This window comes from Saimiri boliviensis, chromosome X, assembly GCF_048565385.1.
Source record: "Saimiri boliviensis isolate mSaiBol1 chromosome X, mSaiBol1.pri, whole genome shotgun sequence".
Lineage (NCBI taxonomy): Eukaryota > Metazoa > Chordata > Mammalia > Primates > Cebidae > Saimiri > Saimiri boliviensis.
In genome coordinates this window covers 11,585,412-11,729,590 of record NC_133470.1, presented here as the reverse complement: position 1 = coordinate 11,729,590, position 144,179 = coordinate 11,585,412, and the positions used below count along the sequence as shown (strand labels likewise).

The window sequence follows — 144,179 nt, the reverse complement described above, 5'->3', positions numbered from 1 at the left end:
GAGAATCGCTGGAACCCAGAAGGTCAAGACTGCACTGAGATGTGATCCCATCTCTATACTCTAGTCTGAGTGACAGGGCAATACTCTGTCTCTAAAAGAACTTTAAAAAGAAAAAATAAAAATTAAAAAGTTTAAAACACACACACACACATACACACACACACACACCCACCCATATATATATATGTACCTACTATGTACCCATAACAAGTAAACATTTTGAGGTTGAATCTTTAAAAAATAATTTTTAAATAAAAATTTAAAAAGAGATGACATCCCACAGAAAGACATGTAAACCAGTGGGGTAGACATCGGACTATGAGCTTCTGGCTTGGAATATGTCAAAACGTTTGTAATCATCCTTTCCTCCCTAACCTGGTTTTGTTTTATTCATTTTGCATAAAAGTTTGCCTCTCACTTTGGATTTAATCTGCTGATGAGAAGGGATGCCTCAAAGCTGGCTTCTGGCACTGCTGTGTGGCTTTTACAAGGGAAAGCTTTGAGTCATTGTAGAAAATATCTACAGAAAAGTTACTGGATCCAGAAATTATGGAATGCCCTGCAAAAATCTCAACAGAGTGCAGAGGGGGCATGTCACCTGTATAAATTTAGCCTAAGAATGCAGATAATGCTTCTAACCTCAATGATTCTGATTCTTTATACAATGCAAAAGGTGATTGTTCTGGAACTAGACTCAGGCATAGATATGTGTTTAACGATGGAATTACTCAGTTTAGTAGCTGCTATGGTCTGAGTATGTTCCTTGAAAATCCACGTGTTGAAACTTAAATCATCAATGTGATCATTTTAAGAGGTAGAGTTCTTAGGAGGTGATTAAGCCATAAGTGCAGATTCCTCATGAATGATCTGCAGTGTAAGGCGTGAGGCAGCTGTTTGCCCCATGTTAGAACACAGCAAGAGGGTACCATCTGTAAGGAACAGTCCCTCACCAGACACCTTATCTGACTGCACCTTGATCTTGGAGTTACCATCCTCCAGAATTAGGAGCAACAAATTTCTGTTGTTTGCAGATTACCCAGTCCAAAGTATTTTGTTATAGCAGCAGTAGAGACTTAGACAGTAACTGACAGAATGTAGTAGGCAAGGAAAATGCTGGAGGGGCAAGCTTATATAGACTTCTCAAGACCTCTTTCTCTGTGTGTTGTGAAAGATCATGGTTGACAGTTAACAAATACTGTTTTTTGAGATATTATAGGATTCAACTATGATACTTCTAAAGGTTTACCAGCCTGCTCAGTTTATTCTCAAAAACAGTTTCTCTTCTTTCCTGGAAAAATAAAAACATACTCCTTCAGTTTTAATAATCCTGATAACAGTCCTGGAAAAATGAGTTTTAAAATTATACTGCCGGGCTGGCAATAGGAAATGGGAATCTCAGGAACTAAGGAGGGCTCAGTCTGGCTTTCACAATGAGGATATCTCATGATCATCAAGTTCTATTTTAGAGGTTGCATGGGATCAGGGGAACAGAGAATAAAGCCTAGGGAACACTAAGTGGAAGAACTTAATAGGAGATATGGAGGATATTCTGGATCTTCCATAAAGCTAGGTTCCTGAAGAGCTTCACCTGTAGGGTTAGGATGAACAAGAGATAAACCTACAATGCAAAGAAGATTTACCTGCCTCCACATTTTTCCTGGATAGAAAAAGAGAAGATAACTAGGCATACTGATAACAAGCCTAGAAGTGACTGTATTACAGCTACATAGACCAACCTGGCTAAAATTTCAAAAATATAACAATGATGAAAAAATAGAAAGTTACAGAAGAACACATGTAGTATTATTCCATTCATGTAGAGTTATAACACACCAGTCACATTGCATTAAGAGCCCACCCTGCTCCAGTATGACCTCATCTTAACTAATTATGTCTATAATGACCCTATTTCCATATGGGGTACATTTTGAAGTATTGGAAGCTAGGAGTTCAGCATATCTTTTGGAGAGACACAATTTAACCCATAATAGCACAGGACAGTCCCCAACAACAAAGAATTATCCCATCCAAAATGTCAATAGTTGTGCTGTTGAGAATCCCTGGATTAAGGCAATAAAGAAAGCAAGGGAATGATTAACACATAATTCTGAATACTTTCTGGGGGTGGCGGAATAGAGAAAGATGAGACTGGAGAGGAGCACACAGGAAATTTCAAAGATCCTAGAATGCTATCTTATCAGCTTAGTGGTTGGTATACAAACATGGACTTTCTTATCCTGAAATGTACTTATATATTATCTATAATTTGTGCCTTTATGAGGAAATATTTTTAATATTATAAAATTCAAAAATTATGAGCATACCATTAAGTTATAAGAGTACAGAAGTAGGTATAGTCCAGGTGTGGTATTTCACACCTGTAATCCCAGCACTTTGGAGGCTGAAGCAGGCAGATCACTTGAGCCCAGAAGTTCGAGACAAACATGGACAACATGATGAGACCTCCTCTCTACCAAAAATAAAAAAAAAATTAGCTGGGTGTGGTGACTCACGCCTGTGGTGCTACCTACTCATGAGGCTGAAGCAGGAAATCAGTTGAACCTGGGAGGTTGAGACTGAAGTGAGCTGTGATCACACCACTACACTCCAGCCTGGGTGACAGAGTAGGATCCTGAAAGAAAGAAAGAAAGAGAGAGAGAGAGAGAGAAAGAAAGAAAGAAAGAAAGGAAGGAAGGAAGGAAGGAAAGAAGGAAGGAAGGAAGGAAGGAAGAGAGAAAGAGATATAGAAGAAAACTGGGACTTTTGATGAAGTTAGTCATTCATTTATTTTAGGTTCAGATGGGGTTATGTTTAAATGTGTTACTTTGGATTTTAGGAGTAATGGCGAAAAATAGATCATGTAGTTTGCCAGGTGTGAGCTAGCTGAGAGTTGCTTCTTATAACCATGACACATGTTTTCAAGAATCCCCAGGTGTTAGGAATCCCTGATTCTGCCAAATCCCTACTCTATTCAGCTATAGTTTCATTCCTGAGGAATGCACAAACTATAGACACATGCATACCTTTCACTGGTGGTCTCCTCTCCCAGACACTGAAGCAGCACCATACAATGAATGTGGGCATAAGATCTGGAGGCAGGTTCTGGGCAAGATGACTGAATAGGAACAGCTCTGGTCTGTAGCTCCCAGTGAGATCAATGCAGAAGGTGGGTCATTTCTGCATTTCTAATTGAGGTACCAACCTTATCTCATTGGGACTGGTTAGACAGGGGATGCAGCCCACAGAGGGCTAGCCAAAGCAGGGTGGGGTGTTGACTGACCTGGGAAGCAAGGGAGGAACTCCCTCCACTAGCCAAGGGAAGCCATGAGGGACTGTGCAGTGAGGAACTGTGCACTCCCACTCAGATAGTATGGTTTTTCCATGGTCTTCACAAACCAAAGACCAGGTGTGTATGCCACCAGGTCCCTGGGTTTCAAGCATAGGACTGGGCAGCCATTTGGGCAGACACCAAACTAGCAGCAGGAGTTTTTTTTCATACCCCAGTGGCACCTGGAGCACAAATGAGACAGAACCATTGACTCCCCTGGAAAGGGGGCTGAAGCCAGGGAGCCAACTGGTCTAGCTCAGCGGATCCCACCCCCATGGAGCCCAGCAAGCTAAGATCCACTGACTTGAAATTATCTCTGCCAGCACAGAAGTCTGAAGTTGACCTGAGACTAAAAGAAAGGTAACAACCCAAGTCAGGAGCTTATAGATCAAACTCCCATCTCCCTGGGACAGAACACCTGGATGAAGAGGCTGCTGTGGACTCAGCTTCAGACCTAGACATTCCTGCCTCTGGGCTCTGAAAAGAGCAGCAGATCTCTCAGCACAGCACTTGAGCTCTGCTAAGGGACAGACTGTCTCCTCAAGTGGGTCCTTGACCCCCGTGCCTCCTGACTGGGAGACACCTCCCAGCAGAGATCGACAAATACCTCATACAGGAGAGCTGCAGCTGGTATCTGGTGGGTGCCCGACTGGGACAAAGCTTCCAGAGGAAGTGAACAGGCACTAATCTTTGCTGTTCTGCAGCCTCTGCTGGTAATACAGGCAAACAGAGTCCGGAGTAGACATCTATCAAATTCCAGCAGACCTGCAGCAGAGGGGCCTGACTCCTAGAAGGAAACTAATGAACAGAAAGGAAGAGCATCAACATCAACCAAAAGGACGTACACACAGAAACTCCTTCCAAAGCTCACCAACAGCAAAGACCAAAGGTAGATAAATCCACGAAGATGAGGCAAAACCAACCCAAAAAAGCTGAAAATTCCAAAAACCAGAATACCTCTTCTCCAAAGGAACACAACTCCTCACCAGCAAGGGAACACAACTGGACAGAGAATGCATTTGATGAATTGACAGAAGTCGACTTCAGAAGGTGGGTAATAACAGACTCCTCTGAGCTAAAAGAGCATGTTCTAACCCAATGAAAGGAAGCTAAGAACCTTGAGAAAAGGTTAGCGGAATTGCTAACTAGAATCACCAGTTTAGAGAAGAACATAAATGACCTGATGGAGCTGAAAAACACAGCACGAGAACTTCTTGAAGCTTATACAAGTGTCAATAGCCAAATCGATCAAGCAGAAGAAAGGGTATCAGTGACTGAAGATCAACTTAATGAAATAAACCATGAAGACAAGATTAGAGAAAAAAGAATGAAAAGAAACAAACAAAGCCTCCAAGAAATATGGGACTATGTGAAAAGACCAAACATACATTTCATTGGTGTGCCTGAAAGAGATGGAAGAATGGAACCAAGTTGGAAAACACACTTGAGGATATTATCCAGAAGAACTTCCCCAACCCAGCAAGACAGGTCAACATTCAAATTCAGGAAATACAGAGAACACCACAAATATACTCTTTGAGAAGAGCAACCCCAAGACATATAATCGTCAGATTCACCAAGGTTGAAATGAAGGAAAAACTGTTAAGAGCAGCCAGAGAGAAAGGGTGGGTCACTCACAAAGGGAAGCCCATCAGACTGACAGTGGATCTCTCTATGGAAACCCTACAAGCCAGAAGAGAGTAAGGACCAATATTCAACACTGTTAAAGAAAAGCATTTTTAACCCAGAATTTCATATCCAGCCAAACTAAGCTTCATAGTGAAGGAGAAAGAAATCCTTTACACACAAGTAAATGCTGAGAGATTTTGTCACCACCAGGCCTGTCTTACAAGAGCTCCTGAAGGAAGCACTAAACATGGAAAGGGAAAACTGGTACCAGACACTGCAAAAAATACCAAATTGTAAAGAACATTGCAGTATGAAGAAACTGCATCAACTAATGGGCAAAATAACCAGCTAGCATCATAATGACAGGATCAAATTCACACATAACAATATTAACCTTAAATGTAAATGGGATAAATGCCCCGATTAAAAGACACAGGCTGGCAAATTGGATAGCGTCACGACCCATCTCACATGCAAAGATACACATAGGCTCAAACTAAAGGGTTGGAGGAAGATTTACCAAGCAAATGGAAAGAAAAAAAAGCAGGGTTTGCCATCCTAATGTGTGATAAAACAGACTTTAAACCAACAAAGATCAAAAGAGACAAAGAAGGCCATTACATAATGGTAAATGGATCAATGCAACAAGAAGAGCTAAATATCTTAAATATATACAGACCCAATGCAGGAGCACCCAGATTCATAAAGCAAGTTCTTAGAGACCTACAAAGAGACTTAGACTCCCACACAATAATAGTGAGAGACTTTAACACTCCATTGTCAATGTTAGACAGATGAATGAGACAGAAAATTAACAAGGATATTCAGGACTTGAACTCAGCTCTGAACCAAGCAATACTAATAGACATTTACAGAACTCCCTACCCCAAATCGACAGAATATGCATTCCTATCAGCACCACATCACACTTATTCTAAAATTGACCACATAAGTGGAAGTAAAACACTCCTCAGCAAATGTAGACGAACAGAAATCATAACAGTCTCTCAGACCACAGTGCAATTAAATTAGAACTCAGGATTAAGAAACTCACTCAAAACTGCACAACTACATGGAAACTAAACAACCTGTCCTGAATAACTACTGAGTACATAACAAAATTAAAGTAGAAATATATAAGTTCTTTGAAACCAATGAGAACAAAGACACAATGTACCAGAATTTCTGGGACACAGCCAAAGAAGTGTGTAGAGGGAAATTTATAGCATTAAGGCCCACAAGAGAAAGTGGGAAAGATCTAAAATTGATACCCTAACATCACAAATAAAAGAACTAGAGTAGCAAGAGCAAACAAATTCAAAATCTGGCCGAAGACAAGAAATAATTAAGATCACAGCAGAACTGAAGGAGATAGAGACATGAAGGACCCTTCAAAAAATTAATGAATACAGGAGCTGGTTTTTTGAAAAGATCAACAAAAAGATAGACTGCTAGCCAGACTATTAAAGAAGAAAAGAGAGAAGAATCAAATAGACACAATAAAAAATGATAAAGGGAAGATCACCACCCATCCCACAGAAATACAGACTACCATCAGAGAATACTATAAACACCTCTACACAAATAAACTAGAAAGTCTAGAAGAAATGGATAAATTCCTGGACACATACACCCTCCCAAGACTAAATCAGGAAGAAGTCAAATCCCTGAATAGACCAATAACAAGTTCTGAAATTGAGGCAGTAATTAATAGTGTCCCAACCAAAAAAAAGCCCAGGACCAGGCAGATTCACAGTGGAATTCTACCAGAGGTACAAAGAGGAGCTGGTAGCATTCCTTCTGAAACTGTTCCAAACAATAGAAAAAGAGGAACTACTCTCTAACTCATTTTATGAGGCTAGCATCATCCTGATACCAAAACCTGGCAGAGACACAACAAAAGAAAATTTCAGATCAATATCCCTGATGAACATTGGTGTGAAAATCCTCAATAAAGTACTGGCAAACCAAATCCAGCAGCACATCAAAAAGCTTATCCACCATGATCAAGTTGGCTTTATCCCAGGGATGAAAGGCTGGTTCAACATATGCAAATTAATAAATGTAATCCATCACATAAACAGAACCAATGACAAAAACCACATGATTATTTCAATAGATGCAGAAAAGGCCTTTGATAAAATTCAACACCCCTTCATGCTAAAAACTCTCAATAAACTAGGTCTTGATGGAACATATCACAAAATAATAAGAGCTATTTATGACAAACCCACAGCCAATATCATACTGTATGGACAAAAGCTGGAAGCATTCCCTTTGAAAACTGGCACAAGACAAGGATGCCCTCTCTCACCACTCCTATTCAATATAGTACTGGAAGTTCTCGCCAGGGCAATCAGGCAAGAAAAAGAAATAAAGGGTCTTCAAATAAGAAGAAGGGAAGTCAAATTTTCTCTGTTTGCAGATGACATGATTGTGTATTTAGAAGACCCCATTGTCTCAGCCCAAAATCTCCTGAAACCGATAAGCAACAAAGTCTCAGGATACAAAATCAGTGTGCAAAAAATCACAAGCTTTCCTATACACTAATAACAGACAGAGAGCCAAATCATGAGCGAACTCCCATTCACAATTGCTACAAAGAGAATAAAATACCTAGGAATATGACTTACAAGGACGTCAAGGACCTCTTCTAGGAGAAGTACAAACCACTGCTCAAGGAAATAAGAAAGGACACAAGCAGATGGAAAAACATCCCATGCTCATGATTAGAAGAATCAATATTGTGAAAATGGCCATACTGCCAAAAGCAGTTTACAGATTCAATGCTATGCCCATCAAGCTACCACTGATTTTCTTCACAGAATTGGAAAAAACGACTTTAAATTTCATATGGAACCAAAAAGGAGCCAGCATAGCCAAGACAATCCTAAACAAAAAGAACAAAGCTGGAGGCGTTATGGTGCCTGAACTTCAAATGATAAATTTATTTTCTTTACGAATTACCTAGTCTGAGATATTCTGTTTTAGCAACAGAAAAAAAACTAAGACATGGATAGAGGGAAAATGGCTGATTACTTGGAAAATCATTCACAAGCCTTAGCCTGGTACTAATTACATGGAAAGATATCCTGTCCCCTGAACACTGATTTCACTGTACAATGGTAAACATAGGATTTCTAAGCATTCATTGAATCCAACAGTCTATCTAGAGAGGCACAATATGCTATTTTAGGAAACTCTGGAGCATATTATGCAGTGAAACTACATATGAGAAATTAGCATTTCAGCTCTGTTTCTGGAGTTGCTTTAACTGCTCACCAGAGACAGAATATTAACACTATCAATGGGAACTGAATAACGGACATTCTCCTGACATTTTCTGGCGCTTACTAAGACTATTGACAAGCAAAAGTAGGCAAGTCTCAGCAGTAGGAGGTCTTTGCATTCAATACAGCACAACTCTGCCAGTCATTTTAGCTGTTTTTCTTACACTTGAGATACCTTGCAGCCTTAGCACCATCTGGGAGATTGTTAGACATACAAAATCTCAGGCCCTATCCCAGACCAGATCTACTGACTCAGAATCTGTAGTTAAGCATGATCTTCAGGGAAATCCTATACAATCTGAACTTTCAACAGTGCTTCCGTGGAACACTGATTCTTTTTTTTTTTTTTTTTTTTTTTTAGAAATAGAGCCTCACTCTGTCACCCAGGCTGGAGTACAGCAGCATAATCATAGCTCACTGCAGCCTCAGCCTCCTAGGCTCATGTGATCCTCCCATCTCAGACTTCCTTGTAGCTGGGACTAGAAGTGCATGCCACCGCCGCCCAAATAATTTTATTTTTTGTAGAGATGACCATGGTGGGGCGGGAAGAGGTGGGTGGTATCTCAGTACGTTGTTCATGTTGGTCTCAAACTCTCGAACTAAAGCTATCCTCCTGACTTGACCTTCAAAAGCACTGGGAATATAGATGTAAGCTACCGTGCTGGCCTGGAATACTGATTTTCAAACTTGACTGCACATTGGAATCACCAGGGAAGCTTAATAAATGCCAATGTTTGGGTCCACCTAAGAGGTCCCTAGGTCATGGTATTTTGCAGCTAAATTTGAGAACCACTGTTTAAATGGCCCACTTTTCTCACCAAAGTTTTCTTCTTGATCATTGTGGACACTTGTTTAAAGAACTCTTAGAGTATTTTTTTGGTATCTAATCTGACAGTCCAGATCAATTCACCTTAAACTGAGAAAGACTAGGAGTATTTTATGGACCTTGGTTAGCAGAGCTACTGACCATGGTGTCGCAGCTGGGAGCTTGCAAAAGGCCTAGGCTAATGAACAATGCCTGTATGTTTACCCTAAAGACCGCTACAGGCACGTTACCACCTTCTCCCTCATTGGCACAGGCTTAGAAAAAAGGAGTTTCAGGCTGGGCGTGGTGGCTTATGCTTGTAATCCCAGCTCCTCAGGAGGCTAAGGCAGGAGAATTGCTTGAACCCAGGAGGCAGAGGTTGCAGTGAGCCAAGATCGGGCCACTGTACTGCAGCCTGGGCGACAGAGTGAGACTATCTCAAAAAACAGAAACAAAAAGAAAAAAGGAGTTCCAAATGAGCTTTTTCTTTCATTCCTCTGTATCATTTTCTCAGAACACACAATTGATAAAATTATCTGATTTGGAAACAATCACATACTTCATATTTCAGTTTTTAATTCTGTACAGAAATAGCTAACTTCACTGGCAATTTTTCCACTCAGAAAATATCCTAAAAATACTAGAGGACATTCCTTTCTTAAATTTCACACCCTTCCCCAACCCTATCCTATGCTTAATAAACAATGAAAGAGCAAACCTGGGTTGCTCATGACTGCTTGGTAAAAAATGAAAAATGTACAAGAATACTGCCCTCAGTATTAAAAGCTTGGCTTGCATTTATTCTTACCCTGTTGTGCTGCCCTGTGTTGTTGATTTTATTCACTGTAAGTTAACAGAGCCTAGAGCAGTGATTTATCTGTGGACCCTGAGCCAGCATCATCATTATCCCCTGAGAACTTGCTAGAAATGCAAATTTTATGTCTCACCTCAGGTTTTTAACAAGTCCTTTAGGTGATTCTGATGTATATTCAAGATTGAGAAATGCTGGCCTAGAGGTTAAGGGCTCAAGGGGGAACTAACTCATCAAGTTCTGCTACCTTCTGTCTGTGACTTTGGGCAAGTTTTTCCGACCTCTGTGAGCCTCAGTTTCCTTATCTATAAAGTAGCAATAATAACAGTAGCAACTAATCTGTGGAGCTGCTATACCATTTGCATCTAATAATTAAAGGAAAGGAATTTGTGGCATGTTACTATCATTTCTTGTTATTATCCATTTGTGTATTCCTTCATTCTACAAACAGTTTTCTATTGAGCACTTCACATGCCAGAATTGTCTTAGGTATCACAGATGCAAAGTGGGACAGGGCCCCTTACTTACCCCTAAGAGCTTCATGATCTAATGGAAGGGTCATACAGAAAAAGCAGGGAGTTCCTAACTGAGGTAAATAAGTGCTTGATGTTCTTTTCAGAGCGCCAAGCACATGTGAAAAGGGAAAGGGAGAAGAATAAAGGGCCTGTCTATGTGGTGTATACAGTTTAGATAGAGTCTGTGTCTAGAAGCAGAAGTTCCAATCCCAGGTTAGTTCCTCCTGGCTGTGAGTCCCAAGGTCACTTCACTTAACATCTCTGGGCACTGAGTTCTTAACTACAAAATGAACAGATGCTCTAAGATAATTTCTGATATACTTCCTGCTACAGATACCTATAGGGGAGGGGGAAATTGCTCCCTTCCCCCTTTTAGGTTCTTTGGCTGGGCTGCAAATTAAATTGACATAAGACAGATCAACAGGAGAAAACCATATTTAATTATGTATTTATGTGTGAGAGTCCCACAAAACATTAAAGTCTAAGAAGGGATAGATGTCTGAAGCATCTATAGCATCCTGAGATACAGAAATAAATAAAGGCTTGGGGCTTTTGAGGATAATGGAGACAAGTTATGGGAGGGTGAGAAGAGGAAATATATGGTAAATACAGATTCCAATTTTTAAGTGGGTAAGAGTCTCTCTGGTGATAAAGGTTGTCTCTGGAGCAGCTCTCTTCCTGAGACAGATAACTCTTCTGATGAAAATTTCCCAAAAGATGTGAACTTCTTTTACAAAGGTACAGCTTTTGAGAGCTACTCCTGTGCCTGCAGTTTCTCAAAATAACCAGCTAATAATCAAGAGTCCAAAGAGAAATATTTGGGGGTGATGTGTCCTGAGCCCCAACATACCTAAGACTTAAAAGACTCAAAAGAACCAAGCAGATGTTATAACCAGTTAAAAGAAATATCCAAAAAATAAACACAATTATAGATCAATAATGTCAGACTAAATATGCACATGGAAACCATTATATAACAAAAAATTGAATTGGCTTTTGTCCTCACCATTTCCTGGAAGGGAGCTTCTAAAACCTTGAAATTTCTCAAATGATAAAAGTGTCTCTGCCAGATTTGCAGCCGGCATCTGTATTGAGGGAAGTCTTGCTGGGAACTGTGCCCTTAACCTGTGGAGTCTGCACTAACTCCAGGTGGTTAGCACCAGAACTGTATTACAGTATTGGATATAAAACCAAACCAGCTTTTTCTTCACTGGGGGAAGGGAGTTGAATGAACCTCCAAGGAATGAAATTTGCCTGCGTATAACCAGGAATTGTTTTGCCATTGGTTATCTATAGCTTAAAGAATTGTAAAATAACTTTTGTAGACTCAGAATGAGATAATGGGGCAAGGTGAGCTATAGACAATACTTAGTTCCCCATTGAAGCACTAATTTTTTTTGCATACCTTCTTTGCACAAGAAGAAATAGAACCTGAGAGATCATTAAATCTGTCCTTCTGTATCAAGGAGAGTCTACCTAAAACCAACTCTGGCTGATGAGTAAATAATGGCAAAGTCCCAAATTTAAATCTTCAGAGAAGATGAACTTCATCTCCATTGACACCATATTTCAACATCACAAACCTCCCAACTAGAAAGTTCTTTCAGATGTATGACTCAGCACAACCCTGTGGACATTAATAATCATGAAATTTGTAAATAAATAACCAAAACCTTCCTGCTTAGTTCCTCAGGACTAGTCTGTTCTTCATATAAAAGATCACGGTCTCATGAACAAAACAACACTTTCTTTGTCTTCCCAGTCTCTCTCACTCATCCACCCACTCTGCTTTCTGTGTTTGGAGTTTGGTATTTCCCTTTATGCCCCCACGTGGTTTTTTATACATTGTTTTCCTTGTTTTGTATTCAGCTACTGCTTTGTTTGTGAAATCAGAAGTTCCTGTCACATGGTTACATCATGGACATCCAAAGACAGCATCTTCCATGTGACTCCAAGTCCCATGCTAATTTGACTTACTGGCGATTCAAATATCTAAAAAAGCCAAAGATACTTGGGTTTAAGTGCCCAGAGTCATGTGTAAATTATCCTTTAAATTTAACAAAATATCTGTCAGTTGTCTTCAGAGTAGTGGCTCTCAGAGCTTGGCCCCTGGATTAGCTTCAGCATCTCCTAGGAACTTGTTGGAGACGCAAATTCCCAGATCCCACCCTGGACCTGAATGACCCAAAAACAGATCGGGTGTGTTTTAACAAGCCATACAGGTGATTCTGATGCATGCTGAATTATGAGAATCATTTGTATGGATTTTTTTTTTTTTTTTTTTTTTTTTTTTTTTTTTTTTTACAGAGTCTGGCTCTGTTGCCCAGGCTGGAGTCCAGTGGTATGATCTCGGCTCACTGCAACCTCTGCCTCCCAGGTACAAGTGGTTCTCCTGCCTCGGTCTCCTGAGTAGCTGAGATTACAAGCACCCACCACTACATCTAGCTGATTTTTGTATTTTTAGCAGAGATAGGGTTTCACCATGTTGGCCAGGCTGGTTTTGAACTCCTGATCTCAAGTGATCCACCTGCCTCTATCTCCCAAAGTGCTGGGATTATAGCCGTGAGCCACCATGCCTGGCCCATTTGTATATATTTTTGATTTTACTAGAATTTTAAACACAGATGGTCAGGAAAAGCCAGTGTGTATGAGGAAAAACACAGTGCTTCTCGTCTGTTTCTAGCTATGACCTGGTTACACAGCTTTGCAGGCAGAATCTCTGAACTTTTTAGCTGAACCTAATAGAGAGTCATTCTCCCTGATTTAGTAACCTCTTTACCCCAGGACAGGCTGCCCCTTATATAATAAAATGAATGGGAAATTTAGAAATACCAATGCTTATTCTGACCCTTATTTATATTCTGACTTCATATCATCATCTGCATGTGGAAAGAGCTTCCAGTGGGCTCAGCTGGGCAAAACCATCACAGTATCTCCTAGATTTTTAAAAGTTTGCTTCCAGAATGCTCAGCTCAAGAAAATTAGAGACAACAAACTTTCAACCTACACATTTGCCTGCCTTTAGCATGGTTCTTAGGGCCCCTGCTACATATTCTTCCTTGCTGTTTACATCCCATGCCTCTTGCCTGTGTGACTCATCTTCTGGCACTCATCCCTTTCAGTAAGAGGTTGAACTTTTAATCACAGCATGAACCGTATGATTCTCTCTTATATCATGTATTTCAATTTCTTTTCTCTTTTGAGTGTCCCTAAAGATTGCTCCCAGGGGTGGTGATTCCTCTCAAATGCTCATCTTAAAACTGAAAGTGCCCTCTGAATGGGGATGAAGAGAATATTTTAACTTGGGATAATATCTTCCACTATTATGGAATCTGGAAATGAATGCAAGCAGATATATTCAAAATGAGACTGTGCAATTATGCACATCAGATGAAAATGACAGTCTGCAGGTGGCATACCACTTTGGAGGTGTGATCACAAACACCAACTCCCTCAGGAGATGAGGTAGAGGCAGTTAGTACTTAAATTAGTTTATCTTTAATTTGCTTTTGATGTTGGCCCACTAGGAGGTAGAGGGTTGATGAGTTGAGAGTTACTGCTTTGCAGAAAAGCTACTTTCCCTTCAGCACATCTGTAGACTTGGCGTGTTCGTGAACTCTGCATAGTTCACACAATAGACTCTTTGATGCACTATAGGTGTCTTAGCTGCATGTTTAGGAGTGATTCAGATTTGGAATATGCTGTTCTAAGTAATGATACTGTGCGACCCGCAGAGACCCTTCCCGAAGCAAATGAGAGCGAGGAGTTGTTAAGCCGAGTCCAGGTTTATTGGGATCTGCGGGCAACCCAGGCGGGAGGGGAGCTGAGCTGCACCCAGCAGCTGCCGGAGAGGGTTTTTATAGGGGCGGCGGCCTGTTTAGGCAAGGTGTTGCGGAGCGATTGGTGGAAGGGAGAGCAGAGGAGGGTTTTCTGCGTGCCAGAAGGGGATTGGTCACCTCTTGGCGGGCTTAGGTTTGAATTTTATTGGCTGTCTTGTTTCTAGGCAGACTACTGCAACTGCCAAGGGGTGGGGGATGGGGGTTGGCTTTAGGTTTGGCGGGTTAAGGCTGAGCAGTGATTGGTCGCCCTGCGCTACCAGGCAGAATAGGGTCTGCAGGCGGACTCCAGGAAGTGAGGGACAAAATGGAGGACTGTGGGTTTTTCTACCAAACAGATACATCTACAAACATCCTCTGTCGTGCCATGTTGCATTGAGTCCTTAGTTGGAACATAAGACATTCTACAGGGCTACTCTTTGTTGACTGTTTTGTTAGGATCTTTGGTACAAAAGTCAGTTTTGCATCACTAAATAAAATATCACATTGGCCAGTGGTTTTAAAACTTAGCTAAACATTAGACTCTTTAGAGACTTAAAAATCTCAATGCCCGGGTTGCAGCCCAGACAATTTACAACAGGCTTTCTGGGTTTAGGGCCTAGATGTTGGTGTTTTTTAAAGATCTCCAGGAGATTTTAATGTGCAGCAAAATTTGAGAATCACTGGCTTGGGTGCAGGGGCAAAGGGAACTTCCCGTGTGCCCTCTGGAGTTTGGATTAATTTGAGTCTATGAAAATGAGCCAACAATAGATTGACAGGAGAAAGGCATATAAAGTTATTACATGCACAGAAGCAACACAGGAAAGTGAGTATGCAATAACCCAATGAGATTTAAAGCTTATAAATCCTTCTTCACAAAGGAGAGGGAAGTGGAAAATGTAGGCAATTTTAAGAGTAAGTCATTTTTAGAGGAGATGAATGGATCTGATGAACAGACAATATCCTGAGACAGAGTTCATCTGGGTTCTGGTGGTGTCAACTCCAGTCTTCTTTCTAGGGAGTTACTCTTCCATTTGATGAGATTCTAGGGAGGTGGCTCAAAACCATTACATTGCTTCTGGAGGAACTTCCCTTAGTCAGATAAGGGAGCTTCAGAGAAAGCCCCTCCCCACACTTTGGGAGAGGCAGAAGGCTGAGAGACAGGAAGGCAGAAAAAGTTCAGAGAAACCTTGGTTCTGAAGCTGCTTCTTTAGTTCAAAGTACTCAGTATGTCCATTCAGGCATGGACATACTGTAATCCTAGCTCTTCGGGTAGCAGCAGGGGGAGGATAGTTTGAGCCCAGGAGTTTGAGACCTTCCTGGGCAACATAGTGAGACCCCATTCTCCACACTCACACACAAAATACTCAGTATATACAAGTGCCATATTTTGGGATATTGTTTTTTGAACCTCAACGTGGTCGATTACATGGCAGTTGGATGGGTGATTGTGAGCTTAAGGTAGACAAATCCATTTGTAAGGGAAAGGGGATATTATGCTGTGCACTGGTAATAAGGCTAAGTGAAAATGGTTTCCCAGCCTTACAAATAGAAAAAGTAGTCAACCAGGCATGGTGGCTCGTGCCAATAATATTACCTACCACCTTGGGAGGCCAAGGTGGGAGGATCACTTAAAGCCCAGAAGTTCAAGGCCAGCCTGGGCAAGATAGTGAGATCCCCACTCTCTATAAATTTTTTTTAAAAAAGTTAGCTTGACATGGTGGTGAATACCTGTAGTCCCAGCTACTTGGGAGGCTGAGGTGGGATGATCGCTTGATTCCAGGAGGTCGAGGCTCCAGTGAGCCGTGATTATGCCACTTCACTCCAGCCTGGGCAGCAGAGTGAGACCATGACTCAAAAAAAATAAAAATAAATAAAGTGAGGCTGGGTGCAGTGGCTCATGCCTGTAATCCCAGTACTTTGGGAGGCTGAGGCGGGTGGATCACTTGAGGTCAGGAGTTCAAGACCAGCCTGGCCAACACTGTAAAACCCTGTCTCTACTAAAAATACAAAAATTAACTGGGCGTTGTGGTGGGTGCCTGTAGTCCTAACTACTTGGGAGGCTGAGGCAGGAGAATTGCTTGAACCCAGGAGGTGGAGGTTGCAGTGAGCTCAGATTTTGCCACTGCACTCCAGCCTGGGTGACAAGAGTGAGATATTACTCTAAATAAACAAATAAAGTAGCTGGCAAAATTGGAGAGACCAAATTGGGTCTTACCTGCTTCCTCAACCTATAAAGTGTTCCCTTTCCTATTAAAGTATTCGGTTATCAGCATGCAAGAACATAGATGATATCTCTGTTGAAGATAATGGAGGATAAATGCCTCAACTGGTGGTTTTCAAACTTGACTGCATATTAGAAGTACTTGGGAACCTTTAAAAATCCCTATGACCTGGCCATATCCCAGAACAATTAAATCAGAAGTATTGGACGCCAGATATCAGGATGTTGAAAATCTCTCCCAGTTAATTCCAACTTGCAGGCAGGATTGAGACCCAGTGGCCTGAAACAGTGTTCCTCTAAATTCTGTATATTTAGAATCGTCTGGGAGATTTTCTATAAGTCCTGATGCCCAAGCCACATTCCACAGCAATAAAATAAGAATCTCCAGGGCAAGACCCAGATATCAACATTTTATAAGCACCCCAGGTGAGTCCAATGTGCAGATGACAAATTTGAAAACTAGTAGTTGGAAAGAGAAGTTAATGGAGAAAAAAGAGGACACAGAAAGGCATCACTAATAATTATGTACACCTGGTCAATTTGCCCAAATCCTGTTCTTTGTGGTGACTAGAAATAGCCCGATCTGTAGCTGCAACGTAAACCATCCTGAGAACAAGCTGCATTTATTCTCTTATTTGGGGATTGAGTGTGAAGATAACTCTCAATCAGAAAACTCCACATCAGCATTTTTCCTCACCTGGCTTCAGGCTCTATTTTATAAATTTGTATTAAGCTATACTCTTTATCCCAGGAGAATTGTTCTTAACTTTGGCTGTACATTAAAATCACATAGGGGAGATTTTACACTTTAACTGCCCAGGTCATACTCCAAGCCATTTAAATCAGAGTCTGTGGGGTGAAAGGGGTTGAATGGGGTGGTGTTAGTACTTTTTAAAATTGAAACTTATACTGAGATTATTGTGAACTCATATGCATTGGTTTTAATTTTCATTTTCCTAATGGATAATGTTGTTGAACATCTTTTCATGTGCCTATTCTATATGTCCTGTTTGGTCAGATATGTGTTCATATCTTTCCCCCATATTCTAATTAGATTATTTGTATTTGTACTGTTGAGTTTGGGAGCTGTCTAGATCTTCTCCATACTTTGTCAGATACAGGTTTGCAAATATGTTCTCCCAGGTTGTAGCTTGTCTTTTACTCTCATCACATGGACTATCACAGAGCAGAAGTTTGTAATTTTGATTAAGTCCAACTTATTAATTTTTCCTTTTATAGACTGTGCTTTTTAATGAAGCCTAAGAACACATTGCCTAGCCTTACACCCTGAGGATCTTCCTCTATATTTTCCTATAGAAGCTTTATAGCTTTACATTTTACATTTAAATCTATACACTGAGTTAATTTTTGTATAAGATGTAGAGTTTCAGTCTAGGGTCTTCTTTTTTCTTTTTTTTTGCCTGTGGCTATGTAAGCATCAATATCTTTTAAAAGTTCTCCAAGCAGCCAAGGCTGAGAACCAGTAGCCTGATGACTAAAATTAGAAATCTCAACTCTAAGGCCTTTTCATGACTATCACAATAAGCTTTTAAAAGAAGAGCAGAAATCTGTGCTTTTACACCAGCACTGTCCAATAGAAATATAAAACCAAGCTGGATATGGTGGCTCATAGCTGTAATCCCAGTATTTTGGGAGGCCAAGGCAGGAGGATCACTTGAGCTCAGGAGTTCAAGACTAGCCTGGGCAACAAAGTAAGACCCTATCTCTACAAGAACTAAAAAAGCAAATTAGCCGGGCATGATGGCACACACCTGTTGTCCCAGCTACCTGGGAGGCTGAGGTGGTGGAGGCTAGAGTGAGCCGAGATGGTGACACTGCACTCCAGCTTGGATGACAGAGGGAGATTCTGTCTCTAAATAAACAAACAAACAAGTCACATATATAATTTAAACATTTCTATTAATCTCATTAAAATTGTTTTAAAAGGTTAAATTAACTTTAATGGAATATTTTATTTAACCAATATGTCCAAAATATCATTTTAACTGGTAGTCAATATGCAAATTATTAATGAGACATTTTGCATCCCTTTTTTCTGAACTAAGTCTTCAAAATGTAGTATGTGTTTTACATTTTCAGGACATCTCAATTTGGACTCGCTACATTTCAAGTGCTTAATAGCTACATTTACTTCATGCCTATCAAATTGGCAGTATAGTTTTAGACAAAGTCAGTCTTGTTTCCTACCCCTATTCCTTACATGTTTGTTGACTGAGTATTAAATTTCTGTATTGTTTCTTCCTGGCACAACTATAGGACTATTCATTCCAAATAATACAGGCTGTATTTAGAAAACCTTGCTTCTGCTTAAAGTGGAATGAAACAACTCTTTTCTAGTGAAATACATTCGTAGTGGAATGTGCTGCCATAAATATTTATGTTGGACTGACAGTGATGGGCCCACAGCCTTGGAGCCATGATGTCTTCCCTCATGCTTTAATTCCTATCTTATTTTTCCTCAACTAAAGTTATTAAATTCACATGAGTTTGCACGTTGTTCTAAATTCATGAGGGCCTTGTTTGTAGTTGAAAATGTACAGCAGTAATGGTGGGACAAGGTAAATCTTATATGTCATCATTTAAACTGTCTAAAGAACAAAGAGCTGAACAAGACTGATTTTCTTTCCACAACATAAATGTACCTTTAGCCATGTCTATAGCTTGGACTAGAACAGTTTCTCAACCTCAGCCCTATTGATATTTGGATTTAAAAAATTTTAAACATGTTTATTCTTTGTTGTGGGGGGCTGTCCCATTCCCTGTAGCATATTTAGCATCATCTCTGGTCTCCAGTAGTCACACTACCACCCCAGATGTGACAAGCAAAAATGTCTTCAGATATTGCCATATGTCCCTTGGGAGTTAAAAATGATCTCCAGTTGAGAATCCCTGGACCACAATGAAATGAATTTCTGATGCATGCATGGAGGTTTATTTCTTTATTTTTTCCTTTTTTCTTCTTTCTGGCCAAATTTGAAATTTTATATGACTAATAGTATTTATTTAATATTAAAGATTAATATTATGGAATGCCAAGCTCTCCAACTTATTTTCCTCTTTGGGGGGAAATTACGTTGTCTAAAAACGCCTGTGAGATTCTTTGGTCATGGATAAAACAGCACCAAGGCCATTTTCATAGCGTTCCCAAGAGTTCTGGACAGAAATAGCATAATCATTAAGCATTCCTCAGGCTGCACTTGGTGTCACTTCCTTGTATTTACAAGTTATGTAGTACTAGATCCTGACCATTTCCAGCCCCATCGTTCCTATCAACAGGATCTCTGATGTTAGAAATCACAAGGCTTCTGTTTAAGAATCATTTCAGCAGATCCTGAATTCTAGTGAAACAGCTGTTGCCAACCACTTTGAATACCCCCACAAAGGAACCAATCAGCATGAGAACACAGCTTCTTCATCTCCCTGTCTCATGACTTCACCCTGCACTTTTCAACCAATCAACTATCTCCACACTCTGGCCCACTCCAAAAGTCTTAAAACCCCTAGCCCCAAACTCCTTGAAGAGATGGATTTTATGTTTTCTCCCATCTCCTTGTTCATTGTCCCTATGATTAAACCTTTTCCTCTGCTACAGCCTGGTACCTTGGTGTGTTAAAGCCATGTGCATCCAGCAATAGATCTCTTACAGCTACAGCACCCTTCATTTCAGGCCATGGTACTATGAACATTTTGAGATACAGAAATAGGACAGATTTTATCTAATCTTTGATATAAAATTTATCTTCTGAACAGTCCTCTATACACTGCTTGGTGAATTCCTGCTCATCCTACAAGGCCAGTTCAAATGCCTCCTCACGTATGAAGACTTTGCTAATTTCCCAAGGCAGAAAAATTACCCTTTGTCAGAGGTCTCTTAGATTTTTGCCAAAGCTTCTCTAAGAGCATCTATTCATTATTATAATCATCCCTGCATAGTGAATGAATGAATACATGATTCCAAGTGACATTATAGGTAGAGGGTTTTAGGCATGGCAAACTTTGATTAAACTGGGAAGTGTGTTTTATATATGCACAGACAATATACAGAGCAAAAGTAACCAGTAAGTGGAGACATGCCTGGGACATGGCCAAGAAGCTCTCCAAAAAAAGTGAAAAAAGTCACAGAGGATTGGCATAATCTAAAATGGGAACCAAAAACCAATATAGTTACAAAAAAATGATCATCAATGCTGCTCACACTCTTAAGTAAATTGGAATCGATGTAGCAAACTCATCTGATTCTATGATTGATGATTTTCAAGATGTAAAAATCAAAACAGTGAATATCCTTTACGATCAAGAATCTGTCAATAAAAAGTTATGTTGATGCTGAAATGGTCATTTACACAAAACATCACTGAATTAAAATTTTATAGTTTTGCTTTATCTCACTGCACATCAGGGAGATGTCTAAACTTAAGTAGGACTGTCTGACTAAGCTAGAACCTCTGGAAGAACCATAAATCAATTCCCTTCTACTTGTGATAAATCATAGGATCCCAAACAGGCCAAATTTTGCTTTTCTAAGCATCAAAGTCAATCTGCCCGTAAGAAGGAATACTTAACTCAGTGATTCTCTAACTTTAAATCACTTAAGAATTACAGATAGTAACAAGCATCCTGATCTCCTGGAGGATTCTGATTCAGATCTGGGTGGCGCTTTAGAATCTGCATTGCTAGTAAGCCCTTAGGTGAAATGATTCTCATATGGGTAGGTCAGTGACCTTTCTTGGAAAGAGAGAACGATGAACTGTAACCCAAGAGTTCTCAGCCAGAGTGGGAGGGGGAGAAGGGAGGCCTCAGGGGTTGACAGGGGAATTTTGGAATTTTGCCCTTGGGGACATTTTGAAAAGTAACTCCCTGTCTTTGTTCCCATTCTGATTCACCATTTTAATTTTGGGGGCCAGTAAACTAGAAATAGCATTGATCACATAAAAAAGACTGCCAAAATGAAACAAACAGATCAGGTCATTGAATGAAAATCACCTGAAATTAAATGATTTCTAGTAGCAGTGAGAATGCAAATAAGCATAAACAGCAATAGATAAATCACTTCATGTTTTTGTTTAGCAAAACTTGTTGGAGCCTGATTATATGTATTTGAAAAATTATTTTCCAAGAAGCTTGAACAGTAAATTCAAGTCCAACAGGAAAATACTTTTAATTGAGATGGTTGCCAGAAGGGTCTATGGGAACATCTCAGCATTGCTTTCAAATTCATGCTAACACACATTCTAAATAAAAGCCTGAGAAATAAAGAAAGCAAAACTAGCTGTCAGAAAAACTAGTCATAGGGGAAAAGAGTCATGAGACCCTCCTGCAGCAAAATAAGCATACTGTGCTTCTCTTTTTGCTCTGCCATGAAGAATCTGAGTGTCAAGAGGAAGAAGAAAGTATCTTTGGCTCAAAAAAGAGCAGAAAATTTTTATCAAATCCAGCTGTGTAAGCATGTGATTTTTCTGTCTGTAGTTCTGATAAGAAGAAGCAACTTATCAGCTGAGAAGACGAAAGAAGAACGAAGAACGAATGGAGAGAGGGAGAAAAAAAGAGAGAGAGAAGGAAGGAAAGAAAGATGAAAGAGGAATGAATGAAAGAAGAAAGAAGGAAGAAAGAAAGAAAAGGAAGGAAGGAAGAATAGAAGGATGAATGGAAGGAAGAAGGGAAGGAAAGAAAGGAGGGAGGGAGGGCGGGTGTGTGGGTCTTTGGCCCTAAACTGGCTTAGGTTCTGAGTTTAGATAAATCTTTAGATTGGGGTGTCTCAACCTCAGCACTGTTGACATTTGAGACTGGAACATTCTTTGCTGTGGGTTCTGTTCCTGTGCATTGTGGGATGTTTAGCAGCATCCCTGGTCTCTACCCGCACCAGATGCCAGGATGATTCCCCCATGCCAGTCATGACAATCAAAAATGTCTCCAGACATTGCCAGATGTCTTCTGAAAAACAAAAGTCCCCTGATTGAGAACCCATGGCTTTAGATGATCTAACCAAGATTAGAACATTTACAAAGTGCTTCCCAAATTATCACTAGTGAAAACTAGTTTCTAAAACAATTTCCTATTTATTATGAACCCATACATCTTTAAAACACAATAACATTTAATTACTTAAAAATAAAGTAACAAAAAGACAAAAAATATAAAAACATTTTCTTTTAGATTGAAATACAATTCATTTACTCTGTAAAGGTGACAATATTTCCAAGTACTCTCAATTTCTGTACTTAAATGAGCAAGTAATGAATAATGAACCAGCCTGGTACTCAGTGGCACTAATCTGGAGGAAATTAGACTTAAAGAGAGAGAGAAAAAAAGTGCCTTCAGTTAAATCTTGAAGCACAGTAAGAAATTGTTCTAATGTCTGTATTTCTTACATGTTATTCAGCTTTTTGTCACCTTTAAGTTATATTATTTAAGTTAGCTTTAGTAGTTTTGTTGGCAACCTCTATTTAATTTTTAAAAGGAGTAAACGACTTTGGAAAAGCATGTTAACAGCATGTTACAGATGTTATCCCGGGAAAGCTGGCTATGAAGACTCCAGCAGAGATACTGCATTTGACTTGTAGATAGTACATCATTTCTTTGATTCATTGATTAAGTAATGAATTCAGTGCATATTTGTTCTACAACCCATTGAGGATCAGACATTGAGCTGGGCCCTGGGGATCCAAACATCAGTGAGAAAGAAACTCCACTTATGAGGGAAGGTGGAGTTTCAACCTTTCTGGAGGAAATGATACCTCAGTAAAGACAAGAGGAACAAGTAACAATCCAGGGGGAGAAGCAGGAAAGACTGAGAGCATTTCAGGCAGAGGGTGCTGCTGCGTGGGAGATGGTAAGCAGATTAGTCATCACCCCTCCAAGGAACTGAAAGTAAAATATGGCTGAAGCTGAGAGTAGGAAGGGAAGAAGCATGAGCTGAGGCTGTAGAAATAATGCAGGGGGCCAGATGCAATGGCTCACACCTGTAATCCCAGCACTTTGAGAGGCTGAGGCAGGTGGATTACTTGAGGTCAGGAATTTGAGACCAGCCTGGCCAACATGGTGAAACCCCATCTCTGCAAAAAACACAAAAATTAGCTGGGTGTGGTGGCATCAACTGTAGTCTCAGCTACTCTGGAAGCTGAGGTGAGAGAATTGCTTGAACCTGAGGGGCAGAGGCTACAGAGAGCAGAGATGGTGCCACTGCACTCTAGCCTGGGCAATAGAATGAGACTCTGTCTCAAAAAAAAGAAAAGGAAAAAGAAATAATGCACGGGGTCATGTCTTATCAGCCCTTGCTATGCCAAGCATGGTGCCATGGACCAGCAGCTCTAGCATTACCTGGGGGCTTTTGGGAAATATAGAATCTCACACCCTATCCCAGACTTACTGAGCCAGAATCTGCCTTTTAACAAGAACCCCAGGACATCTATAGGCACGGTAGAGCCTGAGAAACACTACTCTAAGACATAATAAGGCTAAATTCTTTATTGTTGTTGTTACTTTACTATCCTTCTGTGGGTAAGCAAGGCTAAGGCTAAATTCTTGATTGGAGCATTTATCCCAAGAGATAGGAGATATGGGTAAGTATTATAAGATTTTTCGAGCCGGGCGCGGTGGCTCACGCCTGTAATCCCAGCACTTTGGGAGGCGGAGGCGGGTGGATCACGAGGTCAAGAGATCGAGACCATCCTGGTCAACATAGTGAAACCCCGTCTCTACTAAAAATACAAAAAATTAGCTGGGCATGGTGGCGCGTGCCTGTAATCCCTGCTACTCAGGAGGCTGAGGCAGGAGAATTGCCTGAACCCAGGAGGCGGAGGTTGCGGTGAGCCGAGATCACGCCATTGCACTCCAGCCTGGGTAACAAGAGCGAAACTCCGTCTCAAAAAAAAAAAAAAAAGGCCGGGCGCGGTGGCTCAAGCCTGTAATCCCAGCACTTTGGGAGGCCGAGGCGGGTGGATCACAAGGTCAAGAGATCGAGACCATCCTGGTCAACATGGTGAAACCCCGTCTCTACTAAAATACAAAAAAAAAAAAAAAAGTAGCTGGGCATGGTGGCGTGTGCCTGTAATCTGAGCTACTCAGGAGGCTGAGGCAGGAGAATTGCCTGAACCCAGGAGGCGGAGGTTGCAGTGAGCCGAGATCGCGCCATTGCACTCCAGCCTGGGTAACAAGAGCGAAACTCCGTCTCAAAAAAAAAAAAAAAAAAAAAAAAAAAAAAAAAAAAAGATTTTTCAGTACCGAAGATTGGTTAAACCAACAATATCCCCAGGCATTCTTGCATGCCTTTGCTGTAGGTACCAGGTAGATGAGTATGTAATTCATATGCACCTTCCCAGACTCCTTTGCACCTGGGGGAAAGGGCATGACACCTCCATGGAAATCTACTAGGGTGATTTTTGGGAACTCTGCTTTCCTGATTAAACTATTAAACTTTTAAACCATTAAAAGTAATGGCAAAAACAACAATTACTTGTGCACCAAACTAATAATAAGTGTGCCCAGCAAATCCCTTTGCCATTTCTGTCTGTCTTTAGGAAGATGTTATTCCTAGAATTGTGGCAGCCATCTTGGTTACGGGAGAAAGGCCCACGTTGGCCTTGGCTTGTTGGACTGCAGAACCTAAGCCAGGGAACACTTTCCTCCAGACCCTTGTTGATTTTTTGTCACTTGAAACTAAAAGCATTCCTGTGACTAACTCATAATGACAAATTATCGATATATCAGTTAGGATTATGTTTGCACATACACAAAATTCAAAACGACATTTGCTTAAACAGGATATACATTTATTGCACCCTTACACAGAGAAAAATTCAGCGATATGCATTCTAGGCTAGAATCGCAGAAACCACAAAACACCAGGAACTCTGTCTGTTATTTGTGTCATTCTCATTGCATGACTTCTATCCTCATTGGCCGTGATAGTAGCTAAAATTCTACCCATCACATCTTCACATTTACACTCCAAGTCAATAGTACACTTCCTAATTTTATTTTACTTATTTTTTTATTTTTTTGTGGAGACAGAGTCTCACTGGTCTTGAACTCTTGGCCTCAAGTGATCCTCCCACCTAGGCTTCCTAAAGTGCTGGGATTACAGGTGTGAGCCATCACACCCAGTACCTCTTCCTAATTTTAAAGGGGCTGCTCTTCAAATCTCATATCATGCTTCCATTTACATATTACTGACCAGGACTTGTTATATATTTACACCTTGTTGTGAAGGAGGCTAGGTAGTGAATTATTTTTTTCTGGACTGCCATGAACTGTATATTCTGTGACAAAAAATCAGAACTCTGTGAAAAAGCTAGTAGGAGAGAATGTATATTTGATACCTGTATCTCTCTGGAAGCCTGCCATAATTAGGTTTACATTTTAGGAATTTCATTCTGACTAGTGTGGAGAGTAGGTTGTAAGGAAAGAAGACTGGACCCAGACAGATCAACAGTGAGGCAGTGGAACACTCTAGGGCCAAGAATGGCAAACTACAAACTATTAACTCAATCCATTCCACTGCCTGTTTTTGTAAATAAAATTTAATTGCAATACAATCATGTCCATATAGTTGCATACTGTCCATAGCCACTTTTTTATACAATAGCAGAGTTGAATTGTTGCAACAGAGACCATATGATCTGCAAAGTCTAAAATGTTTACTATCTGGCCCTTTACAGAAAAACATTGCTAACTCCTGCTCTAGAGAAATAGCAAGTAGTGTTGGAAAAAACAGACACTTGCAGAAGACATCGAGGAGGTCAAAAGTGTAGGTGATTTGAGGCTATGGAGGATTAGAGGAACAGGCTGGAACTGTGATTGGAGTAGGCAGAGTATTTCTGAAATCCTTAGCAGTGTCCAGATCACTGTCTAGCAAAATTTTCAGTGAAAGGGTTCTTATGAGACTTGAGATCGATCAGTTATAGTTCATTAACCAAACCAAAAAAATTATTCAGGTTTTGAGCTCTTAGGTTTGATGAATAAAAATGGAAAGAGGACCACTGTGCATTTTAAAGAGGAAGAAAATGAACACAGAAACATGGAATGTTTATGACGTGTAAGACACAGTGCTAGAAATGCATTTATCATATCTATTTGTACTCAGTGACAATTCATTTTTAAATTTTGCTTTTGGATGTTGGCTAAAAAACATTTTTAAAGTATCAAAGAAAAAATTATACCACTAATGTTTCACAATTTGCTTTTGTTTTATATCTTTATTAAAATTTTAGTTATAAAAAAGTATAGTAATATCATAAGCTTATTAAAAAATGGGATAAGACAGAAAAATTGGGAAAAAAACCTGTCCTCTACCATTAGATACAATTGCTGTTAATTCATTATATTTTCTTTTCACCTTTTTCCTTTCTGGAAAGGTTAAGCATTTTCTTTTAAATTATACTTTCTGGCTGAGCATAGTGGCTCACGTCTGTAATCCTAGCACTTTGGGAGGCTGAGGCAGGTGGATCATGAGGTCAGGAGGTCGAGACCAGCCTGGGCAATATGGTGAAACCCCATCTCTACTAAAATGCAAAAGATTAGCCAGGCGTAGTAGCACACACCTATAGTCCCAGCTACTCAGGAGGCTGAGGCAGGGGAATAGCTTGAACCTGGGAGGAGGACGTTGCAGTGAGCCGAGATTGTGCCATTGCACTTCAGCTTGGTGTCAGAGCAAGACTCCATCTTAAATACATACATACATACCAAGTAGTTATATGTACTACTTTCTTGACTTAAATTCTGTCACATTTTTTTTTTCATTATGTGATCTTTGTTTGCATCATTTTGAGTACAAAACCATTCTAAAGATATAAGAGGTGCTTGGATTTTCACAGGTGTGTGTGCATTTCACAAGCCCGATGTTTTGTAATTCCAGAGGTAAATTCATAACAGTATGCTGATACCCCACCATCTACTCAAAGGACTTTTAGAGTCAAGAGGCTTTTCCCAGTACAACTGAACGCTTACCTCATTTGGGAACTAGAAATCTAATCTTTGTTTTGGAAGCAAAGCTCTTCCAAGAGAGTTGCTGCTTTCATTCAGTGGCTATTTGCAGAATCTATTTATAGATGCAAACTTGCCCTTTTACTCTCTCCTTGTGAGTGGCAGGAAGGGTTGCTGTACCAAACAAAACAACTCTTCTTTTCTCATCTGCCTTCCAGTGACATTTCTTTGGACCTCATCATAATCTAGAAGCCCTGCCAGTTTCTTCCACCCTGGTAATACTCTGGTAGCTAGCCCTAGTTTAGGGAATCCTTTTTTTAATAGAAGAAAATTGAATTGGCCTAAAATTAGATTGCAGTGATGGTTGCAAAACTCTTTAATATATTGAAAATCACTCAGCTGTGAACTTTAAATAGTGAATTTTATGGTATATGAATTATATCTCAATAAATGTCAAAAAAAGAATTAGAAAAATAGACAAGTTAGTAGTAGTATGAGTTTTGTTTGCTTGTTTTGAGACAGAGTCTCGCTCTGTCACCCAGGCTGGAGTGCAGTGGCACCATCTCTGCTCACCTCCTCTTCCTGGGTTCAAGCAATTCTCCTGCCTAAGTCTCCCAAGTAGTAGCTGGAACTACAGGCATACACCACCCCGCCCAGCTATTTTTTTTTTTTTTTTTTGTATTTTGGTAGGGACAGGGTTTCACCATACTTGCCATGCTGGTCTTGAACTCCTGACCTCAGGTCATCTGCCCACCTCAGCCTCCCAAAGGGCTGGCCTCCCAAAGTGTTTAGGTCCTTTAGATAAACCATATCTAAGCTGGGAGCCACCACTCCTGGTGGCTTATCTAAAGCAGCTAAACAAGAAATTGAGCGATTTCACAGATCCAGCAAAGCAAAATTCATTTAATTAGAACCAAAATGAAACACACTCACTTAATAAGGGTAATTGCCAGGAGAGAGTTTGGGTGGTATTTTCTGTTTCCAAGGACCATTCTACGTGGTAGTATGCAAACAGAGGCTGGTCGAGGTAGCACACACCTGTAATCCCAGCACTTTGGGAGGCTGAGGCGGGTGGATCACCTGAGGTCAGGAGTTTGAGACCAGCTGGCCAACATGGTGAAACCCCGTCTATGAAAAAATAAATAATTTCTTTAAAAAAAAGAAACCCCATCTCTACTAAAAATACAAAAATTAGCTGGGCGTGGTGATGGGTGCCTGTAATCCCAGCTAATCAGGAGGCTGAGGCAAGAGAATCGCTTGAACCCATGTGGTGGAGATTTTAGTGAGCCGAGATGGCACCATTGCACTCCAGCCTAGGCGACAAGAGTAAAACTCCATCTCAAAAAAAAAAAAAAAAAAAAAAAAAAGAAGAAGAAAAAGAAAAAGTGCCTGTTCAGGTATTTTCTTATAAAGTTCTAAATGGTATCTCTCTTTCTTTTTTTTTTTCCTTGAGACAGGGTCTCACTTTGTTGCCCAGGTTGGAGTGCAGTGGCACAATCACAGCTCACTGCAACTTCGACCTCCCTGAGCTCAGGTGATCCTCCCACCTCAGCCTCCCGAGTAGCTGGGACTACAGGCATGTGCCATCGTGCCTGGTTAATTTTTTTGTATTTTTTGTAGAGACAAGGTTTTACCATGTTGCCCAGTCTGATCTCAAACTCCTGGACTGCTTAAGCAATTCACCTGCCCCATCCTCCAGAAATGCTGGGCTTACAGGCATGAACCACCATGCTTAGCCAAGGTACCTCTTTTATATGTGCTCAGGAGAGCTTCAGAATGTTGAATAATTGATTTCTAGAATAAGTTTTCTTTTGTTCATGGGTTTTGAACATTAAACAAACTCAGTAATTCTCAATGGAGCATTAAACATCTGAATTCGTTTTGCAAAGCTGAATGTCAAAGTGGCTTTTTAAAGTGAGAATAAACATAAAGCTATTTATTACCAGTGATCACACTAGCAGTTCTAAAAACTGGACTCAGCCAATGAGAGGTCAGGGCATACCCTGCGTTTTTTACTCTGCTAGATTAATCCCGAACAGGATTAATCCTGAACAGGATTAATCCCACCAGTGTGAAAGTGGATTAATCATTAATGTCTTCAGGATGATTCGGGTGTGTGTTGTGAGTCAAATAGTGTTCTAAGCTGTTTGCCCTATAGGAGATTTGCATTTTTGTGTATTTGATGAATGTTTATTGCATGTCTGTCTTCTTTCAGATGCTACATTTACAGGGTGTGTTTTGTTAGACTACAGTAAGCTGTTTTCCACAGAAATGTCTTAGAAATTTGTTTCTCTTGATTTTCCCCCATGATGAAGAACCCACTCTCTAAATAGTGTACTTCATTAGCTACCTCCTAGCATGACACATCTATGCAAGTGAGAAGGAAAGGGTTAACAGCTGATCTTCAATCCAGCTTTTCTCACCCAGGGGGACACACCAGAGAGAAATGATCAGGTCACATGTCCTTGTGAATTTGCGAATTGGACTTCCTAATAGTATTTGCGAATGGGGAGTCCTTGTCTATAGAATGCTTTTGTCAAGATACGCCAGGTTTGTCTAGGCTTATTTATGGTAAACATGCCTAGAATCTGTGAATTTCTGGGGCATGGCCAGCTGGAAAATGTCATTTTTAGTGATCATGGTATAAAAGGAAGATGTTTCATGACAAAAATAGCTTCTTTTGAGCTTCTTTTGTGGAAATAATGTCTCTCCCCTCCCCACCTTGTGACACTTAGATATCTTCTATGTTAAATCTGGGCTAGGATCATTTCACCCTACAGCTGTGATTCCCTGAGAACAGAGAGCACATGTTACTCTTTGTAACAATGTCCAGCACAGTACACAGCACCTAAAAAAGACTCAATAAATATTTAATTCATTTTAAAGAATATGCGTACATAACATAACCCACTTTAAAATGTCTGTAAACTCCTTGGCTAGCAAAACCCACAAAAGATCATAACAGTTTTGCTGGACATAGTGGCTCACGCCTGTAATCTCAGCACTTTGGGAGGCTGAGGTGGGCGGATCACGAGGTCAGGAGTTTGAGACCAGCCTGGTCAATGTGGTAAAACTCCATCTCTACTAAAAATGCAAAAATTAGCTGGGCGTGGTGGCATGCATCTGTAGTCTCAGCTACTCGAGAGGCTAAGGAAGGAGAATTGCTTGAGCCCAGAAGGCAGAGATTGCAGTGAGCTGAGATTGCACTCCAGCCTGGGTGTCAGAGTGAGGCCTCCGTCTCAAAAAAAAAAAAAAAAAAAAAAAAAAAATCATCACACTTTTAAACCACAACTATTGCAGCCAGGGAAATGTTTAACAGACAAATAAAATGAGAAGGCACTTAGAAAAAAAAGACTTTTAGGTTGGGTGCAATGGCTCATGCCTGTAATCTTAGCATTTTTGGAGGCTGAAGTGGGAGGATTGCTTGAGCCCAGGAGTTTATGAACAGCCTGGGCAACATGGCAAAACCCCATCTATACCAAAAATACGAAAATTAGCTGGGCATGGTATCACACACCTGCAGTCCCAGCTACTTGGGAGGCTGAGGTGGGAGGATGGCTTGAGCCCAGAAGGTAGAGATTGCAACGAGCCAAGATCACTGCACTCCAGCCTGGGAGTCAAAGTGAGACAGACCCTGTCTCAAAAAAAGAGAGAGAAAAAAAGACTTTTGAATAATAGGTAGGACTCTTTTTGATGAATGTTTTTCAAACTTTTATGTGCACATGAATCACTTGGGAATATGCGCATCTTATGAACATGCAGATCTTGTGAACATGCAGATTCTGATTCATCTGGGATGAGTTCTGAGATATGTCTTTTCTAAAAATTTTAAAGGCTCAAAGTGTGGTCTAGGCACTTCGGCATCAGTGTAACCTAGGTATTTGTTAGAAAGGCAGAATCTACAGCCCTATCTTAACCCTTCTTAAATCAGACTCTGGCTCCTTTTTCAATGATTCCTTCGAAAACACTCTTGGCAAAGGTCCACGGACTTCTTATTGATCATTCTCTAAGGTTACCTGGCCCTGCTTAAGAAGTGATATTTCTTTGATGGCTCTATACCTCCATTATAATTGATTGGCTTTTCCAAGCTTATTGCTAAGGGGGAGCAAGGCAGATTTCTATTCCTACTTTTTCTGAAACCATAGAACTTTGACCTTTCAGTCCCTTTGATTCAAGCATGCCAGGTTTGGGACTGCCTAGCAAACAGCCTAATACTCTTGTACATGCTGTTTACTGGAGGTCAGGAAAATACAATATTGACTAATGAGTCCCACGGGTAAGAAAAGGAACTTGGAAATTTCATCTATAATCAAGTCAAGAACATTAGATTCAGTAAGTAGCAGAAAAATATGCCTGGGGTAAATAAAATGTGTTTGTATATGGGAAGCTCAGAGTTACCTTTTGTTTTCTGGACCCTTTCATAAAAATGTATACTGATTGCAAGCCATGAAATGAAAGGGTTAATGGGTACACTTAGCCAAAACTCAGTGCTACAAATGGAAATTCAAAGATGTAAGTGAAGAAGAAAATACTACTGGAATGAAGGTGAAGAACTCAGCAGAATTTCTCTTTTCAGAAAAACAGCAATATGGAAAAGAAGACTCAAAAAGGAAATTCCATTAACATACACGGAGAGGCAGGCTGAGGTGAAAGAATTGTGTGCAGTTAAATCCAAGTCTGCCAATACTCAGAAAATGCCATTAGCTTTAAGCAAGTATTATCCACATACTTACATTTAGGATCTATAATGAAGTCCTCTAAATGGATACAAACCTCATATTGCCCCTGAGGTCTACTTGGATTTGCCCCTATGAAAGCCAAAGACGGGTGTGTGTCCTGCAGGTAATAGCTGCCTAACTGCCAGGAACTTGCACCCCAAGCTGTGTGTGGGTTGGCTGAAGTCCTGCTGAGCAGGGAACAGAGAGCAATAATGACTGATTGTCATGATGAGCTTCCATCTCAGTGAGTCTCAAAATGTTTCACATATTTAAATTAATCCACAGAAAGATGACAGACAAAAATTAGTCCGTATAGGGATAAGAATGAAGAGAGAGTCAAATATGTGCAATATGGCCCTGACTAAACTATGAATTGCTGTAGCAGGCAAAATAGGACACAGAAATGCAAATCCACAGAAAGGTCTTCAAGATTACATGCAGCTTTTAGTTAAAATACACATGCTGTCACATCCAATTAATTTTACAAATGGAATTAAGAAAATGAGAATACAAAGATCTTTCCTGGGATTTAGCAGGAAATCTCCTCTCCTTTATTTACAAGTGTTGTGGAATTTTAACTTTGACCATCACCTTCAGCTCTGATTTACACTTCTGTTGCAGGTTGGGCTTACAGGCACACAGGGACCCTTGAACTCTGTGTTAAAACCCACAACACAATGTTCTCCAAAGTGTATTCTCAGGATATTTAGTCCCAAAACACAGTGCTTGAAAATAGGATTCCATGGTTTTATAAATTTGGGAAATGCATAATATTCTCAGAGATTTGTTATGCACATTAGTACACTGAAGATTCTGAGAAATTCTATGGGGGAAAACCTTAATTTTGTTTAATGCAATGTTTCTCAAAATTACATGGCAAGGGAAAGTTTTTGGCCCAGGGTAAACGATGGAATTAGTGTTCTAAGGGACCTACTTGAGAAAATGCAGGCCTACAGAGTTAGAAAACAGCGCCCGAAAAACTGCTCTAGCATGGTATTAATGGGGCATAGTTGTCTCTGTTGTGATGTGAGTAGGAGGTAAGAAAAGCCAAGGGTAGCTCTCTGTTCATTAAACATTTGGATGAGTCCAAACACTATTCTGCTGTAGTGAGTCCATGACAGAAGATACGTTTTTGCAAGTCTTGGAGTGACAATGGCTCTACTAACCTATAATTCCCATTAGAGCTGCAGACCAGCTATTCCAGCTTCTTTGAGAACAGCCACTGTCTCTTATACTTGCTTTTCCCCCTCTAGAACCAATTTATATGCTTTGCCTAAAAATGTGCTTGATGAATGTCAGTTGATTGATGTAGATGAGGGAAAAAGCTAGAAGTGAGGGGAAAAAAAGGCTAGTCTAGAACTTAAAAATAGGCCCAACTACTTGGGAGGCTGAGGCAGGAGAATTGCTTGAACCGGGAGGCAGAGGTTGCAGTGAGCCAAGATGGTGCCACTGCACTCCAGCCTGGTGATAGCACGCGACTCTGTCTCAAACAAAAGTCTATTTTTAAAATTTTAGGAATATTTTCATCAGCTAGGCTCCACCCATGTGGCAAGTACTATATTGTGCCACGTGTTGGGGACTAGATGGTGAATACTTCATGGAGTTTATGGTCTAATGGGGAGTAAGGCATTAATAAAAATTATACATGTTTTTAAATCCAAGCTGTAATGAGTGTTATGAAGAAAACATGGTGGTGCATGGAAGCATCCAATAAGGGGACATGACTACCTACATTTTTGGGGTGAGGGATTCATTTTCTGAGCAAATGATGAGCTGAGAGCAATCATGAAGGGGTAAAAGTGAAAGGCTCAGATGTAGAATTCAAAGCAAAGAATGGGATTGAACAATGAAGAGGGAGCAAAGGGAATAAGACCAGAAAGCAGGCAAGGGTCAATCATTCAGGGCTTTGTGGCACAATTTAGGAAGTTTGATCATTGTTTAAAAACCATGAAAGCCACTTGAAGCTTTTAATCAGGGGTGTGATATGACCAGATGTGCAGTTTCAATAGGCCCTGAATATTCCTGAATCAGTATGGAGAAAGGATTGTAGAAGATGCCCAGAGACCACTTGAGATTGTTGAAGGAGTCCAAGTGATAGAGCTGTGGATTGAAGTGAGGGTGACAATGAAGAGGGAGAATTGCAAAGGGATGGGCTCTGTGGTGTCAAGGATGGAGTTCAGTTTCTAGCTGGTGTAAATAGATGGAGGTCCCCTTATTAGATGTTCTCATGACCACCATGTTTTCTTTATAACACTCATTACAGCTTATATTTTAAATTTGTACAATTTTTGTTAATGCCTCACTCCCCATTAGACGATAAACTCCATGAAGTATTCACCATCTAGTCCCCAGCACATAGCATAATACAGTACTTGGCTCCTGGGTGGAGCCTAGCCTAGCCTACCATCCACTGAGATGGAATGGAAGATAGGGTTATATGTTCGTTTTGACATTTTGTGATAGATACCTGGAACTGTGGAGCTGATACTGGGTACATGTGTCTAGACTTAAAACAGGCAGTCTGTTAGAAATATACAAGGGTTAATGGCTTATTGATGGTCATTGCAGCCATGGGTATGGAGGAGTTAACCTAAAGGGGAGCAAGGAAAGAGAGCCCAGTTCTGACTTTAACATCTTAAAGACTTGGCGAAAGAAGATGAGCTGGTAAAGGAAACTGAAGAGTGTCAATTGGAGAAAAAGCAGGAGTTTGTTCTCTCACAAACCTAGTGGTTGGTATAGTCAAATGCTGGTGCAAGAACTCACTTGAATTTCAAGTCGAAGCAAGTCCATTGGAAGAAGCAGCACAGAGGTTGTTGCTGGGCCGTAGCAAGTGCACTGTACTGTTTTGCCAGAGTGATGGGCATAAACAATAGAATGGAGTGAGATGACAAGGAGAGGGATGCAAGTGGAAAGGTCCTGAGGGCCCTTTTTAGAGGTTTGTCTAAGAGGAAGATCAGATTTCAGCTCAGTTTTTGTCCCTGACTATGTGAGCAACCTCATATATCTGACCCTTAACTCTTAGAATGAAGAAGGTCTATTCCACTCCATACATGTAGAATAGTAAATATGAATGTTTTTCTTTAAATCATTCTCAATTCTCTTGTACTTCTTAAAGCAAGAGAATCTTGCTGATAGTGATTCTAGTTCTAAAGATAGTACATATATTTATTAGACTACATGACCCCCTCCTCCTGCCAAAATAATAAAAAATAAACCAAATTATTTACCTGGTGTTAAAAATGACGGTTTAATTCACCAAGATATGAGTTATTATGGCCATCTGTGTTGTGGCACCTTCCTAATGATTTTTAAAGAACAATTCTAACTATGCTCAATTCTACCCTAAGCAGTGACTTTAGAATATAGCTCCTCTGTAAGATACACCTCCGCCTTTAATGACTAAGTTCTTAAGCAGTTTAAGAAATCCCAGAGCAGTAAATACTGGATTTGCAAGGAAGCTTTGCTTTTCATATCAATTTCCTTTCACTAACCCTTTTTAGTAACTTACCAGTTCAGTCACATTTTAAAAAATTAAATTCCACTAGACTGTGCAAACTATGGTTATTGTTTCTAAAAATAGCTTCCTTCCTCTCCACCCCCAGTAAAAGGAAGTAGCTGGATTCACAGAATTTAGAATATTGGAAAAGTACCCAAAACACATTTTTGACGTTTAGTTTACGACTGAAAACAGTTATTTGGTATTTGACTCAAGTTATTCAATCATATTTGCATGGTGGTAGGTGAAGGCAGTTCAGGGCAAATTTCGTTAAGTTCTACTAAACGAATCTTTATGGTAGTATTAGAGTGAAAACTTGATAAAAAAAATGTGTACTGGATTGAGAAACAGAAGTGATTCACTTCTTGTTTTGTTATAGTCTCAGATTCAGCAAGGAAAGGCTCACGCATAGTATTAGGAGTTTTGGAAGTTTCTTGCATTCAGAAACTTACCAAGAATATACACATATGTAAATGGTTTCCAAAATGAACCAGGAGATCAGTGAGATGTTTAAACACAAATACATGTATACAATATCTCCAGAACAACCTGAAAATATGCAGAGGATTTTCTGGAATAATAGAATTCAAGGCACTAGAATTTAATTAAAAGTAAATTGGAAAGTATAAATGTTGGATATCATGATGCAGGCTTCTGTAAGAATTCTTTTTTCTTTTCTTTTCTTTTTTTTTTTTTTAACAGTTTTAACCTTTTTATTTAGTTACATCCACAGAGCATATTTATGTCTAAGAAAACTAACTCAAATTAACTGAAGCAAATGGATTATTCTGAAAGAAACGGGAAAGTTAAAAAAGCTAATTGCTTTCACTAGAGGTTCATTTACAAAAGAACACAATTACTGGAAATACGCTTTGTCCTTGCAAATTAACTCATTGTAAGAATCTTTCTTGAGTGCTTTTTATGATTGAAAAAATGTTTAAAATCGTGGTGACATACTTTCCCCTAACAATTTACTTATAAAAGTTTGAATGCTTGTGTGAACTAAAGCTACGAGATTAGAGAAAGCCAGCTAAGATAGAGCTATATTGTCTCCACACCTGCCATTTGGTGCCTAACACAGAAGTTCTAGTCTATTTCCTTGCAGGTGTAGAACATCTGTGAATTCAAAGCCGTCCATCAGACTGCTTAAGGTTGAGTTCAGCTTTTCGACGCTCTGTTTCCTGGGGGACTGAATTGAATGAGTTTGCAGGTCCCACGCAACACATACCCAGCATCTCTCCTTGAGTTCAGGGGTGGGGTGTTGCGTGTAAATGTGATAGGGTATCACTCCCATGATTAAGAAGGATTTTGCAGATATAATTAAGGTTCTGAATTCTGAATAAACTACCTTAGAGTTAATCCCAAGGGATATTGTCCTGGGTGGGCTTGACTTAATTGGGTGAGCCCTTAAAAGGAACTGGGCCCTTTCTGAAGGAAGACTGGAGATAGCAACAGCCATGCTATAAACTGCCTGTAGGGGTGGGGAGCTGCAAAGACCTGGGAGGGGCCTGGAGAAGCTGAGAGTAGTCTCTTTTCCCAGTGAATTAATAGCTTCAGTCCTATAGCCACAATGAAATGAATTGTGCCAACAACTTGAAGACACTTGAAAGTGACCCTTTACCTAGTAGAGCCTCCAGGGAGGATGCAGTCAGCTGACATCTTGATTTCACACTACCAAGCCCCTGAGCAGAGAACCCAGCCATGCTGTACCTGTGCAACCCACAGAAACTGTGAGATAATAATAAATTTGTGCTGTTTTAAGCTGCTAAACTTGTGGAAATTTGTTATATGGCAATAGAAAACTAACATATGTGCTCTGATTTTATTAAATACAAGACCTGTTCAGGCCACTAGACTATGGCTCCCGAGCCAACTGGTGGCAACACACCCCTATATGCCCTTCTACAGAGTTGAATAAACCTCCCTGAAGGTTGTTGCTGCACATCGAACCACTCTACAAAGCAAATATATGTTAACCCATATGTTTAAAACCTTTTTGCAAATAAGGTCTGTAATATGGTTTGAATTTGCACCCCCACCCAAATCTCATGTCAAATTGGGAATGTTGGAGGGGGAGCCTGGTGGGAGATGATTGGATCATAGGGGCGGATTTTGCCTTTGCTGTTCTTGTGATAGTGAGTTCTCATGAGATCTGGCTTTTTAAAAGTGAGTAGCACCTCCTCCTTCTCTTTCTCCTGCATCGGCCATGTAAGACATACCTGCTTTCCCTTTGTCTTCTGCCATGATTGTAAGTTTCCTGAGGCTTCCCAGCCATGCTTCCTGTATATCTTGCAGAACCGTGATCCAATTAAACTTTCCTTTATAAATCACCCAGTCTTAGGTAGTTCTTTATAGCAATGTGAGACTGGACTAATACATCACTTAGAATACCAAGAAACTTCCAGGGTCCTGGGTGGCTTTTCTACTTTGTCACCTCTGCTTCTGAAGTATTTTATCTTCATTATCTTTTCTTCTCATACTGTTGGTGAAACTAAAGCTCTCAGACCTATCTGTTCAAAATTGTAACTTACTACTCAAACGTGGCAGCTGTGGGTGGTAATGACAGCATTGGACTTGGGAGATTAAACTCTTTGTTCTGACACCAACTAGTCATGCTACTTTCGGAAATTACTTCCTGGACTCTTGGTTTCCTTATCTACAAAAGGCAATTAAGATGTTATGATGTATTCCACTTGTGACTGAAAAATGATTTGGTATCTGACTCAAGTTGCTCAACCATGTTTGCATTTATGAAAAGTATGTTTTGTCCTGAGACTTCTCAAGATAAAAAAGCATAGGAAAACTGCCGGTTTCAAGGACCACTCAAATTTTCCCTCTAGGAAGACTTGAAAATGTGTGTAAATCTTGTCCCTATGGGTCAGGGAGATATTTCTCTGTATTCTTGTCAGTTAAACCAGCTGTCTTAAAATATTTGAACATGTGGAAGAGATTGGTCTTATTCTTCATGGCAGGCAACATGAGTGGGGAATAAGGAAGGTATGAGACTCTTTGGACAGGGAGATAATTTTTATTCAATATAAGGACAAATTAAAATGCAGGCATGAAAGAACTGATTTGATAATTTTATCGAGGTGCCAAGAAAGCAAGAGCGAGTAAAAAACAGGAAAAAGTTTAGAGAATTTACAAGGAGGTGGAGGTGATATATCAGCAAAGCCAAGCTAGACTCCATGCATGCTTTAAATGCATTATTTCCTCTCATTCTCACACCTAACCTGTGTAGTAGTACTATGATTATCACTTAGGGAAGCAGGCTGAAACTGGCTGACTTTCCCAAGTCACACAGGTAGTCTTACCTCAGAGCCCTCACTCCTAACAACCATTGTTTCAGTGGGAAAACATAGATTATTTCTAGTCTGTCTCTTTGGGCCAGGTAGAGAGGGGGAGCCCTATATTTTTGAGGGCCCGTATTGTTTTGATGTCAGGAAACCTAGAGTTGATAAAAATTTAGGGGAGAAAGAGCTGAAGACTTGCAAAGTAACCAATTCTTTCCTACCTAGCTGGAGATTTTCCTGACAGGAGCTCTAGTCTCCTAGAAAATTGTGCCCTTTAGGGATGGAGACCACCCTGTCACATCCCGGGTGTGTATGGTGTGTGTTGGCAGGTTAACATTCTTGGTGGCTCTAATTTGAATTTATCAGAGGGTTGGGACTCTACCTACCTGATTTTGTTAATCTCCACGTATTTTTCGTGTAGAAGAGGGACCTGTCCCGTTCATGCTATTTTTCTGGAGAGGTAGCTGCCATTTCGGAGGTTGTATATTTTATTGGTGATAGACCAGACATCAACAACCCTGAGAACCTCTACCATCACTATCCTGGGCTTCCCTGCTACCCCTCTGCAACAGCCCCCAAGTCCCAGGTCCTGAGTATGTGCCTGATTTCAGAATGATCAGTGCCACACTACTATCTTTCCTGTGTGTATGGCAGTCAGGCAGACTTGTTAGCCTGCTTCCTGCTTGCTCCTGTCAGAGAGAACTATGCATGGATACTAGGATTGGGGAAACTACATGGCAATTCTGACTCATTGCAGCTCCAGCAACAGGCTCCACAATGAGCTCTAAACAATGACAGTAGGTCCAATGCTGTGTCTGGGGAAAACGAAGAACTACACTGAAGAGCAGCCAGACCCGACACGGGGACGAGGAGAAACAGGACACACTAAAGGACAGGCTAACCTGACACTGAATTGTATCTTTGGAGGCCTACAGCGCTGTCCTTATAAAAATGCAAAGCAGATCCAAAAGAAATTACTATCATCTTTAAAAGGTCAGAGTGAGGTTGATACATTGATTTTCTTTAAGATGCTTTATCAATTAGAGACCAGAGGTTTTTTCCTGATGATATTTATTTCATAAATGTAATTATTTTTCTAAAACATATTAAAATAGAAAACATGTTCTTTTAATCAATTTATACAAATAAAATACCAATATAGTAATAAAAATACTGAAAATATATGAAAAGCACCAGAACATTAGAGAAATTACACTGGCAACAATTCTAGGAATATATTTCTTGTAGTTGTACAATAAAGTGCTATTAAATCCAGTCAAAATTAGTGGCAATATATAAAAAACAATTATGGTAGTATGAAATTTGAGGCCAGGTTTACCAGCAATCGCATTTTTAGGCTATCTGCAGATCAAGGTAATGATATTTCATTAATGCTTTCATGGAAAATCTATTAATTTCCATTCCTAAGTGAAAACAAATATCTAAATCTAAATGTTGGTTCCTTGGTAATTTGGTCATGAACAGATAATGACATGATTAAAAATGAAATTACTGATTAGAGTACCAAAAATAATCATGCAATTATGATTAAATAAAAACAAATGAAGACAGAATAAAATCAAGTGTAAATATATGATTAATCAAGACAAGTACAAACGTTTATATGCCTTTGATTTTATAGTTAATTTTCAGTAATCCTGCTTAGTCACATTTAATAGACACACAAACATTAACAAGATATGTTATTAAATTTAACTGACCAGACATTGAGCAAAGATATTTTAGTGGGTGAACATCATTTTTCATATGAAACATTAAAGGGACACCGTTAGGACAATACATTTTCAATCTTGGCTAATTATTTCCTCATTTATTTGCCAAGGACAGAAAACATACATGACTACTTTGGGATTAGATTATATTAAGGCCAAAAATCTACCACATAAGGGGAAGCCACTGTGCACACATACAGGGAGATACTGTGCACAGTACTTAGGGTGGACTGCAGTCCGTTTCACAGCTGGAGGTGGCAAACTGAAACAGAAAAGCCCAAATTAAGACAAAGTAGCACACCAGTGTCCTTTTAAGGTTTTATTTCCTAGGCCAATTTTGAAGGAACTCTGTTATAGCATTCTTCATGACTCAATTTTGGAATCAACTTCTTGAAGATGAAAGCCAACAACACTACCCTTCAGAAAAGCAATAAAACATCCAAACATGGCTGAATCGAAACTCAACATTTTATAGGCAGACTATTTTTTCTTTCATATAAAGTAGATGTACATGTGAACCAACATAGACCCCAACTGGTCACATTCATGAGAGAACAAACTAATTTCATAGCCTCTACTACTGCAAGATGTATCTTTTTAGGATTTTAGGAATACTGGGTGGGTATTACCATATCAATTGAATATCAAGTAAGTCAGTTGGTCCTAGTTTGAAGTTTTCACAGACCATTGTGAGTCACATTTTTCATTCTTTAAATGGAGAGCTGACACCTGGGCATCTATGTTTCTTTTTGTTTTATTTTTTTCTTTTCACTCTTCTAGATACGGTAGTATTTTGTAAATTTCCTTGTCATGGGCTAATTTTAACAAGGAACAATTTCAACTGTAAATTAGTTAACCTGCTTAGCATCTCAAACAACTAACTTTTCAAAACATTTATATCTAACACCTTTCATTTAGAAATGAGGATGAAGACAGTGCAATTCAAGGTCCACAGAGACTCCTCTGCTCTGGAATGGGGATGAAGATGGGGCAACGAAGGATCAGGCCTTTATAATAAATGAGGCAAAAGGTTCAGTGTCCAGCTACAGTGGACAACATGAAGCTCCGTAAAAATGACTGGATAGGGGGACTGCTTGAGACTTTCCTTTTGGACCTTACTAACAGAATTCAAAGAAATTCCAACCACACTTAGTTTTCCAAATTCTATTGATATGAGAGTGTTCATAAAAAAGCCTGAGATTAATAAAAGGCAGGCTGTTAAGGAACACTAAGAAACAAAGGTTAAGGTGTTTGGCATTAAATCGGTTTACATTCCAAAAGAATATTGACCATCACCTGGAAGGAATTCTCAAAATTACAAAGTCATGGTTACATAAATTCCTCTATATAAGTATGTTTTCTTTCTCAATATACATGTTCTTCTATATACATAGTATAGAAAAGCTAGTAAGTCAGCTCAGCTATAATTCTGTCATAAAAAAGCAGATTACATTTTTTGGCTGCAACAAAGCATGTTACTTATACTTTTCAGTTTAGTTAATGTATTTACATGATAAAACTTAAGCTTTAAAAGTATTCAGATCAAAAGGAAAAAATAAATTATATTTAAACTATTAATTTACACAATGGATATACCTTTACTTACTAAATAGCTATAGTCTCTTATAATCAATTTCTCCAGCATTTCTTTACTCTAGCAGTTTATTTTCAAGACATGTATGTGTTCCCCTCTACATGCTGCATATTTCCTTTTAGGAAGCACAGATGTGTAACGCTTTTAGTAGCTTGGTAGTTTTAGGTCTGTTACTTTTTCCAACTAATGGATGAAGGAACCGTGTTTCCTACCGGGCACTGCTTCTTTAACTGTACAATAAATAGAAGAAAGAGATGACAAAAGCAAGCAAGAGCATTGTTAAGGAAAGCAGCAGCTGCTGGAACCAGATACAACGCTGAACTTGGTCTTCAAGCTTCCTATTGCTTTCTAGTAAACGACTGAGCTGAAGAGGGAAAAAGGGATGAAAGATTTATATCAATAAAAGTCATTAATCATGAGCATGACAAATAGGAATACTAGAAATCCAAACACTGAAAGGATGGGGCCCATCTACTCTGTAAGGGTGGTAGAAGGAAGTGGAAGGGCAACAAGGCATTAGATTCGTTTGGTGGACAGATATGTCTCTGCTTATTCTCATTTTGGGAGGTCTAAATTTCTAGTTGAAACAGGAGCAGAGCAGTCAGTTCCTGGAGGCACAGAAAGCCTTAAGCAGCTTTCAGCTACTCAGAAAGGGAGCTCCTCTGTTTCTTTGAAATTTAAATGCACTACTTGGTACATTTTTCAACAAGACTGAATTATTTGATACTCCCCAAAGCACCTGTGCTTAGGTAAAAATGTTCAAAGCTTTCAAATGGTTAGTAGACTTCCAAAAATAACTCACTGCTTACCATTTCTTTTTCTTTTTTTAAAATGGAGAAACAGTCTTGTTCTCTTGCCCAGGCTGGAGTGCAGAGGTATGATCTTGGCTCACTGCAGCCTTGACCTCCCAGGCTCAAGCAATCCTCCTGCCTCAGACCCCTGAGTAACTGGGACTATAGGTGTGTGCCGCCACACCTGGCTAATTTTTAATTTTTTTGTAGAGACAAGGTCTCGCTATGTTGCCCACGCTGGCCTCAAACTCCTGGGCTCAAGTGATCCACCTGCCTCAGCCTCCCAAAGTGCTGGGATTAAAGGCACATGCTTGGCCTGCTTACCATTTCTGGTTTGGCATCTCTTCACAAAGAAGAGTATTTTTGTCGTGTCTATGCCAAAGGTTTTTCCTTATGTTTGTGAGAAAAAAATGGATTTCTAATGTTGATTAGCATGAACAACTTCATTTGAGTTAGGAGGAAAGTATACTTACCTGTAGACATATATCTTCACTGGTTTTATCTGATATGTTAAAAGCATTGTCTTTTAATGTAAGAGTGTTTGGTTTACTGCTTTCAACAGTGTGGCATCTTAACCTATGAAATCCAAAGGTGACACAACTTCTTAAAATTGTTAATGAATTTTTCTATAAAAGTAAAATATAAAATGAAAACAGTTAAACACAGAAGTCTATGTAACAGTGGTGAAAGTCCTCTTTCCTTTTCCTTCACCTAAGGCAGCAGCTCTGTATATATTTATCTTCTAGCTTCTTAATGCATATATAAAGAACACAAGATATTGCAGATACCACTCAGTAAAATTCAAATGAAAGTTTTTTTTATATGACATTCAGTAGAATTCATCCAAATATCTTATGATTTGAAGGAAATCACCCTTTCTAGATAGGAGAAAGGTACTTTCCTTGAGCTTCAGTACCTCACCCTCAAGCCTCCCTCCCCCTTTCTGCAAGAGAACGGATCTCCTCTCCCAGTTATAGAAAAGCAAGCCATCAGTAATTGGTTAAGCAAAAAACAAAGAAAACAAGGAACTCGAATGTAACAAAACCAAAAATAACCCTTCATTTTGAGGGACTGTTTCATAAGAACTTCAAATTAATCTACAACACCTTTTATACCAGTATTTCTTACCCTTTCAAAATATTCCCATAACCATGTCTTTGAACATACACCAAAAAACCCGCAGAAACTCTTGATAAAAACAGAAATCAGGTCCTTGTTTAAATATTACATATAAAAACAAGGCAGGCTGCTGACCTTCATCTGCTTCTCCCTCCTCTGGATTAAGACTAATCTCCCCTGACTTAGGTCCCTGACACGCTTTCAGCCTTCTCAGGAATTTCACTGTTCATAATCTGTTTTCATGGTCTATCAGCTAAGTTTTTGATTTTTTTGTAGAGAGCAGGTTTCCCTATGTTGCCCAGGCTGGTCTTGAACTCCTGGGCTCAAGCAATCCTCCCACCTCAGCCTCTCAAAGTTTTGGGATTACAGGGGTGAGCCACTGTGTGAGGCCCTGAAGATTTCATTCAACCATTGCCATTACCAGGTTTCCCAGCTTCTCCTCTATAAAGTAGGAAAAATGCCCTCCTCCCTCACAGGACTGTCTTCGTGACTGAATGAATCAATACTTCTAAAGCATCTAGAACAGTGCTGGCATACAGCAAATTCCACTTTAGTGTGAACTTGGTATCACTACCCGCTGTCTAGTTTCTACACAGTCCCCAGAAGAATCCGTTTAAAAAATAAGCCAGGATCACCTCATGGGTCTGCTTAGCACTGACTAACAGTTTTTCCTCTCACTCAGAAGTCCTCACCATAGCAACAATCTGATATCCGACTATCTCTGTCCCCATCCCTCGCCATGCTCCTCCCTTACTGGAGTCAAGAGACACTGACTTCCTTGTTGTTCCTCCCAAAGGCCAAGCTCACTGTGTTTGTTGTTCTCTCTGTCTGTAAAGGTCTCTGCCCAGTTATCTGTGTGGCTTGCTGTCTCATTTCCTTCAGGGCTAATGTCATTGGAGTGTCCATCATTAACTACCCTATAAAGCAGGATTTCTCAACCTTGGCACGATGGACATTTCGGGCCAGATAATTTTGGGGGGATGGGGCTGTCCTGTGCATTGCTAGTGGCTTAGCAGCATCCCTATGCTGTCCCCATTAGATGCCCATTATATCCCATCTCCCAGTTGTGACAACCAAAAGTGTCTCCAGACATTGACAAATGTCCCCTGGGGCGGGGGGGGGGGGATGGGAACACTTCAATAAACCATAATTCCAATTTAAATAAAACTACAATACTACCTTCTCTATTCTCCTTTTCTATATATCTTTTCAAGAAATTTGTCACAACCTGATATATCTATATATATGTACATACATGTATATACCTATATATGCAAGTTTTCCCCCCTCCTAAATAGGATAATGTCCATAACCAATTTTTCTAACTAGATTTGTGTTCTAATAATATATCATTGATGGCTTTCCATGTTAGAACAAATAGACTTGCTGTGCCTTTTTGAGTGGTTGCAGCACTCTTCAGTGTAGCTATACTCAAATGTATCTCACTATTGCTTTACCATTTAGATGATCTCTTTCCAGTTTTTCACTATTACAAACAATGCTTCAAAAAACATTCTAGTATATAAGGTGAGCATTCCTACAAGGGGAACCGCTGAGACAAAGAGATCTGTGTTTGTGATCTGGACAGATCCAGGCTCTTGCACTGGCCTGCAAGTGAGTTTCTGCTATTAGTGACCTCCTTGAGCAACACCAGGTCTCATTCATCTGGGCATTCCCAGAGCCCGGCAGGGCACCCAGCAGATGCAAGAAAGGGAGGCCACCTGGCCCATGGAGGCCCTTTTCTCTTTCTGATTCTTTCCACTACATTTGAGAAGAATGTGAGGAAAAAGCTTACCGATGTTCCATCACTTTGTTTCTGGGAACTTCTTTCCAAAATTGAGTTAATTCTGCTGGACCTGTGCCAGATGACTGTTCCATTTCTGCAGCCATTATCAGAAAACGGTCTTGGGCAGAGACCGTTAAACCTGCATTCCAAAAGAGTAATTCAGCATATAAAGAGGAACCTTCAAAGGGGTTGGATATGTTTGTGGTTTAACCATTATTCTGGAACTCAACAGTAAGGAAAAAGAAGGAAAATGGAAATATCTTTAAAAAGGAAAAATTTCTAAAAGTGAGGAATTTCTCCTGTGAAATTCAATTTCGAGTGGTGTCAGTTTAAACAATTTTACTTGTTAAAAACAATTACATTTTAACACTGCAAAGGGCTTTAGAAGACCTCTTTGACCATCCCATTTCACATGTGGGAGGACAGATATCTAGACTGAGGTGAGGTGACTCATGATACTCTGCTAATTTCCAGATTCTAGCCCGACATCTCTGCTGACTCAGCCCAGCTCCAGGTCCTCTTCTCCCCACCACACCCAATACCTGCTGTAGCTACTAAGTGACAACTCACCCCCATGGGGAGACACAACTATATCCACTGATGCACCCGGGTCACAGCTGCTATTGCTTGGCTTGACTCTGTATTTTTCTGGAGCTGTTGTTCTCACCTGTTTATAAACATAGTAGTCATGTAACAACCTTTATGCTTTTTTTGGGGGGTGGAAATGGCTTAAGAATGACTTTAAAAAAATTAGCAGCGAATAATCAATGAACAAAGAGTTTACAAAGTAAGAATGATGGTTATGCATACAGCATCTCAATCTATCTAAAAAGATACTAAGATATACATCAAATTGTCATTCAGACTGCCTCTTAAATAAAATAATTCATCTATTAAATATATCCTGATAATTGCCTGAATTTGACATAAATTCACAATAATGGAATGCTCATTAGATTGCATGTTATTAATATAATGGTGTTCAGAAATTAAAAAGCACATCAGGAACATCCCGCTGGTTACATCTAAATTAAATACAAGATTTAAGCCAGGAGAACCTATAGTATTAGGGTAGTGATGGACTCAGTCTTGTTACACTTAATGCTCAGTATCAGGTTAATATCTGATATAAACTATATTCCAGAATATACCACACTGGTAGAAAAATGCACTATCAATTTTATAGTTTTATGTTTCACTGTTATTATAAATTATTCACATAGTAAAAAGTAATTTTTCTTGAGTTGTTATTTACAACAGACATTAAACTCTTGTATTAATTTAGATATTAACCTATTACTGCAGATAGAAGATTGAGATACAGACCTCAGGGAAAATTTTGGATAAGCTATGCCACTTGGTTAGAGCCAAAAGGCAGTACAACATGCTTAAAAAAGGTCATAAATAAAAACACTGTACAAGTTCAAAATTTCAATCTTTCAATTACAATATGTCTAAAATTATTTCCCATGTCAAATTCTCAAACATAATTTATTGCATCTTTGAGATATTTACCTTAAATGCCACTATATTTTTAGTTACATTTGTCAATACTATTAAAGTTTTCTTCTCTCCAGATTCTGTACTTCCAAAATACAGTTCTTCTGCTGGGCTGGGGAGTGACAAAAACATAAGGCATTTGTAATACTTAGAATAAATGAAAATCTAATCATTAGCTTGAAGAAAAATATTTAGTTAATATCTGATGCTCATTTGTATAAGACATTTCACCAAAAAAGACTTATGAGACAACTACCTAATACAACTTGTATTTTAATCTTACTGATTCAATGCATACTATTTTAAAAGTCCTATGGTTTTCCCCAAGATCAAAAGCAAACCAGGAAGAATAGAAGAGAGGATTACAAAGGCTCTGAATTAAACCTACAATCAGCACTATCTTAAGGTGCACTTATTTAAACTATTTGAAAGGTTATAGATAATAAAGCAAAGAAGATATTGCTGCTTCAACTTTACCTAATTACAAATAGATGAGAATGGGGCATATTTTATACACCAGCAGAAAAGAGCATAACTTAAAAAGAAAGATGATTAGGAATGTATTTAGCAGAATAATTTCTTACCATATAGCAGCTTTTCTAAGTAACAGGGAAGGAGAAAAAGAAACATTAAATTTGGGATGGGAGCTGTAGGAAGAACTTATCAAATAGTAAAATCAGAGCTTCAAAATTTAAATTTTACTATTACTTTCCATTGTAATGCCTATGACCTAAAAAAAAAATTTTAAAGATCCATTCAAAGTTTGTGTAGTTTAATTACATTAGACAAATTGTATCAGGTGCCTCAAAACAATGGGAAGAATAGTGTTTTTGTTTTACATAAAAATGTGAATACTTTAAAGTGAATTTTCAGCTAGCCCTTGATTTTGAGATCCATCTTTAAATAGGTTAATTTCATATCAGGAATGTCTATACCTTGGGGGTGTTTATTTATCTAACTAACACATGTTTGTAAGAATGCACTCTCCCAGTAGGGCTTTGCCTAGTTTTAGACAATGTGGTAAATTTGCATGGTTGCTGGCTTCCTTTTAGAGCCCAATCTTAAGTAAGTCATAGAAAAACACTAGGTGATGGATCTCATTGTTCTTAGTAACCAGCACAAAAACTGTGAGCAGCTCCGAAGACAGAGGTTGATTAGGTCCTTGTGTATGTGTAGGAGCAGCTCTGGGACTTCACTGGGAGTGGAGGCAGGGAGGAGCAGAGCCCAATGTGCCCTTAAGAAGCTGTCTGGCTTTCTCCCTAGCCTGCTTTTCCTGTCATACCTCTACAATTACAGGCAAGGACCAATGATGTGACAGGTCTCCAGTGAAAACAGAATATGTAAGTTCCAAATAAGTAGGGAAAAAAATGGGAACAAGTAAACAAACAAACAAAATAAACTCCAAAGGGGTAAAATGGCAAATAAAAACCATGAAAAATAGAAAATCCATGTGCATCTATGCCTCTTTCTCTTGCAGTCTTTCATACATATAGATGGTGGAGATAAATCCAAATCTAACAGTAATGAAAATATATGGAAACAAACTAATATGATCAATTAGAGAATGTCAGATTAGATTTTTTAAAAGTCTGGCTGTATTGTTCATAAGAGACATACCTAAAACATAGCTAAAGGGACAGAAAATGCTACATGAGATCATAAAATTGGTGTAGCAATTTAACATAAGGCAAAATATATTTACCAATCAAAAACATTATTGGTGAGAAAAAGGTTTTGTTTTTTCTTTTTCTTTTCTTTTTTTGAGACAGAATCTTGCTGTGCCGCCCAGGCTGGAGTGCAGTGGTGTGATCTTGGCTCACTACAATCTGTCTCCCGGGTTCAAGCGATTTTCCTGTCTCAGCCTCCCAAGTAGCTGGGACTACAGGTGCACATCACCACACCCAGCTAATTTTTGTAATTTTAGTAGAGATGGCGTTTCACTGTATTGGTGAGGTAGGTCTCAAACTCCTGACCTCAGGGGATCTGCCTGACTTCGCCTCCCAAAGTGCTGAGATTACAGGTGTGAGCCACTACGCCCCAAGAGAAAAAGGTTTTTATACAATGCTGAAAGAAACAACCTGGAATCTTTTGAATCAAATAACCTAGCAGAAAAATAGAGATACCCTGAAATTTGGCTTTAGTCACAAATCTATTTTTCTAGCTCATCCTTCGATTTTGGAAAGTCAAATCAACAAATGCTTACTTCAGTGTCATTTCTGGCATTCCTGAACTCGGGCAAGTCTAATAGTACCAGTTATGTGAGGAAAATACATGCCATTCAGATTTATTATTAATATATATTTACTTTTATTATCTGATGTGTGATGAGAGCCCTTTAAAGACACTCAACAGAGTAAAAGAAAGGAAGGGAGCTAAAAATATCCACTGTGTGTGGAAACCAGGTTAAGTCTTCAGATAACTCTTGGTTTTATATTTCTACAGTTTCAAAAACCAAACAGAAGTTTTCTTAACTTTGTGGCTCCCTCAAGATGATCAAGATATGTTATAAAAGTATAGCTAATAAAATTTTTGATGATTACCTGATGTGTAGTAAGGGGCCTTTAAACACGCTCAATGGTTTCTTGAAAGCTTTCGTTTTTGAATCAACTTTTTCATTTTCTTCTGCTTTGGAAGTAGATTCAGTTGGGTTGAGCTAAATACATGCACACAAAAAAGGAAAAAGATAGCTGTTTAGCATATATTAACATGCCCATTAACATACCTATTTTAGTGCCTACCATACATAGGTTACTGTAGAAAATAAAACACGGTTCTTCCCTTAAGAGTCGTTAATTTTTTTCTAAATTATAACATTGTAATTTATCCATCTATCAAGTCCCTGATTACTTGTAAAAAGAGTGACAACTACAAAGTGCTCTTTTAAAAATTAGAGAAAGGAACTAAATCAAAGTAAAGTTTTAAATTACTTTTAGACCAAAAAAAGTTAGATAAAACAATTACTTCTAGATGTGTTTTGCTATTTTTTATACAAAAGCATGGAATCAGCCTTTATTTTATTTTGAGACAAAGTCTCACCCTGTCACCCAGGCCAGAGTGCAGTGGCACAATCACGACTCACTATAATCTCGACCTCCTGGGCTCAAGTGATCTTACCACCTGGGACAACAGGTGTGCACTATCATGCCTGGCTAATTTTTTATTTTTTGTAGAGACAGGCCTCCCTATGTTGCTTAGGCTGGTCTCAAACTCCTGTGCTCAAGTGATCCTTCCACCTCAGCCTCTGAAAGTGCTAGGATTACAGGTATGAGACACAGGGGCTGGCCTGGAATCAGCCTTAACTACACTAAAGTAGTGCTTTTTGTCTGGTAATCCCATTCTTCCTCTTTCTTTTTATACACAAAAATATGGAAGGGTAGCAGGTTAAGTGAATTACCCAAAATCAAATAGCTGGCTAGTGGCAGAACTGGGAATAGACCATGTCTTGTGATTCAGTTTCATTTTATTCATAAAATTACCTTTTTTAGAAGAGCTGTTTGTTCTTCATTAGAAGCTGTTTCCAATGTTTCCTTGCCATCACTTTCTATGTCTTCTTTACTTGAAGTTTCATCCTCACTGGTAATAGGCCCATTCTCACACAATGGTGTCTGGAAGTCATCATCTACTAGTGGTGGATAGCTGTATTTGAAAGGATCCTAAAAGAAAATAATTTCACATGAGCCTACTAAATGGTAGGTAGGTAGAGAAATAAATATCTTAGTAGATTTACAATTCATTAATCTGGCCAAGAAAACAGACTTAATTAGATCATGAAATTTAAAATAAAGGGAGCATTTCAAACCAGAACAGAAAACAGCAATAAGGGGTGTGGGACAATTGGCTAGCCATCTACACAGAATCACCTTAGATCTCTAGCTCACTCTCTACACCAGAAAGGATTTCAGATGGATAAAGCTTTAAATGTGTATGGTGTGTTTGTGTGTGTGTATGTGTGTGTGTGTGTGTTTAAGGACTTCAGATGGATAAAGCTTTAAATGTATATGGGGTGTGTGTGTGTGTGTGTGTGTGTGTGTATTTTTTAAGAACCATATAGTTCTAGAACAATACAAAAAATGGATACAGAATACATTGAAAAAGAATAAAAATTGTCTTTTGAATCATAAAAAGTTTTCAATATCACTTATAAGAAATGCAAATTAAAATGACATTTTCCTGAGACTGGCAATGCTTACAAACATGAGAACATGTGATGCTGGCAAGGAGGTGGTTCAAGAATTCTCATACATTATTGGTAAATGGATGCAATCTCTTAAGAGAAAATTTGGCAACAGCTATCAAAATTAAAAACTATACTCACTGATTTTTGCTGCACCCATATATTAAGAGTTATTACAAGGATATTCACTGCAGCAAAACTAGTAATGGCAAAAGATTAGAATACAACTAGCAGTGCAGCCCTTCAAAAGAGGAGTGATTAAATAAATGATGTTATATCCATCCACACAATGGAATATACTGCCATGGTTTACAAATGAGATAGACTTCTGTGAATCAATATGGTATAACCTACAAAATAAAGGATGTGAAAAAAGTCCAACTGGACAATATATATGGTATGTGACCATCTGTGTAAAAACTTTAATAGATAACTCCAGAGGGATAGAAAACTTAGCGGTGACCGTCTCTATGGGGTGGCAGTGGGCACTGACCTGGGAAGGGAGATGTAGTTTTCATGGTACTATTATACTTTTCAATTTCTGGTACTGTGTTTACTTTATTAAAAAATCATGCATATGTATTAATCTTGGAAAAAATACTTAAATATTAATGTTAAAAAATAGTAGCTGGGCGCGGTGGCTCACACCTGTAATCCCAGCACTTTGGGAGGCCGAGGCAGGTAGATCACCTGTCAGGAGTTTGAGACCAGCCTGACCAATACAGTGAAACCCTGTCTCTACTAAAATTAGAAAAATTAGCTGGGTGTGGTGGTGTGTGCCTGTAGTCTCAGCTACTCGGGAGGCTGAGGCAGGAGAATTGTTTGAACCTGGGAGGTGGAGGTTGTAGTGAGTCGAGGTCATGTCACTGCACTCCAGCCTGGGTGACAAGAGTAAGACTCTGTCTCCAAAAAAAAAAAAAAGAAAAAATAGTGCTACTATAATTTTGATTGTAATTCTAAATAAACATATCACTAAGAACAGAGGGGAAATAAAATTCTAAATAAACATATCACTAAGAACAGAGGGGAAATAAAATAGCCTTTTCTATATATAAAATTAACATTGTTTAAAATGTTATGAATTATATGATTATAATTATTTAAGATATAACAATTCTATGAACAAATTGTTATAAGTAAATAAAATAAAATCACATTTTAAATCAAGCATAGCACCTGATATAAACTGTATTTGTTTTTTTTAGGTTAAAATGTGAAATATAAAGCCTCAGAATAAAAAAGAAGCAGATTTCAAATGAAAAATATTAGGTCTTTTCTAATCAAAGACAATAAACAGGAGGACATACCAAAACGATTCCTCTTGCTAGTTCTGATTGAATACAATTTTGCCAGGCAGGCAGTATACAAAATAGATTGCAAAAAATCAAAAAAGTCAAATATTATCAAGTTAATCCAAAGTGTAGCAAGTTTGTAACTTATACAGTTTATAAGTAGTAAAAATCAGTTCAAAAAAATCTTGGTAGTATATGCTTAATGGTATATTTTTAAAACGACTGTTGAACAGCAAGCAATTAGAAGCACACTAAAGACACATCAAGAGGAAATTCACTAACTTATATTTAGATAGTAGAATACTATGCAGCCATAAACAAGAGTATAAAAGCTTGCTACATATTGATTTGGAATGGTAAGACATGCTATGAAAAGAAAAGCAGGATGCACATTAGCACATAAATACACGAACCGTTTAGAAGAGATGAGAGGGAGGAAGAATTATATATTATATTTATTTGTTTATATAGGTAACATATATCCCTGCAAATTAATACAAGAAATTCAGCTGAGGACAGGAATATGGTGGTTGGAAATGGAAGTAGGAGGAGACATTTTTACTGAAGACTTATTTCTGATGATTCTTCTGAATATTCTTTAGTTTAGAATCACATAAATATATTGCCTATTAAACAATAAAAAATTAACAACTTTAAAACTTTAAAATTATATGTAACACTAATTACTATTTTGGGGTATTTGTGATATTTCTTTGTGTGTTGTGGTACTACTTTTTTCCTTGAGGAAAGTATACAGCCTAATGTGCCATTATCCGGTATTGTTTTATAAACAAGTTTCAAATATTATACTTACAGTTCCACCCATGTGGGGAGGCAGGTATTCTACACTGACATAGTCCTGGACTTCATTTTTGCTTGTAAACTTCAGCAAGCTCACTGCTTCTGGGCCAAGCCAGCTTTTCACAATTTTGAAAGCAGCTGAAGAAAAACCAGTCACCTCATTAAAATTCTCTTCATTCCTCTTCTCAATTAATTTACCATAAGTACTAACCCAGGTCTTCTGAAATCAGTTTGGGCTATAATCTATTAATATTTATCTTTACCTGATGTTGTACTTAATTAACATTCTCTAATTTCTGTAGGTGTTTACACTGTGGCTCTCCCTTACGGGTTTCAAATGTTCTGTGAGGATTCAGGAAGATTAAATTACCCTGATGTTCATTAATAAACTTATCAGGGTTTTGGCCTCTGAACAAATCCATCAATGATCCCAGCTATTTAGATTTCCAGACACTGAATCAAACAGCAATATAATTCAGGAAATAACTGCATAATAGTATGGAAAGAGTAATTTACCTTATGGTTCTGATAAACTCTCAATCTGAAAAACCTTCTTAAACAGCGAGTCAGGAAGAGAAAGAGAGAAACAGCCCTTCTCATTATAAGTGTGAGCTGGATCTAGACTTCCTTTCTAACCCTAAACTTCTCTGCCTCTCTCCCAGGCCTTGCAGTTTATATAACTGTGGGGAACTTACAGAATCTCAAAAATAAACTTTTTTTTTTTTGAGACAGTGTCTCACTCTGTCACCCAGGCTGGAGTGCAGTGGCACGAAGGGCACTGTTTTGTTACCAAACACAGCTGTTTGGTAATTACAATCTTGTTCTATCATGTCATTTCTTATTTATACTTAATTTTTAAACCTCATTTCCACTGTGACATTCTAAGTAAATTTTTAAGAAATTAAAAGAGAAATACTACATTAAATTTGCAAAACTGTCAATTAAAAAACAAAATAAGAACAGCATGATAAACATTAAGTAGTTCAGAGAATTACATTTTTATTTTGGCTAACTATAAGTTTTTTTACGTAACACCTAAATGTTCATTAATTTCATTTTTTTTTGGTTTTTCTTTCTTTGTAAATTTTCATAAATTTCAATTTAAAATGTTTATGAGTTGACATGTTTGAAACTATGCTACTTGAATTAATGTGCTAAATTTAATTTTTCATGACTTTATTGAGATATAATTTACATGCCATAAAATTCCCCCTTTATACAAGTCAATGGTTTTTAGTATATTCATAGAATTGTGCAACTATCATCACAATCCAATCTAGAACATTTTCATCACACCAAAAAGAACCTTTATATGGCAATCTCTCTTTATGCCTCCTTCTCCAAGTCCTTAGCAACTACTAATCTATTTTCTGTCTTCATGGATTTGCTTATTTTGGAATTTTATATAAATGCAATCATACAACATGTGGCTTTTTCTACTGGCTTTCTTGGCATGTTTTCAAGGTTCATTCATAATGTAGCATGTATCAGTACTTAATTCCCTTTTATGACTGAATAATTGTCCATTTTACAGATATGCAATATTTATCCATTCAGCAACTGACTATTTAGGCTGTTTCCACTTTTTGTTATTATGACTAATGCCTCTATGAACATTCGTGTACAGGTTTTTCTGTAGGCTAAGGAGTGCAATTCTGGGTCATATGGTAATTCTATGTTTAGCTACCAAACCGATTTCTAATGTGGCCGTATGACCTTCACATTCTCACCAGCAGTGTATGAGGCTTCCAATTTCTCCACATCCTTGCCAATACCTGTTATTGTATCTTTTTGATTCTAGCCATCCTAGTGGGTGTGTGAAATCACATCTCACTTGGTTTTGACTTACATTTCTCTAATGATTACTGATGCTCAGCACCTCTTTATGTGCTTTTTGCCCATTTGTTTATCTTCTTTAGAAAAACACCTATTCAAATCTTTCACTCATTTAAAATTATGTTGTCTTTTTTTTTCTTTGAGACAGAGTTTCCCTCTTGTTGCCTAGGCTGGAGTGCAATTGTGTGATCTTGACTTACTGCAACCTCTGCCTCTGGGGTTCAAGTGATTCTCCTGACTCAGCCTGCTGAGTAGCTGGGATTACAGGTGCATGCCACCATGCCCAGCTAATTTTGTATTTTTAGTAGAGACAAGGTTTTACCATGTTAGCCAGGCTGGTCTCGAACTCCTGACCTCAGGTGATCTGCCCACCTTGGCCTCCCAAAGTGCTAGGATTACAGGTGCGAGTCACGATGCCCAGTCACTTGTCTTTTTAATGTTGCATTGTAAGAGTTCTTTATATATTCTAGAATAAGTCCCTCATCAAATATATTGTTTGTAAATGATTTCTTCCATTCTGAGAATTGTCTTTTTACCTACTTGTTAGTGTCCTTGAAGGGACAAGTTTTCAATTTTAATGCAGTCCAATGTTATCTGTTTGTTTCCTTTGTTGCTTGTGCTTTTGTTGTCATATCTAAGAAACCATTGCCCAATCCAAGCACAAGGATTTACTCCTGTGTTTTCTTCTAAGAGATTTAGCTCTTACATTTAGATAACTGATCCATTTTAATTTTTATATATGATGTGAGATAGGGTCCAACTTTATTCCTTTGAATGTGGATATCCAGTTGTCCTAGCTGCTTTTATTTAAAAAGCCATATTTCTCTACTGAATTGTTTTAGTACCACTGTGGAAAAAATCAACTGACCATAATAAACATTAGGGCTTATAACTGGACCCTCAATTCAATTTCATTGATCTATGTGTTTATCCTTATACCCATACATGCCCAATGTCTTGATTGCTGTAGCTTTGTAGTAAATTTTGAAATCAGGAAGTGTAAGTCCTCCAATTCTGTGTTTCAAGATTTGACTACTCTGGGTTTCTTGCATTTTCATATGAATTTTAGGACAAGCATATCCATTTCTGCAAAAAAGGCAGCTGGGTTTCTGACAGGGACTTCAATGAATCAGTGGATCAATTAGGGAAGTGTTGCCATTTTAACAATACAGTTGGCCCTCCATATCCGCAGGTTTCACATCCATGGATTTTTGATTGACCAACCACAATTGAAAATATTAAAAAATAAAACAAATATGACAAAAATATAAATAAGAAACAATAGAGTAGAATAATTATATAGCATATTGTGTTTGGTATTATAAATAATAAAAAGATGATTTAAAGTATATGGGAGGGTCCAGGTGTGATGGCTCATGCCTTAATCCCAGCACTTTGGGAGGCTGGGGCAGGAGGAGCACTTGAGGTCAGGAGTTCAAGACCAGACCAGCCTGGCCAACATGATGAAACCCTGTTTCTACTAAAAGTACAAAAATTAGCTGGGTGGGGTGGTGGGTGCCTGTAGTACCAGCTTCTTGAGAGGCTGAAGCAGGAGAATCATTTGAACCTGGGAAGCAGAGGATGTAGTGAGCCGAGATCATGCTAATGCACTCCAGCCTAGATGACAGAATGAGACCCATCTCAAAAATAAATAAATAAATAAATAAGGTATACCGTAAGATGTGTGTCAGTTACATGCAAATACTATACCATTTTATATGAGGGACTTTAGCATTCAAGGATTTTTGAGTCTGTGGTGGTGGTAGGGGAGCGTTTCTGGAACCAGTCTCCCATGGATACTGAGGAGAGACTGTATTAAGTCTTCCAATCCATGAACAAGATGTCTTTTTATTTATGTCTTGAATTTACCAAAATGATGTTTTGTAATTTTCAGTGTCTATGTCTTGAACTTCTTTTATTAATAGAAATGGTAAGAGCAGGCAGCTTTGTTGTGTTCCTGATCTTAGAGGAAAAGCATCCATTCTTTCCCTGATAAGTAAGTTGTTAGCTATGGGTTTTCATAGATTCAGGTTTTTCATATATGCCCTTTAAAGACAGGTGGAGGACGTTCTCTTCTGTGAAGGATTACCCTTATCCAAAGAGAGGTCTGGCCTTTGTCCTCAGTTTCTGAGTGGTAATCTTCATGCCTGATAGGATTGTCTTTGTTTGTCTGGGGGCCTTGAGGTACACTGGAACAATATGACTTAGGGTAGGAGCAACAATGTGATTCAGGGTAGAGGTTTGGGTTAGATGGTATCAGTGGAATTTGGGGAGACTGAAGACTAAGATCAACCACATGAGTAATCAATCATGTTTACATAATGGAGTTCCAATAAAAACTCTGAACACTGAAGCTTGGGTGAGCTTCCCAGGTTAACAAACTCCATGCACATTGCCACAAATTGATGCCAGTGAAGTAATATGCTCTACATTTGGTAATTCCCTGGACTCTGCCCTATGGTTTACTTCCTTGGTTGACCTTAATCTAAATTACAGGGAGAGACCTGTAATTAAACCATAATTGTGAATATAATAGTTTTCAGTGAGTTCTAAGTCCTTCACTAGAATGATCAAAGCTGAGGGCAATTTTGAACACCTCCTGAACTTGCAGTTTGTGTCAGAAACGGGGGTGGTCTTCTGTGGACTATTGTGGTCTCTCTAATTTGAGAGTTGCTAGAACTCTTTGCACCTTATGTTAGTTTGTTGAGTACTTTTATCATGAGAGAGTACTAGATTTTGTCAAATGCTTTTCCTGTGTCTCTTGAGATGATCATGTCATTTTCCCTTTCATTATATTAATATGGTGGGTTACATTAATTGATTTTCACATGTTGAACCCACTTTGCATTACTGAGATACACCCCACTTGGTCATGGTGTATAATCCTTTTTATATGCTGCTGGATTCAATCTGCTAGTATTTAGTCAAGGACTGTTGCATCTATTTTCTTTTTTTGTTTTTATTTTTATAAGATGGGATTTCACCATGATGGCCAGGCTGGTCTTGAACTCCTGACCTCAGGTGATCCACCCACCTTGGCCTTCCAAAGTGCTAGGATTACAGGTGTGAGCCACTGCGCCTGGCCTAGTTGCATCTATTTCCATAAGGAATACCAGTCTATAAGTTTTCTTTTCCTGTGATGTTTGGTATTATGGTTATATATTATGGTGATACTTGCCTCATAAAATAAGTTGCAAAGTATTCCCTCCTCTTCTATTTTTTGGAAGAATTTGTGAAGGATTCATGTTGAGTCTTCTTTAAATATTTCACATAATTTACCAGTGAAGCCATCTGGGCCTGGGCTTTTCTTCGTGGGAAGTTTTTGATTACTAATTCAACTTCCTTTTTTGTACTTCTATTCTGATTCTTCTTGAATCAGTTTCAGTAGTTTGTTTGTGTCTTTCTAAGAATTTGTTCACTTCACGTAGGTTATCTAATTTCTTTGCATGTAAGTATTCACAGTATCCCCTTATAGACCTTTTTTATTTCTGTAAGGTCAATAGTCATGGTCCCTTCTTTCATTAGATATTTTAATAATTTGAATCTTTCCTTTTCTTCTTTATTAGCTAAAGGTTTGTCGATTGCGTTGCATTTTTCAAAGAACCAAGTTTTGGATTTGTTGATTTTCTCTATTGCTTTCTATGTAACAACTGACTTTTGCAAACACAAAGTTGGTCAAAACAGCTTATCAATGGCTTTTTCAAAAAAATGTTACCAAAAACTATAGCATGACTATCAGAAAGGTCATGTTACTACAGTGATTTGGGGTGAGTTTCAGACTGATTCCACCTTTTTCCTCAATACCTGAAACCCATGAGAAAACCTAGACAAGGCCTGTGTTTGTGACATACCTTAACGTGTGTATGACAAATTGAGGCTTCTGACTACAGAATTAGCTTAATGGTTGAATATTTTGAGGCTGTTCATTTTTTTTAAGAGATGGGTCTCATTATTTGCCTAGGCTGGCCTCAAACACATGGGCTCAAGTGACCCTCCTGCCTCAGCCTCCTGAGTAGCTAGGACTGTAGGCATGCAACACTATGCCCAACAAGGCTGTTTTTAAAGAAGAATAATGGGTGCCCCTAGATCCTGGGTATAGAATATTAGCCCTGTTTGCTCAGGAATAACCTTTGAGTATTCTAGCTCCAGTCTCTTAAGAGTGCATGCAGAGAAAAATATAAACATTTTAAAACAATTGTAGAAATATGGCTAAACTGCAAAGTAAAGAAGAAAAGGTGACATTTTGTTTTAAGAAAGCATAAATAATATACTCACCATTCATTAACCAAGGCATATCAAAGATCACTATTTTTGCTGAAAGATGAAAAAAAATTAATTGAATGTGAATTTGTACCTCTATAATAGTATCACTTAAACCTGGCCTACGAATACCTGGTCACCTAAATATAAGAAGTAAAGACTGGGCTTGTTGACTGAGCTCTAATTCAGCGACTAGTATCATGAATAGTATTCCATGTGCTGCTGGAACTGAACTAGCATATCGCAATGGTGAGGTGCCAGCCTAGGAGGGGGACTTGTGAGAAATCAATAGTGTACTGTCACTGTCCTCTGGTAAACAGCCTGGTCTTTTGTCATTCACTGCTTTTGTTGTTTGCAGAGAGGTACAAAAGAAAACAGTTAAGTGGATAAATGGAGTCTTTGGATGTGGCATGTCACAGTAGTGCTGAGGCCACTGAACTTTAAAAACATTTCCAGGCCTAATTTATGGTTTCAATTACAATTTTCTAGAGATTATATTGTTAAACTAGTCTCACAGTTGCCCCCTCCCCTTTTAATACATCACTATGTTTTAAGAAACAAAAATTATTTTCACTTTATATCCTGCCAGGAAGCTAATACTTCCAAAGTATTCAGAAGTATTATTTATACACTGAGTTGAAGATTTTAAACAGCCCTATTAACAACTGTGAGAAAGAACCAGAAACCACAAAGTTTTGAGATTCAATTCATTCCTCTGTTCCAGAGGAATCAAAATGTAATTTCACTCTTGTCTGAGCAGAGAACCTCCTAGAGTGGTTGTATTAATGTAGGACAAGTAAAGTACATTTAAGGAAAAAGGCATCTGTAAAGAGGCACCCTGGTGCTTAGTATCCCAGTCTTCATCTGGGATATGCTTAAAATGATGTGGACTCAAGATTTTAAGATATGATGGTTATTCTTCATGACAGATTTTGAAGCATAATCAATTAAGATTCCATGAAGTTCAATGTCAGCAAAACTACATTAAGTAGGTAGAATATATATATGTGTGTGTGTGTGTGTGTGTGTATATATAAAATCTCTAGTTAATTAAGATGAATAGTACTACGATTCATCTTTATATAGATGTGAGAAAGAACCAGAAACTGCAAAGTTTTAACTTTTTAATAGTTCTCTCAAAAGAATCTCAGATGCATTTTACAAAGTAATAATAATATTCATACTACTGAGAAGTGGCTCTTCACAAACTCCTTTAGATATTTCAATGATTAAGTGGATATTTTTTTCATTTTGTCCAGAAGAGCAATAAACTAAAACGATGGCATGGTGATTCCCTACGGACCAATGACTGGCATTGTTCAGGAGCCTTAAAGAATCAGGGTACATGCCAGATACAGGAAAAATCCATAAGGAACCGAAGGTAGTACAGGTTCCCCAAACTGGATGCTATTGATCATTCTTTTTACCTAAAAATATTCATGAATACTCTCTCTGAAAAGAGGAGAGTATAGAGCTAGGGGTGGCACTGACTCTTGATATCCATTATGATATCTGTCTATTTCTCACTTCACATTAACAACTATGCTTTAATGTCACCTGAGTCACAAGTCCCAAAAGATCTAATTTGCTGTTTACTAGGAGTACGCTCAGGCAGATCTGTAAATTCCCATTTTCTGATGTCCCTATTGCCTCTCTTCTGTTTTCAGTTTTAAACCATTGGGGTTAAATATACTTGACTGTTTATGTGAGATGGCATCTTGACTTCTCTAGGGGGAACCCATCATACAAATTCAACAAGTAAAAAATAGAGTATATAAGGTTTAGCAGTGCTTCATTCAGGTAATTAATAGAATAGTCACAATTATAAACAATCAAACTCCAAACACCAGATTCAACTGTAGTAACTTCTAGTCAGGCATTTTCTTAATGACAAAGCAATTGGTACCAGTGTACTTTACATATCAACATTGCTTATCATACAGTGTACTTTATCAGCACTGCTTATCTGTTCTTGTATGCAAGAAGTTTCTTATAATAAATACTATTTGAAATGAATTTATAAATTGAAATATTAGTAAAAATGAGATAATCTTAAAATAAATGTATGCTTTTATGTACCTATGTGTGTGAGTGGGTGTGTGTGTTATAGAATGCCATATATATGGTTTAGAACTTAAACTCCTAAAATTAACCGTGAAGGACAATGAATACTTATGAGAAACTTTCCTCTGGATGTATTGAAATAATGCCTATGAGCATATTTAAAATTCTTCATCAGAAAACAAAGTTTCAGGTATGAAAATCAATAATAACATAAGGCTCCACAATTCTCAGACATTGTCTACAGTTTCAATATGTTATATTTTTATAAAGGAGTAAGTTACTTACAGAGGTATTTAGGGTAATAAACCTTAAAGCAGTTGATGATAAAGCGTACAAAGTCCATGTCCTAAAATAAAGATTAAATCTTTAAGACTGTCCACATTAAAGAACTTAAAATTGCACATTTCTAAAGGTGATAAATTATTAAATACAAATGAGAAAATTATTAAATTCTTTAAAATATGAGCTCATATGGAAATATCTATATTCCCAAGGATTAAGGTTTTAGATTAAGCTATTTATAATAATAAGCCCTAAAATTACTTGAAGAAACTAGATGCTTAGTGATGTTTCAAAAATTATTCACATTACCTCAAACTAGTTACATACTTCAGGCTCTTAAGGCAATTGGGCATAAGACGGATCTAAAATCAATCTCCATAGAGAACTTCTAAAAATCTTTTGAATAAAGAATTATTGAAACAAGTATACAGTTTATAATCTGACTACTTGGAATGATAATACATATGTATGTAAATTCTCATGTATTTGCTTTTTAATCCTAATTTTTACATCTCATAATAGTGTCAATAAATTTTATCTACGCTTGTTTAACACAATACTTAATCTAATCATATTGGCCTGCTGTATCTACTCCATTTCCGGCTTTTTTTCATTTTCTTTAGAGACCTAGAATTAGTTTTTTAGTTTATATTCAAGTGTTCTTCATTGATTCTGATTTCTGGGAGACTACAAACATAGCTATCTGGTTGGTTCTACAGCACAGCAACAGGAAATTAGGTCATGAAGGTTATTACTTCCCTGGGTCATTTCACTCCATGGCCACACACTGATTCACTAATTCTGATTGGCCATCTTATAAAGACTGTGGGATGAAAGATATAACCAAGAAAACTTAAATCCATCATAATTACTGTCAAGGTGGGTTGTCCTAGAGATGAGAGTCTATAAATTCATCCCTGGCATGTTAGTTGTAGCATCTTTAATTGCAGTAAACTAAAAGTAGGCGCCCTTAACTATCTTAAGTATTTGTTATGGGATAAATCCTAATATGTAATAATACCTTTGTAACTAATCATTATAGCCATTGTGCATGGAGTTTTCATAATTGGTAGTTAAGTAACAGTCAAAGGAAATAGCTGAAAAGAACCAGTTATGTAAAAATTTGGTTACCTAGTTTATAATTTATGGCCCCCAGAGACTTTGTCTAAATAGTGTTGGTCTAACATTCTTGTTTCTATCACTTATTTAATTGAATATCCTTCTTCATAAAATCTTGAGTTACTGCTAATTCAAGTGGATCTGATAAAATGCCACTGGTGTATTCTATTAATGGAGACCACAAGAAATAGCTCCATCAACCCTATTGCTCAGCATTCTATAAGAATGTTTTTGAGACTGTTATTCATTATTTTGTAAAATGTCCTTTTGAGGACCCATGAAAGACTTTCTTGTTCAAGTATTAGGAATGGATATACTTCTAAGACACTGGCTGTAAATTATGGCTGCTGAATAATTTTAATAAATGATTGCATTTCTTTTAGGCAGGTAGCTGAAAGCTTAGAGCCAAATTGGTGTTCCAACTCCAACAAATGCTTTTCTTACTTTTTGCCTTGAGCTTTTGTAGACATCTTTTAAGCTCACTTAAATCCACTGTGAATCACGAAAGGGTCATTTATAAAAATAAATTATTCAGTAAGATTCAAATATTTTAAAACATTAATCATGACTTAAATACTTAGTAGTGCAAATAAACCTTATTTACAAATTGAAGATGGTGAGAAATCATATAAGTAGCTTGAAAAAATAAAACAGTTCAATTCCCTGTCCCTATACGTGGCAACAAAAAACATTAACATTTATTCTTCATGATTCTGGATTAATAATTAGGAAACTCTCATATCCAAAGGATAACAGAATTATAATATATTTTTATGGACTATTTATCTAGGCAAATTGATTTTGATTTTGGATATAAAATGATTTACTCTCTAATTTAAAACTCACTGATATGGAAACTAGGTTGGAAAACTCCAGGGCACTGGATCCTTGAAAAATCAAAAGAGAAATAGAAACGTGAAAAAAAATATGTGGTTCCACCACCCCAAACAAGCTCTTGTTAGCAGTTCTCTCTAGCCTGTTTTTTGTTTGTTATGTCTACGGTTTCCTTTGTTGGGCTATGTATTGCCATGGTATAGTTTACATACATATTATAGTATGTATAATCATTCAGCTTTTTTCATCTCAGAAAAAAGCATGCTCGCCAATATTACTATAAATTCCTTATAAATACCATTTTACATAGCTTAATATACTCCATCAATTAGAAATACCATAATTTGTCATTTCATCATATTGAACATTTACATTTTTCTCTAATTTTTCATTATTTTAAATGACACTGAGAAAATATTTTGATGTATGGTGCTTTTTCTGTACTCAGCATTGTTTCTTTAAAATAGATTTTCACAACTTGGTTACCAGGCAAGGAGTATAAATACAAACAATTTAAGGTTCTTAACATACTTTGCCAAATGGAATTCCAAAAAGATTTCAACACTGCCCTGAACACGTTTGCGAATACATTACTGCTATCAGAATCAGCTACAGATTAAATATAAGAGACAGTAGTTAGAATAAATGTGCCAAGTGATCTCAATTGCTGCTGAAGGGTTTGTAGGTATCACTAAGGTCACAAAGACCCAAAGTAAAGGCCGGTAGGCTTTACTTATTTTTCAAGCTTGGCAAAATCACCAGAAGAAAGCTGGTTTCCAAAGCTAACCAAATCAAACACATAGAAAACAAATCCAAACAAGCAAACAAAAACACTCAATAAAATCACTTAATGTTGTATGTGCAAAACTCATGTGACCATCTTGCAACTGTAAAACATGGAATGAATATAACAAATTTGAGATCATATATTACCTTACTTGATATTTCCTGAATATATCACTCTGGCCACACATTGGAGCAGGTGCTATAGGATATCAGCTTTGATATAAAAGTTCAGTTAACACATCGATTCATACCTTGCCAGCCTCAACATCCTACCTCTCCATCCTGTGTCTCAGACAAGGAACATTTCTAGGAAATCGACAGTTTCAATGCCAAATACAGAAGCACATTTAATTCTTTGCAAACCCTATTCCACGTTTGACTACACTCACGTTGCAAGGCAAAGAATCAAATCCCTAATATAAGTTAGTTAGCTCAATTTTACAGCAATATGCGGTTGGCAGCAAGGATAGAGAAAGGGAGGAAGGCATGATAAACACTGACTTAGAATGAATGAAAAATGCTTACAATGCTGTTTATTCCAGTTTCTGACAGGTCAAACATGACTGTTACAGGTTTCCCATTTTCCCTCTTTGCGTAACGTTCCAACCAGAATGCTATGAGCTTCTTTTTGTCCAATACGGTTTTCTGGTCTTTTATATGATGTTTCACCCTGATCCAGACTTTAAACAGAAGACAAAAATAAAAAGACTTATGGCGTTATAATATTATTATACATATATATTGCCTTTCCCTTGACATTTTTCATTCACAATTCATTTTGTTTCTTAGATCAAAAATATCTTTCCTACTTTCAGTGAGAAACAGTTGCACTTGGGAGACTCAGAGTAGCAGAGATAGACTGTATTTCCTTCCCTTAGGAAATGAACAAATTTCACTTGCAAGTAAGAGGGAAAAGAAAGTATAGGTGAACAAACACTATTTGATAATAATCTAAATGTGCTCTGCATTGTGCTTAACAAAAAAGAAAGTCATTGGTTTTGTCAAGGACTGGAAAAAAATGTTCCATCCAGAGGAAAGATACTGACACAGGGTAATGGAGGCATGAGCCAATGCCATGCATGTGTGTGGAACATGGAAAATTGTTCAGGTGGTGGCAGCTAAGACAAAATGTGATGAGTGGTGAGAGGAAAAGCTAAAGAGGAAAGAACTGGACTTTAAGGACTCTCAATGAAACTCTAGAGCGTTTTGATTTTCCTATTTTAGAACACCTTTCAGGCAATACCACAGAGGGTAGAGTGGAGGAGGCAGAGAAGGAAACACACCAAGCTATGACCTGGGAAGGGACTAGATACAAAAGGGTAGTAGTTAGAAATTGAATTGAGGATGTAGCTAGTGAGGATGGAAAAAAAGGCCAAATTGAAGCTATATTAGAGGAAGGGCCAATGAGTGGTCCTGAGGTGGGCAATACAGAAAGTGGGCAAGTGGAGGGACATGGATATTCAGGTGCATGTTGTGCTGAAGGCCCCTGAGAGTCAGGTGGGGCCAGTTGGTGGGTAGCTAGGTATGTGCATGTGGCCTGGGGACAGTGTGGGGTCAATACTGTGTCGGGGGAGGTAGCTAAAGCTGCCAAAATGCTTACGATGATCACCCAAGGAGACTGTATCAGCTGTAAAGTAAAAGAAGCAAGAAAGAATAAGGCCTGGGAGACACCTTTAAGGGACAGGTAGAAGAAGAAAAATGAGAAAAAAAGGTTGAAAAGAAGGAGGTGGCCGTAAGAAGAAAATGCAAAAAGAGTATTGCTGAAACAGGGACAGACCACGTGTTATGGAGAAGTGAAGATAAGTGCAGGACATCTGTTCAGTATGGGGCTTGAACACGCCTGCCAAGCCACATCCTTGGTATAAAACCAGGCTGGATTTGGGGCAAGTGGGAGAGAGGAGTAACAAGGGAGTCACTGGAACAAAAGAGATGATTGTTACTGTTCTTTTCGTTATAATACACATTTCAGAAAAAGCTAGAGTGAGATTATGGGAGTCTCAAAAAAGGCCTACTTAGCAACCTTTAGTGACTGTCAAAAAAATTCTCCATAAAAATACTAAGTTGAATTTTAATATCACTGTCAGATAGAAAGAAGATAATGACTCTGAATTAAATAACTGTTTATGATATAGGATGCAGCGTTTGCCTTTATTGTCTACTTTATTATAATACAAACAGTGTGCACAGCTACTAAGTATTTAACACTCCGTAAAGATGGTCCTACCAATCCCTCATTGCAGAAGACTTGAGGAGTGCTACAGATGGAGAAAGTTCTTCCAGTTCTTAATTCAGTTGAGATAGATATCTCAATCTCAAAATCTTGAAAAGCCAGTACATAAATTAAATATACTTACACAATTTGTTACCTTCTTTGTCATAACCATGGAGATAAATAACACCAATTTCCAATAACCATCTGGGAATGGAGGATTCATTAAGGTCTAAAAAGTGGTAAGCTTTGATCAGTAGTTGTAATTTAGGGATTTAAAAATAAAACTCATAAAGATAATGTTATGTAGTAGTTCTGATATTTAAAAATGATGTAATGTATTCAAACATTCAAGAAAAAAAAATCTCTGGCAATAGAAAGTGGTGTTTCCTACCAAGGAAACAAACAAAATAATGACACAGGTGACCAAAGTGGGTAAACTCCATTTCCCTTGACATGTCATTATTTATGTGGATACATTTTCCACATTTTGATTATTTCACATAATGACTTGAAAACAAGTATCACTATCAGAGTTTCAAGAGAACATTCCAGTAAATATCCACATTGCAGCCTCAGAATTAGTAGAAAAATATTACTTTGGTTTCTTTAGTAAAATGGTATTTTTCTATTAGGTTGGTGCAAAAGTAATTGTAGTATTTGCCATTAAACATAATGGCAAATTCTGCAATTACTTTTACACCAACCTAATAAGAAGTTTGGTATCTAGTAGATTTTAATGCATTTAAAAACCTTTAGGAAAGTGGAAAATAATTCAAGAAAAATGTGGCCAGGCATGGTGACTCATGCCTATAATCCCAGCAATTTGAGAGGCCAACACAGGAGTACCATTTGAGGCCAGGAGTCTGAGACCAGCCTAAGCAACACAGCGAGACTCCCTCTCTACAAAAAAATTAAAATAAAAATATAAAATTTAGCCAGGCATGGCGGCACATGCCCTTTGTCCTAGCTACTCAGGAAGCTGAGACAGGAGGCTCATCTGAGCCTAGGTGTTGAAGGCTACAGTGAGCAATGATCACAGCACTGCATTCTAGCCTGGCTGACAGAGCAAGACCCTGTCTCAAATAAAATAAATAAAATAAAAAATAAAGAAAGAAAAGAAAAGAAAAGAAAAAATGTGAGAACTTGAACTTCGGCAGGAGGAAAAGACAGAATGCCTCTCCAGTTTTTGGTGAGGCTAAGAACCAACATAGCAAGACAGCAAATGCTAACACTTTTGTTTCATTCACCAGCAGTTCCTTAAGACCTTTCAAAGATTTATCTTTCCCCATCCCCTTTTACCATATCTCTGCTATTTTCCACCAGAAAAGAGCAATTCTATGTAAGAAAACAAGCATTGCTGAGTTTAAACATTTATTCTGTACTTAAATGGTTTAGAAATATCAGATTTATATTTAACAGAAATATAAAACAAGTACTTGGTTAATAATGGGTTATTAACCAAATAAAATATTTGGTTAATAATTGGTTATTAATTAACCAAATTAAATAAATATTTGGTTAATAAATGCTTCACTGTTAACATTACCTATAGTTGTTAAATTTCCAATCATAATTTCTTACTACTCCTCTTCTCAGGGATTCCTTCTGTAAGCATGAAGAGTGAGGAGAGTATCTGCTCTAGATTTATTTGTTGACTATTTTGTATTAAGTCTTCAGACTAAAGTCACTTCAGAAGCTACAATCCTCAAGGACAGAAAATTCTGCTTTATGTCTAAATGAAATCAGAAGTTATGCCAGTTTCTTCTTGTTAAATTTTTTGGAGAAGAGAACTAACAGGTCTTCATATACTTGAAGACCATTATAAAACTCTGAGACTTGAAAATCCCATTTTTTGGAAAAAAAAAAAAAAAAAAAAAAAAAAATTCAATCTAGCAGCAGACTTGGAAATTAAGAAGGGTAGAGGTACTTCAAAATATATATACCTACTATGTACCCACAGAAATAAAATAAAGAGGAGACTGTCATAGGTTTCCTTGGGGATGAGATTGCATTTTTGGGGGACTCTCATTCATTTACCAATTCTATATGGAGCACCTATTAGCACAAGGAACTATGGAAATAAAGACATAGGCAACAACTGAGAAAAATGGACAGTATCTCCTTATTTCTAGGCCTAGTAGCAAACATGCTGTCTTGCTATTGCTTAATGGTACTGAATTAAACACAGATTAGGAAATTCTGCTGTGAATAAAGAATCTGAGTGTGAGTCTGCTTCCCGGTGATCTGATTTCCTTATGAATGATCCTACCTAAAAGACTCAAAAGCTGTTCTTTTGAAACTATTACTGAATCTTTGTAAATAATTATTTTGTGGTGTTTATGATGACTGCTAAGAATACAGGCAAATATATGATTAGATAAATGTAAAACAATACCATTTACACAGGAGATATTATAGTCAAGGTTAAATTGAACAGCTTACCATTGACAGAAATTTCTTTCCTCCACTGAAAACTCTCATCAAGCATCTTCAGTGTTTCATCTACAATATTATGTCTCCAAGATAAGTAACTTTCAACCCAGTTATCATCTTGTTGTAGTCTTTCAACATCACGTGCATCATATTTATCTGACTTATCTAGGGAAAAAAGAGTAATAAACATCCAAGTCAGATTAATTCTGCAGTGAAAAATAACCACTAATGCCAAAGGAGAAGAAAGACTCTGAAGACAAAGTTAAATTTGAGGATAGACTCAGGGATGTAGTTCAGATAAAAGTGCTATTTAAAAGACTGAAGATGCTATTGTTTGGAGATGATTTGTTTGGTTCCGCCAAGTCTCTTCTTGAAATCTAATGCCCAATGTTGGCGATGGGGCCTGGTGGGAGGTGTTTGGGTCATGAGGAGGATCCCTGGTTTGGTGTCATTCTCATGACAAGGACTGAATTCTTGCTCTTAGTTCCCACTAGATATGAGTGTCGAAAAGACACACTCTCTCTCTCCTCTCTCTCTCTCTCTCTCTCTCTCTCTCTCGCCTTTTCTCTCTCACCATGTGATGCCTGCCTTCCTTCGCCTTACCTCATGAGTACTAAATTCCTGAGGTCCTGACCAGAAGCAGATACTGACACCAGGCTTCTTGTATAGCCTGCAGAACCATGGGCCAAATAAACCTCTTTCTTTATAAATCATTTAACTTCAGGCATTCCTTTGTAGCAACACAAATGGACTAAGACTGATGGAATTTCTAAGTGTGAGGAGAATACAGTTATCTAAAGACAGCAGGTTTAAGTAAGCCACTACAGATGTTAAAATTTATACCACAGTAAAATATTTGGTACAGCCTTCTCTAAAACTATACACCAACATCTGGGAGGATCAATTATGTTATCTGAATTTCTTAAGTCAATGAAAAATAAAGAAATTTCATATGTAAAGAAATAGCTAAGTTGTACTTTAAAAAGACAGTTGTTCGGCAAGTGTCATTAAAAAACAATTAACTAGGCCGAATGTGGTGGCTCATGCCTGTAATCCCAGCACTTTGGGAGGCTGAGGCGGGCGGATCACCTGAGGTTAGGAGTTCTAGACCAGCCTAGCCAACATGGTGAAACCCTATCTCTACTAAAAATACAAAAATTAGCTGGGCGTGGTGGCACACTCTTTAGTCCTAGCAACTAGGGAGGCTGAGTCAAGAGAATTGCTTGAACCCAGGAGGTAGAGGTTGCAGTGAGCTGAGATGTGCCACTGCACTCCAGCCTGGGTGACAGGGTGAGACTTTCTCAAAAAACGTAAAAATAAACAAAATTAAATACAAAAAATAAGGACAAAGAACAAACCACAACAAAAACAGTAAAAAAAAATTAAGTACCTATGGAAAACTGACGATGTATATCATATTACGGTATTTACTATTTTCAGACTCTGGCCAACATTTCCATAATTTCTTGGAATAATTATTTCTAATAAAAATAATTTCTCATCAGTTGCACACACACACACATACACACTCTATTCCTACTAACTTGCATAGCAGACATTCCTCCTTCCTTGCCTTGCTCTATTATTCTGTAACTGAACTTTCCTTGTCTCTGCACATTCAGATGCTACCATTCTGCAAGTCTCCTTTCAATGCTTCCTCTTCCATAAAATTTTCCCTGAGTTCAGTATTAGGTTGGTGCAAAACCAATTACTTTTATGGGACTTGAACTAAGCTTTTCTTAAGGTGCTTACCACTTTTACCTTGAATCAGAGTTATTGGCATACAAGCCATATTTTCCAAATAGACAGTAGAGACAGAGAGTCTATACATCTAAGCATCCTCCAAAGCAGATTACAGTAGTGTCAATGAAAAGGGCTTCCACAAACATCTGTTGATGGAATCTATTCCTTCACATTTTTTCCTCAGTCATACCCTCCCTAAGGTTCATACAAAAAACAAAACAAAACAAAGCAAAACAACTTCAGGAAATTCCCTGGCTCCTTCATTTCCTTTTCTTCTGCATCTAGTTAGTTACCAGGTTTTATAGATTGTATCTCTTCTTGATTTGCACTGTCTTATTTCAGGGCCTCAGAGATAATAGCTGAAAGGCCAGGAAAATATAAAGTGCATACAGAGCACTGTCTTCCTTGAGTCTCAATTTCCTTATGTTTAAGTTGTTTTATATACGCACAGTGCCGTGTGAGGATGGGATGAAAAAGCATATATGAAAGTACTTGGAAATTTAAAGCACTATAAAATATATGATGAGGCCATAAATCATGCATTTGTAGAGTGTTGCCTTGGATATGGCTTTTAATATCTTGGTTATATTTTTCTAATCTATTAAATGAGTGGTTCTGTGGTAGATAATATGAGAAATTGTTGTTTAGCACTGCTATTTGGAAATTCATCTGTATTCAAAGCACTTTTTTTTTTCTTTTTTCAAATAAAAAGGGTGGCCTATGAAACAGGTGACTAATTCAGCTGGCACCTCAAACATACATATCATGCAGAAGTGTTTTATGCATACTACCCCATTTTGTCACACAGAACACTGAAAGGACATACACTCAAGTGCCAAGATTTAATACAATTTACTGTTTTATCAGAGACTTTCTAAAATCAAATTGGCTTTTCTTTTTTTTTAAACTGAGAGTGCTGACAATGATGACTACAATGACTACCAGCCTGTATTTGGGCTAAGGAGCCAGTACTGATTACACCCCATTGCTTCTGTGTAATCAGTGCAAATGTAAAGAAAGTGAAAAAGGTAAATTATATCTTAGCATTATTATGAAAATAGTTTTGACCTCATAGCTTTCTAAAGTCTTGGGCATCCCCTAGGGTCCCCAGATATATTCTAAAAACCAATTACTTAGAACAATATCTGGCAAGTGGTAAAAACTCAGTAGATACTAGCCATATTAAGAATAATAAAACATTATTGTTATCATTTTTACCACAACTGCCAGTACCATCACTAGGGATACCATCAACAAATGAATGCCCATTACTAAGAAATTTAAAGCCCGCAGCTCTTTGATAGCTTTCAGCAATGTTGATCTTTGAAATTAGAAACCCACATTTATATTAAAATGATTATTTGTATTAATGTTCTTTATTACATATAAAATGCTTCCTTACATAGAAAATGGACTTCCTTACATAGAAAATGGACTTCCTTACATAGAAAATGCTATTTGTTGACCATTTACCCCTAGACAAATATAAATGAAGTCAGAGTGGGGGGCAGAAAAGAGGAGATCAAGATTTGAGAACTTAGGCACATGGGGGTTGGCTGAGAGAGGCAGGAGAAAAGTAGAGGCAGAAGAAGACACAGGAAAACAGGACAGAAGAGAGGAGTGAGGGGAAAGAGATGGGGAGAGATAGCTAGAATGAAACAGAGAAAGAAGAGAAAGGTGAGGGAGGTAAAGATAGAAGAGGCAGAGAAAGAATAAACTGAACATTGAAGGTAAGGAAAATATGGCCTGGAACCACAAGGCCAAGGGTGATAATTAACTGTGCTTATGTCAACACAATTTGCTGCTTTCACACACAGCCTTCAGACAACTGAGCCCTTAGGTGATTGGAAATTTTCAGAAAACCAGTCCTTTGGTAAGTTCAGATGTGCTATGGTTTGAAGCAATCCTCTCCTAAATTCAGGTGTGGCCAATGTGGATAGGGCCTTTAGGAGGTGATTAGGCCATGAGGGTTCCTCCCTCATGAGTAGGATTAAGGCGCTTATAAAAGAAGCTTCATGCAGCAGTGTCCTCCTCTTGCCCTTCCACTTGCTGTCACAGGAAGACACAACAAGAAGGCCCTTACTAGACAACAAATAATGGCACCTTGATTGGAGACTGCCTAGCCTCCAAAACTGTGAGAAAATTTCTGTACTTTATAAATTACTGTATTCTGTTCTTTATAAATCACTCAGCCTCAGGTATTCCTTTATAGCAAGACAAATGGACTAAGACTGATGAAATTTCAGGTATTTTGCTACAGCAGCACAAAATGGACTGACAGGATGTTACAGAAAGATGCTAAAGATGTATACTACAAAGGTTATCTAAAGATATAAAACCACACATGCATACACACACACACATGCACCCCAGGACATTTTTTTGAAAAACTTTACCTATCAACAATTAAAGTGTAGAGATTAGGGTAAGAGGGTGCAGTCAGGGTTCTCTATAGGGACAGAACTAATAGGATAGATATATATATTTACGTATTAGACTGTTTTCATAATGGTTGCTGATAAAGACATACCTGAGACCAGGAAGAAAAAGAGGTTTAATGGACTTACACATGGCTGGGGAGGCCTCACAATCATGGCAGAAGGCAAGTAGGAGGAGGAGCAATTCATGTCTTACATGGATGGTGGCAAGCAAAGAGAGAGCTTGTGCAGGGAAACTCTCATTTTTAAAACCACCATATCTCATGAGACTCACTCACTATCATGAGAATAATGCAAGAAAAACCTGACCCTACAATTCAATCACCTCCCACTGGGTTCCTCCCATGACACATGGGAATTGTGGGAGTTATAATTCAAGAAGAGATTTGGGTGGAGACACAGCGAAACCATATCAGAAGGATTCAGTTTTATACAAAGATATGTGTGTGTGTGTGTATGTGTGTATGTACACAGATATATATATATATATATATATATATATATATATATTCTCCTAATACCTGTCCTCATACATGAATGATACCTTGTCTCATAATACCAGTGAAAACCACACCAAAAACCAACATTAATTCCAAGTGGTGGATTTTAAAGCCTCATCTCTGTATTTCTTTAAAATAGCTAATTTCAGCAAATCCTTCATGAAGAAACCTTCTTAATGAACTATCAGCACCGTATGGTTCATTGGCCATTTCTACTATTTATTTGTTCCAGCGTAAAGATGACCTGTCTGTCTCAGCTTTTCATCTCTCTCCATACACATGCATGTGTATGTTCTCTCTCACTCACTTTGTTTTTCTCTCACAGTTTTTTAAATACAAAAAATTATTATTTTAAAAAATTGTAAGATAAAGAAATTATAGTTCTTACTTGTAAAATAGCAAACTTCATTTTTAACTTTTCTTTTTTTCTCTTGCATTTGTTGGTTAGTGATGCTACCAACAGGTCAGAAACTGTGTTTTAAGGCTAACAAATGCAAGAAGATTTCTGGCCACATTCAGGATAGAGAAGAGTGATGGACTTAGAAGATCCATGCTACTATGTATAGTGAAGCTAAGCAAATCACTCTAGGCCTTAAATTCTTCTCTGTAAAATGGAAATAAGGTCTTTCTACCTACAGTCTCAGATCAAGAACACTGAAAAACTTAAACACTATACAAATGAATTTCTATCAACATATGATTGAATGCTAACCATGAAAAAAAGACTAAATTCAGATTTACCTATTAGTTAACCAGTAAGGAATATCTTGGAAGTATTTTGTTATTATAAATGTGCCTAAATTTCAGATAAAGGTTGACAAAATACAAAAGCATTCTAATAATGAAAACTAGAGAACAGTTAATGTTCTAAAGCAGCAAACATATAACTCTAGATCATTATAGTAATTTAAAACATTTTAGGATCTCTTATTTCTCCATGACTCTGAGCACAGATCCACTGAAAGTCCTTCTAGGGCCTTAAGAGAGCATCTGTATTGGATGGGCTATGTCTATTGGCTGGACTGCATAAATGTCAGTAATGGGTGTGATCAAGACAAAAGAACAAAATATTTATTGAAGATTATTCTCTGCTGGTTGGCCACAACATATTCTGAATTTCCAATTTCTCGTGAAACTTACGACTGAGAGACAGGTAATCTCTTATAATGGGATTAAGCCATTGGCCTATAACAGTGATTCTGCAGCTTCAGCACATATCAGAATGATTAGGAGGGCTTGTTAAAACTGGGATTACTGGGCCCCACCCCTAGACTGTCTAACTCTGGGTGGGAACTGACAACTGGCATTTGTAACCAGTTCCTACATACCGCTGATGCTGCTGGTTAGGGACTACACTTTTGAGAACTGTTTTTCTACTGCGGGAGCTGACAAACTTATTCTGTATAGGCCCAGATGGCAAATATCTAAGACTCTGATGGCCATATTACATCCCTGGTTGCTGATTTCTTTCTCTCTCTCTCTCTCTCGCTCACTCGAGATCTTTCTCTCTGTCGTGTGTGTGTGTAATAACCCTTTAAAAATGCAAAAAAAAAAAATGCTTGGCTCAAGGGTCATACAAAAACAGGACGTTGCTGATCTCTGGTCTACTGTAAAGAGGGAGGTGCTTTCTGCTTCAGTTCTTATACTTTAAGAGCTGAATTCCTTAGCACACTTGAACAAGCAAAGCTGTTCTTCAGGTCCTCATCAGTCACCAGACAGTTATCCAGGTTAATTAGATATAATGGACCTTGGTCTATTCCTGCATATTACGGACTCTGCCTCAAGGTCGTGGCATAAGCACGCTATCTACAATCATTCACTTGGCTGATTTTGGTCAAATGGGAAAATGTTTCATCAAAACTAATGATAATAGTAAGAGTCAGTCATATTGAGAAGAGCTCCTCAAATAGGGGATGGCATGACGGGAGTGGGATTGATGCTGTCTCCTCTACTAAGCTCCAGGAGGTCAGGGACTTTGAAAAGTCACACTCTGCTCCCTCCTACTCTGCCTGACACATGGTAAGTACATGCTAAATCTTTGTTACTGAATGATTAGCCACGTATAAGTCTATCCCCCAGCAGACCTTGAGTTCATTGAGGACCCAGAACTTCAGCAATAAATTGTTTTCTTTCCCTTTTGAAAAGTTAAAACGTTATAGAATAGAAAATAATGTTAACAAATACTTATGTAGTTGTGACCTCAAATTAACAAATAGTAAGTTATTGGCTTCAGTTTTTTTTTTTTTTTTTTTTTTTTTAAATAAAAGGGCTAGAATGTCACAGATTAAGCTGAAGTTACCTCTTGATCTTCCCATAAAAGCCTTAAATTTCTTTGTTAGGTTATACTTTATATGAAACAACAATGACGTAGGATACAAGTGCTGAAACTCAAGAAGAAATGGTAAATCAAAATAGTAGTAAATATATGAGAAATAAACAAACACTGACATATAAAACAACAACAATAAATCGAGGGAGTGATAAATATGGGAATCAGGTTAGTGTTAAACAATGACTATATCCTACAGGGAATAGAAAAGAGGAAACACTCACTCTGAAGCTTACATAATCTTGATGTCAATATTGCACAAGAAAAATATTAGAAAGGAAAATTATAGGCCAATTCAAGAATATAAATGTAAAATTCTTAAACTATTAGTAAACTGAATTTAGCAATTTATTTAAAAAATCTTATCAATGTAATCTAACATTAACACAGTAAAGGAGAAAAATCAAATGAAAATGTCATCAAATACAATAAATGTGTGCAACAGATGAAGAAACTGCATTTAGTAAAACTCAGTCATTAATCATGATGGAAACTAAACAAAACAAACAAAAAACCTAAACTAGCAAACCCAAAACGGAAGAAAGCATCTTCACTTTGATAAAGAGTATATACAAAGATCATACTTAATGGTGATGTGTTCAGAGCTATCTTTCTACCATCAGGAAGAAGACAAGTAGGCTTTTATCACTGCTTCTCTATTTAACAGTGTTCTAAAAGTTCCAGCCAATGTAGTAAAGGAAAAGCACTGGAAGATTTAAGAGTTGGAAAGTTAGAAAGAAAATGGTCAGTATTTCAGGGTGATTATTATGTACACAGAAATCCCAAGTAAGTTATCAGAATTTATAAAAGTAAATTCAATATTAATAGAAAAAAGTCATATATATTTCCCATAAGCCAGCAACCATCATTGAGAAAATATATATTAAGACATACTATTTAAATAACAACAAAAATAAAACACATACAGTATTTAGGAAGAAATATAACAAAAGATTGTGTGAACCACTATAGAGAAAATTATAAATCTTTCAATAAGGAAGACTTTAGCAGATAGATATATATACCAGGTTCTTGAATAAAAAGACTCAACCACGGTAATGTCAACTTCCATGAAATTATCTTCTGATTTAACACAATACCACTGAAATCCCAACAAAAGTGGCTTTTGTTTTGTTTTGCAGAAACATGATAAGCTGTTTCTAAAGTTTACACAGAAGAAGTAAGGGCCAAGAAGAGCCTGAAGGAGTAATTTTCACAGAAGTAGAAACCAAAGGTCCCATAAAGATACGAAAAAGAAAAAAAAAAGCTCAATCTCACTGGTATTCAAAGACATTAAAACCATAAAGAGATCTCCCAACACGCCTATGAGATGGGCAATTTTTTTTTTTTTAAGTTACAGTGCCAATTTTTAGGGTGTAGAAAAACAAAGATGCTCAAATACTGCTGGTTAAAATGAAACCTCGTACAATCACTTTGGGAATCAGTTCAGCATTATCTATTAAAGTTGAACATGAAACAATGTGCCTATTCTACTACCTACCCATTTTACTGTTGGAAACAAACCCTAGGGCAGCAGTTCTCAAACATTTTGGTCTCAGGATACCTTTTACACTCTTAAAAATAATTGCGGACCCTCTCAAAGCTTCTTTGTTGATATAGGTTATATTTATTGGTAGTTATTGTATTGGGTATTAAAACTGAGAAAAAGAATTAGACATGAGAAAATACAAGCACGCAGTCCACAGCCATCAGAACAATGGCATCATCACATGCCACCCAGCCCCTGGAAAATGCCACCATATGCTTGTGAGAGGATAAACGTGAAAAAGGATAATGATGGTTTAGTATTATGAAAATGTTTTGACTTCTCAAACTCCTTGAAATGGTCTCACGGAACCCCAGTTCTTGAATCAATTTTGAGAACTACTGCCCTAGAGAAATTCTTGCATGTGTGCAGCAGACATGTATAAGGATGTTCATGGCTACACTGTACATGATACAAAAACCTGGAAACAACCCCAAACCCATTAATTGGTATATTCATTCTATGAGCTACTACACAGCCATAAAAAGGAATAAATTAGTCATACCTGACAATATAACTGAATTTTGAGCAACAGAAGCAAATCATGAAAAAATATATTCAGCTTTAATATAAAGTTCAAAAAGAGGCAAAAGCCTAATAAAGTATTGGTGAGGAATATATCATAAGTTGTAAAACTAATGAGAAGTAAGAGAATGAGTAACACCAAATGCAGAAAAAGTAACTGTTCCCTGAATAGCAGGGATGGGGATACTGGGAGGCTCTAGTTCTTTCGCTGAGTAGTGAGCACATGGGTGTTTTATTCATGTTTTATACATTCTGTACATAAACAGAATTCTAAAACTCAAAAATTATTAAGCCTAAACAAAACAAAAATTAAAAGACTAGAAAAATTGCCTTTTTAAAAAAAATTGAGATGGAGTCTTGCTCATGTCGCCCAGGTTGGAGTGCAGTGGCATGATCTCAGCTCACTGCAAACTCCACCTCCCAGGTTCAAGCGATTCTCCTGCCCAAGCCTCCGAGTAGCTGTGATTGCAGGTGTCTGCTACCACACCTGGAAAAAGTCACTTTTAATGGCAAAAAGTGCAATTACTTTTGCACCAACCTATTAACCTAATAGCCATAGAAGAAACAACAAAGGAATGGGAAAAAAAGTACAAGTGACATAAAAGAAAAGCGCAGACCAATATTCAAAGTCATCTTAATAAAAAGATGTTTAAACTACAAATGAATGTAAATAATTTATTCTTATTTGCAAACAAGTGCAAACTAAAACAATCATCAGTAAAGAAGTAACACTAAATATGAGTAAGGCTGTGGTACGACTAACACTCCCCTACAAGCTGGCAGGAATGAATATTGGCACAACATCCATGGAGGAAGTTTGGCACATATGATCGAAGGCCTGAAAAATGTGGACACTCTTAAAACCAATAATTCAATTCCTGAACATGAATCTTGAGAAAATAATCTGAACTACTACACAAAGAAATCTGTATTAAATGAAAACTGGGAAGAATCTGAATGTCCACAAAGGGACTACCTAAGACAAAAGATAAGAAAACTATCTTTTATTTATAGAACCAAATATTAAATGGCAATATACAATGTTGCTTACTTCATAAATATGGAGAAATAAAATGTCAATAAAAATGTATTTTGTAACACAGAAAATTATATACAGAATAGTCTTGTAACTTTGTTTTCTTAAGTGTATAGAAAAAAGACTGTAAACAATGTATCCACTGTTAGCATACTTATCTCTGTATGGCGAGTTTCATGGGGGTTTCTTCAGACATTTTTGGTATGAACTAAATTAATTTAAATGAATTCATATACTTGTAAAGCCAGACAACAAACCTAATCACAAAACCCACAAACCTCTCAATGGCTCTCCATATCAACTAAAGTGCAAACACATCTCTTTGGTACCCAAGGCTCTCTATACTACAGTCCCACGGTATTTAACCATGTGTGCTTACCTTCGTTAAGGTTTATCAAAGTAGACTTCCTATTGCTTCCGAACTGCCCCATACCTTCTGACCTCAATGCCTCAGTTCAGACTATTCAGTCTGCCTGATCACCTTCTCTACCTGGCTGAGTTCTACCATCTTCCAAAGTTCATGAGAAATACTACCTTTTTAATGAATTTTTTTCTAACTCTGTGCTAAGCTAATCACCCCAGCCAGATGTTATTCCTGTCTTTGACTCTTACAAAAAATATTTCAGCACCATTACTCTTAATACAATTTGCCTTAATTTTAATAGCTATCTCTGTTTTAATGCCTTTCCTAGGTTGTAGTAGTTTGAGAAGGGGCAGGCTCTATCCTTCTTCCACTCTTTCTGTAATACTGATACACTGCTTCCCAGAATTAGGCATATAATGAGTACTTAAGGAACTTAATAACTTATTGTCACAAGAGATTAGTCTCCTTTCTTGGGCATGAGAAAGAGGAAGAAAAGAATGGGAAATGTTTCTCATTTGAGACTCCACATGGAATTTCTCAGAAACAATAAGGAAAATAGTACCATAATTATGGACTAATATTTTATTATTTTTGCCAGCCAAAAATCTATCCATAATGGTAACTTAATTTCTATGGACACAAAAATGTGCTTGGAATTCCCAAGAACCTACCTCCAAAAGCATTTCTGGAATACAGTTTGTGTTTGAAGTGATACACTTGCAGAAAATAAATACTTTCCTTTAGGAAAAACATCAACTTTGCTTAAGTCTGCCTTAAGCCTCTTCTGAAACAAAATATTGTTAATGACGATAGAAAGAGTGAAAGAAAAAGAAGGAAAGTGGATGTTCTAAACACCTGAGTTAATTTCTAAAAGCAAATTCTAAAGGGAAAACACAGGCAAATTTAAAAAAAAAAACACCCCTTTTATTATCACTTTCCAATTCTACCTTTGTCTGTTACCATATTCCAGGAAACAACTGAAGCCTTAAGGTAAGAAAGTCTTCAAAAGGCTTCTACTTTGTTTTTCCATGCAAATCTTTAAAACTGAACTAATCTTCTTATGTATATATTTAAATATTGCTATATTCCGTGAGTATGTATTGAGAAATGTGCTGGCACACAAAGGTGAGTAAGACACACAAGGTTTCTGCTCTCAATGTCTATAGGCTGTTACAGAACCCATGTACATTCTACTGGAGGAAATGAAAAACACACAAACCAATGAACAAGATAATTACAGATTATGATAAGGGCTGTAAAGCAGAGAAAATAAACAAGACAGGGAGACGTTCAATAATCAGTGAAGGCCTGTCGGATATTTAAACACTGAAGAGGAAAAATGACCAAGCCATGCTCAATACCTGGGTAAAATCTTTCCAGACAAAGGGAAGTGGAAAGGTCCAAGACGGAATAGCCTCATTCTGTTTGAGGAATACAAACAAGGCAGTGTGGCTAGTTGTGTTTTTTCAAACTGGGGGTCACATTTTAAATTGTGATGTTAATTTTGTGGGTAATTGCATTTTTAAAAAGGAACGCAAATAGAAAAAACAGATCAGAGAGTCACATGTTTTCAGAAGTATTCTTTAATGAACTTTTGCTGCGGTTATGTGAGTGTGCACATTTGTACTGAGTTGCAACATACAGCATGTATCTTACTTTGAATGGTGGTCAAATCTGCACTAAGCAAGCAGAGCAATAACACATGAGGATGGGGTGTGGGAGGCTGGCAAGAGCCAGATAAGACATGGCCTTGCATTATAGGCCACCATAAAGAACTGGGATTTTATTCTAAACACAATTGGAAAGGCACTGAAGGGTTTCAAGCTGGAGAATGACATGATCTAATTTGACATCATGGTGTTGCCAAAAGATTACTGTAGTGAAAATCGAAAGACATGAGCACCTAGACCTGGCCTAGCCAATAACACCAGGGATTTTGAGCAAATCTCTTAATCTCTCTAGACCTCACTTTCTTCATTTTAAAAATGAGAAGGTTGCCCGGAGATGACCTTTAAGATCTTGTTTATTGCCTCATTTCTAAGTCAATTCTTCTTCCTCCCTTGGGCATAAATACATGACTGTTGGGGTGTTACTGGCTCATTGGGTCTAATTGTGAGTTACTTCTTAAAATATTATAAACCATGTATAAACAGCTATAATAGTTATATTTCTGTAGAAAGCAATTGAAGAATGATCTCTTTATTGGAACTAGCTATATTATTAGAAAGGAGAACTCTGGGTGAAAAGTGGATCAAGTGCTTTTGCAACTCTCTGGTACAAAGGCTGGGGTGTGAAGAAAATCGGCAAGGAGGCATGAAAAGATTTACTGACCAGTATTTGAAACTGATTTCCATATTTGTTCTAGGTCATCAATTGATGTATGATCTAGGATGGTTTAAAGTTGCAGGGAACCTTTGCTGAGTTCTAGTCAAGATGTAGAAGCTTAACGCCTTTCAGAGTAACCAAAATGACTAATGAGGCAAAATATTCACTGAGAACCTACTATATGTTAAGATATGCTAGATAGTTTAATATATTTTTTTTACATTTAATCCTACTGTATTATTTGCATTTCACAGATATGAAAACAGGGGCTCAGAATAGACAAGTAAGCTATTTAGTGACAGGGTCTTGATTATAATTGGTCTTAAGGTAGGCAACATATAAATCCTTATTCAATTCCATATTTACAATAAGTTATTCCATATGTTTTACAAAATTATTGTACAAGTATTAAATATTCAGTTAAGTACTTGACAACTCAAGTATCTGTGACATCTGGACACAGAACGTTCAACCAGTAAATCAGTTCTGGACTCATAGGTACTTTGCAAGATACAGTTTGGGATCATGACAAGTTGTTCCATCGTTGGAGGGCCTATTCTGTGGGTAGCATGCTGGGTTATATGAAAGCGAAATCAAGCAAAATATCCAAGGAATTTGTACACCCAATTAAGTAGACATCAATAGTATTATGGCAGTTTCCAGGTACATTTTCTCTAGTGCTGCTGGTGAAAGGCCAGCAGTGGAACCGTGGACTGGACAATGTCACCCGTGTTGTGGGCCTAACAAGTATCCTGCAAGTTCCATAAACACGAGGACATGCTAGAAACTTACCGATTTCCAACTTATATTAACCCTTTAAAGGAAGCATGTGACACAGTTGATCATTTGAAGCAGCGCACACGGCTTGTCATGGAGAGGACAACGTTTGAGATGTGCCCAGCATCATCCTTGGGAGGGTCGAAAAGGTCCCTAACACCTCCCAGAAAGACACAACACTCCAGCAAAGTTGGGGATGCTTACTGCACACCTTACTTAACACCCAGAACAGAGTACCCACCTGTCACATACTCAGCTTCAAACCTGCGTCGGGTCTCAGAGATGAGCTTGGCTTTATTCTGGGCGTGATTCTGGATGGGAGACACGACGGGACCTTAGATACTACTTGCATCAACCCGCTTACCCTCAGCCCAGCCCACCTGCACCCGGGCGCTCGGTCCCCGGGCCTCAGAGGCGGCTTCCGGGTCCGGGCACCCAGCGGCCGTGCAATAGACTCCTCACCTCGGCCATGATCGCGGTCGTGGATGTGATTGCAGTTGTCGCCGTCGCCCGTTCTACCGTCGCCGACCGAGTATCTCATCACCCGCCAGTCCCGCCCAGAGGTAGACAGAGAAGGGTGGGAGGGGGAGGCGGTCGCGTGACACCGGAAGGCGGACAGAAGTGCCGCCGCATTGCCCAATCAAATGCGGACGTCTGGGTCTGGAGGCGGGACCAGGCCCTCAGCCTAGGTCCCATTCGGTTCTCGTCTGGCCTCGCCCCGCGACGTCCCCCGCACTGCGGTCCCGCCCCCGCCAGCCGCGAGAACGCCGGCGCTTCCCCCGCGGAGCTCCGCCCTTAAGGGCTCGCCGGCTATTCGCTTTCACAACATCCCTAGGGCTCCGCCTCCTCAGCCTCCCTGGGCAACCTTCTCCGGGCTGGCTTCTAGGCACCGCCTCCTCTGCGTTCGACGCAGTCTCCGCCGGGCCTCCCAGGATGCAGCTCGCTGGCGGGAGGTTTGGAGCAGATAGATACTGTATCCGCGTGGGGCATCTGGAATGTTGCCATTGCTTTGAGGTAGGATGGAACACGGAGTCTTCCCTACCCGGGACTTCGCAGAGGGGTCGATGGGGCTGGATTTCCTCCCTTTATACCTGCAGTGCGGGAGAGAGGGAAGGAAGCCGGCATCCTGAGACCAGGGTCTCTCATTCCTTGGAATGTTAATTGGATTTTAAGTGCTACAATCGGGGATTATTTTGCTTGAAACTTTTTTTCATCTCTTCAGTATCCTTCCCACTTCGAGTGTGAGATGCTTAACGAGCAAAATATCTGTGAAATCTTTAATCTCAAATAGTTATATAAAGTTAAATGATAAAAGCATATTTCGGCTTATTAATTAAGGTAGTTGTTCTCAAAGGGCGCGGGGGGAAGGTGTCGGTTTCACCACCCAGGGACTTTGGGAACGTCTGGAGACATTTTTAATTGCCACTTCTGTGGGTCGGGTGCAAAAGAGTGCTACTGGCTTCTAGTGCTTAGAGACCAGAGACGCTGCCAAACATCCTGCAACGTATGTGAAAAGTCATAACAGTTATCCAGCGCAAAATGTCAATAGTGTCAAGGTTGAGAAAGATTTAGATTTAAAGGGACTGGAACAAATTTTGTACGTCAGTTAAAAACAATTGAAAGAAAATCGTTGCTCATACAATATTGCCTTTTTTTAAAAGTTGAAAGATCCTGAAAACTACAAACAAGTTGAATGAACAGTTCCCCATATTTCCATCAACTGTAGTCATCCATGGCAGAGGCATGTTAGCATCTTTTGTCCTAGACTTTTAAGTATGTTTGCGTTTTATAGAAAAAAATGAACACATTGTTCAAACGTTCTTTGACTACAACCTTAAAAGATATTTCAGATATAACTAAAGTCTCCCTCTACCTCTACTCACCTATCCTGGCCACTTCTTTGTCCAGAATCAACAGTCATTCAGAATTTAGCACGAAATCTGTTTTTACATTTTTTATATTGGATCATCTTGCCTGGGTTTGAATCGTGGTTCTGTTACTTTTTATCTGCAAGCCTTTGAGAAGATCTTGAAACTCCATGCCTTAGTTTCTCCATCTATAAAATGGGATAGCAATAGTGCCTATGGCATACGGATGTTATCAGGAAGAAATGAGTTAATCCAAAGTGCTTAGAATAGTACCTAGCACTGTTTATACAGGAAAAAAAAAATAGTATATGGCAGTATTTTTTGAGAAAGCACTCAGGGAATTTAGCTGTTGTAGGTAAATAGGAAATATATAATACTGTTTTATTTGTTTCAACTTACATAATACTGCAGTGTACATTTGTCTGCAACTTAATTTTTAATTCATTTTATGTTTAAAATATAACCATGATTTTGTATGTATAGATAGATCTAATTCATTCCTTTTAACTCTTGTATGATAGTCCATTTATATTTAATCATTCTGCTATTGGTGTTCATTGAGGTTTTAACTTTTTTTATATTGCAAATATCAGCACAGTAAGCATTCTAGAGCAATGTATTCATTCATATGTGGAATTATATCTCTGGGTTCATATCTACAAATGAAACTACTGGATATATGCATTTCAGTTGACTGCCAAATTACCTTCAGGTTCATCTCTCCCTTTCATTAAGTACTCATTGTTTTCTTCTAATTGATAGCTCTTTTTCCAATCTGATCTCACTCACATCTTTAACACTGTCACCAGGATCTTTATAACTCAAAAGTACAGTCCTGTGATTTCTGTTTTTGAAAACTTTCGGTGGTATATCATTACTTATGTAAGAAATTCAGAAATCCTTAACATGACATAAAAATCTGCTTTAACTTAATGTTCCCAGATTCTCTAATTTAGTTGATCACCATTCCTCTCACATTTACTCACATTTCGGGTATGTATATTAGATAATGTTGAAAAAGGTGAGATCAATTTTGTGTAGGCCCCAACAAATAACTTAGGTATGGAGAAAAACTTTTAACAGTGGGCCTATTTTGTAGGAAAGTTAATTTAGTTTGGTTAACCATGTCATATGTCTTGGAAAAATAACATCTATCATTATCTTCATAAAATTATGTTAGGTGCCATTTTAATTGGGTGTCTTAATTTTACTTTTTTCCCAAAGATACTTTCTCTTGGTCACAATTGACATCATTTCTTAGACTTTTTGGACTTCATCTGCTCTTCTAGGTGGTTAATCTGGAACCACACTGATTGAAGAATTGTGACATTTATAGTGCTAAAATGAATTTATGAGCATTTAAAAAGAATGAACATGTTTATTAAGTGGGGAGGGGGGCAGTAAAGAGTAGATAAGGATGATAATTTTATTGCCAGCTTACTATTTTTATATTAGCATATGCCTGTATATACTATCATTTTTCTACTATATACATATCTGTTTTAATTTTGTTTACAAAATACCATTAACTTTGATGTATGGTAATATAGAACAGGAAAAGCTCAAATTATGTAGTATTTTATAAATAATCTTCTTTCTGGTTTCCATTCCCCACCTACCCCACCCCGGGAGTGCAGTGTCAGGATCTGGGCTAGATCTTGGCTCACTGCAACCTCTGCCTCCCGGATTGAAGCAATTCTCCTGCCTCAGCCTCCCGAATAGCTGGGACTACAGGCGCCTGTCACTACCCCCAGCTAATTTTGTAGTTTAGTAGAGATGGGGTTTCACCATGTTGGCCAGGATGGTCTCAATCCCTTGACCTCATGATCCGTCAGCCCTGGACTCCCAAAATGCTGGGATTACAGGCATCAGCCACCACGCCCGGCCCTGCAGCTGCTGTTATAATGTTAATAAGTAAAACTTCAAATAGCTTATAGGCTAGAATAGTAAACCTCGTGCCCTGATAATCAGGATTTAAATAATGAGGCTTTGCTTATAATTGGACTAATAACCTCTAAATTAAACCTTAGTTTGATTGGTTTCCAGATATGTTTCTGTCTTTTAAAAAATGCTAGTTATTTCATTGCCTGCAGGTTTTATGAGCATATGCCAAGAACTTTTAAAATAGATGTTACAGCAGCAATACCTACTATCTACTCGGTTAGCAGTTACACTTCAATAAAGCTGAGAAAAAAGTTAAATTCATTTTAGCAATGAATTTAATTTTAATGATTGAGTAGTAATTAGATCTAATTAATAAATAGCAAACACATTAAAAACAAAAGAGATTGAAAACATGTTGCATCAGTATAAAATATAGTGGGTATGCACATATATGCAAATTCAATAAGTCTTGCAAAAACTTTTCACTCAGTAGTCATTTACGTTTTTTAATCTGTTTGATTTCATGAAAATAAGTTTGCTTTTTGCCTGGAGATCACATTAAAAGCAGGTTGAATTAGGATTATAAAAGAGTTTTGAATGCCATGCTAAGCTTCATAGCAATGGTTCTCAAGCTTGTTTTCTTTACAACATTTCAATGCACAGTGTTTAGCATCTATTTTTCTAGGTAGTACTTCAAGAGTCACAGGTCTATTGAGAAGGGCAAGGGGCATGCAGGCTTTTGGATTAGGGGATGGGCAGTGACAGGATCAAGTGTGTGTTGGTGGAGAGAGAGATGAGAATAAGGAAGACTAATAAAGCTTTTACCTCAGCCTGAAAGATCACAGCCTGAACTGTAGTGGCAACTGGAGTAGAAAGTTGGAAGGTAGATATTTCTAACTTAGGGAACTTGATGATGACATTTAAAGAGCAAAATGTAAAGGGCCTAATTTTCCTAAATTCTGACCATTTTACAATCAAATTTTCCTTACTCCTTTCACATTTAAGTTATTGGTAAGTGAACCAGAGCATTGCACTGATTAAACATTAGTTGTGATATTTAACATTAAAATAATGAAATTTGTACAGAGGTGATTTTAATTTGTTTTTGATATTAAGAAATCTGAAAAACTTTGAATAGGTAGTAAAAGATGGTGAATTCTTAGAGCTTTACCTCAGCATGTGTAATTTTAATCTTTTCCTTTCCAGAAATCTAGGATACCTGACACTGGACCTTTGGGAAATACATCATTATTCATACATTTTGATGGAATATAACTAATATGTTTATTTTCTCTAAATTATAGTTTCATAAGTAAAAGCCACAGGTTTGATTTACCTACCCTATCTTCTTTACTGATGAAGCTGAAACTACTTTGTGATAACTGTTGTCCCAGATCTTTGTGTTAATTACCTGACAAAAAACAGTACACCAGTGACTTCTTTTTTTTCTTCTTTATCTGTTTTTATTGACACATTTTAATTGTATATATCTAGAGAGTACAATTTGATGTTTTGATGTTTTGATATATACATACATTGTATAATTGTCAAGTCAGGGTATTTAGTATATCCTTCCCTCATGAATGTATCCTTTCCTCCTAGTAAGAACATTAAAAATCATCTAGTTATTTTGTAATAAGTAATAAATTACACCTAACTATTAACTGTCTTTACCCTACTGTGCAATAGGACACCAGAACATATTCCTCCTATCTAATTGTAACTTCATACGCTTTTACCAACCCCTCCCCATTCTCCCATCCTCTCTCCCTGCCCCAGTCTCTGATAACCACTGTTCTACTCTCTGCTTCTATGATAGCAACTCTTTTTTTTAAAAAAAAAATTTAGATTCCAGATATTAGTGAGATCAAGCAGTATTTGTCTTTTTGCGACTGGCTTGTTTCACTTAACATGATGTCTTCTGAGTCTGTCCATGTTGTTGCAGATGACAGGATTTCATTTAGTTTTGTGGCTATATTAATAGTATTCCATACTGTGCATCAACAATTGTTATATACACCAAATTTATTTTTATTTTTTTAATTTGTATTTATTTGTTTATTTTATTTTATTTTTTAATTGCATTTTAGGTTTTGGGGTACATGTGAAGAGCATGCAAGATTGTTGCATAGGTACACACATGGCAGTGTGATTTGCTGCCTTCCTCCCCATCACATATATCTGGCATTTCTCCCCATGCTATCTCCCCAACTCCCCACCCCCCGCTGTCCCTCCCCATTTCCCCCTGACAGACCCCAGTGTGTGATGCTCCCCTCCCTGTGTCCATGTGTTCTCATTGTTCAACACCCACCTATGAGTGAGAACATGTGATATACACCAAATTTTTTAATCCATTGATTCATTGTTGGACACTTGGGTAGAGTCCATATTTTGGCTGTTGTAAATAGTGCTGAATAAACATGGGAGTGCAGACATCTCTTTGATGCTGATTGTATTCCTTTGGATATAGACCCAGTAGTGGGATTTCTGAATCATATGGTAGTTCTCTTTTTTAATTTTTTGAAGAATTTCCATATTGTTTTCCATAGTGGCTATACTGATTTACATTCCTACCAGCAGTGTGTAAGTGTTCCTTTTTATCCACATGCTTGTCAACTTTTGTTATCCTTTGTCTTTTTAATAATAGCCACCCTAACTGGAATTAGGTAGTATCTCATTGTGGTTTTTTTGATTTGTATCTCCCTGATGATGAGTGATACTGAGCATTTTTTTTTTTTTGTATACCTGTTGGCCATTTTCGTGTATTCATTTGAAATATGTCTATTAAGTTATTTTGTCCATTTTAAAAATTGGGATATTGCTGTTCTTTATATATTCTGATATTAAGCCCCTATCAGATGTATAGTTTGCAAATGTTTTCTTACATTTTGTAGGTCGTCTCTTTACTTTTTTTTTTTTTGCTGTGTAAAGCTTTTCAATTTGATGTAATCTCATTTGCCTCTTTTTGCTTTTGTTGGCTGTGATTTTGAGATCTTATTTAAAAAATCCTTGCCCAGTCCAATGTCATTGTGTTTACACTATGTTTTGTTCTGGTAGTGTAATAATTTCAGGTATACATTGAAGTCTTTAATCCATTTTGAGTTAATTTTTTTATATGGTGAGAGGTAGGAGTCTGGTCTCTGCGAGTGGATATCCAAGTTCCCAGTACCACCATTTATTGAACAGACTGTCTTTTCCCCAGTGTGTGGTTCTTGGCACCTTTGTCAAAAATTAGTTGGTCATAGGTGCATGATTTTATTTATGGTCCCTCCATTGTGTTCCATTAGTCCATGTGTCTGTTTTTATGTCAGTACCATGCTTTCTCAGTTACTATAGCTTTGTAGTATGTTTTGAAATCAGGTGATGTGATGCTTTTAGGTTTGTTCTTTTTGCTCAGTATTGTTTTGGCTATTAGGGGTCTTTCTTGGCCCCATTTGAATTTGGATGATAGGGTATTTTGTTAAAAATATGATATTTTGCTAGACATTGCACTAAGTCTATAGATTGCTTTGGGTAGTATGGCCATTTTAACAATATTACTTCTACCAATCCATGAGCATGGGATCTTTCCATTAATTTGTGTCATCTTAATTTTTTTCATCAGTGTGTTATAGTTTTCAGTGTAGAGATCATTGACTTTTTTTGTTAACTTTATTTCTAGTTATCTTATTTTTTTTGTAGCTGTTGTAAATTGAATTATTTTCTTGATTTCTTTTTCAGATAGTTCACTTATTAGCATATAGAAATGCTGCTGATTTTTGTGCATGGATTTTGTATCCTGTGACTTTACTGAATTTATTAGTTCTAACAATTTTTCGGTGGAGTCTTTAGGGTTTTCTCTGTATAAGATTATGTCATCTGCAAACAAGGACAGTTTTACATCTCCTTTCCAATTTGAATGCCTTTTCTTTCTTTCTCTTGCTTAATTGCTTTGGCTACGATTTCTTGTATGCAGTATATCTTAAACTGAATAAAGAGAGATCAACAAATTTTTTATATGTGTGTTCAATATTGAGGATGTTCTTTTGTCCTTTATTTTACTAATTCTCTCAGTTTCCTTTCTTACAATGAGTTTTTTCAGAATAAGGGAATGCATGCTAGGACAAAGTGGTGGTTAAAAGTGAAGACTCAGGAGTCAGAAGGCTCCTTTTCCAAACTAGTACCATTGCTGATTATTATTAACTGTGGATTACTGTTCTAACCTTGGAAAGTTTTCTTACCTTCTTTAAAATAAGGCTTTCTTGCTTAAAAGGTGGAATAATAATAGTACTTCTTTTAAGAGAATAGTTGTTAGAATTGAAGAATGCATGTATTGTACCTGCTATATAATAAGCTTGAATGATAGCTATTATTAATTATTGTGTTCATTATAATAAGTTGTGTTAGTCCTCAATTTTTTTTCCTAGTTTGAATAAGAATAGTGACTTTCTTGGGTCATACAAATGCATACAATGCATTGCCTTTGTAAAGTAAGATTTATTTGTATTTCTCCTATGGAGAGTTTTTAAAGCTTTGTTATAGCATCTCCTATCTTTATTCCTGGGGTTTCTTTTTTGTCATGGAGCCTATACAGGTTCCCGTTTCTAGGAAACAGAAGCCCAAGTGCCTGGACTGTGGGAGAAGCATAATTCAAAATCACTGTATTTGGAGAGACTGAGTTGCAAGACAAGTAACCACTAATTGAATTGTCATTCTAAAGGGGCTAAGGCAGAGAGTGGGAAACCACATTAGAGTTGTTAGGTTTGAAACAAAGAAGTACAATCCTTAAGCAATTTTCTGAGCCAGAACGAATATCTGAAGTCACTTTTAATAGAGCATTTAACGCTTCAAATATATGCTGTTAATACATTCAGTTATTTTTTTTCATATGGTTATTTGTATTCCTAGCAAACTTTTTAAAGGGGTCTACAGAAATAGACACCCCTTTATGTTAAGCATGATATTGTCGAAATAGTATAAAAAGCTTAAAATGTTTACTTAATAAAATTAGTTACCTATGTTGTAGTTCTCTAACAGAAACATGAGTTTTCTCAACTCTTCCTACTTCATGGCAGTTTTTCCTCATTTCTTTTTTAGGTTTAGAAACATCAACTGGAATCAATTTGCATTTGAAAATTAGATCAACACAAAGACTTGATATTGTGGAATCACTAGCAAACAAGCAATGTCATCTAATGAACAAGAAAGGCTCTTGTGTTATAATGGGGAAGTCCTTGTTTTCCAGTTGTCTAACGGAAATTTTGCAGATAAAGAGCCTACAAAAACACCCATATTACATGTCAGAAGAATGGTATTTGACAGAGGAACAAAAGTATTTGTTCAGAAGTCCACTGGATTTTTTACCATGAAGGAAGAAAACTCTCATTTAAAAATCATGTGTTGTGACTATGTGTCAGATTTCAGAACTGGAATTAAATTCCCTTACATTGTGATACAAAACAGTAAAAAGAATAATGTTTTTGAATACTTTTTATTAATTCTTCACAGTACCAATAAATTTGAAATGCGTTTGAGTTTTAAACTAGGCTATGAGATTAAGGACAGCCTAAGGGTCCTTAATGGCCCTTTAATTTTGTGGAGGCATGTCAAAACATTCCTCTTTATCTCTTCTCAAACTAGCAAAGTTATTAGTGTGTTAGGTAACCTTTCCTCTATTCAGTGGGCAGGGGAGATTAAAAATTTAGGTATAGTTTTATTGGGACTAAAAGAATGTTATTTATCCGAGGAAGAATGTACTCAGGAGCCTTCAAAATCAGATTATGCAATTTGGAATACCAAATTTTGTATATATTCTCTTGAAAGTCAAGAAGTAATAAGTGATACATACATTATTCCTCCTGCTTATAGCAGTGTGGTGACTTGTATACATATCTGTGCAAGTGAGATCATCAACAACCAGTTAAGAATATCTCTCATCGCCCTTACTCGAAAGAATCAGCTGATTTCATTTCAGAATGGAACTCCTAAAAGTGTGTGCCAGCTTCCATTTGGAGATCCTTGTGCAGTTCAACTTATGGATTCAGGTGGAGGAAACCTCTTTTTCATTGTATCCTTTAGGTCCAATAATGCTTGTGCTGTATGGAGAGAGAACTTTCAGGTATAATACTTATTGCCATAATAATTCCATTGGTGGTCTCAGATGTTTGAAACATTTCTATACTTCATAGAGTTCCTTCTGGAGTCTTATTATCTAAGTCAATTTTCAGTTCTATACTTGATGTATATTACATTGTTCTTTTTTCTTAAAGTTGATATGATGGTGTTTTTTTCATCTTGCCATTTTGAGTCATAAAGCCTTTGAGTTGTTTGGAAATATGTAAATACATATGTAACTATAATTATGTATTTATTTGTCTTTGGGTATAACTTTCTAATTTTTATTAATATGATAGTAGATATGTAATTTTACTTAGAATAAGATTATTAGTGATTTGACTAGATAAATAAGCCTTCCTGGAAAATTCAAATTGATTTTTCAACATTCATTCATTCATTCATTCATTCATTCATTCATTTGAAACAGGATCTCACTCTGTCACCCAGGTTGGAGAGCAGTGGTGTGATCTCAGTTCACTACAGCCTCTGCCTTCCAGGTTCAAGCAATTCCCTTGCCTCAGCCTACCAAGTAACTGGGATTACAGGCATGTGCCACCACGCCTGGCTAATTTTTGTATTTTTAGTAGAGATGGGGTTTCACCATGTTGGCCAGGTTGATCTCTAACTCCTGGCCTCAAGTTATCCACCTGCCTCGGCCTCCCAAAGTGCTGGGATCACAGGCCTGAGCCACCATGCCCGGCCAACTTTTTAAACATTAATAATTATGTATTTAAATTTACTTCTTGTCTCTGATTTATTTCTGAAAGTGAAATATAGAAAAATTCCTTGAAATCTATTACTGTTTCTGGAGAGACAAATAATTTGTTCTCCAGAGACAAGTGGTAAGCATTACTTTTTCTAAAAACTTACCCACAGATTTTTATTATGTTATCTTTTGAAATGCAGAACTGACTTTTCAGCAAGTATTCACTTTTAATGTAAGGTTTGGAAATTGCTCTAAAATATTCAATAGTATTGAGTGTTAAATAACAGGTAAAAAAGCGCAGAAAATCAGTAAGAAATTAGAGGTTTGTAACTGGGTGTCTCTACCAATAATATTTCTCTGATTCTGTTTTTTTGGGTAATGTTACATCCTCCTGGCTTAAAATGTATTCAGTTATGTGATTTGAAGTGTTTATGAATTAAGATAAATCATCAGTGCTAGTTAGAAATGTCTCTTCCAAAACTAGTACACTATACAATTTTTAGTTTTTGTGCTACTTGGGAGAAAAAAGCAGATATTGCCTTATTTTGTGTGCCCTGTCCATTTAATTAGAAGCTTTATATGGAATATTGTTAAATGTTTTAGAAAGTTTGAAATTCATTTTTAAATGTGAATCGTTATGGTTTATGTGTTGGGGGAAGGAGTGTTAAGTTAGAATTGTGAATCTGTCTTTGCCTTACCAAGTACTTTTATATTAATAGGAATTATTTTGAATCTCTATAATACATATTTATCCTCTATAATACATAGAGAACACAAAAGGAAAATAATTTGAAAGCTATCCTATTTTATTTTGAAAAGCAGTCTTTTAAAATCACATTATACATTTATTTGACAGTTATTTGGAATTGTCTTTCTGTCTTTTTTCCTTTAAAGAAATGGTAGGGGAAAAACGTCTGGTGTGCCCTATAGTCTTTTTACTGTGGTTAAGGTAATATAATAGAAAGAACACACTTAACCTGGGTTTGAATCCTAACTGAGCCAGTAAGTGTACTGGTGCTACCTTAAGGAATGTAATTCTTGTGAACCCATTTTCCTCTTTTATGAAATTTGGGATCATCCTGACTCAGAGGGGAGAGTTAAGTCTAATAACATTGTAAAGTATCTTGCACAGAACTTGGCACACAGGAGGAACTCAGTAAGTAGTAGCTATTACTATGTTAGACAAAGGGCAGGGCTGTCATCAGTTACTTGTTCCTACTCAGGATCCCCTGTTCACCTAGATAAGGTAAAAACAATTCCTTTATATGTCATTTATTGCAGTCCTCACTCACTTGAAGTGGGTCCCCTCCTTGGACCCTGGAAAGCTCTGCCACTAACATGTTACCCGAGGCAGGAGACTACATTATTACCTGTAGGTGGACCTATAACTGCTGCTTCCCTGACCTGAAGTTGTGTTCTAGGGCACTCTCTCTACAGTGTGCCACCATCTTTTCCACACATTACTTACCTCAGTCCCTACTGACTTACCCCCTACGTTGCTTCTTGAGGAATTCTGTACTTCTAACCTGCTCTCAAATGCCCTGTTTTAAAAGCTCTGGAATTACACCCTGATATCTACAAGTGCTTTGAAGTTGCCTCTAACCTTGCCACTTTGGGCATATTCAGATCCTGCTTCTATCTTGATGTTACATTTATACTCAGCTTCTTAAAAAAAAAGAAATATAGTTTAAGATAAAGTATTCAATTAATTTAAGAACAGAAACAAGGCTGGGCATGATGGCTCACACCTGTAATCCCAGCACTTGAGGCAGCTGAGGCAGGCGGATCACTTGAGGCCAGGAGTTCAAGACCAGCTTGGCCAACTAACATGGTACACGCCTGTAGTCCTAGCTACTCAGGAAGCTGAGGCATGAAAATCTCTTGAACTTGGGAGGTGGAGATTGCAGTGAGCTGAGATCACCCCGCTATACTCCAGCTTGGTCCACAGAGTGAGATCTGTTTCAAAATAATAATAATAATAATAATAATAATAATAATAATAAATTTAAAAAACAAATAAAAGCTAAGAATCTAGAAATAAAGTGGGAGTAGAAATAATTATGCCAAAAAAAAAAAAAAAAAAAAACCCCTAGGTTAAGAGAAGTAATTACATTTGAACAATTACATTTAGTTTTAGCAGTTAAGACAAAAAAGTAAATATGGTGGGTTTTACAACTGAATGGAACATACTATAAGGTAAAATTTTTTTCTAACATTTAAGTTCTGAGAATTTACCATTTGTGGTATTTTGTAAAAGATGTTGAGTAGTAAGTTGAATACCTTATTAAATAATATGGTGGGTCTTTGATAGCAGTTTTCCCCCCAAATAGCAATAGAACCAGTCTGTTTTTGGGTAGGCTGTGGATTTATCCATCCACCTATCCTTTAACCACCTCATTCCAAGAAGGAATTTAGACAGCTTACAAAGATAGGTGAACTATAAACAAGCATAAATTAAATAATGAAAATCAAGGTTAGTGTGTTCCCAGATTAACACTTGATAAAAGCCCAAGGTGTGATGTTTAATGTGGTTATAGGACTTGAAACAGAGCTGAATCTAGAGGAATACATGATTAGCTTTTTTCTTCTTAGGATTTCTCTCTTGAGTAGAAATTTTCTCTGTAAGTTTCGGTAAGAATCTATGTGGCAGGCATTTCAAAATTGAGGTCATTGGCTGGGTGTGTTGGCCCACGTTTGTAATCTCAGTGCTTTGGGAGGCCAATGTAGGAAAATTGCTTAAGGCCTGGAGTTTGACACCAGTCTGGGCAACATAGTGAGACCCCCATGTGTACAAAAAATTAGAAAATTAGCTGGGCATAGTGGCATATGCCTGTAGTCCCAACTGCTTTGGAGGTTGAGGTGAAAGGATTGCTAGAGCCCAGGAGTTCAAGGCTGTAGTGATCTGTTATAATGCCGCTGCACTCCAACTTGGGTGACAGAATGGGACCCTGTCTCAAAAAAATCCATCTGTCAATAAAATTGAGGTAATTATCAGATATACCTGAAGCATAGCTATTGGTATGTTGTCGATAGAGCTTAATGTGTTCTGGTGCTGTGCTGTCTAATATGGTAGCCACTATCCAGATGTAGTTATACAACATTTGAAATGTGGCTAGTCAGAATTAAAATGTGTTATAAATGTCAAACATCAAATTTCAAAGATTTAATAGAAATGGTAACATCTCTCAATTTTTAAATGATTACATTGAATTGAAATGACAATATTTTAGATATGTTTTGTTAAATATATTAAAATTTCATCTTTTTGTTGCTACCAGAAAATTTAAAATTACATGCCTTATATTTGGGGCTCACTTACCATTCTACTGGATGGCACTATTCTACAGCTATAGATTGCAAATATGTGTGTGCACACATGCATGCATAGTTCTGTGCTGTTTGCATGCCAAACACATTCTTATTACTAATGTCTCTTCCCATAGTCCATTATATACCATGATACTTGTGGGAGAAAGGGAGGATATGGCTTTACAAATAAGCTGTTTCTCTGCACAAGTGAATAATCAACTTTGGAAATTAGCCTTATAGGGCAAGGTTGATATTTGGGCATCTGGATAATGTATCCGCTCCTGGAATTCTGAGTCGGGGTTTTAGCTCTTTTGTCTCAGGGAGAAGGGAAATTTGATTCTCATGGTGTTAGTTTTCCTTGAAACCAATCTTGAGGCTTTCACCTATATGTACCTTTTAAGAAGTTGTCCTCTATTTTAAATCTGAGGTCTCAGGTTCTGATATAAACTGATCAAATCATTCCATGAAGCTAGGATGGTTCTTGCTGTCCCACTCTTAGGACCCCTCACCTTTGTACCCGATACTAGCTACATTCCCCTCCACACTCACACCAGGGTTTAACGTTTTAAGATCTTCTGGACTCTATTATAGGTTATTTTGCATTAAGAGCTCTTAAGGTGTCTTTTAGTACTATCTGGTTAGCTAATGTAACTGAATTCCTTGAGTAATTTGATCACAAATATATATCCACTAAGACTTACGGGAATTAAATTAGCTGTGCGAAAGAATCTTCATTAAAGTTTGACGCATGATAAATGTTAGAATTTCCAAAAGATTTAGTCATGAAATGTATTAGAATGTATAAATAGATTACAATTAAATTTTAAATATAGAAATCAAGAACCTGACAGTCCCTGGACAAACATGAATAAAATCTTAAATCTAAGTACCTTGCTATTTATAAAGTTGTTACAACTCCTTATATTTTCTCATCCCCTAACATCTTTATTTTATTTTAGTTTTTACTATTTTCATTACCCATTTATAAGATTGAATTTTACAAATTACAACTCCATGAAACAAAAAGACTTAATTTGTTTATTTCACATTTGATTTTTTCTTGTCTATTCCTCCTATAATAATCCTTTTCTTTTAGGTTGCTGCTAAGTGGGAAAAAGTTAGCTTGGTATTGATAGATGACTTTATTGGAAGTGGAACTGAACAAGTACTCCTACTTTTCAAGGACGCCTTGAACTCAGATTACCTGACTTCATTTAAAATAACAGATCTTAGAAACATAAACTATTCGGTAAATTCTATTTACTTATTATATGTTATTTTAAGAACCATTTTAGAAAATTTAAGTGCTCAAAAGCTTTGACCTACCATTTAAATATTGGTTATTTTACACTTAAAGTAAAATTTTGAACTTTAAAAATATATAGATTGAAACTTTTAAATATATACATTGAATCTTTTTTCAAATGTTATACAAATTGACCATGCTTTTGGTATAAATTTGAATTATAGTATATCTGGTACTCACTTAAGTGATGGTTATACTGTAAATTAACTTAATTGTTGCTTGTGAAAATCACATTTTGTACAAATAAATATAATATTGGATTAAATAAGGAATAAAATAAAGGAAAACTGCTTTAGTAAAGGAAGTAACAGCTCACAATATCTTGAGATCTTGGACATAAGGGAAATTATGACCTTGAAGTTTTTAGATCAATATGAAATCTCTCTAAGCCTCAGGTTTTGCATTTGTAAAATGAGCATAATTTTTATTTTCTCCAGTTATGGGATTTTAGGATTTTATAAAAAGCCAGTGAGAACCCAGGAATTCAAGGCTGCAGTGAGCTATGGTTATTTTGTTGCACTTCAACCTGGGTGATGGAGCAAGACACTGTCTCTTAATTAAATAAATGGGAAAATGTTTACTCTTTAAAATGAAAGCTAATCAGCTGATACTGTGTAAAGCAGTATATAAATGTTAGGTGATAGTAGTAGGAATCATAATACTTTCTGTCTAGTTACAAGAAGATGATGGGGAAAATATATAGTTTGCCTTTTTTTTTTTTTGATGGCGTCTCACTCTGTGGCACCCAGGCTGGAGTGCAGTGGTGCGATTTGTCTGCTCACTGCAACCTCTGCCTCCTGGGTTCAAGCGATTCTCCTGCCTCAGCCTCTCAAGGAGCTGGGATTACAGGCCCCTGCCATCACGCTTGGCTAATTTTTTGTATTTTTAGTACAGATGGGGTTTCCCCATGTTGGTCAGGCTGGTCTTGAACTCCTGACCTCAGGTGATCTACCTGCCTTGGCCTCCCAAAGTGCTGGGATTACAGATGTGAGCCACTGCATCTAGCCTGTAGTTTACCTTTTATAGAATAGTGTGTAACATAGGAAACTGTTCTGACTGGATATACTTTAATTGTATTTTGGTAATTTTATGAATTTTCAATTATTTCAAAATTTTAGTTTTAGTGCATTTATTTATTTATTAGAGTGAACCATCGGATTGCAATGAAGATGACATATCTGAAGACGAACAAGATAATCGTTACTTGGTGGTTCCACCTCTGGAAGCAGGACTGAAAGTTAGTGTCTGTTTGCTTTTTGCTTTTGCTTTTTGATTAGTGCTATTCTAAATGAAGGAAAGAACATTGAAAGAAAGGTTCTTAAAGTTTAAGCAACTTGGTGCTTGGGGAAGAATGGTATTTCAAAGGATCTTTATCTTTTTGGTACCTCTGTATAAACTGTTATGTATGATATTACTTATAAATGTATCATCTAAAAATGATAACTTTTTATAGTGAGACTATTTAGATTTGATAAGTCTCATGGGGGAAAATAGAAGAAACTCACTTTTGAAAACACATTCTTTCAGGGATCAGTATGCCACAGTATCTTTTTTAGAGTAGCAATGAATATGATAAATCGTAATACATTCCAGACATGAACAGTTTACTCTCATGTTTTTCATAAAAAGCTCCCTTAAATAGTTTTTTTTTTTCTTAATGTACCAAAGTAATGCACATTCCCTGTAAAATACTAAGGCTATGCAAAGAAATGTCAAAACAAAACAAAACAACCTAATGATTGTCTGTGATTCCACTACTTCAAAATAACCAGTTTCAACACTTTGGCATGTATATTTTTGAAGATTTTAAAATGAATATATGCAAATATACACAGAAATGTGATTATAAGATGTATGTTCTTTTGTAAGCTGTTTTTTTTTTGTTTATAATATTTAAAAATATGCAGAAATTTTCCAAGATTACAGTGATTATCTCTGTATCCCCACATACATTCAACTCTTGTTACTTTTAAAAATCTTAGCCTCATTTGTTTGTGTTTGTGTGTATGTGTATGTACATTTTTGTCAAACCATTTAAAAGTTGCAAATGTTATAAAACTTCACTCTTAGGTATTTTAGCAGGAATTTTCTAAAAATAAGGATATTCTCCTTATGTAACTATAATACCATTAACAATGTTAGAAAATTGTTAATTATCCCTTAATCTTGTTTGCTATCTTGTCCATATTCAAATGTATTTAGTTGTCACAAAATTGTTTTTATAGCTGTTTTTTTCCAGGATCCAATCAATCAAAGTTTACATTTGCATTTGATTATATCTCTTACTGGTCTTTTTATCTAGAATAATTTCCCCTCCCCACTTTAAAAAATTACACTGAAGAGGGGGCCATGCTAATTGTATCCTCTCTTTTGGATTTGTCTCACTTCTTGCTGTATTTTTTTTTTCCTCTTTACCTAGGGTTGGAAAACTTTTTCTGGAAAGGGCCAGGTGGCAAATATTTATACTTTGCAGGTTGTTTTAAAATTATTTTGCAACTATTTCATTATTAGAGTGAGTTAACTTTAATAAATGCTTGTTGAACACATATTAGACATGAATGTGAACAGTAGATAAATAAAACATCATAACAGATATAGAACCATGAAAGAAGACTTTGATCTGTTTAAAATTTTTGCACCCTTAACAAAGTAAAAGGAATAAAAAGACAAATTATGAAAAAAGAAATTGTAATGCATGATGACATATTGATTTTCTTAATATAAATGTGCATTCTTATATTGTATTGTTGTGAATGTATAGTGGCCCAACCTTTTCAGAGGAAAAGTTATTATAGTTATTTAAATATAAATTATTTATATCTTTTTACTCTTGCAGTTTCACTTCTAGAAATCTCTTCTAAGGATGGAGATGATTGTTCAAAAATGTTTATGTAGTATTTATAAACTACAGTACTGGTACAAATCTAAATATATATCATTAGGAGTATGATAAGAAAATTGTGATATGTCTGAACCATGGAATACTATGGAGCTGTCAAAAAGAATAACGTATATTTTTATGCTGATTTAGAAATGATGCCAAAGTACTTTATGAAAGCATGATGTTATGAAAGGTTTAATTTATGAAGCAGGATCAACTCTCCTGATTAAAACTGAAAATGATAGATGAAGTCTCCTTTAAAGACCTTCTTAGAAGCTTCAAAAGCTGACACTATAGGAATAAATTATCAAATCAAACTTTCAAAGCTGGAACCCAGAGAGATAAGCAGAACACTGATGCTACTTTTGCCCTGAGAGCATGTGTATTAAACTTAAATTGGTGGTGCCCCAGGCATCTGACAAAAACAAACAGAAAATCTTCTCTGGAAACATACATTCATTCTAGCCCTCATAAATCTCACAAGTAATTTTTCAAAGAAAATGAGCTGTCCACAGAATAAGCACATAAACAAGGCATCATGAGTAATTATTCACATAAAATAACCAAACAGCATCTCTTTCAAGCAAAAACACACTGAAATAAAAAAAAAAAACTCAATAGGTGACTTTAACAGTTAACTCAAAAAGATGCAAGAGATACAGAGCAAATTAGTGAACCAGAATATATGAGAAAAATCCAGAATGTAGCACAGAGTCAAAGACAATATGAAAGGCTTTAAACAACGTTAAGGGAAGGAAAGGAGGAATGGAGGTGGTAGATTAAGAGATAGTTGAATATCCATTTTGTTTCAAGTATCCACATGTTAACAGTAACTTTCAATGTATATAATAAAGTTCTAAATGCTGGAAGGCCTTGTAGAGATGAGCAAGTCTACCTTCTCACCATTTTGCACATGATGTAACAAATAGCCAGAAAGGTTAAGTGACTTGCAGAGCTAGACCTAGAGTCCATTTCACTGTTCTTTCTCCATTTGTGTTCCAGTCCGTTACTGGAAGGGGAAATGAAGAGACCAGGACCTCACAGGAACTTGTACGCATGTACACAGATGTTCATAGCAACATTTTCTGTAACACTGCACAACTGAGCATGACCCAAATACCCATCAACAGGAGAATGGAGAAGTAAATAGTGGTAGTCGTATGATGGAATACTGTAGAGCAATGGAAGGAATGAACTACAGCTACTAGTGACAACATGGGCAACTCTAAAACCTGATACATGCAGAACAATTCCATTTATAAAAGTTTCAGAAACAAAACACACAAAAAATTTACAGTATTCCTTAAGAATTCATGCAAAGGTGGTAAAATTATGAAGACAGGCCTATCTTAAAAGGCCAAATAGTATTGACTCCAGGGGAAAAAGGGCAATTGTGATTGTGGAAGGCCCCTGGGCAGCTCCTGGGGTGCTACTTTTTGATTTGGGTGGAGTTCCGTGGCTGTCGGCCTCATTATTAGTCTGTAAAATGTTATTTTGTACTGTACATTCTTCTGCATGTATGATAGAGATCACAATAAAGAAGAAAAATGCAAGGTTCAGTGTCATGCAGTATAATATAATATACTCCTGTATTTGGTTTTGGGTGGATTTTTGTTTGTGCAGAGGAAAAAGCATTCCTTAAGATGCACATGGAAAAGCTCTCGAAGGGTATACAATCTATTGGTTGTGCAAATGGCATTTGAGCATCCAGGAAGAGAAGGTGAGGTGTACATTCACATCGTTTAAATTTCTTACCATGTGTCTAATTTATTTTTGTAGCTTTATAGCAAAACTTTACAACCAAGATTATTTAACTGCTCTACTAAATCACTATATTGTCCTGGAGTAAGGGACCTGTTAAGGAGGAAGGAAGAGTGAACACTGATAATTTTTTAGAGTGCAGTTCAACCTGCCAACATATAGTTTTTTCGTCTACTCCTCACCCCTCCGGTAGCTCAGTTGTGGCTACGTACCTTTGATGGGTACATCTGCCTCCCCGCAAATAACAAATTACTGAGCGAAAGAGTGATGGAGTGAGAATTATGTCCAGCCCACAGAACTAGGTAAACATAAAAAGTTTTAAAATATTAGCTAGACACTTTACATACTTTGTGCAATAGGTAAGACAGAAGAATAATTCAGTCTTTACTCTCCAATTTCTATTCATTGATTAAAAGAAAAAGAATTTACCTGCCTTGAAATTGTAATTTAAAAGAAAAGAATCCCAAAAAGTGATGCATTTTGTTTTTTAAATGTGGAAAATTATGTTTTATTAAAAGCCAGATTAATACTTACAGTCTCAGATATCCACCTGAACTGAAACAACTTCTGTCAGTTCATTGACATGACTCTTTAAATTTTCAGTAGCAAAATATATTCTGTGAACTTTTCATCCTTAGTGCTGAAATCTATTTATCTGGTATCATAAAAGGATTGGATTGCTGTATGCCCAGTTCAGAGCCAAATTGTTATTTTTTTCAGTAGTTTTCAGTAGAGTTGACTCTAGCACTGAGTTTGTTAACACAAAAATATACATAACAGTTTGGGGGCTATTTATTTTACAATTTTGCTATAAAGGTTACATGAACAGAAAATTTCAAACAGTATCAAATTAAAAGTGATAATTTCTATTCATTATGATGTCTTTGCTTATGTGGATGCCTTGTTTTTGAAGTAGAAATTATTTCAACAAGGAAAACAGTTATTTATATTAGGTGGGTATATTGGTAGGCCTTGAGTTTTATTCACATTGATTCAAAGTTACTTAATAACTCACTCGTGAAACATGCTATTATATTGCCACTCTCTCAATTTGATATATAAACTCTATGTTGCAGTTATTTTCTATATTTTCCTTTGAAAGAATGTACATTTTTTGAGCTTAGAGACTTAAAATCTATAAACACAACAATTTTGCTCTGAGAAGCATTCTACTTTCTATAGAAAAATGAATTGATAAGCACATTTGGAGAAAGTGCTTCCTGAATTAATGGTATGTCCGGTTTCATTTGAAATCATGTTTCTTGCAACTGTTTTTTTTTCTTTCCACTTTACAGGTTGGTTTTTCTTCTTTATGGGAATTACAGCAGCATCTCTTGCTTAAGGAAAAAATTATTTCAAAATCTTACGAAGCTTTAATAAACCTGGTTCAAGGAAAAGATGATAATACATCAAGTGCAAAGGAGGTAAAAGTAATCACATGACCATTTTTATAATTTTATGAATTGAAAATCTGTAAGCTATTGAAGAGTTATTTAAATTAAAATATTAGAATACATTAGAAAATGCTGCTCAGTCGATCAAGAAAAAAAGTAGCAGAGGTTATAATGGTGGACTTCTATGACATTGAAAAAATTTGATTAAGGAGCCAATATTTTATTGGTTTATATGTAATTCTGGAGCATATTAAAATTTCAGTTATCAGGAACCTTGGGGAACAAGTCCTTTTGTTTACAGTAGATTTAACTGTTAAACTTTTTTACTTGTATTATTTGGATAGAAATTACTCATAGATGAATTATATATTTCCTGACTTCTTTTATTTATTTATTTATTTTGGAGATGGAGTCTCATTTGTTGCTCAGGCTGGAGTGCAGTGGTGTGATCTAGGCTCATTGCAACCTCCACCTCCCTGGTTCAAGCAAGTCCCCTGCCTCAGCTTCCCAAGTAGCTGGGATTACAGGCGCACACCACCACTCCTGGCTAATTTTTTTTTTTGCATTTTTGGTAGAGACAGGGTTTCACCATGTTGGTCAGGCTGGTCTAGAACTCCTGACCTTGTGATCTGCCCACCTTGGCCTCCCAAAATGCTGGGATTACAGTCATGAGCCATTGCACCCAGTTTCCTGACTTCTTAAATACAATATACTGAGTATTATTTAACTTTGTATTGGTGATGACATCATTTTTTATTAATATAATGATTGTTATTTTAGTCTGTTGCATTGTTTCTTTCTAAGGATATTTTTTCCCCGAGCAAATGTTCCTACAGTGCTGTGGGTTTTTTTTAGTTCTTCTATCTGCTTTTCATAATTTTAATCTCTTCTTCCTTGTGGCTGACCATCATAAGAACCTCCTCTGGTCCCTTATGTGGTAACTTACACCAGTACATTAATGTAGGAAGTTAGCAAAAACTGCTGAAACTTCATAAAAATAAGACTTATGCACATTAATTTCATACAGAGAAAGACACAGCATAGCAGCACTGTAAGTAAATCAATAAGAGCTGAACTAATGTTGCATTTTATTCCCTCCAGTCACTGCAGTGCCTAGCTCTGACTTCCTTCTGGATTGCGCATTCTTGTCATGACCTATGCTTTGTATTTGTATTTGTGTTTCAGTCTTAGCCATATGAGGGTTTGGGTCCAAAATATTATCTCGTTAATGTAATAAAGCGTAACAGAAACACATTGTGTTGCATTTCTATATTACTGTTCTAATTTCCTGGGAAACCTCATGAAAGTCATTGTTACAATTGTTTCCCCATTTCCTTTCCTCACCTCAATGATTTTGCCAATTTTAGAAAGGGGAACGAATGTTTAGAAATTAATATATTGAAACTACCATGTGCAAGGCCCCATTTTTGGCCTTTTACATTGTTAGTTTTAAAAGCAAACCTGGCAGGTAGTAAAAATTTCCCCAGGTTTCAGATGAATAGCTGCTTCAGAACTCACAGCTACTGGCAGAAGTGTCACATTCCTGGGAACATATTTAGTCTCCTATTGTGTGAATGCCCCTATCTTTTTTCAGTAATTACCACATAGAGAGTCAGTATAGGGTAATAGTTACGGAAGAGCATGGGCTGTGGAACCAGTCTGCTTCAGTTCAAATCCCAGCTCTGCTACTTGCTGACTGTGTGACCCTGGGCAATTTACTTAACTTCCCTGTATCTAATTGTTCTAATCTGTAAAATGTAGATGATAACAATACAGACCTAGGGTACTAGGGTTATTGTGTAAGTTAAATGAGCCTGGTATAAAGTAAACACTCAATAGATGTTATATATGTTATTACTATGATTACTATTATTCTTATTACTACTGTTTCTAATGTTATACATCTGTATGTGTGTGGAAATGAGTATGACTTGGACTTTAAGAGTAAAATTTTAGCAATAAGCTCTAAGTAGTCTAAAGTTAGTTTAATTAGTTTTATCTACACAAAAGTTTATAGTTATAGGCTTAGTGCAAGTCGTTGACAAAATACAGACTGGATTATTTTCAGTATAACTGGGGTACGTATTATCAGATTTTTTTTCAAAATGAACTCCAGGTTTACCTCCCTTTTGGCTCTATGTTGGATATCCTATCTTGCCATACCCCAGTCATGCTACGCTTCTTGATATGAATAGACAGGAAATTATATATGTTTTATACATTTCATTTTAGTAAATTGTGTGTAATCTATAATATGTTATGATTTATTTTTAAATGTTTAGGCCATAAGGCCTGGCCAAAAACACACTTTTTTATTTAAGTTTGCTACACATGGTACGTATTTAATCAGTTATTTAAACGTTTTTTTTTTTTTTTTTTTTTAATAAGGAATGTCTTGTTCCTCTTTGTGGTGAAGAAGAAAATTCTGTCCATATCTTAGATGAAAAATTGTCAGACAGTTTTCAAGATTCAGAACAGCTAGTAGAGAAGATATGGTATCGTGTTATGGATGATAGCTTGGTTGTTGGAGTGAAAACTACATCATCTTTGAAGCTGTAAGTAAATTTCAACATGGAAACACTATCTGATGCTCCAGAACAGTACTGTCCAATAGAAATTAATGTAATCCACATGTGCAATTTTAAATGTCCTAGAGGCCATATTTAAAAATGTAAATAGAAGTAAGAGAAATTAATTTTTTGTTGTTGTTGAAACAGAATCTTGCTCTGTTGCCTAGGATGGATTACAGTAGCATGATCTTGGCTCCCTGGCAACTTCCACTTCCTGGGATCAAGCAATTCTCATGCCACAGCCTCCCCAGTAGCTGGGATTACAGGCACGCACTATCATGCCCAGCTAGTTTTTGTATTTTTAGTGGAGATGAGGTCTTGCCATCAAACTCCTGACTTCAAATGTTCCACCCACCTCGGCCTCTCAAAATGCTGGGACTACAGGCATGAGCCATCACGCCCAGCCCCATATGTTTTATTTAACTCAGTAAGTCCAAAAGATTGTCATTTTAACATGTAATTAGTATAAAAATTATTAATGAGATATTTTGCATTTATTTTTCATACTAAGTTTTTAAAAGTTGGTGTGTATTTTATATGTATAACACATCACAATTCCAACTAGCCACATATCTAAGTGCTTAATAGCCACATGTATCTAATAGCTACTCTCTTGGTTAGCACAGCTCTGGAAGTATCTCTTTTACAAAAATGCACTGAGTTAATAATATGAAGAGGATGAGGTTTATGAAATTAAGATGCTGCAGTCTCAGGGTGGAGATAATCAAATAGCATACAGAACTTTCTAATCAAAACATTTAAAAGTATTAGGGATAGAGACTATTGACCAAAGTGAATAGGTAAAAATTTAGTTAAATAACAAAGTATCTTCCTCTGATAATAGACAATTTTCTCTTTTGGGCTGCTAAAATTATGGATAGAGAAGTAATGTGCATGCCATCTATATTTGCAATCTAACAAAGAGCTTTTTAGCCAAAACAGGCTAAATACAGGCATTACAGTAACTACATTGAATTTGAGCCACAGATATACAAACAGAGAAACCAGGTAGTGCCTTGTAATAGATGATGGCAGTATATTTGAGCAGCTTAACACAGTAAGGGAGCTAGACTACTTATCTAGTGGGTTTGAGATACGGATTTATTCTTTTGTTTCAGCGAATTTCTAAGCTATTTTGGGCTGGTTGATCATCTGGGTTTTTCTTCTCCTTTCTTTAATGTGGTAATCTATATTAATCAATTTTATATTATAAAACCAGTCTTGCATTCTTGTGATAAGCAGTTTGTCACTGGATTTGGTTTGCTCTCCTTTGGTCAAGAATATTTGCATCTATATTCATGAGTGAAATTGGCTTGAAATTTTCTTGAATGATACTTGCCTGGTTTTAGTGTGAAGGCTATACTAGTTTATCAACGAACTGAAGAATATTTCCTTTTTTTCCTGTTCTTTGGAACAGTTTGCATAAATTTGGAATTATTTGCTCTTTGATACTTGGTTTTAGGCGCCTGGAATGCAGTAGGAATCTGGCATTTTCTTAGTAAAGTGACTTTTTTTTTTAAAATTGTATTTTAGGTTTTGGGGTATATGTGAAGAACATACAAGATTGTTGCATAGGTACACACATGGCAGCGTGATTTGCTGCCTTCTTCCCCTTCACCTATATCTGGTATTTCTCCCCATGCTCTCTCTCCCCAACTGCCCGTCCCCCGCTGTCCCTCCCCTATTTCTCCCCTATAGACCCCAGTGTGTAGTGCTCCCCTCCCTGTGTCCATGTGTTCTCATTGTTCAACACCCACCTATGAGTGAGAACATGTGGTGTTCGATTTTCTGTTCTTGTATCAGTTTGCTGAGATTGATGGTTTCCAGATTCATACAAGTCCCTACAAAGAACACGAACTCATCATTTTTTATGGCCGTGTAGTATTGCATGGTGTATATGTACCACATTTTCTTTGTGCAGTCTATCATTGATGGGCATTTGGGTTGGTTCCAGGTCTTTGCTATTGTACATAGATAGGGCTTCAGTGAAAATACGTGTGCATGTGTCTTTATAGTAGAACGATTTATAGTTCTTTGGGTATATACCCAGTAGTGGGATTGCTGGGTCAAATGGAATTTCTATTACTAGATCCTTGAGAAATTGCCACACTGTCTTCCACAATGGCTGAACTAATTTACACTCCCACCAACTGTGTAAAAGTGTTCCTATTTCTCCACATTCTCTGCAGCATCTGTTGTCTCCAGATTTTTTAATGATCGTCATTCTAAGGGGCGTGAGATGATATCTCAGTGTGGTTTTGATTTGCATTTCTCTAATGACCAGTGAATGATGAGCATTTTTTCATGTTTGTTGGCCTCCTGTATATCCTCTTTTGACAAGTGTCCATTCATATTCTTTGCCCGCTTTTGAATGGGGTTGTTTGCTTTTTTCTTGTATATCTGTTTTAGTTCTTTGTAGATTCTGAATATTAGCCCTTTGTCAGATCGGTAGATTGCAAAAATTTTTTCCCATTCTGTTGGTTGCCGATTCACTCTAATGATGGTTTATTTTGCTGTACAGAAGCTCTGAAGTTTAATTAGATCTCATTTGTCTATCCTGGCTTTTATTGCCATTGCTTTTGGTGTTATAGTCATGAAGTCCTTGCTATGCCTGTTTCGTGGATGGTTTTACCTACGTTTTCTTCTAGTGTTTTTATGGTGTTAATGTTTAAATCTTTGATCCATTTGGAGTTAATTTTAGTGTAAGGTGACAGGTAGGGGTCCAGTTTCTGCTTTCTGCACATTGCTAACCAGTTTTCCCAACACCGTTTATTAAACATGGAGTCCTTTCTCCATTGCTTGTTTTTGCTGGGTTTGTCAAAGATCAGATGGTTGTAGATGTGTGGTGTTTCTTCTGGGGTCTCTGTTCTGTTCCATTCATCTATGTCTCTGTTTTGGTACCAGTACCATGCTGTTTTGATTACTGTAGTCTTGTAGTATAGTTTGAAGTCTGGCAGTGTGATGTCTCTGGCTTTGTTCTTTTTGCTTAGGATTGTCTTGGCTATGCGGGGACTTTTGTGATTCCATATGAAGTTTAAAGTGTTTTTTTCCAGGTCTGTGAAGAAGGTCATTGGTAGCTTGATGGAGATAGCATTGAATCTGTAGATTACTTTGGGCAGTATGGCCATTTTCACGATACTGATTCTTCCTAACCATGAGCATGGAATGTTTCTCCATCTGTTTGTGTCCTCTCTTATTTCGTTGAGCAGTGGTTTGTAGTTCTCCTTGAAGAGGTCCTTTACATCCTTTGTCAGTTATATTCCTAGGTATTTTATTCTCTTTGTAGCAATTGTGGATGGGAATTCGCTCTTGATTTGGCTGTCTGTTATTGGTATATAGGAATGCTTGTGATTTTTGCACGTTGATTTTGTATCCTGAGACTTTGCTGAAGTTCCTTATCAGTTTGAGAAAATTTTGGGCTGAGATGATGGGGTCTTCTAGATATACAGTCATGTCATCTGTAAATAGAAACAATTTGACTTTCTCCTTTCCTAATTAAATACCCTTTATTTCTTTTTCTTGCCTGATTGCTCTGGCTAGAACTTCCAATACTATATTGAATAGGAGTGGTGAGAGAGGGCATCCTTGTCTAGTGCCTGATTTCAAAGGCACTTCTTCCAGCTTTTGCCTGTTCAGTATGATATTGGCTGTAGATTTGTCATAGATAGCTTTTATCATTTTATGATATGTTCCATCAGTACCTAATTTATTGAGAGTTTTTAGCATGAAGTGCTGTTGAATTTTATTGAAGGCCTTCTCTGCATCTATTGAGATAATCATGTGGTTTTTGTCTTTGGTTCTGTTTATGTGATGGATTACATTTATGGATTTGCCTATGTTGAACAAGGCTTGCATCCCCTGGATGAAGCCTACTTGGTTGTGATAGATAAGCTTCTTGATGTGCTATTGCAATCTGTTTGACAGTATTTTATTGAAGATTTTTGTATCTATGTTCATCATGGATATTGGCCTGAAGGTTTCCTTTTTAGTTGAGTCTCTACCTGGTTTTGGTATCAGGATGATGTTGGTCTCATAAAATGAGTTAGGGAGGATTCCCTCCTTTTATATTGTTTGATATCATTTCAGAAGGAATGAAACCAGCTCCTCTTTGTAAGTCTGGTAGAATTTGGCTGTGAACCCGTCTGGACCTGGACTTTTTTTGGTTGGTAGGCTATTGATTGCTGCCTCAACTTCAGCCTTTGTTATTGGTCTATTCAGGGGTTCCACTTCCTCCTGGTTTAGTCTTGGTAGAGTACAAGTGTCTAGGAATTTATCCATTTCTTCCTGGTTTACTGCTTTTTGTGAGTAGAGCTGTTTGTAGTAATCTCTGATGATGGTTTGAATTTCTGTGGTATCAGTGGTGATATCCCCTTTATCATTTTTTATTGCATCTATTTGATCCTTTTCCCTTTTCTTTTTTATTAATCTGGCTAGTGGTCTATTTTGTTGATCTTTTTAAAAAACCAGATCCTGGATTTATTGATTTTTTGAAGGGTTTTTTGTGTCTCTGTCTCCTCCGGTTCTGCTCTGATCTCAGTTATTTCTTGTGTTCTGGTAGCTTTTGAGTTTTTTTAATCTTCCTCCTCTAACTCTTTCAATTTTGATGATAAGGTTTCTTTTTTAGATCTTTCCTTGCTCCTCATGGGCATTTATTGCTATAAATCTTCCTCTTGACACTGCTTTAAAGTCCCAGGGATTCTGGTAAGTTGTGTCTTCATTCTGATTGCTTTCGAAGAACCTCTTTATTTCTGCCTTCATTTCATTGTTTATCCACTTGACACTCAGAAGCAAGTTGTTCAGTTTCCAAGTGGTTGTGCAGGTTTGAGTGTGTTTCTTAATCCTGAGTTCTAGTCTGATTGCACTGTGGTCTGATAGACTGTTTGTTATGATTTCCGTTTTTTTGCATTTGCTGAGGAGTGATTTGCTTCCAATGATGTGCTCAATTTTAGAGTAAGTGTAACGTGTTGCTGAAAACAACATATATTCTGTGGATTTGGGGTGGAGCATTCTGTATATGTCTGTTAGGTCTGCTTGGTCCAGCTCTGCATTCAAGTCCTGGATGTCCTTGTTAATTTTCTGTCTCATTGATCTGTCAAATATTGACAGTGGAGTGTTGAAGTCTCTCACTATTATTGTGTGGGAGTCTAAATCTCATTTTAGGTTGTTAAGGACTTGTGTTATGTATCTGGGTGCGCCTATCTTGGGGGCATATATATTTAGGATAGTTAGCTCTTCCTGTTGGATTGATTCTTTTACCATTATCTAGTGTCCTTCTTTGTCTCTCTTGATCTTTGTTGGTTTGAAGTCCATTTTATCAGAGATTAGGATTGCAACCCCTGGTTTTTTTTTGTTCTCCATTTGCTTGGTAAATCTTCTTCCATTCCTTTATTTTGAGTCTATGTGTGTCTTTGTATGTGACATGGGTTTCCTGAATACAGCACACTGATGGGTCTTGACTTTGTATCCAGTTTACCAGTCTGTGTCTTTTGATTGGGGTGTTTAGGCCATTTACATTCAAGGATAATATTGTTGTGTGGATATTTCATCCTGCCATTTTGTTAGTGGCTGGTTTTCTTTCCTGCTTGTTGACTCATTTTCTTCAATGCATTTTTGGTCTTTGCCAACTGGTTTTCTTTTGCAGTGACTGGTACTATTTCCTTTCAGTGCTTAATGTTTCTTTCAGGAGCTCTTGTAGGGCAGGTCTGGTGGTGATGAAATCTCTTAGTAATTGCTTGTCCTAAATTAAAGAATTAAATAAAAGGATTTTATTTCTCCTTCACTTACAAAGCTTGGTTTGGCTGGATATGAGATTCTGGATTGAAAGTTCTTTTCTTTAAGGATGTTGAATATTGGCCCCTTCTCTATTCTGGCTTGTAGGATTTTTGTGGAGAGATCTGCTGTGAGTCTGATTGGCTTTCCTCTGTGAATGACCTGACCTTTCTCTCTGGCTGCCCTCAGCATTTTTTCCTTCATTTCAACCTTGGTGAGTCTGGCGATTATGTGCCTTGGGGTTGCTCTTCTTGAGGAATATCTCTGTGGAGTTCTCTGTATTTCTTGAATTTGAAATTTGGACTGCCTTGCTAGGCTTGGGAAGTTCTCTTGGATAATATCCTAGAGCATGTTTTCCAGCTTGGATTCATTCTCCCCATCATATTCAGGTACACCGATCAAGCATAGATTAGTTCTTTTCACATAATCTCATATTTCTTGGAGGCTTTGTTCATTTCTTTTCACTCTTATTTCTCTTGTCTTGCCTTCTCTTTTTGTTTCACTGAGTTGATCTTCAGTCTCTGATATCCTTTCTTCTGCTTGATCGATTTGGCTATTAAAACTTGTGTTTGCTTCACGTAGTTCTCGTGTTGTGTTTTTCAACTCCATCAAGTTGTTTATGTTCTTCCCTAAGCTGGTTATTCTAGTTAGCATTTCGTCTAACCTTTTTTCAAGGTTTTTGGTTTCTTTGCATTGAGTTAGGATGTGTTCCTTTAGCTCAGAAAAGTTTGTTATCCACCTTCTGAAGCCTGTTTCTGTCAATTCGTCGCACTCTTTCTTAGTCGTGTTGTGTTCCCGTGTTGTTGAGGAGTTGTGATCCCTCGAAGGAGAAGAGGTTTTCTGGTCTTTGATGGTTTCATCTTTTTTGCACTGTTTTTTTCCCCAGTTTTGTGGATTTACCTGGCTGTGGTCTCGGGGAGCTGCTTGATGAGGTCTATTGTCTGCCTGTTGAGGCACTACTGGGTTTCTAGGGACTCCTTCAGGTTACTAGGGAAGCTTCCTGTTCTTTTTTGTTTCCACTGGGAGTTTAGGCCTGCCTCTTTCACTGACCTGGCAGCACTGCTGGGTGGTCAAGAAGGCAGTCCCGTTGCTACATAGGTTTCCTGTGTTTTTTGTTAAAACATGTAGCCCAGTCCCACCCCTCTAATGGTGGGTTGTGCCCTTCCTCCCCTGGGCTGGGTCATTCAGGGTTCATCTCAGACTGTGGCACTGGCTGTGCCACCCACTAGAGTTAGAGCTTCAGCCCTCTGGAGTTTGTTGGGGAGGGTAGGGACCCACCCAGCCACACTTAGCTGTCTCCCCCTTTTAGCTTCCTCTCTCTCCAGTCATGGGGTAGGGGCCCACCCAGCTGCTTCATCCATCCATCCTCCTGCTTACAGCTCCCTCTCTCTCCGGGTTAGGGGAGGGGGTGATAGCTTGGTCCACAGGCTCTCCAGGCTGGCTTTTGGGCTTATGCGTCTTTTTAGGTCTGTGCGTCAATCCAGGGCACCATCCTGGATTATTATTCAAGTCCACACTTGTAATTCCTGGCACTTGACTGGCAAAGATACCCTGTTCTGTGTATTGCTGAGGCTTTGTGAGAAGCACTGTATCTGGACTGGAGTGCCAGAGGAGGAGCCTCTGTCTCACCAGTCAGATGCACTTTCTGGGTGAAGCAGCACCCCTCCCCACCTTGGTCTGCCCTGCCTGGACTTTGCTCACTGTTGGACCAGACCTGTTGAAATGCACCTGGTACCTCGGTTGGAGCTAGGAGATCTCTGGATTTCTATGTCTCTCTCAGTGGGTGTTGTGTGCCGGAGTTGTTCTGTTCAGCCATCTTGGAGCAGAGTTATCTGTATTCTTTTCACTAATTTTACCTTAAATTCTTTCTATTCAGCTATTTAATCCAGTCATTGAGTTTCTAAGTTTTATTATTATTTGTATTGTCATAAGTTTTATTCTTTCTCTTTTAGATCTGCCTGGTAATTTTTATTCTTATATTTTTCATCTTGTCTTTTTTTTTTTCATATACTAAGCAGAATTACTTAAAAATGTTTTTATATATAGAAAATTTCAAATGTACAAAGAGAATAGTGTGGTGAACCCTTCTGCCCATAACTCTGCTCCAGTACTTATCAACTAATTGTTAATCTTGTTTCATTTATACCTCCATGCACTCCTCACCTTCCAGCCCCTTGATTATTTTGAAGCACTCAAAGGCATTATATTATTTCATCTGTAGCTATTCCAGTGTATGTATCTAAAATGTAAGAACTTAAAATATATATATAATTACACCCTAAAAAATTTATTCCCCCAGTAAATGGTCAAATATCCCATTTGTCTGAATTTTAAAATATTTTTTCAAATCATGAGCCAGATAAGGACTATAAATTGGACTTGACAGTGCTGGAATGTACTATAATAAGCCTGCATATGTTTGTAAATTATTATAAATGTAGATATGGAAAGAATTCCTGAGGGATAAACAATATTCTGAATGAAAAAGCAGATTTTATTCAACTCATTTAGAGGAACATAAAATATGATTTTTAGTTTAGAGTGATTTTCATTCTAAGGTATTACCTAAATAAACTGTTAAAAAATAGCAAGTAAGTTTTTTCTTGTTTAGAAAGAGGAGAAAAAAAAGACCTATCTCAAAAATAAAATCCTGGCATTATTTTGCCATTCCTTTATCTTAAAAAAAGCTTTTTTCTTACTTTAATTTCTCTTATTATCATTCCTAATGCCATTCCTCTATCTTAAAAATTTTAGTTTTCTAAAACCTAGCATATTTACAATGTTTTTGCTTGCCTTTTTAAAGAGAAGTGTTATCACAGGACCTTTAAAAATGTGTTTGACTTTTAATCTTAACTTTCTGATATATTTTACATTTGAAATTATGTTTTCTAGGAAAGGAAATAATAAACATTTTTTTAAACTGTTGTTTATATGACATTTAATTATCAATTTGATTTTAAAGAATGCGCTTTTAGATTAAACCAAAATCTGGGTTTTTTACAGGTCCCTGAATGATGCGACTTTATCATTGTTAATGAATCAAGCCCATGGCTCTGGATTTCGGCTTCTTAAGTGTCAAAATAGAGTGATTAAGTTGAGTACAAGACCTTTCCCAGCACCATACTTGATGCCATGTGAAATAGGATTGGAAGCAAAAAGGGTCAAATTGACCCCTGATAGCAAGAAAGTGGAAAGCTTTGTTTGTGAACACCCATCTAAGAAAGAGTGTGTACATATAATTACTGCCATAACATCTCTTTCACCACTTTTAGCATTTAGCAAATTTTGTTGCACTGTACTGCTACAAATTATGGAGACAGAGAGTGCTAACTGCCCTAAAAATCATTATGTTGTGTGTGGCAGAGTTGTTTTAAGTTTAGAAGATCTTTCAACTGGGAAGTACCTACTGACATTTCCAAAGAAGAAACCTATAGGTAATTTTGTTGGTATTTTTAAATTATATATTTAATTGAATTAGAAAATTTTAAGAATTCTGTTTATCTGATAATGGACAGAGTTAAATTATAGAGCTTGTGACTCCTTTTGCAGAGCACGTGGAAGATCTTTTTGCACTTCTCGCAGCATTCCACAAATGTTGTTTTCAAATCACATCACCTGGCTATGCCCTGAATTCAATGAAAGTGTGGCTCTTAGAACATATGAAATGTGAAGTAATCGAAGAGTTTCCTGAAGTGTACTTTTGTAAAAGGCCAGGAAGTTTCTATGGGACACTTTTCACCTGGAAACAAAGAACACCATTTGAAGGGATTTTAATAGTCTGTTCCAGGTAATGCACATTAAATTGTAATCAGTACAGAGAAGTTAGTACGTATGCGTGTGATCAATGTATGGTTCAACTGTGATCCGCACGTGGGGTTCAGTATTATTGAAAAACATGTCAGAGCCATGGCCTAGCGTGAATGGACGTATTGGCTTCATTTAGAAACTGAAGATCTCTGTTTTAATTTTATGTTTGTTTTTGTTTTTTTTTTTAGTGCCTAGTAATTATTTTTGGATTTCCCATTACCTCTTCTCCACAGTAAAATTTTAAAAAATAATATATTGACCTTATTACTCAGCAAAAAAATATTTTAATTGGAAACAATCTGATTGACTTGATATGGGTTATGTATATCTGATTGCTGTAGTCTGAATTTTATCAATGCTCACGTGCATAATTGGTTCTATTTATCATTATGGTTTTTATAAATGAATATTGATTACTGCAGTATATTGTAATGAGTGCTTTGTGCTGTCCTAACTTTTGTAATATTATGTTTTTTTTTTTAATTTTAGGAATCAAACAGTTATGTTCCAGTGCCTTCATAATCTCATCAGAATTCTTCCTATAAAGTATTCCCTCAAAAATCTAAAATCAGGAAGTGAGAATTTCCTAATTGATAATATGGCATTTGCTTTGGAAAAGGAACTAGTCACCCTTAGTTCTCTTTCTTCTGCCATAGCTAAACATGAAAGCAATTTTGTACAGAGCTGTGAAGTGAGCAAAGGAAAGAGTAGTGTCGTCGCGGCTACTTTATCAGACAGAAGGGAGGAAATCTATCCCTACAGAAAAAAACTTCAGAGAGAAAAGAAGAAAATGTTGCAAACGAACCTAAAAGTGAGTGGTTCCCTTTACAGAGAAATAACTTTGAAAGTAGCTGATGTTCAATTGAAATCAGACTTTGCTGCACAGAAACTGAGTAATTTATAATTATAATCTCCATTTGATCATAGTTTAAAATATGTTTTCACCATCACATAAGATGTTGGTTCTACTTGCTACATGCCTCCTTTGTAAAAATAAACACTGAGGCTTACTGTAGTACAATCTTTAGTTTTGATGATGCATAAAATAAACATAGGCGATTCTCAATTAGGGCCATTTTTAGGTCCCTCTCCTCTACCCCTAAGGGGCATTTGGCTACGTTTGGAGATTTTTTTTTTTTTGCTTGTCAGAAGTTGTGGAGTCAGGAAGGGGTGAGACAGGGGTGCTATGGGCGTCTAGTAGATAGAGGAAACCAGAGATTCTACTAAACATCCTACTATGCACAAGACAGCCCCCCTACAACAACGAATTATCCAGCCCAAAACGTCAGTAATGCAGAGGCTGAGAAATCCTGTCTTAGAATTACTTAAGGGAAGACCAAAATGGCATAATAGTATTTTGGTCTAAATCTTTTAAAAACTTCATTTCTTTCTTGCTTTCTGCTTAGTAAAACCTAGTCTGTAAAAATATACTTCAGAAGATGAATTAAGCAAGGTGGTCAGGATCCACAATTTTCTGTAAATATCAGTATTTCTCCTACAGAAATTTAAATGGCAGATTTTCTGGGTGAGACCATTAAAATTAAAGTTTTTTAAAACCCTTGTCAATTTGAATGTTATTAGAAAGCTGCCCGGAAATTATACAATTTCCGGGCAGCTTTCTAAAAGAATGTGAAAATTGTAAGGCATTTTTCTGAAAATCGTTATCTCTTTCAAGAAGCTAAGTATACCTCACAGGCTACTGTTTAAATTAAAAAATGCAAATACTTTTAAGCTCTCTGAAATTCCAACTCTAGGCAAAGTTAAAATATAAAATTCTGATTAAAGTAACGTAAAGAATGTGATACTCCTTAGGGACTGAGAAATTTAAAAATAAATGAAAATTCACTTCAGTTAAGAAGTAATTTATAATGGGTCCAGTGAGATACATTTCAAAGGGATAAAAATTTAAGCTAGTCTTTTCTTTGAAAAATAAGAATTCTGGATTAATAAGAGAGCATCAGGAGAAAGAAAAAGACACAAAAGGATATAGGCCAAAATAAATGTTCCTGATCCTTTTTGCTCTATAATCCTTAAGTGAGATGCAGGTTTCCATCTCAATTGAAAGAAATAAAGATGATTATAGAAAGTGACATCTTGTGCTTGTAGCTGTGAAGTGCTAATTCTCTCATGCCTTAGAAATGCTTATACCTAATGATCTTGTGATGCACATGGTTTTAGAGAATATAGGCTATTAGTTTCTTGTCTTGGTTTTTATGATTGTCCGTGTAATAGGGGACCTCCAATGGATTTCTAGTAATCCATTGCAAAGTGAAATAGAACTCTGCAGCTCTATCCCTATGAAGTGTCAATGGAAAATATTTCAGACTTTCTGCAAATGGAAATGGAGTAAGTTCAGGATTAATTGTGGAAATTGGGAAAGAATAATGTGTCATGTGCTGTCTGTTAAAACTCCCCATGACATGTTCTGAAAGAACAACCAAATATAAAATATAGGAAGTAAACTGTAAAATAGAGGTGATGAAAAAACTGAACAGTCATGTTAGTAGGGTTGCTTAGAAAAAAACAAACTACACAGGATTTAATTGTAATAGTTTATGTGTAGGGAATTAAGATACTTACTAAAAATTAGCATATTGCTTATTTTTCAATTATTAATGCAACCAAAATATACAGATATGCCAAATAACTTACAAGTGAAATTTTGTCCTCCAGTATTTTTTTTTTAACTTACTACAAACTAGAACAGTCAACGTTGAAGAAATGGCATTGTCACCACTTTCATGATTCAGTTATCTTTTTGCATCTACAAGCATATTTTATTGAACTCTCTTGAGTTCAATCTATTCTCCTGCCTTAGCCTCCCAAGTAGCTGGTATTACAGGTGCCCACCACCATGCCTGGCTAATTGTTGTATTTTTAGTAGAGATAGGGTTTCACCTTGTTGGCCAGGCTGCTCTTAAACTCCTCATCTCAGGTGATCCGCCCACCTTAGCCTCCCAAAGTGCTGGGATTACAGGCGTGAGACACTGCGCCTGGCATAACCTTTTCAATGATAACATATATGTGCTAAAACATGAGTGGTTGCCTTTTAGTATATACTAGGGAATGAAAGATAACACTTTCTAACTTCATTCTAACCTCCATTGAAAAACAACGTGATGATAATTTTAGTAGGTTTTTTTTGGTGAGCCTGATGAGATGGGTAAGATTTAGAATGACTAAGTAATTTGGTTATGTCAAGTGCAATAATAAAATCATCTTACAAATTATTCCAATAGGAAATCAATATGCTTTAATACTGGAAAGATTCTGGTAAAAGTAGTAAGTACACTGGGAGTGGGATGGGTTTAGGGGATGATGGTGGTAAAATCTGAAGGAGACCAGGACCAAATGTGTTCTTAATAGTCTGCAAAATATTAAGAAAAACTGAACATACAGCACATGTGTTAAGCCCAGGAAGGGTGGGTAGGGCTTGGTGTGCAGGCTAGTCAGGTGTTTCCTGAAGCCGGTGCCAGCTAGAAGGGAATTAGCCAGTAAATATAGGTAGTAGGGAAAAGAATTATCAACAAGATTTAGGGAAAGTGTCAAAGAAAATTATAACCCATACTTTCTTACCAATTTTCCATGGCATGCTGGGTAATGTCAATAATGAATATTTATTGATCATTGTGTGCCAGATATTGATCTGAATGTGTAGCCCATATGATCCTTACAACATATAAAACTGCTTCCCAGGATAGTAGCTATGAGTCACATAGGACTATTTATATTTAAATCAATTAAAATACAATAAGGTTATACATTTAGTTCCTTAGTTGATCCTAGTCATATTTAAGCTGCTCGGTAGCCACATTAGGCTAGTGGCTACCATTTGGTCAGTGCAGAGTAGAACATTTCCAGAATCACAGAAAGTTATGTTAGGCAATGCTGTTATAAGATGTATACTATTAACTATCTTTATTTATTGATAAAGAGACTGAGACCGAGACAGGTTAAATAATAATTCAAAGTCATATAGCTGCTAAGGAACAGAGCCAGGATTCTAATCATCCAGTCTAGCTATAGAAACTTTGCTCTTTCACCACCATGCTATTCTGTGTCAGTTTGTAATAAAACACTGCCATGTCTTGACAGTTTTATGTTACCAAAATCTATTTATTGTTAAAAAGGGAAAGTTGCACGTAATACACAATTCTATAAAAGTATAAAGCTGTTAATATAATTGAATTGTTAGGGAAAATGTGGGCCACATCATCCAAAGTCCTGTAATGAGCAAGTTATTAGAATTGGTTGATGGCTCCAGCTGAGTGTTATCTCTTGACTACTTCCCTCCAATTATGTCTAAATACCTGTGTGTCTGTTCCCTATTTCCTATCAGTTTTCTTTGTTAGAACCACCAGTCTCCAGAATTATTGCATTACCATTGCTGGTTCATGTTTTGGGGGTTTTTAAAATGAAAATGTTAGTTCTCTAAATAGCCCTTTTTGTAGTTTCTCTTTGAGACATGTCTAGGTCCTGAGCTGAAGTGTTTGTCAGTGGCTAGCAATACTGCAGTTGAGGGCTTGGGATTCCAGGGAAAGATGCAGGGTGTCTAGCCAGGAAAACTTACATTTTTATTCTCTGTAAGTACTACAGCACTTGAGAAAAAAAGGAAGTAGAATTCTGTTTTCTATTTGTATCCTTTGCCTACTCTAATCATTCCAAGTGATATGCCTATAGAAAACATTTCACCTCTGGCGCCTGGCAGCAGAGTGAGACTCTGTCTCAAAAAAAAAAAAAAAAAAAAAAAAAAAAATTTCACCTCTTGTAAATATAGTGTATAAAGTAGAAGGGAATATAGAGATCTTTCTTTCATTCAATCATATGTCTATAGAGGTTTCATTGAATATATTCTCATGCACATCTAGGTGCCAGAGATAGATAAATTTAATACTCTTCTTGGTTTTCAAAAAGCTTGCAGTCTTAATGGAAGAGACAATGGTACAGAGTTGTAGGTGACACTGAGGTAATTAATACAAAGTTTTACTGAAGTTCCATGCAGCACCCTTATAGGGCTCTATACCCAGTAGGGATACCATCTGAGAGCAGAAGTACTTAATTTTGGTAAGAGGACTCTTTGGGGTTCTGACAAAAGCTAAGGATATTCATGTTGGGGGTGGTTGTGAGATTGAAGTGGTATTTTAATATAATGGTGTTTTGCCTCATGATTCAGAGAGAATCTCAGAGAGAAATATCTACACAAAGAAAGAAGTTCAAATCAAAGCACTTTGAATAGCAGAAAGGGGTCTGAAATATTTAAATCATGATTTTGAAGTCTTTCTTGATTGAAAAATTGGTTTATTATATTGGGGAACCGTAAAATAATTAATTTAAAGCTTTTTAGAAATAAAATTTGTTGTAAAAATTTAAATAACGTAAGCATGTACATTAAAGCAGATAACTTTTAAAAATTGATTACCTGAATTATTTTGCCCTATTTATTAATTTAGTGTGGTTGAAAAACATTACATTTACCGTCCTAACGATTTTTAAGCATATAGTTCAATAGTGTTAAATATGTTCATGTTATTGTATAGCAGATCTCTAGAACTTTTCATCTTGCACATCTGAAACTCTATACCCATAGAGCATTAATTCCCTCTTTCTTTTCCACCAGGTCTTGGCAACCACCTTTCTACTTTCTGTGATTTTAACTACTTTAGATACTTCATATGAGTGGAATCATAGAGCATTTATATTTTTGGACCTGGCTTATTTTACTTAGCACAGTGTCCCTGAGTTTTATTAGTATCATAGCTTGTGACAGTATTTCTTTCTGTTTAAAGCTGCATAGTATTCCATTGCGTGTGTGTATATATATATATATATATATATATATATATATATATATATCACATTTTGTTTATCTGTTCATCTGTTGATAGACATTTGGGTTGCTTCCACTTCTTGGCTATTATGAATAATACTGCAATAAACATGGGTGTGCAAATAACTTTTTGAGATTCTATTTTCAGTTTTTTTTGATATATACACAGAAGTGAGATTGCTAGATCATATGGTAATTTTATTAATTTTTTGAGAAACCTCTGTACTATTTTTTATAATAACTACACTATTTTACATTCCCACAAACAGTGTACAAGGATTCCAATTTCTCTGTGTCCTTCCCAACACTTATTATTTTCTGTTGTTTTGATACTGGCCATCCTAATGGTTGTGAGGTAATGAATTATTTTGCCTTTGAGAGACTTGGGGTAGCCTTTTGAGTTTCCAGTTCAGTCACTTTTCTTTCTCTACATCAGTGGTTCTCAAAATGTGGTCCTGGAAGGAATAGCATCAGTGACATCTGAGAATTTATTAGAAATGCTAATTGTTGGGCGCTATCCCAAACCTCCTAAATCAGAAACAGAATTGGACGTGGTAATCTATCTTAACAAGCCCTCTAGGTTATTCTGATACACACTCAAGTTTGAGAACTGCTGCTCCACACTAATAATTCTCAGCCACCATTGTATATAAGAATCACCCAAGGGCTTCTTAAAATGTTTTTCTGATCTTAAGCCCCACCTCAAAGAAAGATTTTGATCTATATGGTTTAGGGAGGTTTTGCCTTGAGCCTTGGCATCAGTTTAAAAACTCCCTAGGTTTTTTTTGTGTTTTTTTTTTAGACAGGGTCTCACTGTTTCCCAGGCTGCAGTGCAGTGGCATAGTCTCGGCTCACTGTAGCCTCCACCTCCTGAGTTCAAGCAATCTTCCCACTTCAGCACCCTCGAGTAGCTGGGACCATGGGTACACACCACCATGCCTGGCTAATTTTTGATTGTGTGTGTGTGTGTGTGTGTGTGTGTGTGTGTGTGTATATATATATATGTGTGTATATATATATATATATATATATGTATATATACATACATATGTATATATATATATACATACATATGTATATATATATGTATATATACATACATATGTATATATATATATAGAGAGAGATATATACATATATATACATATATATATATATAGAGAGAGAGAGAGAGAGAGAGTTTTGTGTTGTTTTGTAGAGACAGGGTTTCACTATGCTGCCCAGGCTGGTCTGGAACTCCTGGACTCAAGTGATCTGCCCACTTCTGCCTCCCAAAGTGTTGGGATTTTAGCTGGGAATACAGGCATGAACCACACACCCAGCCTCCCCTGGGTGATGAATGGAAAATGAAAAGATACATGAACTTGATCTTTTACATTTTACCATTTAGGTTATTGTTCATGTCTTATGTAAATAGTCATTGTGGAAGGATATGTTTTCTTTAATTCCTAAAATGAGAAATTACTCTGAACACTGAAGCAATGGGAAGATGATGATTGTACAATGCCTAATATCCTTTATTCATTAGGAATTACACTGAAAGAAAACCCAACTCAAAACAAATTTACACATGAGAGACATATAAGCTTCGTTGTAACCAGTGGAAAGCATTCAAGCTTGAGTCAGTTTGATTCAGCAGCTTAGCAGGATATTAAGGAGATTGTCAGTGTCCTCCTAAAGTTGCCCCCCCACGTATGGAAGGGCTGCAACACTTCCAGGATACACGTCTGTACACCACTCCATCTAGAAGAGAGCATTATAGAAAAGTGAGGAACCTTCTTCTCCAAAGGAAAATCTTACCTCATGTCTTACTGCCCCACATTCATTCACACAGTCAATCCTGAACTAGTGTCTGTGGCCAGTTGAATACCCTGTATTAATTGGCTTAGGCTTGGGGATAGAGAGGGAGACTTCACATTTTACTGTCTACTACTACTGCAGTTTTTTTATATAGGCATTTGTTTGTGGGTTGAATTATGCCCCTGCCAAAAAGAGATGCTAAGGTTCTAACTCCTGGTACCTCAGAATGTGGCCTTGTTTAGAAATAGGGTTGTTGCAGATGTGGTTGAGATGAGGTCATACTGGAGTAGGGTGGGCTGCATTTCAATGACTGGTGTCTTCTTAAAATGGCCATGTTAATACAGAGACACAAGGAAAATGCTCATGACAAGTCAGGAACTGAAGTTATATAGCTGCCAGCCAAATATTGCCTGTAGGTCATCCGAAGGTAGGAAGAAGTAAGAAAGCTTTCAGAGGGAGCCTGGTCCTGTCAACCAACAGCTTGATTTCAGACTTTTAGCCTCCAGAACTGAGAAACAATAAATTGCTGTTGTTTAAGCCACCCAAGTTTTGGTATTTTATTACAGCAGCCCTAGGGAACTAGTACAACATTCACTACTTATAGAAATTAGAAAATCAAGGGTATGTTGGAAGAATGAAGGCAGGTTATTCTAAAGGCAACAAAAAATGAAACAGCGTGATGTTTCCAGAGGACTATAAACATGATTGTTAGTGGTCAGTCTGTCCTCCTAAATACCTTTTAATTTTTTTTAGTTTTTCTCATCTTCATTGCTACTCCCTAATTCATGCTGCCATTATTTCTTATGTGGACTATTTCAGCAGCTTCCCAACTTGTTTCCTTATTTTTACTCTTGCTTCCTTCCAGTCTTGGTCTACAAACTGCAGCCATGGTTGTCTTCTCAAAGCACAAGTCTGATCATCCACTGCTGAAAAACTATTCATCATCTTTCCACTGTTTCAGTGTTCATTCAAAGGCTTCCCATTACTTTTAGAATGAAGATCAAATTCCCTATGTGGCATGCAAGGTATGGTGTCCTCTAGCCTACCTCGTGAGTCTAAGATTCCATTCCCCATCTCTGTGGGCTCTAGTTTTTCTTTTATTAATGATTCTTAAAGGGTGGGGAACCAGTCACTGGAGTTAAATATATGTGTACTTACATGTACACAAAGGCATGCATATATAGGCATGCCTTGTTTTGTTGTGCTTCATATATATTACATTTTTTACAAATGGAAAGCTCCACAACCCTGCATCAAGCAAGTCTACCAGCACCATTTTTCTGACATAAGGTGCTCATGTTGTGTCTCTGTCACATTTTGGCAATTCCTGCAATATTTCAAATTTGTTCATTATTATTATGTGTGTTATGGTAATCTGTGTGATCAGTGATTTTTGACACTACCTTTGTAACTGTTGTGGGTGCCACAAACCACACCCATGTAAGATGGCAAGCTTAATTTATCAATGTGTGTGTTCTGACTGCTCTACCTACTGGCTGTTCCCGTTTCTCTTCCACTCCTCAGACATCCCTATTCTCTGATACACAACACTATTGAAATTAGGCCTACAGTGGCCTCTTGAGTTTTCAAGTGAAAGGAAGAGTTGCATGTCTCTCACTTGAAGTCAGAAGCCAGAAATGATTAAACTTAATGAGGAAGGCATGTTGAAAGCCAAGATAAGCTAAAATCTAGGCTTCTTGCCACAGTTAGCCAACCCATGAATGCAAGGGAAAAGTTCTTGAAATTAAAAGTGCTACTTCAGTGAACACACAAGTGATAAGAAAGCAAAATGGCCTTATCTTTGATAAGGAGAATGCTTGAGTGATTTGGATAGAAGATCAACGTTCTTACAGTATTCACTGAAGTCAAAGCCCAATCCAGAACAGGCTCTAACTCTCTTCAATTCTGTGAGAGCTGAGAGAGGTGAGGGAGTTTCAAGGAAAGCTGGAATATAGAAAAGTTTGGTTCATGAGGTTTAAAGAACGAAACCGTCCCCATAACACAAAAGTGTGAGGTAGAGCAGCAGGTACTGATACAGAAGCTGCAGTAAGTTGTCCAGAAGATGTAACTAAGGTCATAAATAAAGGGAGCTATACTAAACATTAGATTTTTAAAGTAGACATAGCAGTCTTCTCTAGGAAGATGTTATCTAGGACTTTCATAGCTAGAAAGAAGTCAGTGCCTGGCCTCAAAACTTCAAAGGACAGCCTGACTCTCTTGGTAGGGGCTACTGCAGCTGATGACTTAAAGACAATGCTTATTTACCATTCTGAAAATCCTAGGACCTTAAGAATTATGCTAAATCTATTCTTCCTGTGCTCTGTAAATGAAACCACAAAGCCTGGATGACAACACATCTCCTTACCACATGGTTTACTGAATATTGTAAGCCCACTATTGAGACCTACTGCCCAGAACAAAAGGATTTTTGACAAAATATTACTGCTCATTGACAATGTTCCTGGATACCCAAATACGTTTTGTAAGGCTATAGCTGCCATAGGTAGTGATTTCTCTGGTGGATCTGGGTAAAGTAAATTGAAAATCTTCTGGAAAGAATTCAACATTCTGGATGCCATTAAGAACATTTGTGATTCATGAGAGGAGGTCAAAATAACAAAATTCAGCTGGGTATGGTGGCTCACACCTGTAATCCTAACAGTTTGGGATACCAGGGCAGGAGGAATACCTTCAGTCCAGGAGTTTGAGACTAGCCTGTGCAACATAGGGAGACCCCATATCTACAAAATATAAAAGTAAATTAGGCAGGTATGATGGTGCACACCTGTGGTCCCAACTTCTTGGGAGACTGAGGTGGGAAGATCTCTTCAGCCTGGGAGGACAAGGTTGCAGTGAGCTGTGATTGCTCCATTGCATTCCAGCCTGGGTGACAGAGACCATCTTAAAAAAAAATCAACTTTAACAGGAGTCTGGGAAAAGTTGACTCCCTCCCTCATGGATGACTTTAAGGGGTTCCAGATTTGAGTGGAAAAAGTAACTGCAGATGTGGTAGAAATAGCAAGAGAACTAGCACTAGAAGTGAATCCTGAAGATGTGACTGAATTGCTGCAATGTCATGATCAACCTTGAATGGATGAGGGGTTTTTATGGATAAGCAAAGAAAGTCGTTTCTTGAGATGGAATCTACTCTTGGTGAAGGTGCTGTAAACATTATGGAAATGACAACAAAGGACTTAGTACATAAACTTAGTTGATAAAGCAGCAGCAGCAGTTGAGAGGATTGACTCCAATTTTGAAAGAAGTTCTACTGTGGGTAAAATGCAATGAAATGGCATTATATGCTACAGAGAAATCTTCCATGTAAGGTAGAGTCAATCAACATGGTGAACTTCATTGTTGTCTTATTTTAAGAAATGACCACAGCCACCTCAGTATCTAACAACCACCACCCTGATCAGTCAACAGCCATCAACATCAAGGTAAGATCCTAGACTAGCAAAAAAATTACAACTCACTGAAGGCCCAGGTGATGGTTAGCATTTTTTAGGAATAAAGTATTTTTAAATTAATGTGTATACATTATGGTTTTTTTATTACAGTTTTTAGACATAATGATATTACACACTTAGTAGATTAAAGTATAATTTAAACATAACTTTCATATGCACTGGTAAACAAAAAAGTGTGGCTCACTTTATTAAAATATTTGCTTTTTTATGGTGGTTTGGAACTGAACCCAAAATGTCTTTGAGGTATTCCTATATATTGCTAGACTTGCTTTATATCTGAATCAGAATAATCAAGGGTAAGGCCTGGCTAAATATATTTTTTAAAACTACAAATGTGATTTTGATGCTCATCATTAGTTAAAAACCATGAGATGGTCAGTGGAAGGAGCAGGAGTAGTCAAGGAGTACTCCTAGGTTTTTATTTTGGATTAATTATACAGAGGATTTTGGAAGAAGTTTGAACTCCTTCAATAAATGTATCCCACTTTGTGAAAACAATTTTTATTAAATGGGCTGACCTGAATGAGAGCAGTCTTCTTTCTTTACCCTCAAATAGTAATTCTGGTTAATCACTATGGCTTCTTTGGTACTTTTAGGTACTAAAGAGCAATCACATTTTAAGGTATTGAAAAGTTCATTCCAGTCTATTGTCTTCAAAATGAGACTATATAGGAAAGCAAATATAATTACATTAACAACTAAAACAGCCATCACAAGACATATGTAAGGTCTGAATGAAAAAAAATATATAAATAATACTAAAAGATTTCAAAAAATGGCTTTAAAAATAGTAATATATACCGTATTCTTGGATAGGAAAACTAAATGTCCCTGTCAGTTCTCACTAGTTAGTTTATAGATTTAACCCACTCCTGATAAAAATACCAATAAGCCGTCTAAGGCACAAATCATGCTGATTCTAAAATTCTGTGGAAAAATTTGCAAGCCAGAAAAGCTGTGAAAACTCTGAAAAAAGAAAAGCATGTGGGGAATAGAGATCCACTGTGCTGGATATTAAAATATATAATAAAATATCAATAAAAGTTTGTTTTTAGTGTGCAAATAGATACCTGCTACAATAGAATAGAAAGTTCAGAAATGGGATTAAATACACATGAGAATTTAATATATGACAATGATGACATTCTACTTTAGTGAGGAAAAGATAATCTTAGGAAATCCAAGTAGCCATCTGGGGGAGAATTGAAAGAATGTGCCTATCAGCATGATTGATTTAAAATAGTATAAAATTTCAAATGAAACAAAAACATTAGATGAAAGCAAGCAATAATTTTCTCATTAACTTGGAGTACGGAAGACTTAACAATCTGTGTTACAAAATTCAGAAGCCATGAAGTTCAGTAACATACAAAAAGTCAAAACATCTTCAGTTAAAAAACAACAACATAAGTTCAAAGACAAGATACACACCGGAAAAACATTACTTGTGACTCATATCTCAGAGAACCAATCTCCATAATAAAGAGAAAATGTCTTGAAAATGATAAAAGAGTCAATAGAAAGAAGGTCAAGGAAACTTAAAAATAGTTAATGGAAAAATAAATGCAAGTGAACTCTTTAACGTGCAAGTTCACTCAAGTGAAATGCAAATTAAAATTACATTAAAAATATGACTTTCACTTAAGAGTGAAATAAAATAGGTTGCTACAGGTATACTTTCCTACTAGAGGAAACTGAATACATTACAAAAATCATCTTAAAGGCAACGGAGAGCTCTAGAAATAAGGTCTAGATCAACTAAAATTACAGAAAAGGGAGAATTATTCCAAAGTAACATGATAACCGTACACTCTTTGTTCCTCAGGCTGTGAATCGGGCTTAGTCCAAGGAAAGGGCTTCTGCTTGGGGACAGAAGTCAGCAACCTTAGCAGCTGTATGGTGTTGTCATTACAAATTAGTATATTGAAGCGCCTTAAATGCAGAAACAGTTTTCACCTTGGAATATTTTCATAGTTCTGTGGTTAAGAAATGGCAGAGCTAGCCCCAAAACTTCTAAAAGGCAGATTGAAATTTCTTTAAATTATACAGTGCTGCCAGGGAGGAGCTCTACTTAAAACACATGGCTGGCTTCCCTTTCAATAAATTTGCCAAGTTTTGAAGCTGAATGAAATAGCAGGGCTGAATGAAGTCAGAGGCTGAAAACTTTTTTTTTTTCTTTTCTTCTTCTTCTTCTTATTGCATTTTAGGTTTTGGGGTACATGTGAAGAACATGCAAGATTGTTGCATAGGTACACACAAGGCAGTGTGGTTTGCTGCCTTCCGTCCCCTCACCTGTATCTGTCATTTCTCCCCATGCTATCTCTTCCTACCTCCCCACCCCCCATCCCTCCCCCATTTCCCCCCAATGGACCCCAGTGTGTAGTGCTCCCCTACCTGTGTCCATGTGTTCTCATTGTTCAACACCCGCCTATGAGTGAGAACATGCAGTGTTTGATTTTCTGCTCTTGTGTCCGTTTGCTGAGAATGATGGTTTCCAGGTTCATCCATGTCCCTACAAAGGACGTGAATTCATCGTTTTTGATGGCTGCGTAATATTCCATGGTGTATATGTACCACATTTTCCCTATCCAGTCTATCATTGATGGGCATTTGGGTTGGTTCCAGGTCTTTGCTATTGTAAACAGTGCTGCAATGAACATTCGTGTGCGTGTGTCCTTATAGTAGAATGATTTATAATCCTTTGGATATATACCCAGTAATGGGATTGCTGGGTCAAATGGGATTTCTATTTTTAGGTCATTGAGGAATCGCCACACTGTCTTCCACAGTGGTTGAGTTAATTTACATTCCCACCAACAGTGTAAAAGTGTTCCTATTTCTACACATCCTCTCCAGCATCTGTTGTTTCCAGAATTTTTAATGATCGCCATTCTAACTGGTGTGAGATGGTATCTCAATGTGGTTTTGATTTGCATTTCTCTAATGACCAGTGATGATGAGCATTTTTTCATATGTTTGTTGGTCTCCTGTATGTCTTCTTTTGTAAAGTATCTGTTCATATCCTTCGCCCATTTTTGAATGGGCTTGTTTGTTTTTTTCTTGTAGATCTGTTTTAGTTCTTTGTAAATTCTGGATATCAGCCCCTTGTCAGATGGGTAGACTGCAAAAATTTTTTCCCATTCTGTTGATTGCCGATTCACTCTACTGACTGTTTCTTTTGCTGTGCAGAAGCTGTGGAGTTTGATTAGGTCCCATTTGTCTATTTTGGCTTTTGTTGCCATTGCTTTTGGCGTTTTGATCATGAAGTCCTTGCCTACGCCTATGTCCTGAGTGGTTTTGCCTAGATTTTCTTCTAAGGTTTTTATGGTGTTAGGTCTGATGTTTAAGTCTTTAATCCATCTGGAGTTAATTTTGGTGTAAGGTGTCAGGAAGGGGTCCTGTTTCTGCTTTCTGCACATGGCTAGCCAGTTTTTCCAATGCCATTTATTAAACAGGGAATCATTTCCCCATTGCTTGTTTTTGTCAGGTTTGTCGAAGATCAGATGGTTGTGGGTATGTTGTATTTAGGAGCTGGTTTTTCGAAAAGATCAACAAAATAGACCACTAGCCAGATTAATAAAAAAGAAAAGAGAGAATAACCAAATTGATGGAATAAAAATGATAAAGGGGATATCACCACAGATTCCACAGAAATCCAAACCATCATCAGAGATTATTACAAACAACTCTATGCACATAAACTAGTAAACCTGGAAGAAATGGATAAATTCCTGGACACCTGTATCCTCCCAAGCCTAAACCCGGAAGAAGCCGAAACCCTGAATAGACCAATAACAAGGTCCGAAGTCGAGGCAGCAGTAAAGAGCCTACCACCCAAAAAAAGCCCAGGTCCAGATGGGTTCACAGCCGAATTCTACCAGACATACAAAGAGGAGCTGATACCATTCCTTCTGAAACTATTCCAGACAATCCAAAAAGATGGAATCCTTCCCAAATCATTTTATGAGACAAACATCATCCTGATACCAAAACCCGGCAGAGACTCAACAAGAAAAGGAAATTTCAGGCCAATATCCATGATGAACATAGATGCAAAAATCTTCAATAAAATACTGGCAAACCGATTGCAGCAGCATATCAAAAAGCTCATCCACCATGATCAAGTAGGATTCATCCCGGGGATGCAAGGCTGGTTCAACATACGCAAGTCCATAAACGTAATTCACCACATAAACAGAACCAAAGACAAAAACCAGATGATTATCTCAATTGATGCAGAGAAGACCTTTGACAAAATTCAACAGCCCTTTATGCTAAAAACCCTCAATAAACTAGGTATTGACAGAACGTATCTCAAAACAATAAAAGCTATTTACGACAAACCAACAGCCAGTATCATACTGAATGGGCAAAAACTGGAAGTATTCCCTTTGAAATCTGGCACTAGACAAGGATGCGCTCTCTCACCACTCCTATTCAATATAGTACTGGAAGTTCTAGCCAGAGCAATCAGGCAAGAAAAAGAAATCAAGGGTATTCAAATTGGAAAGGAGGAAATCAAATTGTCTCTATTTGCAGATGACATGATTGTATATCTAGAAGACCCCATTGTCTCAGCTCAAAATCTCCTGAAACTGATAAACAACTTCAGCAAAGTCTCAGGATACAAAATCAACATGCAAAAATCACAAGCATTCCTATACACCAGTAATAGACTTCAAGAGAGCCAAATCAAGAACGAACTGCCATTCACAATTGCTACAAAGAGAATAAAATACCTAGGAATACAACTAACAAGGAACATAAAGGACCTCTTCAAGGAGAACTACAAGCCACTGCTCAACGAAATAAGAGAGGACACAAACAGATGGAGAAACATTCCATGTTCATGGTTAGGAAGAATGAACATCATGAAAATGGCCATACTGCCCAAAGTAATTTACAAATTCAATGCTATTCCCATCAAGCTACCAATGACCTTCTTCACAGAACTGGAAAAAAAAAAACACCTTAAGCTTCATATGGAACCAAAAGAGAGCCCGCATAGCCAAGTCAATTCTAAGCAAAAAGAACAAAGCAGGAGGCATCACACTACCGGACTTCAAACTATACTACAAGGCTACAGTAATCAAAACAGCATGGTATTGGTACCAAAACAGAGATACAGACCAATGTAACAGAACAGAGGCCTCAGAGGCTGAAAACTTTTGAAGGACAAAACTATCTCCATTGACTACCAGGAATAAGGCGATGTATACCCTTCAGGATTTAGGAAGATGAATATACCAGAGATAACTTGAATCTTGCTAAACTTGCAGTATGTTTCTGATTAAGCACGAATTCTGATTGGATTGAGTTATTAACCACTCACTTTTATTGCCTAATGGAGTAAAAGGGAAATTCTCTATGGTGGAAGATAAAATCATCTGGAGCATCTGTGCTTCTTCTATATACAGTGTCTGGCGCACAACATAATAATATCTATATATGTAAAGAGGAAAGCAATGATAAGAGAAAAATGCAGATCCACATTTATGACAGATATTAATGTTAGTGGATAATTTTAGTATAATATGTTAAATGATATATTCAAAATAGAGGAAAAGAACAAAAGATGAAAGGATAGAAAATTGAAAACTCGTAATGTTTAAACATAATCAAAGTTTAGAACTGAAAATTGTAATATCTGAAATTAAGAACAATGAATGAGTTTACCTGGAGAGGGTGCATAGCAGAATCCAGAATTAGTAAACTGAGATGTAGATCAATATAAAATACTTAAAGAGAAACATAGAGAAAACAAAGTGGGAACAAAATTAGCATCTAACAAACATGTGAGACATACACACTATTGAATTACCAGAGAAAAAGGAGAAAGAGTAAGGCTAAAGCATTATTTGAAAAGGTTATAACTGATAATTTGTTTAAACCTGATGAACGACACCAACCTAGAGACTCAGGTTCACGAAACCACAAGTAAGAAAAAAAAGAAGCCACACTTAATGCACACCATGGAAAATCAGCGAATATACAAATGTGAAGTCATTGAGAAGATCTTAAAGTGGCTAGAGAAGAAAGACTGCCTTAAAAAATGTGACAGTGTAACTGACAGCTGATGTTTTGTCAGAAACAAACCCCAAAAGCAGTGGGATTAATATCTTTAAAACTGCTTATAAAAAATAGCCTAGAATTTTATGTCTAGCAAAAATATGCTTCAAAAATAAGGAAAAGATAAAGACATTTTCAGACAAAGACCAATTGAATTCCTTTCCAGTAGTCCTCCTCTATAAGAAATATTAAAGGGTTTCTTCAGGTAAGAACAAAATGTTACTGGACAGAACATGGAAATGCAGCAGGCAATGAACAACACATGAAAATATGTTTATGTGAATGTAAATAATTTCTGTACAAACTAATAGTTGCCATGTCTTGACTTTATTTGTGGAACTAAAATGCATAACAGCACTCAAAAAGAATTTAGGACGGCAAATAGATTTTAAGTTACTAAGTTCTAGAAGTATCAGGAAAATGAAAAAGTAATTTGTATTATGACATAATAAGCCAGAAATGTGTTTTGTGATCTTTAAGTCAAACACCAAAAGTTAACAGAAGCCTCTGCGACTTAGCACTCCTAAGTAGTTACCTAAAATAAATGAAAATGTATGTCCACAGAAACACTCATACACTAATGTTTGTGATAGTTTTATTTAAAATAGCCTCTGAAAGGAAAAACCTAAATGTCCTTTAATAGCAGAATAGATAAGTTGTGATATTATATTCCTACCTTGGAATACTAGTTAGAAATAAAACAGAACAATGACACAGATTAATCTCATAAATATAATGTGTAAAGAAAACCATAAAGAGTAAATACTTTAGGATTCCATTGTATGGTAGACATATCTGTGTATGATAGATGCGCCTGACAGCAATAACTTAAGCATACCCCAAGAACGGCTCTTTATGGCAGATAAACCTAAAGGTGTGTTTGGAGGTCCCAGTGCAGCCAACCCAAAGATTCATTTCTTATCTATAAGGAACATCTGAGCCTCCAGCCCCTGTCCTGTGGAACGTGGGTGAACAAGAGATTAAAACTCTTTGTTTTGGATTAAATGAAGGTTGTCAGGCAAAGGTTGTTAGGGGGAGGGTGATAAGTGAAAATGCATAAACTGCATGCTTTCTGCGGGCAATGGCAGTTCTGAACAGTCTGCTGCCACTGAACCACTCTGTATGTGAGTTTCCCTCAATAAACTCTATGGATCCTTTGCTAGCTCTGGGTTTCTTCTTTGGCCTCTCAAACCTGGTGCTATCCTTATTGGAGTCTGTAGGGGTCCAACACGACATCCATTTATATGAAGTTTTAGAACAAACAAAATTAATATATGACTAAGGAGGTGTTAACTAGAAAGGGTCATGGAAACTTTCTGGAATGATCGAAATGTTCTATATCTTGATTGGGGTGGTAGTTACCCAAATGTGCACATTTGTCAAAGATTATCAAACTATATCTTAAAAATCTGTGCATTTTGTTTCAGTAAATTTACCTTAACAAATAATTATTAACAAAACATCAATGTAAGGAAAAAGTAGAAAAAATATTGTTAGTCAAAAAGAAGGCTAGTAAAGCGGAAACAAGGAACTAGATAGGCCAAATAGAAGACAAATAGTCCGTATTAGTTCAACTATATCAGTAATTACATTAAATGAAAAGGGACTGAACATTCCAGGTAAAATAAACCATTTGTTGGTTTTATTTGTGCATTTCTTCATCTGTCTGTGATGCATTCAAGAGACACATTTTAAATAGTAAGATACAGAAGGGTAAAAAATAAAAGGGTAGGCAAAAATATACCATGCAAACATTAACCCAAAGCAAGCTAGCATATCGATGTTAATCTGCAGAGTAGAATCCTTTTTCAGGGTGCGTGTCTGAAATTACTGAATATACCCAGATACAAAGTTAACACCAAATATAATGTGATCCCCCTGTTCACAAAAACAAAACAAACAAACAAACAAACAAACAAAAAAAAAAAAAAAAAAAAAAAACCTACCATGGTTCAGATTAGTGAGAGAATTCTTTTCAGGTAAAAAGAGCAAAGAACATTTTTCAGAACCATTAGAGGGAAGCATATCTAGAAAAAGTTAATAGAAATTTGATAGAGTTTGCAGAACCAGAAGAAAGTTCTTTATAAAGTAAAAACTACATTTTAGAAAATGGCCAGGGTTCAAATCTGGGATCCACAACTTACTAGTTAGGAATATTGGGCTGGTTACTTAACCTCCATTGGTCTCAGTTTCTGTCAGGAGCTCAGCCAAGGTAGAGAGAGCTGAGCTGCTAGTTGTCAGAGAAGCTGATTAAGACCACAAGCCAAAATGAAATTAGCATTCAAAGTGTTTAATCCTTTACAGTGATAATACATGTGAAGGCTCCATGAACCCTGTTCCATTTTCCCCTACAGCATAAGTTGAGGACTAGGCAATCAAGCAGAGTTGGCTACCTCCCACAGCATCTATTTGGCATACAGAGAAACCTGTCACCCTTGTGCCCTCAAATCTTGGAAGTACAGTTGCTTGCACTGCTTCCTTCTCTTCCAGCTGTTGGGACAGCTCTCAGACCTCTCCAAGGGACAGTCTGGCGCTAGTCTTGGTGCTTCTTTAAAGGCCTATGATTGCTATCAGGTTTTCCTAAGAACCCCCTTGCACTCTAGTCTGGTGGGACAGGGCAAACTTATGAATATGTGCAGTTCAGCTAGCACCAAGTGCAGAGTGAGATGCTCTTCCCTTCTGACAAGCATTTCTCCCATCTTGTCAAAGGATTTTCTTGCTGTCCCCTTGACCTGGCTTGAGGGAGGAGAGAATGTCTCTATGAGGAAGAAAACAAAATGTCAAGATGCTCTCATTTCTTCTCACTTTGAGAAATTACTTCTCCTTGTATTTCTTTCTCTCTGGGTCTCTCCTAAATAAATTGGAGGTAGGTGGTGGTTACTGAACCAGTCTGGCAACCTCTCACTAAGTTAGCACCTGCATATAGAATGAATACACATTTGACACCCATTGTCTTCAGTTCTGGGGGCTTAACAGGACTCCCCAGATGATAAGAAAAGCCCCATGTGAATTTGTAGCATACTAAAAGAGAACCAGAATAATCATCTGTTTAAATAACTAGGTTATATATGTCATAAGTTACATTAAATGTTTTGCCTTACTCTGTTAGGGTCTGTGTCATGTCATATGTCATAATATTTGTCAGCTATATGAGGGTTAATTTGTTAGAAGATGGCATTTTCTGAACAAATATTTTAAAATATAATTAAAACATGAAATTAGATAGACTCTATTCCCTGCCTAACTGACTTTTATGAATCTTATACCCTCAGCATGGGGCTTCACTTTTCATATGATTTTTCTCTCTCTTAAGGGTTTTTTTTTCTGTAATTGAGACACATTACCTATTACTGAACTGCAAGACAATTATAGTGTGTTTCAAATAAATTGATATGGCAGTTTCTTAACTAAGAATAGTATTTTAACCATTGTAGGCCTTATGGAATTTTGAGAATCAAAGCATTTTTTGGGAACCAAAGCAGTTTATGGCAAAAAAAATCTTAATTTTCTATGTTTATTTTTATCTTTATAGCAAGAAAAGTAAGTTGTATAGACCAGACTCATCATGACATGTTTAGTAATGCAATGAAGAGAATATTTTAGGCATTCTGTATATGTATCTGAGATCCATTATCAATATTTGTTTTGGAAAACTTTCAGATTTTCATTGTTTTGCCCTCACATTTTTGTGAAATTCCTTTTTTGAAGGGGATTACATACCTAAGAAGGAGAGACTGCATCCAAAATCATTTTTTAAAAAGCTTTTAAATTTGGGATCATTTTAGATTTGCTTTCAACAACTTACAAAAATAATATAGAGTTCCTGTGTACTGTTCCCCTAGCTTCTCCTTACATTGGATATTACAATACAATAAAGTAATGGTTATTGCAATACATCTATAACTATAGTAAAATGCATTTTAATAATGAAAATACCATTTTTGTGTAAAGATCTGGACAGCTGAGATAATTGCTATCTATCTTTCTCAGTTATCTTTTTTAGATTTAAATTTTAAGAAGGTAAAATTTAGGTCTAATTGGATTGATGCCCTAACAAAATTATTTATTGCCATTGCTCTGCATTTAGTAAGTCAGAGTTACTTTTGATATTAAATTGTATTACATTTATTTATTATGTAACCCTTTTTTTTTTTTTTTTTTTTTTTTTTTGAGTCACAGTCTTGCTCTATCACCCAGGCTGGAGTGCAATGTGATCACTGCATTTCCAAATGAGTTATTATGGCCCACAGACCAGGAGATTCCCGGACTGAAAAGTGCCATGAGTTTCCAGCACAGCTGTTTCAGCCAGCACAGTGGGTATCTGCACAAAAACTGACACAAATCTGGGTGGCTGTTTCAACTGGCACCTGGAACACCTGGGAGACAAAACCGCCCATTCAGCTGAAGAAAAGGGGGCTGAAACAGGGAGCCAGGTGATCTGGCTTGGTAGGTCCCACCCCCACAAAGATCAGCAATCTGAAACACTCTGGATTGAGAGTTTCACAGCAAGTGCAGCTGGACCCAGGATGGTCCAGCTCTGTGGAGGGGAAGGGCGTCTGCCATTACTTAGGCAGTCCACCACTATTGAGGCAGTCCGCCATTAGCGAGGCAGTCCACCATTACTGAGGCAGACTGCCATTACCAAGGAAGTTCTAACTATACCTCTGTAAACAAAACTGCAAAGAAGTTCACACAGCAGCTGGGCAGAGCCCACAGCAGCTCAGCAATGCCTCTGATGGTAGACTGTGGCTAGGCTACCTCCTTGCTGGGAAGGGCATCTCTGAAAAAAGGCAGCAGCACGTCAGGAACTTATAAATAAAGCCCCACCTTCCCAGGATACAGCACCTGGGAAAAAGGCCGTTATAAGTTCTGCTGCAGCAGACTTAAATGTACCTGTTCAGCAGCTCTGAATGGAACAATGAGCTCCCTGATCGGCGCTTCAGCTCCTAGAAGGGACAGACTGTCTCTTCAAGCAACTCTCTGACCCCCATATATCCAAAGACACACCTCATAAAGGAGAGCTCAGGCTGACATCTGGCAGGTATCCTTCTGGGACAAAGGTAACAGAAGAAGAAACTGGCGACAACCCTTCCTGTTTTGCAGCCACCGCAGGTGATCCCCAGGCAAGCAGGGTCTGGAGTGCACCTCCAGCAGTCGTACAGCAGAGGAGCCTGACTGTTAGGAGGAAAATTAAAAAACAGAAATAAATAACTTCAACATCAACAAAAAGGACATCCACTCAGAGACCCCATCCAAAAGTCACCAACTACAAAGACCACAAGTAGATAAATCCACAAAGATGGGAAGAAACCAGTGCAAAAAGGATGAAAACACACAAAACCAGAACGCCTCTCCTCCTCCAAGGGATCACAATTCCTCACCAGCAAGGGAACAAAGCTGGATGGAGACTGAGTCTGATGAATTGCCAGAAACAGCCTTCAGAAGGTGGGTAATAACAAACTTCTCTGAGCTAAAAGAACATGTTCTAACTCAATGCAAAGAAACTAAAAACCTTGAAAAAAGGTTGGACGAAATGATAAGGAGAATAAACAGCTTAGAGAAGAATACAAATGACTTCATGGAGCTGAAAAACACAACACAAGAACTTCATGAAACATACACACATTTCAATAGCTGAATTGACCAAGCAAAAGAAAGGATATCAGATTGAAGATCAACTCAATGAAATACATGAAAAAGCAAGATTAGAGAGCAAAGAGTGAAAAGAAATGAACAAAGCCTCCACGAAATATGGGATTATGTGAAAAGAAAGACCTAATCTACATTGGATAGGTGTGCCTGAATGTTATAGGGAGAATGATTCCAAGCTGGAAAACACTCTTCAGGATAGTATCCAGCAGAATTTCCCCAAACTAGCAAGGCAGGCCAATATTGAAGTCCAGGATATACAGAGAACACCACAAAGATATTCCTCAAGAAGAGCAACCCCAAGGCACATAATCATCAGATTCACATAATCATCAGATTCACGGTTGAAATGAAGGAAAAAATGCTAAGGGCAGCCAGAGAGAAAGGTCAGGTTACCCAAAAAGGAAGCCCATCAGACTCACAGCAGGTCTCTCAGCAGAAACCCTACAAGCCAGAAGAGAGTGGGGGCCAAAATTCAACATCTTAAAGAAAAGAACTTTCAACCTAGAATTTCATATGTAGCCCAACAAAGCTTCATAAATGAAGGAGAAATAAAATCCTTTAAGGACAAGCAATTGCTGAGAGATTTTGTCACCACCAGGCCTTCCTTACAAGAGCTCCTGAAAGAAGCAGTAAACATAGAAAGGAACAACCAGTACCAGCCACTCCAAAAACAACAGATGGTAAAGAGCATCGATACAATGAAGAAACTGTGTCAACTAATGGGCAAAACAACCAGCTATCATCAAAATGGCAGGATCAAATTCACACATAACAATATTAACCTTAAATGTAAATGGGCTAAATGCCCCAATCAAAAGACATAGACTGGCAAATTGGATAAAAAGTCAAAACCCATCAGTGTGCTGTATCCAGGAAACCCATCTCATGTGCAAGGACACTTATAGGCTCAAAATAAAGGGATGGAGGGAGATATACCAACCAAATGGAGAGCAAAACAAAGCAGGTTTTGCAATCCTAGTCTCTAATAAAATAGAATTTAAACCAACAAAGATCAAAAGAGACAAAGAAGGGCATTACATAATGGTAAAAGGACCAATGCAACAAGAAGAGGTAAGGATCCTAAATATATACACACCCAATATAGGAGCACCCAGATACATAACGCAAGTTCTTAATGACCTACAAAGAGGCTTAGACTCCCACACAATAATAGTGGGGGACTTGATTAACACTACACTATCAATACTAGACAGATCAATGGGACAGAAAATTAACAAGGATATCCAGGACTTGAACTCAGATCTGGACCAAGCAAACCTAATAGACATCTATAGAACTCTCCACCCCAAATCCACAGAATATACATTATTCTCAGCACCACATTGCACCTACTCTAAAATTGACCACGGAATTGGAAGTAAATGACTCCTCAACAAATGCAAAATAATGGAAATCATAACAAACAGTCTCTCAGATCACAGTGCAATCAAATTAGAACTCAGGATTAGGAAACTAACTCAGAATCACACAACTTCATGGAAACTGAACAACTGGCTTTTGAATGTTGACTGGATAAACAATGAAATGAAGGCAGAAATAAAGACGTTCTTGGAAACCAATGAGAATGAAGACAAAATGTAGCCGAATCTCTGGGACACATTTAAAGCAGTGTCTAGAGGAAAATTTATAGCAATAAATGCCCACATAGGAAGGAAAGATCTAAAATCGACACCCTATCATCAAAATTGAAAGAGCTAGAGGTGCAAGAACAAAAACACTGAAAAGCTAGCAGAAGACAAGAAATAACTAAGATCAGAGCAGAACTGAAGGAGATAGAGACACAAAAAAACCTTCAAAGAATCAGTAAATCCAGGAGCTGGTTTTTTGAAAAGATCAACAAAACAGACAGACTGCTAGCCAGATTAATAAAAAAGAAAATAGAGAAGAATCAAATAGATGCAGTAAAAAACGATAAAGGGATGTCACCACTGATTCCACAGAAATATAAACTACCATCAGAGATTACTACAAACAACACTATGTACACAAATCAGTAAACCTAGGAGAAATGGATAAATTCCTGGACACTTGCACCCTCCCAAGCCTAAACCAGGAAGAAGTTGAAACCATGAATAGACTAATAACAAGGGCTGAAGTTGAGGCAGCAATTAATAGCCTACCAACTAAAAAAAGCCCAGGTTCAGATGGGTTCACAGCAGAATTCTGCCAGATATACAAAGAGTAGTTGGTACCACTCCTTCTGAAACTATTGCAAACAATCCAAAAAGGGGGAATCCTTCCTAAATCATTTTATGAAACTAACATCCTGATACCAAAACCTGGCAGATACTCAATAAAAAAAGAAAACTTCAGGCCAATACTGTTAATGAACATAGATGCGACAATCTTCAATAAAATGCTGGCAAACTGATTTCAACAGCACATCAAAAGACTTATCCATCACAATCGAGTAGACTTCATCCCGGGGATGCAAGGCTGGTTCAACATACACAAGTCTGTAAACGCAATTCACCACATAAACAGAACCAAAGACAAAAACCACATGATTATTTCAATAGATGCAGAGAAGACCTTTGATGAAATTCAACAGCCCTTTATGCTAAAAACTCTCAATAAACTAGGTATTGACAGAACGTATCTCAAAATAATAAAAGCTATATACAACAAACCCACAGCCAATATCATACTGAATGGCCAAAACTGAAAAGATTTCCTTTGAAATCTGGTACTAGACAAGGATGCCCTCTCTAACCACTCCTATTCAGTATAGTAGTGGAAGTTCTAGCCAGACCAATCAGGCAAGAAAAAGAAATAAAGGGTATTCAATTAGGAAAGGAGGAAGTCAAATTCTCTCTCTTTGCAAATGACATGATTGTATATTTAGAAGACCCCATCGTCTCTGCCCCAAATCTCCTGAAACTAATAAGCAACTTCAGCAAAGTCTCTGGATACAAAATCAATGTGAAGAAATCACAAGCATTCCTATACACCAATAACAGACTTAAAGAGAGCCAAATCAAGAACAAACTGCCATTGACAATTGCTACAAAGAGAATAGAATACCTAGGAATACAACTAACAAAGGATGTAAAGGACCTCTTCAAGGAGAACTACAAACTGCTGCTCAAGGAAATAAGAAAGGTCACAGACAGATGGAAGAACATTCCATGCTCATGGTTAAGAAGAATGAGTACTGTCAAAATGGCCATACCACCCAAAGTAATTTATGCATTCAACGCTATCCACATGAAGCTACCTATGACCCCCTTCACAAAACTAGAAAAAACCACCTTAAAATTCACATGGAACCAAAAAAGAGCCTGCATAGCCAAGACAATTCTAAGCAAAAAGAACAAAGCTGGAGTCATCACTCTACTTGACTTCAAACTATACTACAAGGCTACAGTAATCAAAACAGCATGGTACTGGTACCAAAACAGAGATATAGAACAGAGGCCTTGGAAGCAATGCCACACATCTACAACCATCTGATCCTTGACAAACCTGACAAAAACAAGCAATGGGGAAAGGATTCCCTGTTTAATAAATGGTGTTGGGAAAACTGGCTAGCCATGTGCAGAAAGCAGAAACTGGACCCCTTTCTGACACCTACAGTAAAATTAACTCCAGATGGATTAAAGACTTAAACATAAGTCCTAACACCTTAAAAACCCTAGAAGAAAACCTAGGCAAAACCATTCAGGATATAGGCATAGGCAAGGACTTCATGACTAAAACACCAAAAGCTCTGGCAACAAAAGCCAAGATAGACAAATGGGATCTAATTAAACTCCAGAGCTTCTGTACAACAAAAGAAACAATCATTAGAGTGAACCAGCAACCAACAGAAAGGGAAAAAATTTTTGCAATCTACCCATTTGAAAAAGGGCTAATATCCAGAATCTACAAAGAACTGAAACAGATTTACGAGAAAAAAACAAACCCAAAGTGGGCGAAGGACATGAAGACACACTTTTCAAAAGAAGACATTTATGAGGGCAACAAATATATGAAAAAATGGTCATCATCACTGGTCATTAGAGAAATGCAAATCAAAACCACATTGAGTTACCATTTCACACCATTTAGAATGGCAATTATTAAAAAATATGGAGACAACAGATGCTGGAGAGGATGTGGAGAAATAGGAACACTCTTACGCAGTTGGTGGGAGTGTTAATTAGTTCAACCATTGTCGAAGACAGTGTGGCAATTCCTCAAGGACCTAGAAACAGAAATTCCATTTGACACAGCAATCCCATTACTGGGTGTTTATCCAAAGGATTATAAATCATCGTATTATAAAGGCACATGCCCATGTATGTTCACTGCAACACTGTTTATAATAGCAAAGTCCTGGAACCAACCCGAATGCCCATCAATGATAGACTGGACAAGGAAAATGTGTCACATATACACTATGGAATACTATGCAGCCATAAAAAACAAGGAGTATGTGTTCTTTGTAGGGACCTGGATGAACCTGGAAACCATCATTCTTAGCAACCTGACAGAATAACAGAAAACCAAACCACACGTTCTCACTCATAGGCCAGTGTTCAACAATGAGAACGCATGGACACAGGGAGGGGAGCATCACACAGTGCAGTCTGTTGGGGGGGAATAGGGGAGGGACAGAGGGTGGGAGGGAGGTTCAGGAGGGATAACATGGGGAGAAATGCCAGATATAGGTGATGGAGGGATGGAGGCAGCAAACCACATTGCCATGCATGTACCTGTGCAATAATTCTGCATGTGTTGCACATGTACCCCAGAACCTAAAGTGCAATAAAATACATACATACATTATATATATATACATGTGTATATATATGTGTGTATATATATATACATACATACATATATATACATATATATATATACATACATATATATATATATATATATATATATATATATATGCAATGCTACTATATATGGTGCCACATGCCTATAATCCCAGC

At 37.3% G+C, this 144,179-nt stretch overlaps 2 protein-coding genes across 7 annotated transcripts; one reads left to right on the top strand and one right to left on the bottom strand.

Moving 5' to 3' along the window:
* Window positions 1–40,494: 40,494 nt before the first annotated feature.
* On the bottom strand, window positions 40,495–83,663 carry MOSPD2 (motile sperm domain containing 2). Of its 5 annotated transcripts, none has more exons than XM_010336551.2 (15): window positions 83,527–83,663; window positions 83,306–83,398; window positions 69,491–69,646; window positions 67,191–67,277; window positions 65,362–65,516; window positions 62,101–62,161; window positions 59,767–59,805; window positions 53,669–53,793; window positions 50,865–51,041; window positions 49,929–50,041; window positions 47,404–47,500; window positions 46,459–46,555; window positions 45,898–46,027; window positions 43,457–43,559; window positions 40,495–42,556 (listed from the first exon to the last, which is right to left on the bottom strand). In XM_010336551.2, exons 1-15 carry the CDS (start codon window positions 83,603–83,605, stop codon window positions 42,419–42,421), a joined length of 1,650 nt encoding a protein of 549 aa, XP_010334853.1. In that variant the 5' UTR covers window positions 83,606–83,663; the 3' UTR covers window positions 40,495–42,418. The 5 variants fall into 5 exon arrangements, with proteins under 5 accessions (XP_010334853.1, XP_074248319.1, XP_003920386.1 ...); XM_074392218.1 differs by having other exon boundaries at window positions 40,495–40,860; XM_003920337.4 differs by having other exon boundaries at window positions 83,306–83,375; window positions 83,527–83,643.
* A 331-nt stretch (window positions 83,664–83,994) lies between these two features.
* FANCB (FA complementation group B) lies at window positions 83,995–125,158 on the top strand. Of its 2 annotated transcripts, XM_074391593.1 has the most exons (10): window positions 83,995–84,078; window positions 91,893–92,913; window positions 98,024–98,176; window positions 99,378–99,470; window positions 104,171–104,299; window positions 106,658–106,824; window positions 115,612–116,042; window positions 116,158–116,395; window positions 116,905–117,226; window positions 124,908–125,158. In XM_074391593.1, the coding sequence occupies exons 2-10, from the start codon at window positions 91,981–91,983 to the stop codon at window positions 124,956–124,958; spliced, it is 2,517 nt and encodes an 838-aa protein (XP_074247694.1). In that variant the 5' UTR covers window positions 83,995–84,078; window positions 91,893–91,980; the 3' UTR covers window positions 124,959–125,158. The 2 variants fall into 2 exon arrangements, with proteins under 2 accessions (XP_074247694.1, XP_074247693.1); XM_074391592.1 differs by lacking the exon at window positions 124,908–125,158 and having other exon boundaries at window positions 116,905–122,250.
* The last annotated feature ends 19,021 nt before the right edge of the window (window positions 125,159–144,179 follow it).

What these genes read in the sequence shown, in the direction of transcription:
- MOSPD2 (XM_010336551.2), bottom strand. Translation starts at nt 83,605, where the DNA reads ATGAGATACTCGGTCGGCGACGGTAGAACGGGCGACGGCGACAACTGC. An exon ending in CAAAGAAGGTAACAAATTGT is followed by an intron (nt 65,517 to 67,190) that starts GTAAGTATATTT and finishes TTCTGTTTAAAG; the next exon opens with TCTGGATCAGGGTGAAACAT. An exon ending in AGTTGTGTCTCCCCATGGGG is followed by an intron (nt 46,028 to 46,458) that starts GTGAGTTGTCAC and finishes TTTGGAATGCAG; the next exon opens with GTTTAACGGTCTCTGCCCAA.
- FANCB (XM_074391592.1), top strand. Translation starts at nt 91,981, where the DNA reads ATGTCATCTAATGAACAAGAAAGGCTCTTGTGTTATAATGGGGAAGTC. An exon ending in TATGGAGAGAGAACTTTCAG is followed by an intron (nt 92,914 to 98,023) that starts GTATAATACTTA and finishes CTTTTCTTTTAG; the next exon opens with GTTGCTGCTAAGTGGGAAAA. An exon ending in ATACATCAAGTGCAAAGGAG is followed by an intron (nt 104,300 to 106,657) that starts GTAAAAGTAATC and finishes TTTTTTAATAAG; the next exon opens with GAATGTCTTGTTCCTCTTTG.